The sequence below is a fragment of the Bubalus kerabau genome, chromosome 4 (genome assembly GCF_029407905.1).
Source record: "Bubalus kerabau isolate K-KA32 ecotype Philippines breed swamp buffalo chromosome 4, PCC_UOA_SB_1v2, whole genome shotgun sequence".
In the NCBI taxonomy this organism is placed as follows: Eukaryota; Metazoa; Chordata; class Mammalia; order Artiodactyla; family Bovidae; genus Bubalus; species Bubalus kerabau.
Window position 1 is genome coordinate 63063552 of NC_073627.1, and position 144179 is coordinate 63207730.

The window sequence follows — 144179 nt, forward strand, 5'->3', positions numbered from 1 at the left end:
CCATACTGTCTTGATGACTGTGGCTTTGTAGTAGAGCCTGAAGTCAGGCATGTTGATTCCTCCAGTTCCATTCTTCTTTCTCAAGATTGCTTTGCTTATTCGAGGTTTTTTGTATTTCCATACAAATTGGGAAATTATTTGTTCTAGCTCTGGAAGAATACCGTTGGTAGCTTGATAGGGATTGCATTGAATCTATAAATTGCTTTGGGTAGTATACTCATTTTCACTATGTTGATTCTTCCAATCCATGAACATGCTATATTTCTCCATCTATTAGTGTCCTCTTTGATTTCTTTCACCAGTGTTATAGTTTTCTATATATAGGTCTTTAGTTTCTTTAGGTAGATATATTCCTAAGTATTTTATTCTTTCCATTGCAATGGTGAATGGAATTGTTTCCTTAATTTCTCTTTCTGTTTTCTCATTATTAGTGTATAGGAATGCAACGGATTTCTGTGTGTTGATTTTATATCCTGAAACTTTACTATAATCATTGATTAGTTCTAGTAATTTTCTGGTGAAGTCTTTAGGGTTTTCTATGTAGAGGATCATGTAATCTGCAAACAATGAGAGTTTTACTTCTTCTTTTCCAATTTGGATTCCTTTTATTTCTTTTTCTGCTCTGATTGCTGTGGCCAAAACTTCCAAAACTATGTTGACTAGTAATGGTGAAAGTGGGCACCCTTGTCTTGCTCCTGACTTTAGAGGAAATGCTTTCAATTTTTCGCCATTGAAGAAAATGTTTGCTGTGGGTTTGTCATATATATACAATGGATTAAAGACAATCTCTTTAACAAGTGGTGCTGGGAAAACTGGTCAACCACTTGTAAAAGAAGGAAACTACAGCACTTTCTAACACCATACACAAAAATAAACTCAAAATGGATTAAAGATCTAAACGTAAGACCAAAAACTATAAAATTCCTAGAAGAGAACATAGGCAAAACACTCTCTGACATACATCACAGCAGGATTCTCTATGACACACCTCCCAGAATATTGGAAATAAAAGCAAAAATAAACAAATGGGACCTAATTAAACTTAAAAGCTTCTGCACAACAAAGGAAACTACAAGCAAGGTGAAAAGACAGCCTTCAGAATGGGAGAAAATAATAGCAAATGAAGCAACTGATAAACAACTAATCTCAAAAATATACAAGCAACTTCTACAGCTCAATTCCAGAAAAATAAATGACCCAATCAAAAAATGGGCCAAAGAACTAAATAGACATTTCTCCAAAGAAGACATACAGATGGCTAACAAACACATGAAAAGATGTTCAACATCACTCATTATCAGAGAAATGCAAATAAAAACCACTAGGAGGTATCATTTCACGCCAGTCAGAATGGCTGCGATCCAAAGGTCTACAAGCAATAAATGCTGGAGAGGGTGTGGAAAAAAGGAGAACAGTGTGGAGATTCCTTAAAAAACTGGAAATAGAACTGCCTTATGATCCAGCAATCCCACTGCTGGGCATACACACTGAGGAAACCAGAAGGGAAAGAGACATGTGTACCCCAATGTTCATCACAACACTGTTTATAATAGCCAGGACATGGAAGCAACCTAGATGTCCATCAGCAGATGAATGGATAAGAAAGCTGTGGTACATATACACAATGGAGTATTACTCAGCCACTAAAAAGAATACATTTGAATCAGTTCTAATGAGGTGGATGAAACTGGAGCCTATTATACAGAGTGAAGTAAGCCAGAAAGAAAAACACCAATCCAGTATACTAACGCATATATATGTAATTTAGAAAGATGGTAACAATAACCCTGTGTACGAGACAGCAAAAGAGACATTGATGTATAGAACAGTCTTTTGGACTCTGTGGGAGAGGGAGAGGGTGGAATGATTTGGGAGAATGGCATTGAAACATGTATAATATCATATATGAAATGAGTCGCCAGTCCAGGTTCGATGCACGATACTGGATGCTTGGGGCTGGTGCACTGGGACCACCCAGAGGGATGGTATGGGGAGGGAGGAGGGAGGAGGGGTCAGGATGGGGAACACATGTATACCTGTGGCGGATTCATTTCGATATTTGGCAAAACCAATACAATATTGTAAAATTTAAAAATAAAATTAAAAAATATACAGATAACTGAGCCTGAAAAGAAATGCATTTAGCTTATAAGCAAAAGTGTGAATAATCATCAAAGTAATCAGTATACATGCTTCATCCAGCACCCTGGGTCAGCTATCTACTTCAGATGTTATCTTTGCATCCTGGTCTCAGTGAGTCAAAGCAAGATGTCGAAAGGAGGAGTTACAATCCATTTAGCAGAGGAGGTCTGATATGGCCCCTTTCAACGTGGCTGTAAGGAGTTCTTTATCTGATGTCTTTTCCAATATACATAATTTCCTGGTTATGGGTCATGCAGCATTGATTTTCATCTACTCAAACTCACATCCATCACGTTGGCAATGCCATCCAATCATCTCCTCCTCTGTCCTCCCCTTCTCCTCCTGCCTTTAATCTTTCCTAGCATCAGGGTCTTTTCTAATGAGTCAGTTCTTCACACACAGGTGGCCAAATTACTGGATTTTCAGCTTCAGCATCAGTCCTTCCAATGAATATTCAGGACTGATTTTCTTTAGGATGGACTGGTTTGATATCCTTGCAGTCCAAGGGATTCTGAAGAGTCTTCCCCAACACCACAATTCAAAAGTTCAAGAGCATCAGTTCTTTAGAGCTCAGCTTTCTTTATGATCCAGCTCTCACATCCATACATGACTACTGGAAAAACCATAGCTTTGATGAGAAGGACCTTTGTCAACAAAGTAATGTCTCTGCTTTTTAATATGCTATCTAGGTTTGTCATATACCTAGGTTTGTCATAGTTCCCTGCCCCCACCCCAAGGAGCAAGGGTTTATTAATTTCATGGCTGCAGTCACCATCTGCAGTGATTTTGGAGTCCCCCAAAATAAAGTCTGTCATTGTTTCTATTGTTTCCCAATCTATTTGCCATGAAGTGGTGGGATCAGATGCCATGATCTTAGTTTTCTGAATGTTGAGTTTTAAGCCAGCTTTTTCATTCTCCTGTTTCACTTTCATCAAGAGGGCTCTTTTGTTCCTCTTCACTTTCTGCCATAAGGGTGGTGTCATCTGCATAGCTGAGGTTATTTACATTTCTCCCAACAATCTAGATCCCTGCTTGTACTTCATCCAGATCACCATTTATATATAATGTATTCTGCATTTAATTTAAAAAAGCAGGGTGACAGTATATAGCTTTGATGTACTCCTTTCCCAATTTGGAACTTGTCCATCGTTCCATGTCCAATTCTAACTGTTGCTTCTTGACATGCATATACATTTCTCAGGAAGAAGTAAGGTGACCTAGTATTCTAATCTCTTTCAGCATCCTCAGTTTGTCGTAAACTATACTACCCCCCAAAAGGCACATTTAAGATTGTGGAGATAAGGAGATACATATTAATCAAACTAACAAAAGTTAAATACAAGGAACAGATATTAAATGCAGCTGGGAAAAGCAACATAAAACATACAAGGGGATCCCCATGAGGCTAACAGCTGACCTTTCAACAGAAACTCTATATGTCATAAGGGAGGTGTAGGATATAATTAAAGTGATGAAAGGAAAAGACCTACAACCAAGATTTCTCAATTTAGCAAGGATCTGATTAAGATTCGAAGGAGAAATCAAAAGCTTTACAGACAACAAAAGTTAACAGAATTCAGCACCACCAAACTGGTTCAGTTCATCCACTCAGTGGTATCTGACTCTTTGTGATCCCATGAACTGCAGCATGCCAGACTTCCCTGTCCATCACCAACTCTTGGAGCTTGCTCAAACTCATGTCCATTGATTAAGTAATGCTATCCAATCATCTCACCCTCTGTCATCCCCTTCTCCTCCTACCTTCAATCTTTCTCAGCATCAGAGTATTTTCCAACGAGTCAGTTCTTCACATCAGGTGGCCAAAGTTTTGGAGCTTCAGATTCAGCATAAGTCCTTTCAATGAATATTCAGGACTGAAAACTTTTAGGATTGACTTCTTTGATCTCCTTGCAGTTCAAGGAACTCTCAACAGTCTTCTCCACCACAACGTTTCAAAAGCATCAGTTCTTTGGAGCTCAGCTTTCTTTATGGTCCAACTCTCACATCCAAGTCCAACAAAAGACTACTGGAAAAACCATAGCTCTACAAATAAATACTAAAAGAACTTCTCTAAACAGGAAACACTAGAGGAAAAAAAAAAAAAAAAGGCCTACAAAGACAAGCACCAGACAATATGATGAATAGTAATAGTATCAAACATGTCAATAATTACCTTAAATGTAAGTTGACTAAATGCTCCAACCCAAAGACACAGATTGATTGAATGGATTAAAAAACAAGACTCTTATATATGTTGTCTACAAGAGATCCACCACAGACCTTGGGACACATACAGACTGAAACTGAAGGGCTGGAAAAAGATATTCCATGCAAACAGAAAACAAAAGCAGGGGTAGCAATACTAGGAAAAATAGACTTTAAAACAAAGATTGTTAGACAGTGAAGGACACCAGATAATGATCAAGGGATCAATCCATACATATAACTACTATAGATATGTATGCACCCAACATAGGAGCACCCCAATATATACGGAAAATACTAACAACTATTAAAGGAGAAAATGACAGTAACATACTAACAGTGAGGGTCTTTAATATCCCCCACACTCCAATGGACATATCATTCAGACAGAAAATTAATAAGAAAAGGCAAGCTTTTAATGATACATTGAACCAGTTGGATGTGATTGTTATCTATAGTTGTGGATATGTCTGCTGGTGAAAGTAAAGTCTGATGCTGTAAAGAACAGTACTACATAGGAACCTGGAATCTATGAATCAAAGTAAATTCGAAGTGGTCAAAAGGAAATGGCTAGAGTGAACATTGACATTTTAAGAATCAGTGAACTAAAATGGATGGGAAAGTGCAAATTCAATTCAGATGACCCTTATATCTACTACTGTGGGCAAGAATCCCTTAGAAGAAATGGAATAGCTCTCATAGTCAACAAAATAGTCCAAAATGCAGTACTTGGGTGCAGTGTCAAAAACGACAAAATGATCTCAGTTTGTTTCCATGGCAAACCATTTAATGTCACAGTAATTAAGTCTATGCCCCAACCACTAATGTCAAAGAAGCTGAAATTGAATGGCTCTATGAAGACTTTCAGGACCTTCTAGAACTAACACACACACACACACACACACACACACACACACACACACAAATATATCCTTTTTATCATAGGAGACCAGGATGCTAACGTAGGAAGTCAAGAAATACCTAGAAAAACAGAGAAGTTTGTCCTTCGAGGACAAAATGAAGCAGGCAAAGATTAACAGAGTTTTGCCAAGAAAATTATCTGGTCATAGCCAACACCCTATTCCAACAATAAAGGAGATGACTTACTCTATTGATTTTGGTCAATACTGAATTGATTTATTATATTCTTTACATTCAAAGATGGAGAAGCGTCATACAGTCAATAAAAACAAGACCAGGAGTTTACTTGCTCAGATCATGAACTCTAGATTACAAAATTCAGACTTAAATTGAAGAAAGTAAGGAAAACCACTGGACCTTTCAAGTATGACTTAAGTCAAACCCCTTATGATTATACAGCAGAAGTGACCAATAGATCCAAGGGATTAGATCTGATAGACAAAGTGCCAGAAGAACTATGGATGGAGGTTCATAACCTGGTACAGGAGATGGTGACCAAAACCATCCCCAAGAAAAAGAAATGCACAAGGCAAAATAGTTACTTGAAGAGGCCTTATAAATAGCTGAGGAAAGAATAGAAGGGAAAATCAAAGGATAAAAGGAAAAATATATTTATTTGAATGCAGAGGTCCAAAGGAAAGCAAGGAGAGATGAGAAAGTCTTCTTAAAGGAACAGTGCAAAGAGATGGAGGAAAATAATAGAATGAAAAAGACTAGAGATCTCTTAAAGAAAATTAGAGGTACCAACAAAAGATTTCATGCAAAGATGTTTACAACAAAGAACAGAAATGGTATGGACCTAACTGAAGCAGAAACTATTAAGAAAAGGTGGCAAAAATACATAGAAGGACTGTACAAAATGTTTTTAATCACCCAGATAACCAACATCCTGTGATCACTCACACAGAGTCAGACACCCAGGGGTGTGAAGTCAAGTCGACCTTAGGAAGCATTAGTATGAATGAAGCTAGCAGGGGTTATGGAATTCAAGCTGAGCTATTTCAAATCTTAAAAGATGATGTTGTGAAAGTGCTACACTCAATATGCCAACACATTTGGAAAATGCAGCAATGGCCACAGGACTGGAAAATGTCAGTTTTCCTTCCAATCCCAAAGAAAGACAATGCCAAAGAATGTTCAAACTACTGCACAATTCTGCTCATTTCACATGTTAGCAAGGTAATGCTCAAAATCCTTCAAGCTAGTCTTCTACACTATGTGAACTAAGCTTTTCCAGAAGTACAAGCTGGATTTAGACAAAGCAGGGGAACCAAATTGCCAGCATTTTTTGGATCATAGAAAAAGCAAGATAATTTTAGAAAAAAAACATCTACTTCTGTTTCATTAACTGCTCTAAACGCTTTGACTATGTGAATCACAACAAACTGGAAAATTCTTAAAGAAATGGGAATATAAGACCATCTTACCTGCCTCCAGGGAAACCTATAGGCATGTCAAGAAGCAACAGTGAGAACTGGACATGGAACAGTGGACTGATTGAATATTGGGACAGGAGTACATCAAGGCTATATATTGTCACTCTGTTTTTTTGTTTTGTTTTGTTTTTGTTTTGTTTTGTTTTGTTTTAACTTATATGTGGAGTACATCAAGTGAAATGCTGGGCTGGATGAAGCATAAGCTGGAATCAAGATTGCCAGGAGAAATATCAATAACCTCAAATATGTAGATGATGCCACCCTTATGGAAGGAAGCGAAGAGGAACTAAAGAGCCTCTTGATGAAGGTGAAAGAGGAAAGTGAAAAAGCTGGCCTAAACCTCAGCATTCAAAATACTGAGAACATGGCATCCAGTCCCATCACTTCATGGCAAATAGAAAGGGAAAGAAAATAAAGTTTGTCACTCCAAAGTCACTCTGGATATTGACTGCAATGATGAAATTAAAAGATGCTTGCTCCTTGGAAGAAAAACTATGACAAACTTAGATAGCATATTAAAAAGCAGAGCCATCCCTTTGCCAACAAAGGGCCATACAGTCAAACCTATGGTTTTTCCAGTAGTCATGTATGGATGTAAAGCTGGACCATTAAAAAAAAAAAAATGAGTGCTGAAGAATTGGTGTTTCTTAACTGTGGTGCTGGAGAAGAGCCTTGAGAGTCTTGCAAACAGCAAAAAGATCAAACCAGTCAGTCCTAAAAGGAAATCAACCCTGAGTATTCATTGCAAGGACTGAGGCTGAAGCTAAAGCTCCAATACTTTGGTCAATCTGATTGAAAAAGACCCTGATGCTGGGAAAGACTAAGGGCTAGAGAAGAGTGTGACACAGGATGAGACATTTGGATGGCATCATCAACTCAATGGGCATAACTTTGGGCAAACTGTGGGAGACACTGAAGAACAGATAACTCTGTCATATTGCAGTCCATGGGGCTGCAAAGAGTTGGACATGACTGAGCAACTGAACAACAACCTTTCATCCAAAAACAGATTTCTCTGTTTTCTCAATTGCATATGGAATATTCTCGGGGGTAGATCACATCTTGGGTCATAAATCAAGCTTTTGTAAACTGTAAAAAACTGAAATCATTTCAAACCTCTTTTATGACCACAATGTTATAAGATTAGATATCAACTACAAGAAGAAATACTATAAGTGAAAGTGAAAGTGTAAGGGTTTCCCTGATAGCTCAGATGGTAAAGAATCCTCCTGCAATGTGGGAGACCCAGATTCAATCTCTGTGTTGGAAAGATCCCCTAGAGAAGGGAATGACAACCATCTCCAGTATTCTTGCCCATAGAATCCCATAGACAGAGGAGACTCATGGGCTACAGGCCATGGAGTCACAAAGAGTTGGACACAACTGCAAGACTAACACTTTCACTGGAAGAAATACTATAAAAAACACAAATACATGGAGGCTAATAAATACACTTCTGAATAAACAAGACATCACTGAAAAAAATCAAAGAGAAAATTTTAAAATACCTAGAAGTCTATGACAATGAAAACATGACAATTCGAAACCTATGAGATTTTGTAAACACAGTGCTAAAAGGGAAGTTTACAGCAATATAAGCCTACTTCAAGAAATAAGAGAACCATCAAATAAACAACCTAAACTTATACAAAAAGCATCTAGAAAAAAAAAAAAAAGAGCCAAAAAAAATCTCAAAGTTAATAGGACAGAAATCCTAAAGATCAGAGCAGACATAAATGAAAAAGAAATGAAGGAGACAACAGGAAATATCAATAAAACTAAAAGGTGGTTCTTTGAAAAGATAAACAAAATTGACAAACCATTAGCTGGACTTATCAGGAAAAGAAGGGAAAAGATTAAAATCAATTAGAAATGAAAGAGGAGAAGTTACAACAGGCAACAGTGAATCTCATATTAAACTTTGAAAAGGTCTCTCATAGCCACAAAAGTCACACCAAGTGCTTTCGATCAGATTCTGTCTGTAGTATCTATAGATTTGGATAATTTTCTTTCCATGATCCTCAAAATATCTTGAGATTCTTGCTCCTGCCAGAAAGTGGCTTCCCTTCCATACCTACCAAGGCTGTTGTGAACCCAGCAAGACACCAGCTAGTGTTTCCAACAAGCTTTATGGATCCAAAAAGTTCTCCTTAGCTCTTTAAAGCTGTTTGATCATATTTGAGTCTACGCATATTCTCAGGGATGATAAATATTTCAGTCAAAGCCATGGTAATAGCACCAATGTTTCCAATTACGTCCTGTTATAAGGACAAGAGATTCTTATTGAACTTATTCAGATAACTAATTTGGCATAAAAATAAGAGTACTCTGTAAGAGAGTTTAAATTTTTGAGTGATCACGTAGAGAGAAAGTGTAAATATTTCAATTATGTTTACAAAGGTATAACTTACCAAATTGCTGCAAGTTATAATTAGCTTAAAGGGAAAAATTTTCTTAAATCTGGAAAACAAAAATAAAAAGCCAGTAATACTGCAGACAAAAAACCCAAAAATTATTACAATTTCATCAGCTCACTCAGTCCTATGTAACTAATTCTTGATCTTAATCTTTTACACACAGTAATGGAAGGACTGATGCTGAGGCTGAAATTCCAATACCTTGGCTACCTCATGCGAAGAGTTGACTCATTGGAAAAGATCCTGATGCTAGGAGGGATTGGGGGCAGGAAGAAAAGGGAATGACAGAGGATGAGATGGCTGGATGGCATCACCGACTTGATGCACATGAGTTTGGGTGAACTCCGGGAGTTGGTGATGGACAGGGAGGCCTGGCATGCTGCGATTCATGGGGTCCCAAAGAGTCGGACACAACTGAGAGACTGAACTGAACTAAATGAAGTTATCAGTGTATTCTTTAAGTTCTTTTCCAGTTCAGAGGCTATGTTTGAAAGTTATCCAAAACCTGTACTTATCAAAAAGTTCTTTCTAATAATTTTCTTGAAAATGAAGCATTTTTGCAAAAGTGTCATAATACCACTGTCTATAAATGACAAAAGACTTTAATAGCTAGTTAAGGACCTGATTGCAATACAGTTGACAAATAAATTAGGCTACTTCTGTGACACAATTTTTAAGATAATAACTAGAATTATGACTGACAACATTACACCAGGACATACCCAATTCTTAGAAGTTTCAAATAATTTCTAGATCATTTTAATATTATTTACCTATACAATATAACCTAAGAAGGTTTATGACCACTCATTTGACAATGCTTCCCATGTAACTGAATGTAACAGATAAACCTTACTAGTTTAACATCTCTCTCTGAAATGCTTCAGGAAAAAGGATCCCAAAGCTAGACAGGTTAAAAGAATTTTATTTAGAATTTAACCTTTTTGAGTATTTTTTCTAAAAAAAAAAAAGTTTCAAAAAAGCTCTAAAACCCTTGGTCAAATAGGATTATAGGTCACTGTGAAACAATATTTATTCACTTAAACAAAGTGTCAGTAAATCTTTTCAAAGGTAAATCATTTAAATGTTAATGAATCTATTATTCAAAGCAGTTAAATATTCCTACAAAACGTTGTCTTCTTAACGGAGAAAAAGGATGCTTGTGTTCACTCACCCATGTCCAGGTGACAGCCCCATGGACTGTAGCCTGCCAGACTCCTCTGTCCATGGAATTTTCCTGGCAAAAATATTAGAGCAGGTTACCATTTCCTTCTCCAGGTGATCTTCCCAACCCAAGGATTGAGCTTGAGTCTCTTGTGCCTCCTGCATTACAGACAGATTCTTTACCACTGCAGTACATAGAAAGCCCTCTTACCAGAGAGAAAAAACAAAACTCCAATCTTGCACCAGCTTATTTCTAACAACAAAATTCATTTACTTAATTAAATTCAGTCTAATTTTAGCTGGTCTCGATCACAGACAGAATTCCTTTCCAACAAACACTCCACAGCTTTTCATATTTATAATATAAACAGTTTGTTCCTTTTTTTCCTATTTGGAAATAACCACTTTTTCCTTAACAAAATACATTTTCTTTCTGTATACCTTCTCTTTCTGAAAACAGACAATTTTCTTTGCATACTGAAATGTTTTATTTTATTTCTAGTAGCTTTAACCTTTAAAACAATCTCTTAACAGAAACCAAGAAGCAAGTAAATGTGAACTGTTTGCCATACCAGTATTTCTCGATTGACAAACTTATGAACATATTTTATAATCCCTAGAAGCATACATTTTTCTCACTGCATAATTTCTTTCTTCATTGTGGTACAATATAGATCCAATAAGCTCAAACATTTTTCATTTTGATAACTTAGACTTATTTAATAATTAACGCTCCAGTACTATATCTTATTTGGAAATTATCTGGAGAGTCAATGAATTTTTTCATTGTTTAACTTAATTTAGCAAAACTCTAAAGTTTCAAGTTATGAAAAATCTAGAGTTAACTATTTTTCAGTGTACATACCTGAAGCATAACTATTCTTAATGGATTCACCTTAAAACTCTTATCTTATTTATATTTAATTTACCTAAGGGTTTTATCATGCCAAGTTAGTTTTCTTGCTGACAGAGTTTTATAACAGAAAAAAATAAGATCTTGCTGACTTTCAATAAACCTTGGCACAGTAAAATTATTGTACTTAATGTTGATGACTCTAAACATATGTCTGTATTACTTAAACCAATAAACTGAAACTAACTTTAATATGGTTTATTATGTCAGTAGTTAATTTTCTTTAAGCCAATTAAACAAATCAACTTTGGTAATGGCATTTGTAATCAGGACCATATCATGTGTATAACAAGGGCACGCACACATACATACATTCATATAGACACAGACAGAGATCTCACAGTATGTTTGAAAAGGCCTCTACACCCAAAAACACTTTTCCTCTTAGCCTCGGGCATTGGAAATAATCTGCTGCTAGACAACAGTAAATAAGAGTTCTTGAGCATCTGGGTGAAACATTCACATCTCAAGGTACACGAAGAGAAAAACAGTTACTCTCCTAAAATGACTTATTCTCTTTGGGTCAGAATTCTAAAGATGTTGATCAAGCTGTCTTTTTCTAATTGCACATGGAAAATTCCAGTTTGGGAACATCAAAAGAGCCCCATCTTGGACATTTACACGGGTAGATTTCCCTAAAGTTCCCAACTAAGTAAGGACTTACAAGTTTCCATTCCATAAGTGTTAAACATAAACCCAGTTGAGGTTCTTATGGGTTGCTGTCCATCAGGGAGCTGATTGGTCTTTGGAGTACAATATTCTATTATTAATTTGGTAGCTTAATTCAAATATGAGATATTATCTGAACAGCTTGAGGACAGTGAGGTATGTGGTACTTCTGAGTCTAGCTACCCAGGAGTTAACCTTGGGTCAGTTAGACTCTACCATGTCTTGGTTTATCTCTTTGACTTCTAAAATTGCCTTGGGTGCTCAGAACACTGGGTGACCAGACTTAATTGTGAATACTTAGAAGAGCAGTATTTACTTAATGGTTGTAGAAGTGTTCCCTGTGGGACCATTGCATATCAGGAATATTGATCCTCAGATATTTGCTCTAGTTCTTAGTTTCCTGGGGACACCCTGTGGCTGGAAGGAGCAAAAATCCCTTCTTTTTTGGAGCTGAATAATTCAATCTCATTTTCACTAGCAAACAGTTTGCTCTGACCAAATATCTACCTGTCTTTCTTTTAAATTTGAGCCAAATTAAGCAAAACACAACTATCTGTGTTTCCCTGGCAAGATCCCTATCAGATCAGATCAGATCAGTCGCTCAGTTGTGTCTGACTCTTTGCGACCCAATAAATCACAACACGCCAGGCCTGCCTGTCCATCACCAACTCCCGGAGTTCACTCAGATTCACGTCCATCGAGTCAGTGATGCCATCCAGCCATCTCCTCCTCTGTCGTCCCCTTCTCCTCCTGCCCCCAATCCCTCCCAGCATCAGAGTCTTTTCCAATGAGTCAACTCTTCGCATGAGGTGGCCAAAGTACTGGAGTATCAGCTTTAGCATCATTCCTTCCAAAGAAATCCCAGGGCTGATCTCCTTCAGAATGGACTGGTTGGATCTCCTTGCAGTCCAAGGGATTCAAAAGAGTCTTCTCCAACACCACAGTTCAAAAGCATCAATTCCTTGGCGCTCATCCTTCTTCACAGTCCAACTCTCACATCCATACATGACCACAGGAAAAACCATACCCTTGACTAGACGAACCTTTGTTGGCAAAGTAATGTCTCTGCTTTTGAATATGCTATCTAGGTTGGTCATAACTTTTCTTCCAAGGAGTAAGCGTCTTTTAATTTCATGGCTGCAGTCACCATCTGTAGTGATTTTGGAGCCCAGAAAAATAAAGTCTGACACTGTTTCCACTCTTTCCCCATCTATTTCCCATGAAGTGATGGGGCCAGATGCCATGATCTTCGTTTTCTGAATGTTGAGCCTTAAGCCCACTTTTTCATTCTCCACTTGCACTTTCATCAAGAGGCTTTTGAGTTCCTCTTCACTTTCTGCCATAAGGGTGGTGTCATCCTCATATCTGAGGTTATTGATATTTCTCCAGGCAATCTTGATTCCAGCTTGTGTTTCTTCCAGTCCAGCATTTCTCATGATGTACTCTGCATATAAGTTAAATAAGCAGGGTGGCAATATACAGCCTTGACGAACAACTTTTCTTATTTGGAACCAGTCTGTTCCATGTCCAGTTCTAACTGTTGCTTCCTGACCTGCATACAAATTTCTCAAGAGGCAGATCAGGTGGTCTGGTATTCCCATCTCTTTCAGAATTTTCCAGTTTATTGTGATCCACACAGTCAATGGCTTTGGCATAGTCAATAAAGCAGAAATAGATGCCTTTCTGGAACTCTCTTGCTTTTTCCATGATCCAGCGGATTTTTTGCATTTTGATCTCTGGTTCCTCTGCCTTTTCTAAAACCATCTTGAATATCTGGAAGTTCATGGTTCACGTATTGCTGAAGCCTGGCTTGGAGAATTTTGAGCCTTACTTTACTTGCATGTGAGATGAGTGCAATTGTGCGGTCGTGTGAGCATTCTTTGGCATTGCGTTTCTTTGGGATTGGAATGAAAACTGACCTTTTCCAGTCCTGTGGCCACTGCTGAGTTTTCCAAATTTGCTGGCATATTGAGTACAGCACTTTCACAACATCATCTTTCAGGATTTGGAATAGCTAAATTCATCAGTGCCCCTTAAGACTTCAACTGTGCCTGCATGTGTGCTAAGTCGCTTCAATCATGTCTGACTCTTTGCAATCCTATGGACCATAGCCTTCCAGGTTCTGTTCATGGTATCCTCTAGGAAAGAATACTGGAGTGAATTGCCATGCCTTCCTCCAGGGAATCTCCCTCGCCTAGGGATTGAACCCGTGTCTCATATATCCTGCATTAGCAGGCGAGTCCTTTACCACTTAGTGCCACCTCCAAATAAAACAGCTCAAATGAATTTTTTAAGATCAACGTGTGAACATTTACATGTCAGGTAAATGACTGAAACATGAGGAGTACTAAGAAGCCAGTGGGGATCAAAAGGGCCCGTGCTGGTATTGAGTGTCAGTTTGGAGTAGACTCCAGGTATCCTCTGGTAGTGTCTATAATATCCTGCTGACTATACCATTCAAATGTCAACAAAATTTCAATCAATAGACAAGCTAAGAAAGAAATGGAAATTTTTATTTGTATCAGCCTAAGAATTATAACTTAGGAGAGAGTCTTTCAAAGAGTATTCTATCCATTAGAGGTCAAAGCAGTTATATAATTTTTTGAAACAAGAGTTTATACATTAAAGTAATATACCATTCAACTAAGAGAATAATGGGGCATTGTGACCCCTAACAAGATTGAGAAAGAAATGATATCACATAAGGAGTTACTTTGCTGACACCAAGAAAAAATTGCCTTTTTTTTTTTTTTTTTTTTGCCAGCAGGTATTCTTGGGTCTTTTAGGGATATCTAGTTAATGTGTAATGCAGATGTACAATGCACACTAACAAGGAGGGGTAGTGGCTCAAATAGCAGAGAAAAGTCTATGTTTAATATTTCATGTCCTGCCTTAAATATAATTTTATTTCATCTTTATTTCAATGGAAATTTTGACAGATATAGAATTTTAAACAAAATTCAGAGTAGAAACAAACAAGTGAGCAAAGGAATAATCTATTGTCACACTTGTCTTCTTTGAACAGTGTTTCTTATGTGCACAAAAACAGAAAATGAAAGTGAGACTAGAAAGCAAAAGAAGAGTGGAATTGTTGTAATACCTGAGCAACATGTTGATTGTCTAGCCTTTCAAAGGTCAAACAGAGAAGTAGACTTTACCTAAGACCTTATATGAATTTTATTGATTGTCAAAGAACGCTTTGAAAATTTTTGAAAACAGTGAGTATTCCTGTCATTAAGGGCTGAAAATAGCAGTTTAAGGATAATTTTTTAAGCAAATATTATCAAGATGCAACTTCAAACAACAAAGATTTTAGAACACAATTCTTGAGTTCAAAAAGTCAAGCCTTGCTTTAAGACTCAATGTCCACATCTGTAAAATGACAATAACAACAATGCCAACCACATAGAACTCTTAGGACTATTAAATGAAAATTAAGTGAAATGTACCATTTAATGAAAGTAGTAATATATCAATGTAAAAAGTTTATAATAGGTCTTGGGACATAATAAGTACTACATGTATTATTATCAAGCATTTTTATCAATATTATCATTAAGGGAGGGCTTATGGTGCACATCACCAATTTCCTTCCACAACTTGTTTCTATCTAGTCTAGCTCTCAAATCTATTTTTTAAATTATTCATTTTTTAATCGAAGGATAATTGCTTTACAGAATTTTGCTGTTTTCTGTCAAACATCAGCACTGAGGTGCACCCATGTCCCCTCCTTCCCAAACCTCCCTCCCATGTCCCTCCCCACCCCACTACAGATTGTTACAGAGTCCCTGTTTGAGGTCCCTAAGTCATACAGAAAATTGCCATTGGCTATCAATTTTACAAATGGCATTGTAAGTTTCCATGTTACTCTCTCCATATCTCTCACTCTCTCCCTCCTCCCCACCACCCCCCACCATGTCCATAAGTCTGTTCTCTATGTTGGTTTCTCCATTGCTGCCCTGCAAATAATTTCATCATACCATCTTTCTAGATTCCATATATATGCATTAGTATATGATATTTATATTTCTCATTCTGATTTACTTCACTCTGTATAATAGGCTCTAGGTTTGTCCACCTCATTAGAACTGACTCAAATGTGTCCTTTTTTATGGCTGAGAATTATTCCATTGTATGTATGTACCACAGCTTCTTTAACCATTCATCTGTTGATGAACATCTAGGTTGTTTCCATGTTCTAGATATTGTATGCAAATAGTGCAATGAACATTGGGGTACATGTGTCTTTTTCAATTTTGGTTTCCTCTGGGTATATGCTTAGGAGTGGGATTGCTGGGTCATATGGTGGTTTTATTCCTAGATTTTTTAAGTAGTCTCCATACTGTCTTACATAGTGGCTGTATCCATTTACATTCCCACCAACAATGCAAGAGGGTTCCCATCTATAAACACCCTCTCCTGCATTTATTATTTGTAGACTTTTTGGTGATGCCCATTCTGACTGGTGGGAGGTGGTATCTCAGTGTTGTTTTGATATGCATTTCTCTGATAATGAGTAATGTTGAGCATCTTTTCATGTATTTGTTAGCCATCTGCATGTCTTCTTTGGAGAAATATCTGTTTAGGTCTTTTTCCCAGTTTTTGATTGGGTTGTTAGTTTTTCTGGTATTAAATTGCATGAGCTGCTTATATATTTTGGAAATTAATTCTTTGTCAGTTGTTTTCTTTGCTATTAATTTCCCCATTTAGAGGACCTTTTCAACTTGTTTGTAGTTTCCTTTGCTGTGCAAAAGCTTTTAAGCCTAATTAGGTCTCACTTGTTTATTTTTGTTTTTATTTCCATTAATCTAGGAGGTGGATGGGGTTTCCCCTGTAGCTCAGTCAGTAGAGAATCTGCCTGTAATGCAGGAGACCTGGGTTCAATTCCTGAGTTGGAAAGATATCCTGGAGAAGAAAATGACCACCCACTCCAGTATTCTTGCCTGGAGAATCCTATACACAAAGGAACCCGGCAGGCAATGTCCACAGTGTTGCAAGAGTCGGACACGACTTAGCAACTAAACCACCACCACCAGGAGGGTGGTAATAGAGGATATTGCTTTGATATATTTCATCTAGTGTTCTGCCTAGGTTTTCATCTAAGAGTTTTATAGTTTCTGGTCTTACATTTAAGTCTTTAATCCAATCTGAGTTTATCTTTGTGGATGACATTAAAAAGTGTTCTAAATTCATTCTTTAACGGATAGCTGTCCAGTCTTCCCAACACCACTTTTTGAAGAGGCTATCTTTTCTGCATTGTATATTCTTGCCTCCTTTGTAAAACTTAACGTACCTGTAGATATATGGGTTTATCTCTGGGTTCTCTATCTTATTCCATTGATCTATTTTCCTTTTTTTTTTTTTTTTTTTTTTTTTTTTTTTGCCAGTACCATACTCTCTTGATGACTGTAGCTTTGTAGCATGTCTGAAGTCAGGAAGGTTAATTCCTCCAGCTTCATTCCTCTTTCTTAAGACTGCTTTGGCTATTCAGGGTCTTTTGTGTTTCCATATGAATTGTGAAACTTTTTGTTTTAGTTCTGTGAAAAATTGGTAATTTGATAGGGATCACATTGAATCTGTAGATTGCATTTGGTAGTATAGTCATTTTCACAATATTTATTCTTCTTACCCAGGAACATGGAATATCTCTCCATCTATTTATGTCATTTTTTATTTCTTTCATCTGTGTCTTATAGTTTTCCATATACAGTTTTTTTTTTCATCTCCTTAGGAAGCTTTTTTCCTAGATATTTTATTATTTTTGTTGCTATGGTGAATGGGATCAATTCCTTAATCACTCTTTGATTTTTCATTGTTAATATATGGGAATGCAAGTGGTTTATGTGTATTAATTTTGTATCCCATGACTTTGCTAAATTCACTGATTAGCTCTAGCAATTTTCTGATAGTTTCTTTTTGGGTTTTCTATGTATGGTATCAGGTATCCTTCCTCTGCAATTTTTGGAAAAGTTTCAGAAAAAAAATAGGCATTAATTCTTCTCTAAATGCTTGATGGAATTCCCCTGTGAAGCATCTGGCCCTGGGCTTTTGTTTTTGGGGGGAGATTTTGATCACAGTTTTTATTCCAGTATTTGTAATTGATCTGTTCATAATTTCTATTTCTTCCTGGTTGAGCCTTTGGAGGTTTAGCTTTTCTAAGAATCTGTCAATTTCCAATAGGTTGTCCATTTTATTAGCATATAGTTGCTCATAATATTCTCTTATGATCTTCTGTATTTCTGTGTTGTCTGTTGTAACCTTTCCCTTTTCATTTCTAAATTAGTTGATTTGAATTTTATCCATTTTTTTCTTGAGTCCAGTAGTGGTTTGTCAGTTTTGTTTATCTCCTCAATAAAATAGCTTTTGGTTTTATTAACTTCTGCTATTGTTTCCTTCTTTTCTTTTTCATTTATTTCTTCTCTTATCTTAATTATTTCTTTCTTTCTGCTGACTTTGGGTTTTGTTGCTGTTGTTGTTGTTCTTCTTCTTTATCCAGCTGCTGTAGATGTAGTTAAAGTGAAAGTTGCTCAATTATGCCCGGCTCTTTGTGATCCCATGGACTATACAGTCCATGGAATTCTCCAGGCCATAATACTGGAGTGGGTAGCTGTTCCCTTATCCAGGGGATCTTCCCAAACCAGGGATCAAGCCCAGCTCTCCTGCATTGAAGGCAGATTCTTTACCAACTGAGCTAGCAGGGAAGCTGATAGAATAGAGTTAGATTGTTTATTCGATGCTTTTCTTGCTTTTTGAATTAGGATCATGTTGCTATAAACTTCCCTTTTATTATAAACTTTTGCTGAATCTCCTAGGTTTTGGGTCATCATGTTTTCATTGTCATTTGTTTCTAGTAATCTTTGGATTTCCTTTCTTATTTCTTCAGTAACCTCTTCATTATTTAGTAGTATATTGTTTAATCTCCATGAGAGTTTGCTTTTTTTTATTCCTGTAGTTGACATCAAATCTCATGACATTGTTGTCAGAGAAGATACTTGATACAATTTAAATTTTCTTAAACTTACTGAAGCTTGATTAGTTGCCCATGATGTGGTCTATCCTGGAGAAAGTTCCATGTGCACTTAAGAAGAAAGTGTATTTTGCATTTGGATGGAAAGTCCTGAAGATATCAATTAGGTCCATTTCATCTCATGTTTAATTTACAGTTTGCATTTCCTTATTGATTCTCTGTTTTGATGATCTATCCATTTGTGTAAGTGGAGGGTTAAAGTTCCCTGTTATTATTGCATTACTGTCAATTTCTACTGTTATGTCTGTTAGTGTTTGCCTTATGTACTGAGGTGCTTCTATGTTGGGTGCATCAGATCAGATCAGATCAGAAATATTTACAATTGTTTTGTCTTCTTCTTGGATTGACTCTTGATAATTATGTAGTGTCTTTCTTTGTCGCTTATAATATTCTTAATTTTAAAGTCTATTTTGTATGAAGTCAGGATTGTCACTCTGGCTTTCTTTTGGTTTCCATTCACATGGAATATCTTTTTCCATCCTTTACTTTCAGTCTGTATGTGTTTATAGGTCTGAAGTGGGTCTCTTTTAGGTATCATATATATATGGGTCCTGTTTTGTATCTAGTCATTCAGTCTGTATCTTTCGGTTGGTGTATTTAATCCATTTATGTTTAAAGCAATTATTGATATATATGTTCCTACTGGCATTTTCTTAATTGTTTCCTGTTTGTTTTTGTAGGTCTTTCCTTTCTCTTGTATTTACTGTCTATGTAAGTCCCTGTAGTATTTGTTGTAAGCCTGGTTTGGTGGTGCTAAAATCTCTTAATTTTTGCTTGTCTATGAAGATTTTGATTTCTCCATCAATTTTGAATGATATTTCTTCTGGGTAAAGTAATATTGGTTGTAGATATTTTTTTCTTTCAGTACTTTAAATATATCCTGCCATCCCCTTCTGGTCTGCAGAGTTTCTGCTGAAAGATCCACTGCTAATCGTATGGGTTTTCCCTTGTATGTTATTTGTTGCTTTTCCCTTGATGCTTTTAATATTCTTTCTTTGTGTTTAATATATATTAGCTTGATAAATACGTGTCTCATTGTGTTTCTCCTTGGGCTTATCCTGGAATGGACTGTCTGAGCTCCTTGGCTTTTATTGACTATATCTTTCCCCACATTGGAGAACTTTTTAACTATAATTTCTTCAAAAACTTTTCTCAGTGCCTTTATTTTTTTTCTTCTTCTTCTTCTTCTGGGATCCCCATATCTCAAATGTTGGTGTATTTAATATTGTCCCAGATGTTTCTGAGGCTGTGCTCAATTATTTTCATCCTTTTTCCTTTATTCTACTCTTCAGCAGTTATTTCCACCATTCTACCTTCCAGCTCACTTATCCGTTCTTTTGCCTCAGTTATTCTGCTACTGGTTTATTCCAGAGTATTTTTAATTTCAGTAATTGTGTTATTAATCTCTGTTTGCTTATTCTTTATTTCTTCTATGTCCTTGGTGATTGTATTAACTATGTTAATTATTCCTTGCATCTTCTCCTTTCTATTTCCAAGTCTTTGGAACATCTTTAGTGCCATTATTCTGAATTCTGTTTCAGGTAGATTGGCTATTTCCTCTTTATTTATTTATCCTGTTTTGTTCCTTAATCTGTGCTGTATTTCTGTCTTTTCATTTTTTTCTTTTTTTGTCTAAATTGCTCTGCTTGAGGTCTCCTTTACTGAGGCTTTAGGGTTTTACTCCTTCTTCTTTTTGGTTTTTGCCCTTGGAGAGAAAGGTTGATTGAGTGGTTTGTGTTGACTTCTTGTTAGGGGTGACTTGTGCCTGTGTTCTTAATATTTAAGAATGCAATTTTGTGAAGCACCATTTCCTCACAAACAAGAAGGGAATATGTTTCTCTAGTGCCTATTACAATGCTTGGTCCACTGCAGAAGCTTAATGTGTTATCTTGTCTTTCAAAAGTCAAAATGTGTGCAGCAGAAACTTCTTTCAGCCCCTTTTAAGAGTTTCTTATTTTTAACTATTTAGTGCTTCTTATTAAGTTTACACTGATAAATAAAATTATAGTATTTGATTTATCAACTTGTAAGCCCTACCCCCACTTCTTTTCCCTTATTCCTAAATCACTATTCTAATTTCTTCTTTGAACAACTCTGGAACTTTACAAAGTGTATCTCTAAACATCCAATACTTATTCATCCAAACCAGGCAGTATCCCTTGACTCACAGATTAAGGAAAATAATCATATTAAGCAAATTGATTTTAAGCATAATTCTACAGAAGCTGGAAAAACAAATTATGCAGCAAACATTTATATAGGAATAGTATTAAAACACTTCTCATGGAATTTCTGTAATTTCTAAACTACCAGAATTAGAAATTCTTTACTTTCTGGTTATCTGACCTCATAGGAAAATTTTGTAAGAAAACATAAAGATATGTAAGCTTATACAAATGGTACTAAATTTATCCAGGCTTTTAATCAGGAAACCAACTACATGCTATTTAAAATTATAGTTATTTATTTATATTATATTATTATATTTATTTATATTATTTTTATTTTTATTTTATATATATATATATTTATATTATATATTATTGTTGCTGCTTGAAAGGAAATGTATATCTTGAATTGCCAAATTTTTATATGAAAATCTTAACATTTTGCATTAACAAAGGTGAGGTCTTGAACTGTACTGATTGCAACTTTCTTTAACATGCATGAAAATTAAGACAGATCAATGGATGGACAAATGGAATGATAGAAGGATGGGTATGTGATAAAGAAAATGTAACAAAATGCCAACAATTGTAGTATCCTGATGGTAGGTATATACAATTATTTCAACGTTTCTGCACATTTCAGTTTTTATCATAAGATGTCAAAAAAATAGAAAGTCCAAATTTTATTCAATCAACATTGAAAACGCATGGAGGTACTTTATGCACAGAGTTACATGTTTTTCCAGAAAAAAAGAAAGAACATTTTCCTGTTTAAAATCTAAAAGCATACTCCAAGATCATAGAAGAATTCATCGTAAAATAGTAATTTTAAAAGTCTATACATATTTTATGTAGATGTTAATCATTAACCAATTTGATAGTTTACAAGATCAATGTGACTTCTATAGGTCATAGTTTTGTTTTCTAGTAACCCCCTAGAATTATGAACTTGCATCATATTGCATCTGTGCAAAATTGACCTGTGCTTGACCTGTGATACAGAGTTTCTTAATCTTATCTCTTTTAAGAGTTATTTTATTTATTCATATTTTAATATTAGTGTCAGAAAATGTCAATAACAGAATTTAGTTTTGTATTGAAGTATAAATATCTCTTAATCCAAGTTGAGAGAACAGTATTCCAGGAAGAAAACAAGACACAGAACTGTAAAAATATGAGGGCTGTTTAGCAAATAGTAAGTGATCAAGTATGGCTAGAGCAAATATGAGAGGAGAAATGGAAACAATGAGTCTGAAAATGTGGTTGTTTATCAGTCACTTGGTTGTATCTGACTCTTTTGCAACTCTGCAGACTTAGCTCACCAGGCTCCTCTAACCATGGGATTTTCCAAGCAAGAATAGTTGAGTGGGCTGCCATTTCCTCCTCCACGGGATCTTCCTGACATAAGGAGTGTATCTGCATCAGTGGTGTCTCCTGCATTAGTAGGAGCATTCTTTAACATTGAGCCAAACGGGGATTCCCTCAAACTTTCAGTACTTTTTGTAAATGCAACCTCATTCTATACATCTTTGCAGACTTTGATAATCTTGGAATTACTACAAAGAGGTGCTGTGCATCATTTACCAGAATAAGCATAAAAATTAAAGAAATTTTTGGAGTTGAAAAACTCAAAGAGTTAACCAGGCATAAAACGGCAAATTTTCTTTCTTTCTCTCTTTCTTTTTTCTTAACTTACTTTAAAGTGTTAAGTGTAATGTGGTTCAGTCAGTTCAGTCACTCAGTCGTGTCTGACTCTTTGCGACCCCATGAATTGCAGCATGCCAGGGCTCCCTGTCCATCACCAGCTCCCGGAGTTCACCCAAACTCAAGTCCATCGAGTCAGTGATGCCATCCAGCCATCTCATCCTCTGTTGTCCCCTTTCCCTCCTGCCCCCAATCCCTTCCAGCATCAGAGTCTTTTCCAATGAGTCAAGTCTTCGCATGAGGTGGCCAAAGTATTGGAGTTTCAGCTTTAGCATCATTTCTTCAAAAGAGCACCCAGGACTGATCTCCTTCAGAATGGACTGGTTGGATCTCCTTGCAGTCCAAGGGACTCTCAAGAGTCTTCTCCAACACCACAGTTCAAAAGCATCAATTCTTCGGCGTTCAGCTTCCTTCAAAGTCCAACTCTCACATCCATACCTGACCACTGGAAAAATCAAAGCCTTGACCAGATGGACCTTTGTTGGCAAAGTAATGTCTCTGCTTTTCAATATGCTATCTAGGTTGGTCATAACTTTCCTTTCAAGGAGCAAGTGCCTTTTAATTTCATGGCTGCAATCACCATCTGCAGTGATTTCAGAGCCCCCAAAAAATAAAGTCTGACACTGTCTCCACTGTTCCCCCATCTATTTCCCATGAAGTGATGGGACCAGATGCCATGATTTTAGTTTTCTGAATGTGGTTAATAAAACTAAATGAATATATTTTCCCGAAACCCAAGTCAGAGGTGAGAATAGAAACACTAAATGAGAATAAGATACTCTAAAGGCTTCCCTGATAGCTCTGTGGTAGAGAATTCACCTACCAATGCAGGATACATGGATTCAATCCCTGGTCAGGGAAGATCTCACATGCTGTGGAGCAACTAAGTCCATTCACCAAGTGCGCCGCAACTACTGAGTTGTGCTCTAGAACCCAGGAGCCATAACTACTGAAGCCTGTGTCCCTAAAGCCTGTGCTTCCCAACAGGAGAATTCACTGCAGTGAGAAGTCCATGCATCACAGCTAGAGAGTAGTCTCCACTCACTGCAACTAGAGAAAAAGCCCACAGAGTAGCAAATATGCAGCACAGCCAAAAATAAATAAATAGATTCATATATAAAGAAAGATACACGAAGAAAACAAGAAAAGCTGGACCCTAGTGCTGTCTTAAGCACCAGTCAGCTCTGGGATTTGGTAGAATATGTCCTTTTTTCCTCCTAGACCTCATTTACTAACCCTTGGAGTGGATTCATTAAACTGAACAATTTCTAGTGTTTTTCCCCAACTCACAACTTTATAGAATCATAAAAGAATAAATGTTTGTTGTAACTATATGCATGAGAACTATTTTCTTGAAGAAGCAGAGTACATCTCAAAGACACTAAAGATCTTCCTCATTCAATGAGATTACTGTACAGTCACTATAGTAGAGTGACAATTGAGAGTATTAATGGCATAAACCAGTAATCTTTGGGGCAAAGCTCATCTTTTGTAATAGAAAAATCAACTGGAAAAAGGAGAAAGCAGAAAAAAAAAAGGAGGAAAAAGAGAACAGTGGCAACTTCTAATGATTAGGAGTACTTCTCACAGACTTGTAAGAGAAGTGCCTCCTTGGAGAATCAGCCAACTTAAGATTTCTCTGTTTTCAGTAATGTTCTTAATTTCAGTAATTTAAGTGAGTTGCCCTAGTTGATCCTCTAAATGGGTTTTATCACCAATTACAAGCTCATACTGCTCACCACATGATAGGTCAATAGACTGAGAGACTAATTGTTGGGTCAGGGAATAGCAACTATTTGGAAAGCCAGCAGTCATCAAAGATGGAGGGGAAACTAGTGTCCGAAAGAACCATCTTACACATGTCAGAATTCAGGCTTTTTTTACACTAAAAATGGAGGAGCTTTTGCAGGCTGTTGTAAACTTCTTGGTGCTGGCCAGACCCCAGAAGAGATGTGATAATTCTTTGTTCTTGACGCTGTCCATGTCGGTCTGGCCACAATGTTTCTGTAAACCTCCAACAAGACAAACACTTTTCTCCATTCTGAAATTCTTTCTTTATATATATATAAATGAAAGTGTTATTCCTTTAAAGGTCAAACCTGGGAGGCAGGGCCTTGAGAAAGGGCTATCTTGTATATTTCAGGCTATAGGCTTGCTCCTTGGAAGAAAAGTTGTGACCAAACTAGATAGCATATTAAAAACCAGAGACATTACTCTGCTGACAAATTTCTGTTTAGTCAAACCTATGGTTTTTTCAGTAGTCATGTATGGATATGACAGTTGGACTATATTAAAAAAAGAAAAAGAAAGCTGAGCACTAAAGAATTGATGCTTTTAAACTGTGGTGTGGGAGAAGACGCTTGAGACTCCCTTGGACTGCAAGGAGATCCAACTAGTCCTTCCTAAAGGAAATCAGTCCTGAATATTCAATGGAAGGACTGATGCTGAAGCTGAAACTCCAATACTTTGGCCACCCGATGCGAAGAACTGACTCATTGGAAAAGACCTTGATGCCGGGAAAGATTGAGGGCAGAAGGAGAAGGGGACAACCAAGGAAGAGATGGTTGGATGGCATCACCAACTCAATGGACATGAGTTTGAGTAAGCTCCAGGAGTTGGTGATGGACTGTATAGTCCATGGGGTCACAAAGAGTCAGACACAACTGAGCGAATGAACTGAACTGATAGGCAGCATTCTTTTACAAAGGTGCAAAGCCACTATGACTAAACACAGGCAGCCAATCACAAAGGTTACAGTTAAAGGAATAGATTCTATTTGTTTAGATCTATTTTTTGTTCTCCTTTACAGTTTTGTTTACATGGAGCTTTGTGTATGTGTGTGTGTTTAGTATAGCTGCATGTTTTGACTACTTTATCATTGCCATTTTATGTGGTAACCTTTTAGCTTATTCTATTCTTTCTACTTCTTTTACTTTCACTTTTAAAAGTGGAAAAAGAACTGGCAGAGTGATGGATGTGGTTATGAGAATGCCCATGCCCAAAAGAGAATGAATACTTCTACTCCAGTTATCTCTGCATAACCCGGAGATCACAGCATGATGCTAAATTCAGTCACTTAGGACATGCTAGAAGCTCTATACTATTGTATTTTATACTTGAAATTTTCAAGAATGAGCTGAAGTTTTCTCATCACACACACACAAAAGGAATTAAAAAGCATGGAGCTATGTGAGCTGATGAACTTGTAAATGAGCTTGATTGTGATGATCATTCTATAATATATACATACACCAAAACATCAAATTCAACACCTTAAATACATATCATGTCTATGTATCAAATTTATCCATATAGAGATGAAATAAATAAATGAGAGGGAAGGAAGTATTGTTAAATGTGGGAAGGGTAGAGGGGGATACTCCCTTGTGAGCCTCTGTTCTTGGTAAAGACACAAAGAATCTGAAGTCTTACCCTTGCCAAAAACAAGTTCATTAAGGAAAGAACAGAAAGAACACCTCAAAGGAGTGGTGGACCAAGGCAAGAGATACATTCATGCTAGAATGAAAATGTACAGGGGTTAATCAAGATAGGGCTTTCATATATTCATCTCAGTGGGCATGGGGTGACAGTTTTGATTGGCAGTGGCAAGTTATATAACAGACTCTATTGCACATATTTTCCCATAGTTCAGTCTGTTATGATCAGATGTATGTATATATAGAATATGTATAAACACTTAATGAGATCTCAGATGCTTAAGTTCACTTGAGGACACAGCTGTGCATCAAGGGTGCATGTGCCAGGGTTGAAAAAGCCACTATGGTTAGTTCCTATCTACTGTGTGTCTAGCCTACATGTTCTGGAGTTGGAAACATCTTTGTGGTTATTTTATAGCATATCTGTGAACTCTCCCTGGGCTGCATTGGGGCTTTTCTGAACTGGGGCTTAGAGATCAGCTTGATTCCTTTCAGTTAGGCCATCCTTTGTTGCTTATGACTAACTTCCTATCTAACAAAAAGATGGAGATTATAACAGAAAACACACACACACTCACACACACACACAAAGATACAGCGATTAAAAAGAAGATGAAGAAAAGAAGGAGGAGAAAGAGAAGAGGAGAAAGAAAGAAAACATTTACACGGGTAACTCAGAGGAACTTGCTGCCCAAAATTCTGCAAAGAAACTTCAGGATAAGGAATATTCTAGGTCAACATTCTTATCACTTCAAAATTCTCTTTTTTGGGTTGTTGTAAAGATTAAATGAGATGATACATGTAAACTGCACATTGTCTGAAACAAGTTGGAAAAAAAAAGTGAAAGTGTTAGTCACTCATTCATGTCTGAGTTCTTGCTACCCCATGCACTGTAGGCCCCCAGACTCCTCTGTCCATGGAATTCTCCAGAAAAAAAATACTGGAGTGGGTAGCCATTCCCTCCTCCAGTGGCTCTTCTCAACCCAGGAATTGAACTCGGGTCTCCCACATTGCAAGTGGATTCTTTACCCTCTCAGCTAATTTGTCTCATTATCTGAGACAAATTGAGTGATCAATAAATGCTAGTTTATTTATTGAGCTAGTTCTTACAACATGCCTAAAATTTATTCTCCTTTTAGATTGAATACCATCCTTGTTAGATCATTCAATAAATAAACATGAACTTTATCTGATTCCAAAATCTGCATGCCTTCTATATCACTATCTCTAAAATAAGACCCTACTTTCAAAAGCAATTGGGAAAAAAAATAGCAAAAGCATGATGATGTAACAAAACCTATATACCCAAGACAAAATGAATCAGGACAATTTTAGAGTATTCAGATCTACATGGATTGATTGTTTTCTTCTGCAACTAAATTGTAAAAGTGAAGAAATTATTTGCATAGTTGTTTTCCATTCAACTTACTGCATGTGATAAATGGTTATAATATTTTTGTAAGTTTTCATGAGTCAGGGAAAATAAGAAAAATACTGAGAACATGCATAAATCAAAGATATCTCCCCAGAGATATCTGGGGAGAAAAGTCTAGATTAAAAAAAAAAAAAAAAAGTGTTCTTTTAAGGTCAAAAAAAAAGTCAAACTCAGGAGGCCCAAGGGAAAAAAAAAAAACTAGAGCACAATTATGAAACATTTCAAAAATGCAATTCAATTTTTTTTGATCTACAGAAAAGGAAAGTTCTCAATTTGGTGAAAATGTTCAAAACTGAAAAATATAACTGCAATTCCCAGTGAGACACAGGAAAAAAAAATACAACTTGCAATGCATTTTACTCAAGCACTGGACTATATTTGATGTTTGAAAGAGTTTTTTTATAATTAATATCACTGCTCTGAATGTCAAAAGAATTAATGATTAGTCTCTGATTATAACGAACTATCATGGTTATTACATTAACATTCAAAAGCAACTTGCTTTATTAAAACATTTTTTTTTGAATTGTCAATAGCAATCTTTAAATCAATGAGTAGCATTTTCAGCATTAAGAATCATACTTAGGTCACTGGATTTCTCGTTGGAGCTGTGTTCTGTTATGTATGCTATTCAGGCATATGATCTATTTCAAAAGAGTGAAACTCCTTAAATAAGGTCTTGACATTGCCATTTATGCTGTGTGCATTTACCTCTATAATTACCTAAATAAATTAGAAACAGTTTTGATATTTGAAATGCAGATGATATCACCAGTAATTTTCTAATCTAGGTCATAAAACTTAAAAAAATATATAGATCTTGGTTAAAATCCCATAATATTTTCCAAATTTACAAAACAGTTATTTATGAAAATTAACTAGATTGCTGAAGCTCTGAATGTTACAATTCCCTTGGTCAGTTTTTGAATTTTTGAAGATTTAAAATTATCATTGATATTATGAACCTGGACACCTGAGCAAAGATAAAACTGATTAAAAGAACACAATGATATATTTAAGAAAAAACAATAATTGAAAATATTTAATAATCATTTGCTGCTTTTCAGTTGCTCAGTTGTGTTTGACTCTTTCAGAACTCATAAACTGTGGCACACTAGGCTTCCATGTCCTAGACTGTCTCCCAGAGTTTGTTCACAGTCATGTCCATTGAGTTGATAATGCCATCCAGCCATCTCATCCTCTGTTGTCCCATTCTCCTCCTACCTTCACTCTTTCCCAACATTAGGGTCTTATCCAATGGGTTGGCTCTTTGGATCAGGTGGCCAAAGTATTGGAGCTTCAGCTTCAGCCTCAGTCCTTCCAATGAATATTCAAGATTAATTTTCTTTAGGATTTACTGGTTTGATCTCCTTCATGCCCAAAGACTCTCAAGAGCCTTCTCTAGTACCACAGTTTGAAAGCATCAGTACTTCAGTGTTCAGCAATATTTATGTTCTGGCTGTCACATCCATACATGACTACTGGACAAACCATAGCTTTGAATATAGTGACCTTTGCCAGCAATGTGATGTCTCTGCTTTTTAACACACTGTCTAGGTTTACTATAACTTTTCTTCCAAGGAGTAGGCATCTTAAAACAGGAGTAAGCATCTTTCAATTTCATGATTGTACTCACCATCCGGAGTGATTTTGGAGCTCAAGAAAATAAAATGTATCACTGTTTCCATTTTTCCTCCATCTATTTATTTGCCATGAATCGATGGAATCAGAGGCCATGATCTTAGTTTTTTGAATGTTGAGTTTTAAGCCAGCTTTTTCACTCTCCTCTTTCATCTTCATCAGGAGGCTCTTTAGTTCCTGTTCACTTTCTGCTATAAGGGTAGTGTCATCTGCATATCTGAGGTTATTGATATATCTCTTGGCAATCTTGATTGCAGCTTGTGCTTCATACTGCCCAGAATTTCACATTATGTACTCTACATATAAGTTAAATATACAGCCTTGAAGTGCTCCTTTCCCAGTTTGCAACCACTTTGTTGTTCCATGTCTGGCTTCTTGACCTGCATACAGGTTTCTCAGGAAACAGGTAAGGTAGTCTGGTATTCCCATTTCTTTAAGAATTTTCCAGCTTTTTGTGATCTACACAATTAAAGACTTTGGTGTAGTCAATGAAGCAGGAGTAGATATTTTTCTATAATTCTCTAGCTTTTTCTATGACCCAACAGATGTTGACAATTTGATATCTGGTTCATCTGCTTTTTCTAAATCCAGCTTGTACATCTGGAAGAGCTTGGTTCACATACTGTTGAAAACTAGCTTGAAGGATTTTTAGAATTACCTTGCTAGCATTTGAAATGACCAGAATTATGGGGTAGTTTGAACATTCTTTGGCATTGCCCTTCTTGGGGATTGGAATGAAAACTGACATAATTTTCCAGTCCTGTGGCCACTACTGAGTTTTCCAAATTTGCTGATATATTGAGTGCAGCACATTTACAGCAACATATTTTAGGATTTGAAATAGGTTAGCTGCAATTCCACCACTTCTCCTAGTTTTTTTTTTTTCTACTAATGTTTCCTAAGGCCCACTTAAATTCACAATCTAGCCTGTCTGGCTCTAGATGAGTGACCATACTATCATGATTATCTGGGTCATTGAGACTTTTTTTTTGTGGTTCTGTGCATTATAACCACCCCTTTTTAATCCCTCCTGCTTCTGTTAGGTGTTATATCTGTCCTTTAATATGCCCATCTTTGCATGAAATGTTCCCTTGGTATCTCTAATATTCTTGAAGAAATTTCAAGTTATTCCCAATCTGTTGTCTTCCTCAATTTCTTTTCATTTTTCACTTAAGAGGACTTTCTTATCTCGCCTTGCTATTCCTTGGAACTCTGCATTCAGATGGGCATATCTTTTCCTTTCTCCTTTGCCTTTCACTCCTCTTGTTTTCTAACCTATCTGTAAGGCCTCCTCAAACAAACTTTAGGCCTTGTTGCATTTCATTTTCTCTGGGAAGGTTTTGGTCACCACTTCCTAGGCACTCTGTCTATCAGATCTAATCTATTGAATCTATTTGTCACTTCTACTGAATAATCATAAGGGAAAAGATTTAGATCATACCTGAATGGCCAAATGGTTTTCCCTACTTTCTTCAATTTAAGTCTGAACTTTGTAATACAGAGCTCATGATCTGAGCCACAGTCAAATCCTGACCTTGTTTTTGCTAACTGTATAGAACTAAAACACAGAGACATTACTTTGCTGACAAAGGTCCTTCTAGTCAAAGCTATGTTTGTTTGTTTGTTTTTTTCACTAGTCATGTATGTGTGTGAGTTGGACTATAAAGAAACTGAGTGCCGAAGAATTAATGTTTTTGAACTGTGGTGTTGGAGAAGACTCTTGAGAGTCCCTTGGACTGAGAGGAGATCCAACCTGTCCATCCTAAAAGAGTTTAGTCCTGAATATTCATTAGAATGACTGACTCTGAAGCTGAAACTCCAATATTTTGGTCACCTAATGTGAAGAACGTACTCATTGGAAAAGACCTTGATACTGGGAAAGATTGAGGGCAGGAGGAGAAGGGGAAAACAGAGAATGAGATGATTGGATAGCATCACTGGCTCGATGGACATAAGTTAGGGCAAGCTTTGGGAGTGGACAGGGATGGAGTGGTGATGGACAGGGAGGTCTGACGTGCTGCAGTCCATGGGGTCGCAAAGAGTCGGACATGACCTAACAACTGAACTGAGCTGATAGAACTCCATCTTTGGCTGCAAAGAATACAATCAATCAAATTTCAACATTGACCATCTGGTAATGTCCTAAAGGATGTTTGCTATGACCAGTGTCTTGCCAAGTCTTCTCTTGGCAAGCTTCATTAACTTGCCTGTTACTCCAGGTATCTCTTAACTTCCTGACTTTTCATTCCATTCTCCTATGATGAAAAGGACATCTTTCTTGGTGTTAGTTCTAAAAGGTCCTGTAAGTCTTACATAGAACCATTCAACTTCAGCTTCTTCAACATGAGTGGTTGGGGTATAGACTTGGTTACTGTGACTTTGAAAGGTTTGCCTTGGAAACAAACCATGATCATTCTGTCATTTTTGAGATTGCACCCAAGTACTACATTTTGGACTCTTATTGATTATGAGTGTTACTCCATTTCTTCTAAGGAATTCTTGCCCATAGTTGTAGATATAATTATCATCTGAATTAAATTCTCCTATTCCTGTCCATTTTAGTTCACTGATTCCTAAGATGTTGATGTTTGCTCTTGCCATCTCCTGTTTGATGACTTCCAATTTACTTTGATTCATGGACTTAACATTCCAGATTCCTAAGCAACATTCTTCTTACAGCATCAGACTTTACTTTCACCGTCAGAAACATCCAGAACTGGGCACTGTTTCTGCTTTGACTCAGCCTTTTCATTCTTTCTCGAGCAATTTCTCTGCTCTTCTCCAGAAGAATATTGGACACCTACCAACCTGGGAGGCTCCTATTAAGTGGCATATATTTTTACCTTTCCATACTGTTCATGAAGTTCTCAAGGCAAGAATGCTGAAGTGGTTTGCTATTCCCTTCTCCAGTACACCGTGTTTTGTCACAACTCTCCACTAGGACCCATCTATCTTGGGTTGCCCTGCAAAGCATGGCTCATAGTTTCATTGAGTTACAAAAGGCTATGATCCATGTGATCATTTTGTTTAATTTTCTGTGATTGTGGTTTTCATTCTGGGGGCCATGGGATTGAAGTTCTTGCTTCTTCTGTCTGCCCTTTGATGGATGAATGTTAGAGACTTGTGCAAGCTTCCTGACTAGAGGGACTGGCTGTGGTTCAGGGCCATGCTCAACAAATATTTAATCCAATTTTCTGCTGATTGACAGAGCTCTGCTCCCCACCTGTGTTTTGGCCTGAGGCAACCCAATCCTAGAGTCTACAGTGTCTATGTTAGGGCTACAGGCTCTCTGATAAGGCCAGTGGTGACCTCCTCCTGGAGGATTTATGTCAACTCACCACATCTCTCAGGACTGCTGCTGTCAGCGGTCCTGACCTCAAGAAGACCACTGTCTACCTATGCCTCTGCTGGAGACTCCCAAACATTCACAGGCAAGTCTGGCTCAGTCTCTTGTGGGGTCACTGCTCATTTCCCCTGGGTCCTGGTGAACACAAGGCTTTTGTTTGTGCCTTTGAAGAGTCTCTGTTTCCCCAGGCCTGTGGCAGTTCTGTAATCTAAATCCATTTATCTTGAAAGACAGATTCCCTGGGGATTCCCAGGCCCTTTGCTGGATCCCCAAGTTGAGAAGTCTGTTATGGGGTCTAGACCTTCACAACAGTGCAAGAACTTCTTTGATATAGTTGTTTCAGTTCGTGGGTCACCCACTTGGTGAAGCTATGGTAAGATTAATGGCAATATCCCACACGAAGACTTAGAGTACACGCCCTGCCTCCCAGGACTGCTGTTGCAGGTGCTCTTGTCCCTGCACAGGCTACTGCTGACCCACACTGCCACAGGAGACCTTCATTAAACCCCTGGAAATAAAACATTTGGTGTTCAAAGACAATAATTGGGCTTAGGTAGTGTATAAAAAGGAGGGAAGCATTCTTTTTATATATGCAAGGAGTCAGTTGGCCATCAAAAGATTTTTCACTTCTTTCTTTCAACACAGGATAATTTATGTGAAATATGCATCAGACTTTGCTGTACTGTAAACCCATTGGTCTTTTGCTAGTTCTTAAGACAGAAATAATAGAAACAGAGCTTTGAAGCGTCAGTGAAATATGATTTGAGATATACAAATAAGACAAATTTCTACAGTACGGTTCACTTGAACTGACCATGAAAGGAACTTTTAATACAATGAAAAATAAGAAAACTATATACCTGACATGAAAGCAAGCACAGTATATTTAATATTTCTTCCTTTATTTTCCTGTTTTAAAAATCAAAAAAAAAAAAAGATACTTGTTTTGAATTCACACATCATTTGTGACACTTTAATTTTCCCATTAGTAGGAATCTGTTAAAGAATGATAGTAAAATCAGGCAAACAAAATCATTTTGGTAAGAAAAAGAGTCATAACAATCATCTAGCCATTCTTAAGGAAACCTCAGTCTTCTATGCTGCCATTCTTTTGTTTATTATTATTCCTAATGTCTGGAATATTTAGAATTCTGGAATGAAAATCCAACTTTTGGATTTTTTAAATTTTTCTCTTCCTTAAAGTTTAACTTTAAAATGTTTCCTGTTCCAATAATTCTCCCTCATTTCTCCTTGGGGAGGCCTCTTCATTTGGGTATATTCAACACAAGGCACTTGTATTAGAATTATTTCTTCAGTCCTCTGTATCACTGGAGAAGGCAATGGCAACTCACTCCAGTACTCTTGCCTGGCAAATCCCATGGACGGAGGAGCCTGGTAGGCTGCAGTCCATGGGGTCGCTAGGAGTCGGACACAACTGAGCGACTTCACTTTCACTTTTTACTTTCATACATTGGAGACGGAAATGGCAACCCACTCCAGTGTTCTTGCCTGGAGAATCCCAGGGATGGGGGAACTTGGTGGGCTACCGTCTCTGGGGTCGCACAGAGTCGGTCACTACTGAAGTGACTTAGCAACAGCAGCAGCAGTAGCAGCTGTATCACATCATTTGGCTCAGGGTTAGAAATTCAAATTACATTTGCATTTTAGTATCTCAGATAGATTAGGCCCTAACTTCTGTACACCTAATGAAATAATATCTCAAATTCATATTGCTAAGCTCAAATTTGACTGCTCTATGTTTGAAAGTCAATACTTGAAAGATAAATGCTTATAGAAATAAAAAGTTGCTTTATTGGGGAGAAGGTGGACATGTGTCTCAGAACTAACTCCTGAGATCTCCTAAGATTCTTATCAACCATAAAAGCTTTTAAAGGGAAAGGGGGGATGTGATCTCAGTCAATCATATTTAATAAGGGGTCATATTATTTCCAATCTTCTGCTGCATGCAGGTTTATTGATTCCTTGTGATCTTTCTTTTAATACTACTTTGTTTCATGGTTTTCTCATGAGATTACTAAAGGGAAGCTGGGAAAATGATCTAGTCATCTGCTAACTACTTATTCTTCATTTCTACTTATTTAACACAAGGAAAGGATCAACAGATTAAGCAAGGTTTTGTGTGATCAAAAGATTTGAAAATAATTCTTGGGCCAGGTATGAATAGAGTCTGGGGGATAGGGTTGGATACCTAGTGTAAAAGTTAAGTTAAAAAATAGCTTTGCTAGAGTGACAATCTAATCACACACACCACAGCCTTGTCTAACTCAATGAAATTAAGCCATGCTGTGTGAGGCACCCAAGACAGGTGGGTCATGGTGGAGAGGTCTGAAAGAATGTGGTCCACTGGAGAAGGGAATGGCAAACCACTTCACTATTCTTGCCTTGAGAACCCCATGAACAGTATGAAAAGGCAAAATGATAGGATACTGAAAGAGGAAACCCTGGGTCGGTAGGTGCCCAATGTGCTACTAGAGATCAGTGGAGAAATAACTCCAGAAAGAACGAAGGGATAGAGCCAAAGCAAAAACAATACCCAGTTGTGGATGTGACTGGTGATAGAAGCAAGGTCCGATACTGTAAAGATTAATATTGCATAGGAACCTGAAATGTCAGGTCCATGAATCAAGGCAAATTGGAAGTGGTCAAACAGGAGATGGCAAGCGTGAACGTCGACATTCTAAGAATCAGTGAACTAAAATGGATTGGAATGCGTGAATTTAACTCAGGTGACCATTATATCTACTACTGTGGGCAGGAATGCCTTAGAAGAAATGGAGTAGCCATCATGGTCAACAAGAGTCCGAAATTCAGTACTTGGATGCAATCTCAAAAACGACAGAATGATCTCTGTTCATTTCCAAGGCAAACCATTCAGTATCACAGTATCCAAGTCTATGTCCCAACCAGTAATGTTGAAGAAGCTGAAGTTGAACGGTTCTATGAAGACCTACAAGACCTTTTAGAAATAATGCCCCAAAAAAGATGTCATTTTCATTATAGGGGACTGGAATGCAAAAGTAGGAAGTCAAGAAACACCTGGAATAACAGCCAAATTTAACCTTGGAATATGGAATGAAGCAGGGCAAAGGCTAAAAGAGTTTTACCAAGAGAACGCACTGGCTGTAGCAAACATCCTCTTCCAACAACACAAGAGAAGACTCTACACACAGACATCACCAGATGGTCAACACCAAAATCAGATTGATTATATTCTTTGCAGCCAAAGATGGAGAAGTTCTATACAGTCAGCAAAAACAAGACCGGGAGCTGACTGTGGATCAGATCATGAACTCCTTATTACCAAATTCAGACTTAAATTGAAGAAAGTAGGGAAAAAACCACTAGACCATTCAGGCATGAACTAAGTCAAATCAATTATGATTATATAGTGGAAGTAAGAAATAAATTTAAGGGACTAGATTTTATAGATACAATGCCTGATGAACTATGGATGGAGGTGTGTGACACTGTACAGGAGATAGGGATCAAGACCATCCCCATGGAAAAGAAATGCAAAAAAGCAAAATAGCTGTCTGGGGAGGCCTTAAAAATAGCTGTGAAAAGAAGAGAAGCAAACATCAAAGGAGAAAAGGAAAGATATAAGCATCTGAAAGCAGAGTTCCAAAGAATAGCAAGGAGAGAAAAGAAAGCCTTCCTCAGTGATCAATGCAAAGAAATAGCGGAAAACAACAGAATGGGAAAGACTAGAGATCTCTTCCGGAGAAGGCAATGGCACCCCACTCCAGTACTCTTGCCTGGAAAATCCCATGGATGGAGGAACCTGGTAGGCTGTAGTCCATGGGGTTGCTAGGAGTTGGACATGACTGAGCAACTTCACTTTCAAGCATTGGAGAAGGAAATGGCAACCCACTCCAGTGTTCTTGCCTGGAGAATCCCAGGGACAGGGGAGCCTGGTGGGCTGCCGTCTCTGGGGTCGCACAGAGTTGGACACGACTGAAGCAACTTAGAAGCAGCAGCAGCAGAGATCTCTTCAAGAAGATTAGAGATACCAAGGGAACATTTCATGCAAAGATGGGCTTGGTAAAGGACAGAAATGGTATGGACCTAAGAGAAGCAAAAGATATTAAGAAGAGGTGGCAAGATACACAGAAGAACTATACAAAAAATATCTTCACAACCATGATGATAATCATGATGGTGTGATCACTCACCTACAGTCAGACACCCTGGAATGTGAAGTCAAGTGGGCCTTAGAAAGCATCACTATGAACAAAGCTAGTGGAGGTGATGGAATCCCAGTTGAGCTATTTCAAATCCTGAAAGATGATGCTGTGAAAGTGCTGCACTCAATATGCAGGCAAATTTGGAAAACTCAGCAGTGGCCACAGGACTGGAAGAGGTCAGTTTTCATTCCAATCCCAAAGAAAGGCAATGCCAAAGAACGGTCAAAGTACCACACAATTGCACTCATCTCACACACTAGTAAAGTAATGCTCAAAATTCTCCAAGCCAGACTTCAGCAATACGTGAACCTTGAACTTCCAGATGTTCAAGCTGGTTTTTGAAAAGGCAAAGGAACCAGAGATCAAACTGCCAACATCTGCTGGATCATGGAAAAAGCAAGAGAGTTCCAGAAAAACATATATTTCTGCTTTATAGACTATGCCAAGCCTTTGACTGTGTGGATCACAATAAACTGTGGAAAATTCAGAAAAAGATGGGTATACCAGACCACCTGACCTGCCTCTTGAAAGACCTATATGCAGATCAGGAAGCAACAGTTAGAACTGGACATGGAACTGTAGACTGGTTCCAAATAGGAAAAGGAGCACATCAAAGGTGTATATTGTCACCCTGCTTATTTAACTTACATGCAGAGTACATCATGAGAAATGCTGGGCTGGAAGAAGCACAAGCTGGAATCAAGATTGCAGGGAGAAATATCAATAACCTCAGATATGCAGATGACACCACCCTTATGGCAGAGACTGAAGAGGAACTAAAAAGCCTCTTGATGAAAGTGAAAGAAGAGAGTGAAAAAGTTGGCTTAAAGTTCAACGTTCAGAAACCTAAGATCATGGTATCCAGTCCATCATTTCATGGGAAATAGATGAGAAATAGTGTCAGACTTTATTTTTGGGGGCTCCAAAATCACTGCCAATTGTGACTGCAGCCATGAAATTAAAAGACGCTTACTCCTTGGAAGGAAAGTTATGACCAACCTAGATAGCATATTAAAAAGCAGAGACATTTCTTTGCCAACAAAGGTCCATCTAGTCAAGGATATGGTTTTCCCAGTGGTCATGTATGGATGTGAGAGTTGGACTGTGAAGAAAGCTGAACGCCAAATAATTGATGCTTTTGAACTGTGATGTTGGAAAAGACTCTTGTGAGTCCCTTGGACTGCAAGGAGATCCAATCAGTCCATTCTAAAGGAGATCAGTCCTGGGTGTTCTTTGAAAGGAATGATGCTAAAGCAGAAACTCCATTACTTTGGCCACCTCATGCAAAGGGCTGACTCATTGGAAAAGACTTCGATGCTGGGAGGGATTGAATTGGTCAGGAGAAGAAGGGGACGACAGAGAATGCGATGGCTTGATGGTATCACCGACTCAATGGACGTGAGTTTGGGTGAACTCCGGGAGCTGGTGATGGACAGGGGGTCCTGGTGTGTTGCAATTCATGGGGTCGCAAAGAGTCAGACACGACTGAACGACTGAACTGAGAGTGACAAGACAAAAGATCTCCTGCAGAGAACTGCTTCCTGCCAAGAGTTGCTTACATATCCCCACTGTCACAGGTGATTTCATTTCTATGGGATTATAGGTGAAGGTCTGCTTCTGTAACTTCTTCTTGCTGACAAAGGACATGGTATTCTTAGAATGGAAGATGACAATATGAATCTGTAGCACCTCTTTGCTGACAATTTAGTTGCTCACTTACATGTATAAACAGAAAAAGCCACAATTATTTGTATGTTCATAAAGATACATATTATTACAAGCAATAGTGTTAATTTCATTCTCTAGAGGCCTTCTCTTGTAATTGTGTTAGTTATAGATTCAGTACTCCTCAAGATGGAGCAGCTTGTGTCATAGCTACTGTCTGGTTATCGTGATTATTAATTATCCTAATTATTAACTCTTTGAACCTCCTTTTTTTGACTCAGGGGAGAACTGGGAGACTTCAGCAACAAACAGTAGGCAGGAGTCATAGAAGTGCTTTCATACTGAGGAGGGGCTCATAGACTTCTGCTCAGTTTTGATCAGAATAGCTTAACAGTAATTCAAATACTGTTAAATATTTAATTAACAGTGCTAATTACTGTTAAGTAATTCAAATAAAGCATGCCCTAGAATGACTGAATTTTTTTATCTAAATTTTAAAATTTCCCTTTGTTATCATTTTATATTATATAATAAAAAGATGAAAGAGTTTCTCACCCCTATTGGTCTCAAAAACCTTTCATAATCTTAAAATTAATTGACAACTTCAAAGCCTTTTGTTTATATGAATTATGTCTATTGATAGGAGAAATTAAAACTGAGAAGTCATTAAACACAAGAAAAAATACACATTCATAAGCATGATGATGTCATCACCTAACATGTAGACTCTGAGGAGCCCCACTCTATGTTCTTGAAAGAATGGGGTTAAAAAATAATATCTTAGAATTCTAGGAAAGTAATTTGGCTTTCTGGAGCTTAATAATACAGCTTTAGAAATTCCTTGAAGTCCCCAGATAATGCTCTGAAAAATTACTGCAACAGACTAATTAAGCTAATAGATAAAATCTAGTATTTTTATATTGCTTTATAGTTTCACAGTACTCTTGTTACTCCTGTATGTATTATTTCATGTTGTGCTCATAACAACTCAGGAAAAAAAAAAAAAAAAACATGTACTGAACTGAGAAATCAAGCCTTCAGCTAAATACCTTGCTGAACATGCTATGAGAATCAAAGTTAGATTTTAAATGACGGTTGTGGACTTCAGATTCTTTATTCCTCATATAACATTAAATAGAAAGTATCACTGTGATCTTCAGAGGTTTTCAGGGTGTTAATATATAAGGTTTTTTTTGTTGTTGTTGTTAAATTTATTCTCAGTTTTCCTCATTTTATCCTTTGAGTTATAACTCAATAGTGTCATTTTCTTCCTTTGTGTTTTCCTTTTTTACATTTTCTTACTATTTTGCACTATAACATGCTTCAGATTCATCCTTTATTTTATGTGCCATAGGCAGTGTATGCATGCTCAGTTGCTAGGTTATGTCCAACTCTTTGAAACCGCATGAGATGTAGCCCACTACATTTGTCTGTCCATGGGAATTCCCATGCAAGAACACCAGAGACTATTGCCATTTCTTCTCCATGGGATCTTCCTGGGGGTCAAACTCACATCTTCTGGTTATCAGGTGAATTCTTTAGCACTGAGCCACCAAGGAAGCCCACTATAAGCAGTAGTATCAGTCTTTTTTTTTTTTTTTTTCAATGTGCTCTGGCTTCTTTAATTGAATAATAGTATTTCAAAAACACGATCCAGGTACCAGCTGCATTTGTTTCTACTGAATGATCACTGCTTCTAGGCCTCTAGAGCAGCCAAAGCTATATGTATCGTGTGTGTGTGTGTGTTAGTTGTTCAGTCATGTCCTACTTTTTGTGACCACATGGACTGTAGCCCACCAGGCTCTTCTGTCCATCGAATTCTCCAGGCCAAGAATATTGGAGTGGGTATCCGTTTCCTTCTCTAGGGAACCTTCCTAGGGATCGAATCTGGGTCTAGATCCAGATTCTTTACCAACTGAGCCACCAGGGAAGCCCGTATATAGAAATATAGTACCTGTTTGTATATAGTAGTAAGTTTCCAGGCTAACCTATACAAACTTAATAAGGCCTGGTTCAGGATTTAGGACTCACTTCACTGTTATAAAGCCCAATTCATAGTAATATCATTTTTCATTGAGTTCTATTACCACTAGTACTATAATTTCTACCATCTTACATTTATTTTTGGGGGGGGGCCTATTTCATTTTTTTTTTCTTTTTTTTATTATTTTTTTCCATTTATTTTATTTTATTTTTTAACTTTACAATATTGTATTGGTTTTGCCATATATCAACATGAATCTGCCACAGGTATACATTTAAATGCAACTTTTCATTTTAGAAAGTGCTTTGATATATATCATATTGTTCCCTTTCCAGACAGGTCTTGGTGGCAAGATGGTTTAAAACATTCCTGGTGAGCTGATAAATCTGTGGTTCATGTTTGCAAAGCTAGTTTATAAATATTACCTTGGCTTTTCTGGAAAAAGAAAAAGCTCTTGGTTCTTGTTATCCATGATCACTCTGAAGAATGAGCTACAAACTGGAAAAAAATATTATTGGATCTTCAACTCAGGAGAAGGAAAATCTTTGTGGTCATTGAAGTTCATCTTATGAAATATCTATTAATTTATTGTTACTGTTGCCCAGTTACTAAGTAGTGTCCAACTGTTTGTGACCCAATGAACTGCAGCATGTAAGGCATCATTGTCCTTCAATATCTCCTGGAGTTTGCTCAAATTCATGCCCATTGAGTTGGTCATGGTATCTAATTACCTCATCCTCTGCCACCCTTTCCTCCTTTTTTCTTCAATATTTCTCAGCAATCAGGGTCTTTTCCAGTGAGTCAGCTCTCTGCATCAGGTGGTCAAAATATTGGAGCTTCAGCTTCAGCAACAGTCCTTGCAATTAATATTCAGGGCTGATTTCCTTTAGGATTAATCCTTGCTTCCAAGGCACTCTTAAGAGACTCCTCCAGCACCAAAATTTGAAAGCATCAATTCTTTGGTGCTCAGCCTCCTTTATGGTCCAACTCTTATATCTGTTCATGACTTCTGGAAATAGCATAGCTTTGACCATATGGATCTTTGTTGGCAAAGTCATGTCTTTTGCTCATTGGAAGTCATTGAATACAATAAGCAGGATTTCTGAGAATTAAAGCAAGAGCTTTGTTCAATACTCATCTCTTTGCAAATAAAAATGAATATCAATGATGAAAAATATAAAATAGAAAATTTCAAACAGGCCTCAAACATCATCTGATCTGACTGTGTCTCTTTGCAAATAAGAAACCTGAACTGTAGAGAGATTCATTAGTTTGTCTATGGCTAGGAATAGATCCTGGGTTTCCTGCCTTCCTGGATAGTTGTAGATATTTAAATCAGACCCTATAAACAGGACTTTTCTCAAGTGTCTCTGTCAGTTTAACATTCACAAAATAGCAATATATTTATAGGATACAATTCCTTTAAGATGTCTCCACATCACTGTCAGATTACTTGGAAAATATGAAAGTTAATGCAAATGATAGGGAAACCAGAGGCCCTGGTGGTTTAACATATAAGGAGCAAACTGAAATAGCACAGAAAATGGTGTTTGTAAATATCCTGAATAATTTTTGTGTGACTCAACTAATTTTAGATGTGTATATACAGGCATGGGTGATCTAAGATTTTATATTCAAGAATTTATTTAAGAGTAAAATGAGAGTTATAGAACTTTTTATAAGAATGTACCAAAGAAAAAGGAGAGGATCAAGGGGCAGAGTTCATAGAGAAACATATAAGCAGAGAATAATTTTGCAGTGACAAAAATGATTTAAAAGGAGAAAGAAATATGTCCACAAAGCAAACTTGATTTTTGCCACTCCTGCTGAACAATTAAGAATTTAGTGATATGCAGCCACAGTTGAAAAGCAATATAAGCAGTAAGAAATAATGGCATGAGTCATCAAATCCTGAAAGCTCTTACCTGAATTTGACCAAAACACAAATACCCAGAAGAATAGCTGAGTATGTTCAGGGAAGACCTAAATCTTCAGGAAAATTTTAATGGACAAACATCAAATTCTGCAAGTAGGTGAGGTGAATTGGAAATGAAGATGGAAGTTGCCCAGAAATTGCCAATGAATAAATGTGTTTTGTGATATTTTGAGTTAATTAAATGTCTTAATGTAAGTTTATGGTAAGAATGGGGGCTTCCCAGGTGGTATTAGTGGTGAAGAACTTGCCTACCAATGCAGGGGAATTAAGAGAGGTGAGTTTGATTCCTCAGTCAGGAAGATCCCCTGGAGGAGGAAATGGCAGCCCTCTCCAGAATTCTTGCCTGGAAAATCCCATAGACAGAGGAGCCTGGTGGGCTACAGTCCATGGGATTGCAAAAAGTCAACACATGGTAAGAATACTTACACTGTATTGAAGCTTTTTAGGAGTCCTGTTAAATGTTTATATGCTGCTGACAATATTCCAGGAAAATAATCTGTGGTAAGTCACTTCAGTCATGTTCAACTCTGTGCAACCCTATGAGGAAAATAATAACCTGGTATTAATGGAAGTCATAAAAATGTCCATGGAAACCTATGTTATAAAAATAAATAAATCTTATTGGTGTCTTATTTAATTTTCTGAATCTCACAACATTTTTATTTTATTTAGAAGGTGGTCCAGTGGTACAGAATCCCCCCACTTGCCAATTCAGGAGACACAAGAGACACAGGTTCAATCTTGCATTGATAAGATCCCCTGGAGTAGGAAATGGCAACCCAGTACAGTATTCTTGCCTGGAAAAGTCCATAAAGAGAGGAGCCTGGAAGGCTATAGTCCATGGGGTTACAGAGTTGGACACAACTGAGTGACTTAGCATGCATACACATATGATTATCACTCTCCTAAGTGTTGTAAGAGAAATTTAGGGCACAAATGAGTACATAAGAACAGAAATATGCAATCATGAAAAAAACTCTGAGTCCTGAATTAGTGCTTATCTACTAACTTAGGAGAAAAATCTAACAAGAAATAAAAAACTATGAAGTGGTAAACTGACAACAGGAAATACAAAGATTAGCACAGCCTAGAATAGAGAAAAATGTTTCATAAAAGAAGTAGAAGTGCGTTTTAAAAGATAAATAGGAGTTGAGTAGATGATTAAAAAAAAAAACTGGCGTGCTTTAGGTTAGGAAAAGATCACTGAGACAAGTAATAGCATGACCTATATATATGGAAAAGTGAAGGAGGAGGATGGGAATTATGAGAGAAATACCCTATCCAGACTACCATGAACATATTAGAAAGCAATTGGGTAATCTTATATGTCAACGTGAGTGGGCCTCACGATGCCAATATTACTTATTAATTATTTCTGAGGATGTTTCTGGAAAATGTTAGCATTTGAACCAGTGGACTGAGTAAAATAGATGGTCCTCCTCAATGTGGATTGGCATCATCCAATCCATTGAAGACCTGAATAGAACAAAATGCAAAGGAAAGTTCAACTTACTATCTTCATCACTGTTAAAGCTCGGAGATCAATCTTTTGCCCTCAGTGCTCTTTATTTCTAGGCCTTTAGAAACAGACTGGAATCTACACAAAGGCTAACTGGCTGTCAGGACTTTGAAAAGCACCACAAATTTTCATGATAGTATAGAGTTGGAAATAGAGATGTAGATGCATATGTAGATATAGATATTCTATTAGATCTATTTCTCTGGAGAGTCCTGACTAACATAGCAATGCAAGATCATGTCACCTGAGCGTTATGAGACCAGATTATGCAAAACTATGAGGTTCACAAGAGTTTGGGCTTGATGCTAAGAAAAATAAGTGACTTATGCAGGGGAGAGACATGAAGGAAACATTGTTTAAAGAATATATTTACAGTATGATCATACAGAATAAAGTGGAAAAGAGATAATATAATGAGTTATCTAAACTAACACAAGCAGAAGTGTATGAGTATCTACACCAATGTATCAGTACTGAGAATGTATGACTGCTATTTTGAAAGAGGAAACAAAGTTTTGGTGTCAATTTTCATATATGGAATAAAGTAGAAAGATTTGTTATAGGTAATGTCTTTTTTAAGATTCGGATACTCAAAAAAAGTAGTGAATGACTATTAGAAATAGTTTGAAATAGCTGATTACAATTTCTGGAGGAAAATGAGTTAGATTTGCATTGAATTAAGTCTGAGTAAGAATGTTGTGGTAGAGAAAATATTTCTTGTCAAATCATATTTGATTTTTCTTTTGTGCTTACATGAAGATATGAGTCTTAAAGTAGACTGAGACCATATGACTAGGTTTCTGGCTAATCAAATGTGGAAAGAAGGGATGTTTGGCTCTTTCAGGTCTGTGACTGACCTGGATGCCACACATTTATAGAGAAAAAGATCAGGATCCTTGAGGATACTATTTAAAAGAGAGCAATCTGCCCATATTTCGTGTGACATAAGTAGCAATGTCACACACATAAGATCAGCCCTGGGTGTTCTTTGGAAGGAATGATGCTCAAGAGGAAACTCCAGTACTTTGGCCACCTCATGTGAAGGGTTGAATCATTGGAAAAGACTCTGATGCTGGGAGGGGTTGGGGACAGGAGGAAAAAGGGACGACAGAGGATGAGATGGCTAGATGGCATCACTGACTCAATGGACCTAAGTTTGAGTGAACTCAGGGAGCTGCTGATGGACAGGGAGGCCTGGCGTGCTGCGATTCATGGGGTCGCAAAGAGTCAGACACGACTGAGCGACTGAACTGAACTGAAATAGCAATAAGGGCTTCCCTGGTAGATCAGCTGGTAAAGAATCTGCCTGCAATGCAGGAGATCCCAGTTTGATTCCTGGGTCAGAAAGATCCCCTGCAGAAGGGATAGGCTACCCACTCCAGTATTCATGGGCTTCCCTGGGGCCTCAGATGTTAAATAATCCACCTTCAATGTGAGAGATCTAGGTTCGATCCCTGGGCTGAGAAGACCCCCTGGAGGAGGACATGGCAACACACTTCAGCATTCTTGCCTGGAGAAACCCCATGGACAGAGGAGCCTGGCAGGGTACAGTCCATGGAGTTGCAAATAGTTGGACATTTGAGTGACTGAGCGACTAAGCACAGCACAGCGAGTAGCAATATATATATTTTTTCTCTATTGTTACTAATCTTCAATGCCTATTTATTGTGCAACAGAGTCTGTCCTGTCCTGGTTAGTACAAATGAGCCATCCAAACAGACACAGTTTAGAAACAGTTTAGAAATGTTAATGACTAAATTCATATTTTGGAATTTAGATTTGGAATTTATCTTCCTGTGAGTAGTAGCTGAAGAAACAATAGTGAATATACTTTCTGAGGGAGTGAATAGACAAAAATAAAGGCATGAAAGATGGAGCATAAGTGGAAATTAGCAGCTATTACTATTAAACAACGGCAAAATAACTATTCCCCCTTCATGGATCATAACCTTTTTGAGATGAAGGAGCTTGCAGAACTCAATGAGGCCATGAGACATACTGTGCAAGGCTACCCAAGGCCGACAGGTCACAGTGAAGTGTTCTAACAAAATGTGGCCCACTGAATGTGGAAATAGCGATCAACTCCAGTACTCTGGGTGTGAGAATCCCATGGACAGTGTGAAAGGTAAAAAGGTATGACACAAGAAGATGAGCTCGCCAGGTTGGAACCTTCCAATAGGCTCTCAGGGAAGAGGAGAGAGCAACTGCTAAAAGCTCCAAAAAGAATGAAGCAGCTGGGGCAAAGTGGAAATGATGCACAGTTGTGGATGTGTCAGGTCATAAAACTAAAGTCCAATACTATAAAGAACAATATTGAATAGGATCCTGGAATGTTAGGTCAGTGAATCAAGGTAAACTCAACATGGTCAAGCAGTGTACCACAGGTGGCTCAGATGGTAAAAGATCTGCCTACAATACAGGTAGACCCAGGTTCAATCCCTGGGTTGGGAAGACCTCCTGGAGAAGACAATATATACCCACTCTAGTATTCGTTTCTGGATAATTTCACCGATAGAGGAGCCTGACATGACTGAGCAGCAAATGTATTCAACATTTTCAAGCTGGAGATGGAAAGAGTGACTATAAACATCTTAGGAATCAGTGAATTAAAATGGACAGGAAGGGTCAAGTTTAATTCAGATGACCACCATATCCACCATATCTATTACTGTGTGCAAGAATCCCTTAAAAGAAGTGCAATGGCCCCCATAGTCAACAAAGAGTCTGAAATCCAGTGCTTGGGTACAACCTCAAAAACGACAGAATGATCTTGGTTTCCTTCAAAAGCAAATCATTCAACACCTGAGTAATCCAAGTCTATGCCTCATCCACTGATGCTGAAGGAGCTGAAGTTGAATGGCTCTGTGATGGCCTACAAGACCTGGTAGAACTAACACCAAAAAATGTCCTTTTTATCAAAGACAATTGGAATGCCAAAGTTGAAGGTCAAGCGATACCTGGAATAATAGGTGAATTTGGCCTTGAATTAAAAAAAATGAAGCAGGGTAAAGGCTAACAGAATTTTGTCAAGAGAGCACTGGTCATAGCAAAAATCTTTTTCCAACTACAGAAGGGATGACTTTATACAAGTATAACAATAAATGGTCAATACCAAAATTAAAATTTACTTTGTTCTTTGCTGCCAAATATGGTAGGCTCTACACAGTCAACAAAAACAAGACTGGGAGCTGACTGTGCCTCAGATCATGAGATCTTTACTGTAAAATTCAAGCTTAAATTGAAGAAAGTAGAGAAAATAAATAAGCCATTCAGGTATGACTCAAATCAAATCCCTTATGATTATACAGTGGAGGTGATGAATCGATTTAAGGGATTAGATCTGGTAGAAAGAGTGGCTGAATAACTATGGATGAAGGTTTTGACCATTGAAAAGGAGGCAGTAACCAAAACCATCTCAAAGGAAAAAAAAATGCAAGAAAATAAAGTGTTTTTTTGAGGAGGCTTTACAAATAGCTAAGGAAAGAAGAAAAGTGAAAGGCAAAGGAGAAAGGGAAAGAGGTACCCAACTGAAAGCTAGAGTTCCAGAGAATAGCAATGGGAGAGAAGAAGACTTTCTTAAGTGAACCATGTGAATAAATAGAGGGGAAAAAATAGAATGAGAAAGACTAGAAATTTCTTCAAGAAAATTGGAGATATCAAGGGAATATATCATGCAATGATGGGCATATGATAAAGTACAGAAAAGGCAAGGACCTAACAGAAGCAGAAGGGCTTAAGAAGAGATGGTAAGAATACACAGAAAAACAGTGCAAAAATGGCTTCAGTTCAGTTCAGTTGCTCAGTCCTGTCCGACACCCTGTGACCCCATGAATCGCAACACGCCAGGCCTCCCTGTCCAACACCAACTCCCGGAGTTCACTCAGATTCACGTCCATCGAGTCAGTGATGCCATCCAGCCATCTCATCCTCTGCCGTCCCCTTGTCCTTCTGCCCCCAAACCCTCCCAGCATCAGAGTCTTTTCCAATGAGTCAACACTTCGCATGAGGTGGCCAAAGTACTGGAGTTTCAGCCTTAGCATCATTCCTTCCAAAGAACACCCAGGGCTGATCTCTCCTTCAGAATGGACTGGTTGGATCTCCTTGCAGGCAAGGGAATCACAAGAGTCTTCTCCAACACCACAGATCAAAGGCATCAATTCTTCAGTGCTCAGCCTTCTTCACAGTCCAACTCTAACATCCATATGTGACCACAGGAAAAACCATAGCCTTGACTAGACGAACCTTTGTTGGCAAAATAATGTCTGTGCTTTTGAATATGCTATCTAGGTTGGTCATAACTTTCCTTCCAAGGAGTAAGCGTCTTTTAATTTCATGACTGCAGTCACCATCTGCAGTGATTTTGGATCCCCCAAAAATAAAATCTGTCACTGTTTCCATTGCTTCCCCATCTATTTCCCATGAAGTGATGGGACCAGATGCCATGATCTTCATTTTCTGAATGCTGAGCTTTAAGCCAATTTTTTCACTCTCCGCTTTCACTTTCATCAAGAGGCTTTTTAGTTCCTCTTCACTTTCTGCCATAAGGGTGGTTTCAGCTGCATATCTGAAGTTATTGATATTTCTCCCGGCAATCTTGATTCCAGCTTGTGTTTCTTCCAGTCCACCGTTTCTCATGATGTACTCTGCATATAAGTTAAAGAAGCAGGGTGACAATATACAGCCTTGACGTACTCCTTTTCCTATTTGGAACCAGTCTGTTGTTCCATGTCCAGTTCTAACTGTTGCTTCCTGACCTGCATACAAATTTCTCAAGAGGCAGATCAGGTGGTCTGGTGCTTTCAGAATTTTCCACAGTTGATTGTGATCCACACAGTCAAAGGCTATGGCATAGTCAATAGAGCAGAAATAGATGTTTTTCTGGAACTCTCTTGTTTTTTCCATGATCCAGCAGATACTGGCATTTTGATCTCTGGTTCCTCTGCCTTTTCTAAAACCAGCTTGAACATCAGGAAGTTCATGGTTAACATATTGCTGAAGCCTAGTTTGGAGAATTTTGAGCATTACTTTACTAGCATGTGAGATGAGTGCAATTGTGTGGTAGTTTGAGCATTTTTTGGCATTGCCTTTCTTTGGAATTGGAATGAAAACTGACCTTTTCCAGTCCTGTGGCCACTGCTGAGTTTTCCAAATTTGCTGGCATATTGAGTGCAGCACTTTCACAGCATCATCTTTCAGGATTTGAAATAGCTCAACTGGAATCCCATCACCTCCACTAGCTTTGTTCGTAGTGATGCTTTCCAAGGCCCACTTGACTTCATATTCCAGGATGTTTGACTCTAGGTCAGTGATCACACCATCGTGGTTATCTGGGTCGTGAAGATCTTTTTTGTGCAGTTCTTCTGTGTATTCTTGCCACCTCTTCTATATCTTCTGCTTCTGTTAGGTCCATACCATTTCTGTCCTTTATCGACCCCATCTTTGCATGATATCTTGATATCTCTAATTTTCTTGAAGAGATCTCTAGTCTTTCCCATTCTGTTGTTTTCCTCTATTTCTTTGCATTGATCGCTGAAGAAGGCTTTCTTATCTCTTCTTGCTATTCTTTGGAACTCTGCATTCAGATGCTTATATCTTTCCTTTGCTCCTTTGCTTTTCGCTTCTCTTCTTTTCACAGCTGTTTGTAAGGCCTCCTCAGACAGCCATTTTGCTTTTTTGCATTTCTTTTCCATGGGGATGGTCTTGATCCCTGTCTCCTGTACAATGTCACGAACCTCATTCCATAGTTCATCAGGCACTCTATCTATCAGATCTAGGCCCTTAAATCGATTTCTCACTTCTACTGTATAATCATAAGGGATTTGATTTAGGTCATACCTGTATGGTCTAGTGGTTTTCCCTACTTTCTTCAATTTACGTCTGAATTTGGCAATAAGGAGTTCATGATCTGAGCCACAGTCAGGTCCTGGTCTTGTTTTTGCTGACTGTATAGAGCTTCTCCATCTTTGGCTGCAAAGAATATAATCAATCTGATTTCGGTGTTGACCATCTGGTGATGTCCATGTGTAGAGTCTTCTCTTGTGTTGTTGGAAGAGGGTGTTTGTTATGACCAGTGCATTTTCTTGGCAAGACTCTATTAGTCTTTGCCCTGCTTCATTCCATATTCCAAGGCCAAATTTGCCTGTTACTCCAGGTGTTTCTTGACTTCCTACTTTTTTTTTTTTTTTTTTTGACTTCCTACTTTTGCATTCCAGTCCCCTATAATGAAAAGGACATCTTTTTTGGGTATTAGTTCTAAAAGGTCTTGTAGGTCTTCATAGAACCGTTCAACTTCAGCTTCTTCAGCGTTATTGGTTGGGGCATAGACTTGGATTACTGTGATATTGAATGGTTTGCCTTGAAAACGAACAGAGATCATTCTATCGTTTTTGAGATTGCATCCAAGTCCTGCATTTTGGACTGTTTTGTTGACCATGATGGCTACTCCATTTCTTCTAAGGGATTCTTGCCCACAGTAGTAGATATAATGGTCACCTGAGTTAAATTCACGCATTCCAGTCCACTTGAGTTCACTGATTCCTAGAATGTCGACATTCACTCTTGCCATCTCTTGTTTGACCACTTCCAATTTGCCTTGATTCATGGACCTGACATTCCAGGTTCCTATGCAATATTGCTCTTTACAGCATCGGACCTTGCTTCTATCACCAGTCACATCCACAGCTGGGTATTCTTTTTGCTTTGGCTCCATCTCTTCATTTTTTCTGGAGTTATTTCTCCACTTATCTCCAGTAGCACATTGGGAACCTATCGACCTGGGGTTTCCTCTTTCAGCATCCTCTAATTTTGCCTTTTCATACTGTTAATGGGGTTCTCAAGGCAAGAATAGTGAAGTGGTTTGCCATTTCCTTCTCCAGTGGACCACGTTCTCTCAGATCTCTCCTCCATGACCTGCGCATCTTGGGTTGCCCCACGGGCATAGCTTAGTTTCATTTAGTTAGAAAAGGCTGTGGTCCTAGTGACTCAGATAACCACGATGGTGTGGCTACTCACCTAGAGCTGGACATTCTGGAGTAATGTCAAGTAGACCTTAGGAAGAATTACTAAGAATAAAGCTAATGGAGGTGATGGAATTCCAGCTGATATTTTTAAAATCCTAAAAGATGAAGCCTTTAAAGTGCTGCACTCATTATGTCAGCCAGCTTTGATAACCCAGCAGTGGTGACAGGACTGGAAAATATCAGTTTTCATTCTAATTCCAAAAGAAGGGAAATGCCAAAGAATGATCAAACTACCATGCAATTGTGCTTATTTCACATGCTAGTAAGATAACACTGAAAATCCTTAAAACACCACTTGAAGAGAGTGTCCTTGGCCACCTCATGCAAATAGTTGACTCTTCAGAAAAGACCCTGATGCTGAGAGGGATTAGGGGCAGGAAGAGAAGGGGACGGCAGAGGATGAGATGGCTGGATGGCATTACTGACTCGATCCACATGAGTTTTGGTGAACTCCAGGAGCTGGTGATGGACAGGGAGGCCTGGCTTGCTGCAATTCATGGGGTAACAAAGACTCAGACACGACTGAGTGACTGAACTGAACTGAACTATACTGATTCCTACGTATTTCAATATTTGTTGAAATTGTGAATTGATTTGTTTCTTCAATTCCTCCTTCTGATTTTTCTTTGTTAGTGTATAAGAATGCAAGGGATTTCTGTGCATTGGTTTCATATCTTGTGCCTTTACTATATTCATTCATTAGCTCTAGTAATTTTCTGAAGGCATCTTTAGGGTTTTCTATGTAGAGAATCATATGATCTGCAATCACTGAGAATTTTACTTGCTCTTTTCCAATCAGGATTACTTTTAGTTCTTTTATTTTTTTTTAATTTTTATTTATTTATTTATTTATTTTTTGTGGTAGGACTGCTGGCAAAACTGGTCAACTATCAGTAAAAGAATGAAATTAGAACACTTTCTAATGCCATCAGTTCACTTCAGTTCAGTTTAGTTGCTCAGTCGTGTCTGACTGTTTGAGACCCCATGAATTGCAGCACGCCAGGCCTACCTGTCCTTTCAAGGAGTAAGCGTCTTTTAATTTCATGGCTGCAATTACCATCTGCAGTGATTTTGGAGCCCCAAAAAATAAAGTCTGACACTGTTTCCCCATCTATTTCCCATGAAGTGATGGGACCAGATGACATGATCTTAGTTTCCTGAATGTTGAATTTTTTCACTCTTCTCATTCATTTTCATCAAGAGGCTTTTTAGTTCCTCTTCACTTTCTGCCATAAGGGTGGTGTCATCTGCATATCTGAGATTATTTATATTTCTCCAAGCAATCTTGATTCCAGCTTGTGCTTCTTCCAGCCCAGCGTTTCTCATGGTGTACTCTGCATAGAAGTTAAATAAGCAGGATGACATACTCCTTTTCCTACTTGGAACCAATCTGTTGTTCCATGTCCAGTTCTACCTGTTGCTTCCTGATATGCATATAGGTTTCTCAAGAGGCAGGTTAGGTGGTCTTGTATTCCCACCTCTTTCAGAATTTTCCACAGTTTTTTGTGATCCACACAGTCAAAGGCTTTGGCATAGTCAATAAAACAGAAATAGGTGTTTTTCTGGAACTCTCTTGCTTTTTCGATGATTCAGCAGACGTTGGCACTTTTATCTCTGGTTCCTCTACCTTTTCTAAAACCAGCTTGAACATCTGGAATTTCACAGTTCACGTTTTGCTGAAGCCTGGCCTGGAGAATTTTGAGCATTACTTTACTAGCGTGTGAGATGAGTGCAATTGTGCAGTCTAATGCCATAGACACAAATAAATTTAAAATGGATTAAAGACCAGAAAGTATAAATCTCTTAGAGGAAAACATAGGCAGAATACTCTCCGACCTAAATCACAGCAAGATCCTCTATGACCCACCTTCTACAGTAATGCAAATAAAAAGTGATATTAACAAATGAGACCTAATTAAACTTAAGGTTTTGCAAGAAACTATAAGCAAAGTTAAAAGATAACCTTCAGAATGGGAGAAATTAATAGCAAATGAAATAACAGACAAATAATTAGTCTCCAAAATAAACAAGCAGCTTATGCAGCTCAATACCAAAACAAACAAACAAACAAAAAAAACAAATCAAAAAATGGGCAGACCACCTAAACAGACATTTCTCCAAAGAAGACAACAGATGGCTAATAAATACATGAAAAGATGCTGTGTATAGCTTATTATTAGAGAAATTCAAATCAGAACCACAATGAGGTATCATCTCATACCAGTGAGAATCAGCTCGGCTCAGTTCAGTCGCTCAGTCGTGTCTGACTCTTTGCGACCACATGAATTGCAGCACTCCAGGCCTCCCTGTCCATCATCAGCTCCCAGAGTTCACACAGACTCATGTCCATCGAGTCAGTGATGCCATCCAGCCATCTCATCCTCTGTCGTCCCCTTCTCCTCCTGCCCCCAATCCCTCCCAGCATCAGAGACTTTTCCAATGAGTCAACTCTTCGCATGAGGTGACTAAAGTACTGGAGTTTCAGCCTCAGCATCATTCCTTCCAAAGAAATCCCAGGGCTGATCTCCTTCAGAATGGACTGGTTGGATCTCCTTGCAGTCCAAGGGACTTTCAAGAGTCTTCTCCAACACCACAGTTCAAAAGCATCAATTTTTTGGTGCTCAGCTTTCTTCACAGTCCAACTCTCACATCCATACATGACTACTGGAAAAACCATAGCCTTGAATAGACAGACCATTGTTGGCAAAGTAATGTCTCTGCTTTTGAATATGCTATCTAGGTTGGTCATAATTTTCCTTCTAAGGAGTAAGCGTCTTTTAATTTCATGACTGCAGTCAACATCTGCAGTGATTTTGGATCCCAAAAAAATAAAGTCTGGACTGGCAACTCGTTTCATACATGCCAGTCCAGGTTCAATGCACGATACTGGATGCTTGGGGCTGGTGCATTGGGACGACCCAGAGGGATGGAATGCGGAGGGAGGAGGGAGGAGGGTTCAGGATGGGGAACACATGTATACCTGTGGTGGATTCATCTTGATATTTGGCAAAACTAATACAATTATGTAAAGTTTAAAAATAAAATAAAATTAAATTTAAAAAAAATAATAAACTCTGACACTGTTTCCACTGTTTCCCCATCTATTTCCCATGAAGTGATGGGACGGGGTGCCATGATCTTTGTTTTCTGAATGTTGACCTTTAAGCCAACTTTTTCACTCTCCACTTTCACTTTCATCAAGAGGCTATTTAGTTCCTCTTCACTTTCTGCCATAAGGGTGGTGTCAGCTGCATATCTGAGGTTATTGATATTTCTTCTGGCAGTCTTGATTTCAGCTTGTGTTTCTTCCAGCCCAGCATTTCTCATGATGTACTCTGCATATAAGTTAAATAAGCAGGGTGACAATATACAACCTTGATGTACTCCTTTTCCTATTTGGAACCAGTCTGTTGTTCCATGTCCAGTTCTAACTGTTGCTTCCTGACCTGCAGACAGATTTCTCAGGAGGAAGGTCAGGTGGCCTGGTATTCCCATCTCTGTCAGAATTTTCCACAGTTGATTGTGATCCACACAGTCAAAGGCTTTGGCATTGTCAATAAAGCAGAAATAGATGTTTTTCTGGAACTCTCTTGCTTTTTCCATGATCCAGCAGATGTTGGCATTTTGATCTCTGGTTCCTCTGCCTTTTTTAAAACCAGCTTGAACATCTGGAAGTTCACGGTTCACGTATTGCTGAAACCTGGCTTGGAGAATTTTGAGCATTACTTTACTAGCATGTGAGATGAGTGCAATTGTGTGGTAGTTTGAGCATTTTTTGGCATTGCCTTTCTTTGGAATTGGAATGAAAACTGACCTTTTCCAGTCCTGTGGCCACTGCTGAGTTTTCCAAATTTGCTGGCATATTGAGTGCAGCACTTTCACAGCATCATCTTTCAGGATTTGAAATAGCTCAACTGGATTCCCATCACCTCAAGTAGCTTTGTGCGTAGTGATGCTTTCTAAGGCCCACTGGACTTCACATTCCAGGATGTCTGGGTCTAGGTCAGTGATCACACCATCTTGATTATCTTGGTCATGAAGATGTTTTTTGTATAGTTCTTCTGTGTATTCTTGCCACCTCTTCTTAATATCTTCTGCTTCTGCTTGGCCCATTCCATTTCTGTCCTTTATCGACCCCATCTTTGCATGAAATCTTCCCTTGATATCTCTAATTTTCTTGAAGAGATCTCTAATCTTTCCCATTCTGTTGTTTTCCTCTATTTCTTTGCATTGATCACTGAGGAAGGCTTTCTTATCTCTTGCTATTCTTTGGAACTCTGCATTCAGATACTTATATCTTTCCTTTTCTCCTTTGCTTTTTGCTTCTCTTCTTTTCACAGCTATTTGTAAGGCCTCCCCAGACAGCCATTTTGCTCTTTTGCATTTCTTTTCCATGGGGATGGTCTTGATCCCTGTCTCCTGTACAATGTTACACACCTCTGTCCATAGTTCATCAGGCACTCTATCTATCAGATCTAGTCCTTTAAATCTATTTCTCACTTCCACTGTATAATCATAAGGGATTTGATTTAGGTCATACCTGAATGGTCTAGTGGTTTTCCCTACTTTCTTCAATTTAAGTCTGAATTTGGCAATAAGGAGTTCATGATCTGAGCCACAGTCAGCTCCTGGTCTTGTTTTTGCTAACTGTATAGAGCTTCTCCATCTTTGGCTGCAAAGAACATAATCAATCTGATTTTGGTGTTCACCATCTGGTGATGTCCATGTGTCGAGTTTTCTCTTGTGTTGTTGGAAGTGTGTGTTTGCTATGACCAGTACATTTTCTTCCCTTGTCCAAGGTAAGGAGCAGCGGCTGTGCTTTGCTGGAGCAGCCATGAAGAGATTCCCCACGCCCAAAGTAAGAGAAACCCAAGTAAGATGGTAGTTGTTGCAAAGTCATCAGAGGGCAAACACACTGAAACCATACTCACAGAAAACTAGTCAGTCTAATCACACTAGGACCACAGCCTTGTCTAACTCAATGAAACTAAGCCATGCCCGTGGGGCAACCCAATACCAGTCAGAATGGCCCTTATCAAAAAGTCTACAGACAGTAACTGCTGTAGAAGTTGTGGAGAAAGAGAACTCTCTTATACTCTTGGAGGAAGTGCAAATTGATACAACCACTATGGATGACAGTGTGGAGATTCCTTAAAAAGCTAAGAATAAAACTACCATATGACTCAGCAATCCCACTTCTGGGCATGTACCCTGAGAAAACCAGAACTGAAAAAGACGTAAATATTACAATGTTCATTGCAGCACTATTTACAATAGTAGAACGTGGAAGTGACCTAGATGTCTATTAGCAAATGAATGGATCAAGAAGTTGTGGAACATATACAAAATGGAATGCTACACAGCTATAAAAAGGAACACATTTGAAGTCAATTCTAATGAGGTAGATGAACCTAGAGCCTATTATACAGAGTAAAGTAAGTCAGAAAGAGAAGGAAAAATATTGTATATTAATGGATAAATATTGTAGAAGGAAATGGCAACCCATCCAGAATTCTTGCTGGAGAATCCCCACGGACAGAGAAGCCTGGAAGGCTACAGCCCTTGGGGTTGCAAAGAATCAGATATGACTGAAGTGACTTAGCATGCAACCATGCATGCACGCAATGCATAAATACGTTATCTCAGAAGATGGTATTATGATACTACATGCAGGGCAGCAAAGGAGATATAGACATAAAAAAAAAAAAAAATTTTGGACCCAGTGGGAGAAGGAGAGGGTGGGATGACTTGAGAAAATAACATTGAAACATACATTGCCATATGTAAAATAGATAGCCAGTTGGATTGTGGTGTATAATGCAGGGCACCCAAAGCTTGTGCTCTGTGACAACCTGAAAGGATGGAGTGAGGAGAGAGGTGGAACACATGTATTCCTATGGCCAATTCATGATGATGTATGGCAGAAACTGTCACAATATTGTGAAGGAATTATCCTACAATTCAAATAAATAAATTTTAAAAATCCTTAAAGATGGGCTTTAGTAATATTTGAACAGAGAACTTTCAGATGTACAAGCTGAGTTTTGAAGAGGCAGAGGAACCAGCGATCAAATTGTCAACATTTATTGGATCATGAGAAAGGAAGGGAATTTCAGAAAACATCTGCTTCATTGACTATGTTAAGTCTTTGACTGTGTCAATTACAACTGTGGAAAATTCTTGAAGAGATGGGAGTACCAGACCCTATTACCTATCTCCTGAAAAACTTGTATGTGGACCAAGAACCAACAGAACTGGACGTGGACAAACTAACTAGTTTAAAATTGGGGAAGGAGTATGAGATTGCTATAGACTGTCAATCTGTTTTTGTTGTTGTTTTTAACTTATATGCCGATTACGTCATGTGAAATGCCCACCTGCAAGAATCGCAAGCTGGAATCAAGACTGCTAGGAGCTCTAATGGCAAAAATTGAAGAGGAACTAAAAAGCCACTTGATGAGGGTAAAAGAGGACAGTGAAAATCTGACTTAAACTTTAACATTAATAAAACTAAGCCCATGGCATTCTGTCCTACCACTTGATGGCAACCAGAAGGGGAAAAACTGAAAACAGTGAGAGAGTTTATTTTCTTAGGGTTCAAAATCACTGCAGACGATGACTGCAGACGATGACTGCAGACGATGACTGCAGACTTGAAATTAAAAGATGCTTGCTCCTTGGAGGGATAACTATGAAAAACGTATGCAACATATTAAAAAGCAGAGACATTAATTTGCTGACAATGATCCATATAGTCAAAGCTATGGTTTTTACAGTAGCCATGTATGGTTGAGAGAGTTGGGCCATGAAGAAGACTGAGTGTTGAAGAACTGATGCTTTCAAATTGTGGTGCTGAAGAAGTCTCCTGAGAGTCCCTTGGACTGCAAGGAGATCAAACCAGTCAATCCTACAGGAAACCAACCTTGAATAATCATGGAAAGACTGATGCTAAAGCTGAAGCTCAACTACTTTAGCTACCTGAGGCCAAGAGCCTACTTGCTGGAAAAGATCCTGGTGCTGGGAAAGATTGAAGACAAAAGGAGAAGGGGGCACCAGAGGACGAGATGGTTAGATAGCACCACCAACTCAATGCAAATGAATTTGAGAAAATTCTGGGAGATAGTAGAGGACAGAGAAGCCTGGTGTGCTGCAGTCCATGGGGTCACAAAGAGTCAAACAAAACTTAGTGAATGAACAACAACAAAATAAGTATCCAGAGAAGATGACAAAACAAAAATTGTCAGACAGAAGGTTTAAATAAACAATGCAAAAGCATCTAGTGCTTTAAAAGTATTGAGGATAATCAAAGTTAGGAAAGACCATTTGATATTTCCAAAGAATAGTTTCTCAGTGATATTTAAGACAATTTCAGTAGAGTGATGTGTTCTTAAGTCATACTAATGAGAAATAGTAAGGCAGAAAAGAAAGGGTGTTGATTTATAGTAAAGTAGAGAAACCTGAACGTTTTTTCTACCCAAATACTCTAAAAAATACCAACTTCCCAGTTAGTGCTATATATTTATTAAAATAGCTGAAAAGAAAGGAATTTGTGTATAAAAATATTCTGACAGAGAAACTTAAGCCAAGATCTTCTTTTAATCACTTTGATTAAAAGTGACTTTCTAACTATAGCTTTCTAACTATAGCTTCTTAATTTAACCAGCTTCTTCTATAGCTGGTTAAATTTCTTTAGAGCACACGTTGCATGAAAATAAGTTAGAAGTTTTATAGTTATTGTATTATTATTTATTCAAATGTAGGTTGGTGATTTTTTTTTTTTTAAACTTTACACTATTGCATTGGTTTTGCCAAATATAGAGATGAATCCGCCACAAGGTATACATGTGTTCCCCATCCTGAACCCTCCTCCCTCCTCACCCCCCATACCATCCCTCTGGGCCGTCCCAGTGAATCAGCCCCAAGCATCCAGTATAGTGCCTCGAACCTGGACTGGTGACTCACTCCATATATGATATTTCACGTATTTCAATGCCATTCTCCCAAATCATCCCACCCTATCCCTCTCCCACAGAGTCCAAAAGACTGTTCTATACATCAGTGTCTCTTTCGCTGTCTTGTATACAGGGTTATTGTTACCGTCTTTCTAAATTCCATATATATGCATTAGTATACTGTATTGGTGTTTTTCTTTCTGGCTTACTTCACTCTGTATAATAGGCTCCAGTTTCATCCACCTTATTTGAACTGATTCAAATGTATTCTTTTTAATGGCTGAGTAATACTATATTGTGTATATGTACCACAGCTTTCTTATCCACTCATCTGCTGATGGACATCTAGGTTGCTTCCATGCCCTGGCTATTATAAACAGTGCTGCAATGAACATTGGGGTACACGTGTCTCTTTCAATTCTGGTTTCCTCAGTGTGTATGCCCCACAGTGGGATTGCTGGATCATAAGGCAGTTCTATTTCCAGTTTTTTTAAGGAATCTCCACACTGTTCTCCAAAGTGGCTGTACTAGTTTGCATTCCCACCAACACTGGAAGAGGGTTCCCTTTTTTCCACACCCTCTCCAGCATTTATTGCTTGTAGACTTTTGGATCGCAGCCATTCTGACTGGCGTGAAATGGTACCTCCTGGTGGTTTTGATTTGCATTTCTCTGATAATGAGTGATGTTGAGCATCTTTTCATGTGTTTGTTAGCCATTTGTATGTCTTCTTTGGAGAAATGTCTATTTAGTTCTTTGGCCCATTTTTTGATTGGGTCATTTATTTTTCTGGAATTGAGCTGTAGGAGTTGCTTGTATATTTTTGAGATTAGTTGTTTGTCAGTTGCTTCATTTACTATTATTTTCTCCCATTCTGAAGGCTGTCTTTTCACCTTGCTTATAGTTTCCTTTTTGGTGCAGAAGCTTTTAATTTTAATTAGGTCCCATTTGTTGATTTTTGCTTTTATTTCCAATATTCTGGGAGGTGGGTCATAGAGGATCCTGCTGTGATGTATGTCGGAGAGTGTTTTGCCTATGTTCTCCTCTAGGAGTTTTATAGTTTCTGGTCTTATGTTGAGATCTTTAATCCATTTTGAGTTTATTTTTGTGTATGGTGTTAGAAAGTGCTGTAGTTTCATTCTTTTACAAGTGGTTGACTAGTTTTCCCAGCACTGCTTGTTAAAGAGATTGTCTTTAATCCATTGTATATTCTTGCCTCCTTTGTCAAAGATAAGGTGTCCATATGTGCCTGCATTTATCTCTGGGCTTTCTATTTTGTTCCATTGATCTATATTTCTGTCTTTGTGCATCTTCCAATTCCATCAAGGTAGAAAGACATCTTATCTTATGCTGGATGCAGCTAAACAAATTCATTCATTTAGTCCCAAACTTTGCACATCTGAAATATCTTTGAAAGATTTACTATAATCATGTTTTTGTTTATATCATTCCTGGGGAAATCAGGTTTCCAGAACCTGGGCAGCACTACAGGGGGAGCCTGGTAGGCTTCAGTCCATGGGGTTGCAAAGAGTTGGACAAGACTGAGTGACTTCACTTTGACTTTTCACTTTCATGCATCAGAGAAGGAAATGGCAACCCACACCAATGTTCTTGCCCGGAGAACCCCAAGGATGGCAAAGTCTAGTGGACTGCCATCTGTGGGGTCGCACAGAGTCGGACATGACTGGATCGACTTAGCAGTAGTAGCAGCAGCTGCTACTACTGCTACTATGACAGCACTCCTGCCATAGTCCCTACACTAAACTCTCTTTCCCTTCCCTGTTTTGTTTCAGATAAGACTTCTATCCCACACACCTGGGAAAAGATTGAAAACCTACTGTGTAGATGGCAGTTTCCAATAGAACCAAAAGCTGATTTCACCTCCATATTTACTTTATATTTTTGTAAGAATTTTATTATTCACGTTCAAGTGAATTTTAAGGACTGTCTTTCAAGTGTATTAAGTACTGCCTCTCAAAGAACATTGCCATTAAAATATATTTACAACATTTTTAATGCTTTATATATTTACATAATTAATTCTCCTTCACTTTTAAGTGGTATTTATATGACTTAATAGACCTTGAGAAATGCAAACAGATTAAAGTAAAATCATGGCCAATCATATTTTAAGCAACTTAAATTTCATTTAACCTGACTACGTATCTAAGATTAAATCTACTTCAAAATAATTATACAAGTAGTAGGACAGTAGAAGCACATAGATAACTTGTTAAATCCTGAACTGCTGTATCAAAACATGATGGTTATTAATTTTATGGATAATGATATGGTTACAATGTTGATACTCAAAAGAAAAATATCTGACTTCAGGTTGGATTTAAATTAAGAAGCAATTTTTTACACGAAAATTTCTTCTCAACACAAAAGTAGGGAAAACATCATGAGATACCACAGTTTAAGACACCATGCACTCCATTTTGAAAACAAAGATGGCAAGACTGTGCAGAAAAGCAAGGCTTTTTCAGACTAACATAAGTGGGAGCAAGAATTTTGCAGAGACTCTTGTTGCTGCTGCTACTGCTGCTAAGTCGCTCCAGTCGTGTCCGACTCTGTGCGACCCCACAGATGGCAGCCCACCAGGCTCTGCCGTCCCTGGAGTTCTCCAGGCAAGAACACTGGAGAGGGTTGCCATTTCCTTCTCTGATGCATGAAAGTGAAAAGTCAAAGTGAAGTCGTTCAGTCTTGTCCAACTCTTTGCAGTCCCATGGACTGCAGGCTCCTCTGTCCATGGGATTTTCCAGACAAGAGTACTGGAGTGGGTTGCCATTGCCTGAGCCTTAGACATTTCAAACTTCTAATGGAAATTTCTTCATAATCACTGTGCTTAAAATGAATCGTGTACAAACTCATAAGTAGAAGGTGAAGATTTGCTGCTGTTCAGTGGATAAGTCATGTTCAACTCTTTGTGACTCCGTGGACTGCATCATGCTAGACTATTTTGTCCGCCACTGTCTCCTGGAGATTGCTAAAATTCATGTCCATTGAGTCAGTAATGATATCTAACAATTTCATCCTCTGCCACACTATTCTTTTGCCTTCAATCTCTCCCAGAATCAGGGTATTTTCCAATGAGTTGGCTCTTCACATCAAGTGGCCATAATATTGGAGCTTAACTTCAGCACCAGGACTTCCAATGAATATTCATGGTTGATTTCCTTTAGAATTGACTGGCTTGATCTCCCTGCAGTCCAAAGGACTCTCAAGAGTCTTCTCCAGCATCACAATTCAAAAGCATCGATTCAGTTCAAAAGCTCAGCCTTCTTCATGGTCCAACTCTTACATCTGTATATGACTACTGGAAAACCCATAGATTTGACTATATGGACCTTGGTTGGCAAAGTAATATCTATGCCTTTTAATATGCTGTCAAGCTTTGTCATAGCTTTGCTTCCAAGAAGCAAGCATCTTTTAATTTCATGGGTGCAGTCAACATCCATAGTGATTTTGGACTCCAAGAAAATAAAATCTGTTACTGCTACCTCTTTTTCCTCATCTATTTGCAGTGAAGTGACGGGACTGGATGCCATGACCTTAGCTTGTTGAATGTTGAGTTTCAAGCCAGCTTTTTCACTGTCATCTTTCAGCCTCATCAAGAGGCTCCTTAGTTCCTGTTCACTTTCTACCATTAGAGTATTGTCATCTGCATATCTGAGTTTGTAGATTTTTCTCTTGGAAACCTTGATTCCAGCTTGCAATTCACATACCTTGGCATTTTGCATGATGTGTTCTGCATAGATGTTAAATAATCAGGGTGACATTTTACAGCCTTGTCATACTTGTCTCCCAATTTTGATCTCATCAGTTATTCCACATCTGATTCTAACTGTTGCTTTCTCAGGAGACAGGTACTTCCATCTCTTTAAGAAATTACCACAGTTTGTTGTGATCCACACAGTCAAAGGCTCTAGTGTAATCAGTGAAGCAAAAGTAGAAGTCTTCCTGGAATTCCCTTGCTTTCTCCATGATCCAATGAATGTTGGCATTTTGATATCTGGTCCCTCTGCCTTTTCTAAATCAACTGTGCATGTCTGGAAGTTTTGGGTTCATGTACTGCTAAAGCATAGTTTGAAGGATTTTGAGAATAAATTTGTAGCCTGTAAAATGAATGCAATTCTAGTATAATTGCAATAATAAACATGCATTGAACTTTTATTAAATACCAGGCATCATATGCAGGGCTTTGCATTTATTACCTCAATATCTGCAACAACACTAAGAGTCAGTAATATGAAAAGTATTGGCTAAAATGTTTACTTAGGTTTTTCTGTACAAACTGTTGATGAACCCAATAGATCAAAAATAGAAATGGAAGTGTTTGAGTATTTGACAATATTGCAAGATGTTTTTAGTTGTCACATTTGAAAGGAAAGAGGAAATGGTTGCCCCTAATATCTAGTACATAAAGGCTAAAGATTCTGTTAAACAACCTACAAAGCAGACAACAGACTCCCCAAAAAATTGATCAGCTCAATATATCAATATTGCAGAACTTTGAAATCCTGACTTAGAGTGCAAATGAGAGGATAATAAACATGTGGAAAGAGAAAAGGGAGTTGAAGGACCAAGATATCAGATTTAATGGTCCTTCGGACTGTGGCTAGGTGTAAGCTAAATGCAATTCAAAGCTAACTGACAAGAGTTGACACAATTTGGAGCAAAATAACCATCTAGCTGAAATATGAGTAATTCCCATACTACAGAATTGTGGAAAAAATACACATAAGCCATTAAATTTGTGGCTGTTGTATCACACAGCAGTAGATAATAGAAATACTATCTTTTTATCCATATTTGGATGTATTTGCTTATTTGTCAAATAGTGTTTACATTCAAATGTAACTGTAAAAATTGTGACATATTAACACACTCAAATTGTTAATGGTAATAACAGTATAGTTCATACTACTTTCCTAAATTTGTGTCCATTCATTCCCATCAAAATGTTTGTTTTCTCTATGAAGTTACAAGAAATTCCATAACTCTGATGAATTTCTTGCTGATAACATTTCTAATTCTTTTTCAAATATGATATTCTTGACATCGATCTCCCCTACTTTCTATTTGAACAGCTTATTTTTTCAACTAAGCCCGAGACCTTATATTTAGTTCTTTTAAATCCCATGTTGCTTTATTCATATCATTACAAACTTTTTTATATGAAAATATTCTCTATATCTCTGATCTGCATCATTTGAAATTTGAAACTAAGAACATGCCATCTGGTCCCATCACTTCATGGAAAGTAGATGGGGAAACAGTGGAAACAGTGTCAGACTTTATTTTGGGGGGCTCCAAAATCACTGCAGATGGTGACTGCAGTCATGAAATTAAAAGACACTCCTTGGAAGGAAAGTTATGACCAACCTAGATAGCATATTCAAAAGCAGAGACATTATTTTGCCAACAAAGGTCCATCTAGTCAAGGCTATGGTTTTTCCAGTAGTCATGTGTGGATGTGAGAGTTGGACTGTGAAGAAAGCTGAATGCTGAAGAATTGACGCTTTTGAATTGTGGTGTTGGAGAAGACTCTTGAGAGTCCCTTGGACTGCAAGGAGATCCAACCGGTCCATTTTAAAGGAGATCAGCCCTGGGTATTCTTTGGAAGGAATGATGCTGAGGCTGAAATTCTAGTACTTTGGCCACCTCATGCGAAGAGTTGACTCATTGCAAAAGACTCTGATGCTGGGATGGATTGGGGGCCAGAGGAGAAGGGGACGACAGAGGATGAGATGGCTGGATGGCATCACCGACTCGATGGACGTGAGTCTGAGTGAACTCCGGGAGTTGGTGATGGACAGGGAGGCCTGGCGAGCTGCAATTCATGGGATCGCAAAGGACACAACTGAGCGACTGAACTGAACTGAATTGACCTTCAGTTTAGTGTATAAACACTGAAGGAATCAGGGCTGTAAACCACACTGACTCATGCCCTTAAAATGTGTGTTTCCTGAGCTGACATTTTGGAATATAACATATGGTGGCCACATAAATTATAGAACATTATGATAAACTATGAATTTTTTTTTAGGTACAGGTACAGAAACTTATAGAAATTAAATTTAGTGGTGAGGTTTCTAGAAAAATGTTGCCTTCTTTTGAATTAACCCAAAATAAACATATGCGCATGATATCATTAATATAAGCATGCTATTATGATCTTGAATTGATAAAATTACAGGTTTCTTATATATATATATGAGAGTATATCTAGATATTAGTTTTTTAAATATTAATTTATCTCTATACTGGAAACAGTATAAGGCAGAAGTTAAAAGAAGGGCCTTAGGTTTAAATTAGCTGCTTGGGGCTGGTGCACTGGGACGACCCAGAGGGAGGGTATGGGGAGGGAGGAGGGAGGAGGGTTCAGGATGGGAAACACAGGTATACCTGTGGCGGATTCATTTCGATATTTGGCAAAAATAATACAATACTAAGTTTAAAAATAAAATAAAGTTTTAAAAAATAAAATAAAATGACTGAATTTTCTTTTTTTTTCTTTTTTTTAATTAAAAAAAATTACTAAAGTATAGTAACACATTTAGAGGAGACTTGGAAAATGCAGAACAAAGTTACCCATAGTTCCACTATATATTATGATTTTTCTTTTTTATGTTGTTGTTGTGTTGTTCAGTCACCAACTCGTGTCCAACTCTTTGCGACCCCATGGACTGTAGCACAACATTCTTCCTTGTCCCTCACCATCTTCTGGAGTTTCCCCAAGTTCATGTCATCAGTGATGCCATCCAACCATCTCATCCTCTGTCGTCTGCTGCTCCTTCTTTCTTCAATCTTTCACAGCTTCAGGGTCTTTTCCAGTGAGTCAACTCTTCACATCAGGTAGCTAAAGTATTGGAGCTTCAGCTTCAGTATTATTCTTTCCAATGAGTATTCAGGGTTGATTTCCTTTAAGGTTGACTGGTTTGATCTCCTTGCTATCCAAGGTACTCTCAAGAGCCTCTATCATTACAGTTTAAAAGCATAAATTTTTGGAGTAAATAATTTTAGTTGGAGTTTCAATTTCAAATCTCAAAAAATTAATAGAACAAATAGACAGATAAATAGAAAGAATTTTAGACCTAAGAAGCACTATTAACTGATTTAACATACTTAAGATTTATATAATGTCCACACAACAGCAGGATACAAATTCCTGGGTACAAATTTATTCAAATTCCCATAAATTGTAAATTATGAGACACTGGAACATATCCAAGGACATAAAACAAGATGCAAAAATTTCATGGTCTAAATATATTGAAATCATACATAATCTGTTTTCTTATCACTCTGAAATTATGTTAGAAATCAATATCAAAAGATATTTGAAAATAACCTATATATTTCAAGTGTAACATGACATTTACAAAGAGAGATCTTTAACTTAGCCACTGAAAGCCCCAATAAAGTTAAAAGACTGAAGAAAACACAGAGAGTGATTGTAGAGAAGCATTTAAATGAGAAATGAATATCAAAATGGGAGATTAATATAAAAGTTACTATACAAACCCCATGTATTTGGAAATTAATCATCTACTTTTAATTACAGGTGTATCTCAGAAGCCATAATAAGGAAAATAAGAAAATGTTTGTAACAGAATCAAGATGAAAGAGAAGTTATCAGAATTCACTGCATGCAGCTAAAGCTGCTCAGTGCAACCAAAATAATTTGCAAGCTTGAATAAGATATGAAAAAAAATGGACACTAGTATAAAATTTTGTGAAATGTGTGCAAAATTTGAACTTTAGTTAATAATACTGTATTACATGGTAATTTCCTGTTGTGTTACACAATATTTTTTATATATTCTCAGAATTTGATTAGACGTTTCAAAACTCATTCAATTTTTTTCAAAAATCACTAAAATAATGTTTTCTAAACTTTTAGCAATAATACATTAGAATAAATGAAAATACAGCAAAGTTTTGGGTGCATATAAGTTAGAAATTGAGCAATCTATTCATACTTAGCCAAATGAGTGGAACCAAATTGTCAAATCTTTAACCAAGCAAAAATGCATGTTTTCTAAAATATATATATATTATACATACTATACATATATACATATACTTGTATGTGTATATATATATATATATATATATATATATATATATATATACACACACACACAAAAGCTTTTCTAGTATACCTGAAAAAGACTCAAGGAAGAACAACAGCAAAAAAGAGCCAGAGAAATTGGAAAACAAACTAAATGAAATGGGAGCACTGAATATGAATTAGAAAAAATGAAATAAGCTAGATAAAAGTAAAAGGTCGTTATATCATCCAGTTGTTCTTACAAAATGACTGTTCATTAGAATCACATATGGAATTTTGGAGGGAAAAAAAACAATACCTGGACATTTGTAGTTTTCAAAAAAATTTCCAAGCTAATTCTAATGTGTATCTGGATTTCAAAAAGTGATTATAGATTTTTTTATTAAATCATAGTTTCAGTGATAGAATTCTATTTTTTTTTTCTGTTGACCAATTATGATGCAATGGTATTGAAACAAATAAGAGCCTCATCATAGCTTCATCCATCAGAGGGTGGACAAAAGAAGCAACAAAATATATAATCCTGCAGCCATCAGAACAAAAACCACATCACAGAAAGTTAATTAAAATGAAAATGCAGAGAATTATGTTCCAGATGAGACAAGACAAATCTCCAGAAAAATAACTAAATGAAGAGTAGATACACATTTTACAGAAAATAATTTAGAATAATTATAGTGAAAATGATCCAGTGCTTTGGAAAAAAAGACTGGAGAAGATGCAACAAGTGTTTATCAAGACCTGGAAGAAGTAAAGTATAAGCAGAGGTTAACAATACACTAAAAGCGATCTATAGCACAGGAACTGAGGCAGAAGAACAACTAAATGACCAGGAAGATAGAATAATCGAAATCATTATTGTAAAACAGAATAGGAGATGAGAGGAAATCATTATTGTAAAACAGAAAGAGATGAGAGAAAGAAAGAACCTGAGAAGCATTTGAAGACATAATAGCTTAAAACACCCCTAATATGGGAAAGAAAATACTCATCCAAGTCCAGGAAAGGCAAAGGGTCCCAAGCATTATAAACTCAAGGAGGAACATACTGAGATACAAAGTAATCAAACTGACAAAAATCAAAGACAAAGATAAAATATTAAAATCATCAAGGGAAAATGACAAATTGCATACAAGGGAATTCCCATAACATTATCAGCTGATTTCTCAACAGAAACTCTACAAACCAGAAGGATATAGCATGTATATTTAAAGTGATTAAAGGAAAGAACCTACAGCCAAGAAAAATCTACCCAACAAGACTCTTATTCAGATTTGATGGAGAAATGAAAAGCTTTCTAGACAAACAGAGGTTAAGGGAATCCAGCACCATCAAACCAGTATTAAAACACATGATAAAGGAACTTATCCAGGCAAAAATCACAAAAGAAGGAAAAGACCTACACAAAATAAACCCAGAAAAATTAAGAAAATGATAATATGATCATACATATTGATAATTACCTTAAAAGTAAATGGATTAAATACACCAATCAAAAGAAATAGACTGGATGGGTGGATAAAAACATATCCCAAATTGCATGTAATTATTTTATATTATTAGGTTAATCATGTTTCCATTATGGTTTGCAAATGTAATTATTTTTATTTTTGTCTGGCTGTTCATTGTGAAAACTGAGAACATCTTTCACAATTGTGATTATGTAACAAAAAATACTTGAAGTCAACCCTGAATTCAACTGGAAAGACTGATGCTGAAGCTGAAGCCTCAGTTTTTAGTTAGCTGATGCAAACAGCTGACTCATTGGAAAAGACCCTGCTGCTTGGAAAGATGGAAGGCAGAAGGAGAAGAGTGCATCAAAGGATTAGATGGCTGGCTGGCATCACTGATGCAATGGACATGAACTTTGGCAAACTCTAGGAGATGGTGAGGGACAGGGAAGCCTGGCATGCTGTGGTCCATGGGGTCACAGAGTCGTACATGACTAAGTGACTGAACAACAACAACTAAAATTACAGGTTTCTGCAAGTTTTAGTAAATTATGATGATTTTTTAATAATGAAACAACTTGATTTAAAGTTGAGTCACATCATATTCTCTATTAATTCATGTAAATTCAGTTTTACTTGCTTTATATACAAGGACAAAGGAGAGATAAACTATAATTTAGTAGCACATGATTTTATCCAGTATTGCACTAACTGAATGTACACTTCAACATCTACTTGGACTTGGGAGACAAAGATTGACTCAGGATAACCTTCAGTTTGGGATTTCTCTGGTGACTCAGATGATAAAGAATCTGCTGCAATGGGGCATACCCAGGTTCAATCCCTGGGTCAGGAAGATACCCTGGAGAAGGGAATGGCAACACACTCCAGTATTCTTCCCTGGAAAATTCCATGGACAGAGGAACATGGCAGGCTACAGTTCATGGGGTTGCAAAGAGTCAGACATGACTGAGCACACACACATACACTTGAGGAGGAGGAAATTTAAGCTCAGGTTCTCTTGCTTCTGATAGTGTAGACTTGTACTTGAGTGTGATTATAACATTTAAAGATACACATAGCTTTACTATAATTTCATTTCTAAATACAACACAACTACAATTTATACTGTTTATATAATGGTTATAAGATGATATTGTGAAAGTGCTGCATTCAATATGCCAGCAAATTTGGAAAACTCAGCAGTGGCCACAGGACTGGAAAAGGTCAGTTTTCATTCCAATCCCAAAGAAAGGCAATGCCAAAGAATGCTCAAATTACCACACAATTGCACTCATCTCACACGCTTGTAAAGTAATGCTCAAAATTCTCCAAGCCAGGCTTCAGCAATACGTGAACCATGAACTTCCAGATGTTCAAGCTGGTTTTCGAAAAGGCAGAGGAACAAGAAATCAAATTGCCAACATCCACTGGATCATCGAAAAAGCAAGAGAGTTCCAGAAAAACATCTATTTCTGCTTTATTGACTATGCCAAAGCCTTTGACTCTGTGGATCACAATCAACTGTGGAAAATTCTGAAAGAGATGGGAATACCAGACCACCTGACCTTCCTCTTGAGAAACCTATATGCAGTCAGGAAGCAACAATTAGAACTGGACATGGAACAATGGACTGGTTCTAAATAGGAAAAGGAGCACATCAAGGCTGTATATTGTCACCCTGCTTATTTAACTTATATGCAGAGTACATCATGAGAAACGCTGGGCTGGAAGAAGCACAAGCTGGAATCAAGATTGCCGGGAAAAATATCAATAATTTCAGATATGCAGATGACACCATCCTTATGGCAGAGTGAAGAGGAACTAAAAAGCCTCTTGATGAAAGTGAAGGTGGAGAGTGAAAAAGTTGGCTTAAAGCTCAACATTCAGAAAACGAAGTCATGGCATCTGGTCCCATCACTTCACGCGAAATAGATGGGGAAACAGTGGAAACAGTGTCAGACTTTATTTTTTTTTTGGGGGGGGCTCCAAAATTACTGCAGATGGTGATTGTAGCCATGAAATTAAAAGACGCTTACTCCTTGGAAGGAAAGTTATGACCAACCTAGATAGCATATTCAAAAGCAGAGATATTACTTTCCCAACAAAGGTCCGTCTAGTCAAGGCTATGGTTTTTCCAGTGGTCATGTATGGATGTGAGAGTTGGACTGTGAAGAAATCTGAGCACCAAAGAATTGATGCTTTTGAACTGTGGTGTTGAAGAAGACTCATGAGAGTTCCTTGGACTGCAAGGAGGTCCAACGTTTCCTTTCTAAAGAAGATCAGTCCTGGGTGCTCATTGGAATGACTCATGCTAAAGCTGAAACCCCAATACTTTGGCCACGTTATGTGAAGAGTTGACTTATTGGAAAATACCCTGATGCTGGGAGGGATTTGGGGCAGGAGGAGAAGGGGAGGACAAAGGATGAGATGGCTGGATGGCATGACCGACTTGATGGACATGAGTTTGGGTAAACTCTGGGAGTTGGTGATGGACATGATGGAGGCCTGGAGTGCTGCGATTCACGGGGTCACAAAGAGTCGGACATGACAGAGCGATTGGACTAACTAACTATATAATGGTTTAACTAAAGAAAGTGGTTTCAAGACAGTAGGTGAGATGCTGTATTTAACTTCAATGAGACCTAACATGGCTATTTTCTACAGTATTTTCAAGGATAATTTTGAATGTCTTTTTTGTTGTTTTTGTTAATTTTAAGTTACTTTCTATTATGACACTTTTTTGTCACTCCACTGTACAATGCATTTGCTGGTACTCTTTTGGTTATTTTAATCACCTTGATATATTGATTCTGTGAGTCATTGAACCAACATTTTTAATATTTGCTATTTCACTTTGACTTTCATTATGCTAATTCAGGAAATACAGCCTCAAGGATCTGTTTTCTTAAATGGAATCCCACATTGTCTGCCTGTTCAATTGATTTGCAGTATAAGAGGAAGAATATATACTCAAGTCTGGGAGAAACAAATAAGGGGTGACAAAGCTTTGTGATTGTACATGTTTATGCTGTTTTGAGTTAAAGCATTCTGAGAACATGATCATGCTATTGTTATTGTCAGTCTATCATTTCCTTTTGTTTCCTTTTACTTACACATCTATAAAATTCTTTTTCTTAATTAATTAATTTATTATAATTGGAGGCTTATTACTTTGCAATATTGTAGTGGTTTTAATTATAAATTTAAGTGTAAAATATTTCAAATACACATACAGAAATGGGAATAATATTATGGGTACTCATATACCCTCTTGCTGTTGCTATTGTTCACTCACTAACAGTTCATTCACTGACTCTTTGCAGCCCCATGGACTGCAGCATGCAAGGCCTCCCCATCCCTCACCATCCCCCTGACTTACCAAGTTCATGTTCAGTGAATCAGTAATGCCATATAACCATCTCACCCTCTGTTGCCCTCTTCTTCTTCTGCCTTCACTGTTTCCCAGCATCAGGATCTTTTGCAGTGAGTTGGCTGTTCATATCAGGTGCACAAAAATACTGGAGCTTCAGCTTTAGAATCAGTCCTTCCAATGAGTATTCAGGATTTATTTCCTTTAAGAGTGACTGGTTTGATCTTCTTGCAGCTCAAGGGACTCTCAAGAGTCTTCTCCATCACCACAGTTAAAAAAACATCAATTATTCAGTGTCTGTCTTCTTTATGGTCCCACTCTCACATCCATACTTGACTACTGGAAAGGCCATAGTTCTGACTACATCTACCTTTATAGGCAAAGTGATGTCTTTGCTTTTTAATACACTGTTTACATTTGTCATAGCTTTCTTTCTAAGAAGCAATCATCTTCTAATTTCATGGCTACAGTCACCATTCACAGTGGTTTTAGAGCCCAAGAAGAGAAAACCTGTGATTGCTTCTACCTTTCCCCCCACTTCTATTTGCCATGATGTGATGGGACCAGATGCCATGATCTTAGTTTTTATTTTTTTTAATTTAAACTAATTTATTTTAATTAGAGGCTAATTACTTTACAATATTGTATTGGTTTTGCCATACATCAACATGAATCCGCCACAGGTATTGAGTTTTAAACTGGCCTTTTTACACTCTTCTTTCAATCTCATCAAGAGGTTCTGTAGTATCTCTTCACTTTCTCCCATTAGAGTGGTATTATCTGCATATCTGAGGTTATTTATATTTTTCCTGACAATCTTGATTCCAGCTTGTGCTTCATCTGGCCTGACATTTCACATGATGTACTCTTCATATAAGTTAAATAAGCACGGTAACAATATGCAGCATTCTCATACTCCTTTGTCAATTTTGAACTTGTCAGTTGTTCCATAAATGTTCTGTTATTTTGTAACCACATAAAGGTTTCTGAGGAGACAGGAAAGATGATCTGGTATTCCCATCTCTTTAAGAATTTTCCACAGTTTGTCATGATACACAATGTCAAAGGCTTTAGCATAGTCAATGAAACAGAAGTAGCTGTTTTTCTGGAATTCCCTTGCTTTCTCTATAATCTTGCAAATGTTGGCAATTTGATCTCTGGTTTCTGTGCCTTTTCTTAATCCAGCTTGTACATCTGGAAGTTCTCTATTCAAGTATTGCTGAAGCCTAACTTGAAGAATTTTGAGAATAACCTTAACTTGGGAAGCGAGTGCAATTACCTGGTAGTTTGAATATTCTTTAGTAATGCCCTTCTTCGGAATTGTGATGAAGATTGACTTTTCCAGTCCTGTGGCCACTGCTGAATTTTCCAAATTTGCTGACATATTTAATGAAGCACTTTAACACCATCTTTTAGAATTTGAAAGAGCTCAGCTGGAATTCCATCACCTCCACTAGTTTTGTTCATAGTAATGCTTCTTAAGGCCCACTTGACTTCACAGTCCAGGATGTCTGGATCCAGGGTAGTGACCACACCATCGTGGTTATCCAGGTCATTAAGACCTATTTGGCACAGTTCTTATGTGTATTCTTGCCACCTCTTCATAATATCTTTTGCTTCTGTTAGGTCTTTACCATTTCTGTCGTTTATTGTCCCCATTTTTGCATGAAATGTTTCTCTGATAGCTCGATTTTTTTTAAATAGATTTCTAGTCTTTCTGCTTCTTTTGTTTTCCTCTATTTCTTTGCATTTTTTATTGAAGAAGTCTTTCTTGTCTGTCCTTGTTTGATTTATATACCATCTAATTGATTTAAAATTTTATCATTTTGACACCTTTGTTTCAGAACATATTTTTAAGGAAATAACAATTAAAATGTTTGGGAATCCCACTGACTACACCTTTCTCTGCAGAGATGAACATCTCAAAATTGGTGAATAGCCTTTATACTTTTGGTAAATTTATATGCATCCCTAATTTTTATAGAACACTTTTGAAAAAGCAATGAACATGGAATAACATCTTTCTTTGGCCTCTCAACATTGCTTTGTCATTTATTCCTGGTGGATATTTGTTTTGCTAATCCATTTTAAAAGCTACATGAAACTTCATTGGATGAAATGGCATAAATTTTATATTCATTTTCCTATTTACTTTATGGGCTGTTTTCAAACTTTCAGTATTGCAAACAACTCCAGTGAACATCTTTGTACATGACTCCTTGTGTACACAGAAAAGGTTGCTCCAGAGTACATACTAGTTCTGTCATAGATATGCATGTCTTCTATTTGCTATAATGTGTTTTATCCCACATGATTGTACAAATTTGAATCAGCAACTGGTACATCATAATTTCATTTACATCACAATTCCATCGACCATAATGATAGATTTTCTTACAACATCTCTTCTTCAGTTGACAGATTTTCAGTGTTTCCTTATGCAGTCAGTCTGAAGGATTACCCACCTCATTGCTTAATTTTCATTTTCTTGATTGTTAGTGCTGTTTAGAATCTTTTGTATACTGGATACAAATTGTATTAGTGATTATTCTTACTTGCAAGCAGAAGAATTCTCTCTGGCCAGTGTAAGCAGAAAGGTTACATATTCAAAAGATGTTGGGCAACTAATAGAATCTGTGGAAAGACCAGAGAGTCAGACTTGGAGGTCCTATGATTTGCCCAAATTGCTACAGAATTGTCACAACTAAGTCCTCACTGCTGTACAATTGGGCCCAAACATTCCATGTGCCAGTAGTAAACTTGCAGACCAAAGTCTGGAAACACTGCTTGATTTTCCTTCAAGCCAGGGACTTTTTTCCAAATCAAAGTCTTACCTTGTGCATCTAACCACTGACACCTGTGTTCTAACAGCTTGGGGAGGCCATACTACTCACATATTGGGCAGAATTCTCCAAGTATCAGGAAGGGCGTGCAAAACATGCCAGGCATGATGGTTAATGTCCACCTCACTAACCATTTGATAAAAATACCTATTTCTTGTCAGTGGCTCATCTTAAGCTATTTAATTTTGTATCTTAGTGTATAGTAGTTTTACATTTTGATTGTGCTATTTATCAATCTTTTGTTTTAATCTTATGCTTTGTGTGACTCATGAAATCTTTCTCTGTGACAGTCAAAGTCATATTTTCTATATTTTCTTCAAAGAATTTGAAGTTTTGTTTTTTACCTTTGTATCTTTATTGCATCCAGAATTGACTTCCATGTCTCATTGGAGAAAGATATTGGATCTATTCCCTCCAAATTTACTCAGTTGTTCTAATACTGATTGAATAGTCCCTGATTTTCTCAATGATTTATGCTGCTATCTGTCTCACATACCAGCATTCCTTACATAAATAGGTCTTCATACTTTCCATTGTATTCTTATTTACATGGCTATTTTTGTACTGCTACCATATTGCTTTAATTACCAAAGGCTGGCTTTTGGTCAACGTTTTGCAAAGTGACTCCCACATTCTTATTATTTCCCTTGTTTTAGTTGTTCTTACTCTTTCCATATTATTTTTTTTTCCATCAACTTTATCAGACTGGGATGGTGGTTATTGCTGCAACTGTGTTGAATGTGTTAATTTACAACATACTTTATTTTGCAAATGACATCATTTTTCTTATTAAAATTGGTTTTTGTTTGTTCATCAGAATGTCACTGATTTTAGCAATATTAAACTTGCATCAGACAAATATGTTAAATCTTTTGTTAATTCTGCTTGTCATTAGATTCTTTGGAGCAATTTTCTCTTCAAATAAAATCTCCCTAGTGTCTTCTTTTTTCCACTCATATACTATTTGTATGATGGGCCTATGACCTTTAGGATGGTTAGAGTAAAGAAATATCAAGTATCCCTATTCCTTCAAGGGAATGATTATAAATAATAAAGCACAATGTTTGGTGGCAGTACTTGGTTGGGTCAGTTCTTGATGAAGAGCAGCCTCATCAGCTTCAACATGTTGTATCATTCTATCTAGAATGGATATTAAAATATGCCCAATGCTTTCTTCTCTTTTTGGATGACCATATATGTTTCTCTATTTTTCTATTATTGTGATTATGTTAAGTGTCTTGCATTCCTAAATTCTAATTGTTCATGATATATTTATATTGTGTGGTATATTTGTGTGAGTATGTCAGAAGACAATCCAGGTCCTGTGGGATGTAAAACTTAATTCAAAGGCCTTCTTTAAACAACGAAGTCCAAATTTAAAAGTCCAGAATTAAGCAAAATGATTCTGAAGGAGCTCCTGTAACTGAAGGATTCAGTTCAGTTCAGTTGCTCAATAGAGTCCAATTCATTGTAACCCCATGGACTGCAGCATGCCAGGCTTTCCTGTCCATCATCAACTCCCAGAGTTTGCTCAAACTCATATCCATTGAGTCGGTGATGCCATCCAGCCATCTCATCTTCTGTCGTCCCCTTCTCTGCCTGTGCCCAACCACTCCCAGCATCAGGATCTTTTCCAATGAGTCAACTCTTCGCAAGAGGTGTCCAAAGTATTGGGGTTTCAGCTTTAGCATCAGTCCTTCCAATGAACACCAGTACTGATCTCCTTTAGAATGGACAGGTTGGAACTCCTTGCAGTCCAAGGGAGAGTCTTCTCCAACACCACAATTCAAAAGCATCAATTCTTTGGTGCTCAGCTTTCATCACCATCCAAATCTCACATCCATAAATGACCACTGGAAACACCATAACCCTGACTAGACGGGCCTTTGTTGGCAAAGTAATATCTCTGCTTTTCAATATGCATTCTAGATTGGCCATAACTTTCCTTCCAAGGAGTAAGAGTCTTTTAATTTCATGGCTGCAATTACCATCTGCAGTGATTTTGGAGCCCAAAAAATAAAGTCTGACACTGTTTCCACTATTTCCCCATCTATTTCCCATGAAGTGATGAGACCAGATGCCATAATCTTCATTTTCTGAATGTTGGACTTTAAGCCAACTTTTTCACTATCCTCTTTCACTTTCATCAAGAGGCTTTTTAGTTCCTCTTCACTTTCTGCCATAACGGTGGTGTCATCTGCATATCTGAGGTTATTGTTATTGATATTTCTCCCAGCAATCTTGATTCCAGCTTGTGCTTCTTCCAGCCCAGCATTTCTCATGATGTACTCTGCATATACATTAAATAAACAAGTTGACAATATACAGCCTTGAAGTACTCCTTTTCCAGCATTTATTGTTTGTAGATATTTTGATGATGGCCATTCTGAGCAATAAGAGATGATACCTTGCTGTAGTTTTGGTTTTCATATCTCTAATAATAAGCAATGTTGATCATCTTTTCACGTGGATTTCCATCTTTTCAATGTTGAACATCTTTTCCTCTAAGAGTTTTAGAGTGTCTGATCTTGTGTTTAGGTTTTTAATCCATTTTAAGTTTATCTTAAACTTAAAATCTCAGCCATGAAGAGATACCCCATATCCAAGATAAGAGAAACCCAAGTAAGACGGTAGGTGTGGCAAGAGGGCATCAGAGGGCAGACACACTGAAACCATAATCACAGAAAACTAGTCAATCTAATCACATGAGGACCACAGCCTTGTCTAACTCAATGAAACTAAACTATGCCCATGGGGCTACCCAAGATGGGCAGGCATGGTGGAGAGATCTGACATGATGTGTTCCACTGGAGAAGGGAATGACAAACCACTTCAGTATTCTTGCCTTGAGAACCCCATGAACAGTATGAAAAGGCAAAATGATAGGATACTGAAAGAGGAACTCCCCAGGTCAGTAGGTGCCCAATATGCTACTGGAGATCAGTGGAGAAATAACTCCAGAAAGAATGAGGGATGGAGCCAAAGGAAAAACAATACCCAGTTGTGGATGTGATTGGTGATAGAAGCAAGGTCCGATGCTGTAAAGAGCAATATTGCATAGGAACCTGGAATGTTAGGTCCATTAATCAAGGCAAATTGGAAGTGGTCAAACAGGAGATGGCAAGAGTGAAACTCAATGTTCTAGGAATCAGCAAACTAAAATGGACTAAATAGGTAAATTTAACTCATATGACCATTATATCTACTACTGCGGGCAGGGATCCCTCAGAAGAAATGGAGTAGCCATCATGGTCAAAAAAAGAGTTCGAAATGCAGTACTTGGATGCAATTTCAAAAACAACAGAATAACCTCTGTTCATTTCCAAGGCAAAGCATTCAATATCACAGTAATCCAAGTCTATGACCCAACAAGTAACGCTGAAGAAGCTGAAGTTGAATGGTTCTATGAAGACTTACAAGACCTTTTAGAACTAACACCCAAAAAAGATGTTCTTTTCATTATAGGAGACTGGATGCAAAAGTAGAAAGTCAAGAAACACCTTGAATAACAGGCAAATTTGGCCTTTGAATATGGAATGAAGCAGGGCAAGGGCTAATGGAGTTTTGCCAGGAAAATGCACTGGTTATAGCAAACACCCTCTTCCAACAAAACAAGAGAAGACTCTACACATGGACATCACCTGATGGTCAACACTGATATCATATTGATTATATTCTTTGCAGCCAGTGAAAGAGAAGCTCTATACAGTCAACAAAAACAAGATCAGGAGCTGACTGTGGCTCAGATCATGAACTCCTTATTGCCAAATTCAGACGTAAATTGAAAAAAGTAGGGAAAACCACTAGACCATTCAGGTATGACCTAAATCAAATCCCTTATGATTATACAGTAGAAGTGAGCAATAGATTTAAGGGCCTAGATCTGATAGATAGAGTGCCTGATGAACTATAGACTGAGGTTCGTGACATTGTACAGGTGACAGGAATGAAGACCATCCCCATGGAAAAGAAGTGCAAAAAAGCAAAATGGCTGTCTGGGGAGGCCTTACAAATAGCTGTGAAAAGAAGAAAAGTGAAAAGCAAAGGAGGAAAGGAAAGATATAAACATCTGAATGCAGAGTTCCAAAGAATAGCAAGGAGAGAAAAGAAATCTTTCCTCAGTGATCAAAGCAAAGAAATAGAGGAAAACAACAGAATGGGAAAGACTAGAGATCTCTTCAAGAAAATTAGAGATATCAAGGGAACATTTCATGCAAAGATGGGCTTGATAAAGGACAGAAATGGAATGGACATAACAGAAGCAAAAGATATTAAGAAGAGGTGGCAAGAATACACAGAAAAACTGTACAAAAAAGATCTTCGTGACTAAGATAATCACAAAGGTGTAATCTGCGGGGAGCGAGCTCCGCCTGTGGCAAAGGTCATGAGGAAGGAGGCTCGGCATACGCAAAGGTTGGATCGAGCCTCAGGAGTCCCCCTGGAAATTCTCGAGCATCTACCCCCAAAACCAGAGTCTGCCTACTTTCTGCTTTGTGCTTTCACCTACACCTCTGACTTTATGGGGGGCTGTCCCCCACTACCTCTCTCTGAAAAAAGAGTTAGCTTACAGCTCCAGTTAATAATTCCTGGGTGTAACAGTGTTTCAACCTCAAACTCCTTTGGAAGTCCTCTAGCCTGCCTGAATAGGTTTTTCCGGCCACATGTGATTGTTCAGAGCCTCCCAACTGTGAGAGGCAGGAGATGTTCTAAACTGTCTAAACACAGATTCTTTTGAATAGTTAAAAGCTTGATTAGAAATTGTTTTGGTGAAGGGTTTTTCACTTATTGAGCCAATGTTTGCTGCTAAGTCTCCATAGTCCTTACCTACTGTGTCCTTGGCAGTGTATTGATTGATATAATGGGTGTATAGAAATGTAAGTAGTAGCCTCAATGTTTGTAATGTTGGACCCTTAAGTTAATTCTTTTCTTGACTGAGCCCACCTCACCTTTACCCTATAGGAATGCAGCTTTGTCCAATGCTTTTTTGGAGACTGGTGCCTGACTTTGGAATAATGACCTTTAGAGAAAGATAAGTTTCTTAAAATGTTAACAGGCCTCCTGGCCAGAAGATGATGTAATTCACCTGAACTTTTGCATATGATAAGTTTGAAAGCCTGGCTTTGATTAGGACCAAGAACTGCTGTCCTTGCATGACTCCACCCCTTCCCCCATTATCCTCTATGCACAACTTTAGGTATAAAAACTGCTTTGGAAAATAAAGTGCGGGCCTTGTTCACCGAAACTTGGTCTCCCCATGTCGTTCTTTCTTTCACCTTCTGGCTGAATTTTTCCTGAGGCGGGAAAGCTCGTCAAGCCTACTAATTTTGCCTGGGCTTCTAAGATCCGACCGGGGAGGCCTTAGTGTCTCCTCTCCTTCGGGAGAACGGGAGGACGCCTGCGGCCTTCGTAGGTGACATTAATTCCCTGCTTTGGAATTTTATTCAGCCTCTTTTCTTCACTGAATTTTCCAACTGAGCTATCCTTATTCTATTACTCTTTGTATCCTTAATTAAAGTGTAATTAAGCAGTTGTTTCCTGATTCTCGCCGACGCCGTCCCTGCTTCGAATTCCCTGGATCAGCCGGGGCTGGACCCCGGCAGTGATCACTCCCACTCACCTAGAGCCAGACATCCTGGAATGTGAGGTCAAGTGGGCCTTAGAAAGCATCACTAAGAACAAAGCTAGTGGAGGTGATGGAATTCCATTTGAGCTATTTCAAATCCTGAAAGATGATGCTGTGAAAGTGCTGTACTCAATATGCCAGCAAATTTGGAATACTCAGCACTGGCCACAGGAATGGAAAAGGTCAGTTTTCATTCCAATCCCAAAGAAACACAATGCCAAAGAATGCTCAAACTACCGCACAATTGCACTCATCTCACATGCTAGTAAAGCAATGCTCAAAATTCTCCAAGCCAGGCTTCAGCAATACGTGAACCGTGAACTTCCAGATGTTCAAGCTGGTTTTTGAAAAGGCAGAAGAACCAAAGATCAAACTGCCAACATCCACTGGATCATGGAAAAAGCAAGAGAGTTCCAGAAAAACATCTATTTCTGCTTTATTGACTATGCCAAAGTCTTTGACTGTGTGGATCACAATAAACTGTGGAAAATTCTGAAAGAGATGGGAATACCAGACCACCTGACCTTCCTCTTGAGAAACCTATATGCAGGGCAGGAAACAACAATTAGAACTGGACATGAAACAAAAGCCTGGTTTCTAATAGGAAAAGGAGTGCATCAAAGCTGTATATTGTCACCCTGCTTATTTAACTTATGTGCAGAGTACATAATGAGAAATGCTGGGCTGGAAAAAGCACAAGCTGGAATTAAGATTACTGGGAGAAATATCAATCACCTCAGACATGCAGATGACACCAGCCTTATGGAAGACAGTGAAGAGGAACTAAAAAGCCTCTTGATGAAAGTGAAAGTGGAGAGTGAAAAAGTTGGCTTAAAGCTCAACATTCAGAAAATGAAGATCATGGCATCCGGTCCCATCACTTCATTGGAAATACTTGGGGAAACAGTGGAAACAGTGTCAGACTTTATTTTTTTATGCTTCAAAATTACTGCAGATGGTGACTGCAGCCATGAAATTAAAAGACGCTTACTTCTTGGAAGAAAAGTCATGACCAACCTAGATAGCATATTCAAAAGCAGAGACATTACTTTGCCAACAAAGGTCTGTCTAGTCAAGGCTATGATTTTTCCAGTGGTCAGGTATGGATGTGAGAGTTGGACTGTGAAGAAGGCTGATCGCCAAAGAATTGATGCTTTTGAACTGTGGTGTTGGAGAAGACTCTTGAGAGTCCCTTGGACTGCAAGGAGATCCAACCAGTCCATTCTGAAGGAGATCAGCCCTGGGATTTCTTTGGAAGGAATGATGCTAAAGCTGAAACTCCAGTACTTTGGCCACCTCATGTGAAGTGTTGACTCTTTGGAAAAGACTCTGATGCTGGGAGGAATTGGGGGCAGGAGGAGAAAGGGACAACAGAGGATGAGATGGCTGGATGGCATCACTGACTCGATGGACGTGAATCTGAATGAACTCTGGGAGTTGGTGATGGACAGAGAGGCCTGGCATTCTGCAATTCATGGGGTCGCAAAGAGTCGGACACGACTGAGTGACTGAACCAAACTGAACTAAGTTTATCTTTGTGTATGGAGTTAGGAAGTGTTCTAATTTCATTCTTTTACAACGTAACAGTCTAGATTTTCCAGCACCATTTATTGAAGAAGGTGTTTTTTCTCTATTGTATAATATTGACTCCTCTCTCAAAGATAGGGTGCTCATTGGTGCCTGGGTTTATTTCTGGGCTTTCTATCTTGCTGTATGGATCTATATTTCTGTTTTTGTGCCAGTACCATACTGTCTTAATGACTGTAACCTGATAGCATAATCTGAGGTTAGGGAAGTTTGATTCCTCCAGCTCGATTCTTCTTTCTCAACATTGTTTTGGCTATTCAGCGTCTCTTGTGTTCCCATACAAATTGTGAAATTTATTGCCTAGTACTGCAAAAAATGTCATTGCTAGTTTACTAAGGATTGTATTGAATCCATTGCTTGGTTAGAGTAGTATAGTCATTTTCACAATATTGATTCTTCCAGTTAAAAAGCATGGTATTTCTCTCCATCTGTTTCATCTTTGATTTCTTTCATCAGTTTCTTACAGTTTTCTGCATACAGGTATTTTTTTTTTTTCTCTATTGGTTTCAGTTCAGTCACTCAGTCATGTCAGATGCTTTGTGACCCCATGGACTACAGCATGCCAGGCTTCCCTGTCCATCACCAACTCCCAGAATTTACTCAAACTCATGTCCATTGCATCAGTGATACTATCCAACCATTTCACCCTCCGTTGTCCCCTTCTTCCCACCTTCAATCTTTCCCAGAATCAGGGTATTTTCCAATGAGTCAGTTCTTCACATTAGGTGGCCAAAGTATTGGAGTTTCAGCTTCAGCATCAATCCTTCCAACCAATATTCAGGACTGTTTTCCTTTAGGATTGACTGGTTGGATCTCCTTTCTTTGGGACTGGAATGAAAACTGACCATTTCCATTCCTGTGGCTACTGCTGAGTTTTCCAGATTTGCTGGCATATCGAGTGCAGTAATTTCACAGCATCATCTTTGAGGATTTGAAATAGCTCAACTGGAATTCATCACCTCCTCTAGCTTTGTTCCTAGTGATGCTTCCTAAGACGCACTTGACTTTGCATTCCAGGATGTCTGGCTCTAGGTGAGTGATCACACCATCATGTCTATCTGGGTCGTGATCTTTTTTCTATAGTTCTTCTGTGGATCCTTGCCACCTCTTTTTAGTCTCTTCTGCTTCTATAGGTTTATCCCTAGGTATTCTATTATTTTTTTGCAATGGTGAATAGACTTGTTTTCTTAATTTATCTTTTTCATTTTCTATTGTTAATGTATAGATATGACAGGGATTTCTGTGTATTAATATATACTGTGACTTTCCTATTTTCATTGTTTCACTCTATTATTTTCCTGTTGACGTTTTTACAATTATATATAGTATCATGTAATCTGCAAACAATGAAAGTTTTACTTCTTTTCCAATCTGAATTCCTTTCATTTCTTTTTCTTCTCTGATTTCTGTGGCTAGGACTTCCAAAGCTATATTCAATAACTGTGATGACAGTGGACACCTTTGTCTTATTCCTGATCTTAGAAATAATGCTTTTAGTTTTTCACCATTGAGAATGATGTTTGTCATTGTTTTGTCATATACGACCTTTATTATGCTCAGGTATGTTCCTTTTATGCCTTCTTTCTGGGGAGTTGTTTTTTTGTTTTGTTTTGTTTTGTTTTGTTTTAACCATAAATGGGTGTTGAATTTTGTCAAAATCTTTTTCCACATCTATTGAGGTGATCATGTACTTTTTATCTTTCAATTTGTTAATGAAATATGTATCACATTGACTGACTTGCATATATTGAATAATCTTTGCATCTCTGGGATTAAGCCTACACGATCATAGTGTATGCTCTTTTAAATTTATTTTAATACATTTTAAATGTATTGCTGCATTCTTCTTGCAAATTTGCTAGAATTTGGCTAAGAATTTTTACATCTATGTTCATCAGTTATATTGGCCTATAATTTTCCTTTTGTGTGTGTTTGTGTGTGTGTGGTATCTTAGTCTGTTTTTGGTATCATGGTAATGATGGCCTCGTAAAATGAGTTTAGGCGTTTTCCTTACTCTGAAATCTTTTGGAAGACTTTAAACAGGATAGCTTTTAGCTTTTCTCTAAACTTGTGGAAGAATTCATCTGTGAAATTATCTGACCCTGGGTACTTTTTTGTTGGAAGATATTTTATAACAATTTAGATTTCTGTGCTTTTGTTTGGTCTGTTCATATTTTCTGTTTCTTCCTGGTTCAGTTTTGGAAGGTTATACTTGTCTAGGTATTAATCTATATGTTCCAGGTTGTCCATTTTGGGGCATATATTAATAGCTGCTTGTAATAGTCTCTTATGATCCTTTGTATTTCTGTGTTATATGTTTTAACTTATTTTTCATTTCTGATTTAATTGATTTGAGTATTCTCCTTCTTTTTCTTGATGAGTCTGGCTAATGGCTTGTCAATTTTGTTTATCTTCTTAAAGAACTAGCTTTTAGTTTTATTGATATTTTATATTATCTCCTTCATTTCTTTTTCATTCATTTCTGCTCTGATCATTAAGATTTATGTCCTTCTACTAACTTTGGGGACTTTTTTTCTTCTTTTTCTAGTTGCTTTAGGTGTAAGTTTAGGTTGTTTATTTGATGGTTCTCTTGTTTCTTGACAAAGACTTGTATTGCTGAAAACTTCCCTCTTGGCATTGCTTTTAATGCTTCCTATAGGATTTGAGTTAACATGCTTTCATTCTCATTTACTTCTAGGTTATCTTTTGATTTCCTCTTTTATTTCTTCAGTGACCTCTTGGTTATTCAGAAGTGTATTGTTTAGACTGCATATGTTTGTGTCTTTTAGTGGTATATCTTCCTGTAGTTGATAGCTAATCTTATAGCATTGTGGTCAGAAAGGATGTTTGAAATAATCTAAATAGTTTATAATTTACCAAAGTTTGATGTGTGACCCCAGATATAATCTATCCTGGAGAATATTCCCTATGCATTCAAAAAGAAACTGAAGTCTATTGCTTTTGGATGAAATGTCCTGTAGCTACCAATTAGGCCTAATTGGTCCAAAGTATCATTTAAAGCTCATGTTTCCTTATTAAATTTCTGTCTGGATAATTTGCCCATTGTTGTGAGTGGAGTATTAAATTTCTCCACTATTATTCTGTTACTATGGATTTCCCATTTAATAGTTGCTAGCATTTGCCTTCTGTATTGAGGGGCTTCTATGTTGGGTTATTTATATTTGTAAGTATTATCCCTTATTCTTGGATTGATATTTTGATCATTATGTAAGGGCCTATATTTTCTCTTATAAAAGTCTTTATTTTAAAATCTATTTTATATAAGCATTACTACTCTGTGCTCTTTGGATTTCCATTTTCATGAAATACCTTTTTCCAGTCCCTCACTTTCAGTCTTTACATGTCCCAAAGTATGAATTGGGTCTGTTGTAGACAGCATATACAGGGATCTTGGTTTTGTATCCATTCAGCCAATCTGTGTCTTTTGGTGGAAGCATTTAATCCATTTGTATTTAAGATAATTATATTGTATGATCCTAGTATCATTTAATTGATTGTTTTTTGTTTGGTTTTGTAAGCCTTTTATTTCTCTAATATTTCCTGTTCAGGGAAGTTCCTTTAGCATTTATTGTAAAGCTGATTTGGTGATGCTCTTAGTTTTTGCTTGTCTATAGAGCTTTTGATTTCTCCTTCAAATCTGAATGAGATTCTTCCAGGATAGAGCAATTTGGTTGTAGATTTTTCCCTTTCATCACTTTAAGTATGTCTTGCAACTGCCTCTGGCCTGCAGTTTCTGTTGAAAGTTCAGGAGTTAGTCTTATGGTGATCCCATTATATATCATTTGTTGCTTCCCCTTGCTGCATTTAATATTAGTTCTTTGTGTTTAATTTTTTTTAGTTTGATTACTATGTGTCTTGGTGTGTTTCTTCTTTGGTTGCGCATATATGGCAACTCTCTGGGCTTCCTTGACATGGGTGCCTATTTCTTTTCCTATGTTAGGGAAGTTTTTGACTATCAGATCAGATCAGATCAGTCGCTCAGTAGTGTCCTACTCTTTGCAACCCTGTGAATCGCAGCATGCCAGGCCTCCCTGTCCATCACCAAATCCTGGAGTTCACTCAGACTCATGTCCACCGAGTCAGTGATGCCATCCAGCCATCTCATCCTCTGCCGTCCCCTTCTCCTCCTGTCCCCAATCCCTCCCAGCATCAGAGTCATTTCCAATGAGTCAACTCTTCGCATGAGGTGGCCAAAGTACTGGAGTTTCAGCTTTAGCATCATTCCTTCCAAAGAAATCCCAGGGCTGATCTCCTTCAGAATGGACTGGGTGGATATCCTTGCAGTCCAAGGGACTCTCAAGAGTCTTCTCCAACACCACAGTTCAAAAGCATCAATTCTTCGGCGCTCAGCCTTCTTCACAGTCCAACTCTCACATCCATACATGACCACAGGAAAAACCATAGCCTTGATTAGACGAACCTTTGTTGGCAAAGTAATGTCTCTGCTTTTGAATATGCTATCTAGGTTGGTCATAACTTTCCTTCAAAGGAGTAAGCGTCTTTTAATTTCATGGCTGCGGTCACCATCTGCAGTGATTTTGGAGCCCAGAAAGATAAAGTCTGACACTGTTTCCACTGTTTCTCCATCTATTTCCCATGAAGTGATGGGACTGGATGCCATGATCTTCATTTTCTGAATGTTGAGCTTTAAACCAACTTTTTCCCTCTCCACTTTCACTTTCATCAAGAGGCTTTTGAGTTCCTCTTCACTTTCTGCCATAAGGGTGGTGTCATCTGCATATCTGAGGTTATTGATATTTCTCCCGGCAATCTTGATTCTTGTGTTTCTTCCAGTCCAGCATTTCTCATGATGTACTCTGCATAGAAGTTAAATAAACAGGGTGACAATATACAGCCTTGATGTACTCATTTTCCTATTTGGAAACAGTCTGTTGTTCCATGTCCAGTTCTAACTGTTGCTTCCTGACCTGCATACAAATTTCTCAAGAGGCAGATCAGGTGATCTGGTATTCCCATCTCTTTCAGAATTTTCCACAGTTTATTGTGATCCACACAGTCAAAGGCTTTGGCATAGTCAATAAAGCAGACATAGATGTTTTTCTGGAACTCTCTTGTTTTTTCCATGATCCAGTGGATGTTGGCATTTTGATCTCTGGTTCCTCTGCCTTTTCTAAAACCAGCTTGAACATCAGGAAGTTCACCGTTCACATATTGCTGAAGCCTGGCTTGGAGAATTTTGAGCATTACTTTACTAGCGTGGGAGATGAGTGCAATTGTGCGGTAGTTTGAGCTGTCTTTGACATTGCCTTTCTTTGGGGCCTCAAATATTGTCTCATACACTTTCTTTTTCTCTTCTTCTTCTGGCTCCCTTGTAATTATAATGTTGGTTTGTGCTTAATTTGTCCCACTCTTAGGCTCTCCTTATATCTTTTTATTCTTTCTTCTTTACTCTGCTCTGATTCAATTATTTTCACCATTCTATCTTCTAGCATTTATCTGTTCTGCCTCAGTTATTCTGATATTGTTTCCCTCTAGTGTATTTTTATCTCAGTTATTGTTTTGTTCATTGCTGATTGTCTATTCTTTAATTCTTCTAGGTCCTTGTTAAATATTTCTTGTATCTTCTCAATCCATTCTTCCAATCTATTTATCTAGGCCTCCATTTTATTTTCAATGTTTTGAATCATCCTTATTATCATTGTTCTGAATTCTTTTTCAGATATATTGCTTAATTCCTCTTAATTGTTTTGGTCTTGTGGGGTTTTACCATGTTCCTTCATCTGTTGCATATTTCTCTGTCTTTTCATTTTGTTTAATTAACTATGCTTGAGGGCTCCTTTCTGCAGGCTGGGAGGTTTAGTTCCTCTTAATTTTTGAGTCTGCTCTCCATGTGTGGGGTTAGACCAGTGCCTTGTGAAGACTTCTTGGTTCAGGGAACTTGTGTCTGTTTTCCGGGGGATAGAACTGGATCTTGTCTCCTGAAGTACAGTGTCATGTCAAGTAGTTTGTTTTGGGTGTCTGTGGGCTTGGTATTGCTTTAGGGAGCCTTTCTATAATGGGTAGTTTTGTGTTCCTATTTTGCTAAAGTTTTGGTGTCCAGCACTAGAGCTTGGTGGCCTTTCAGTTGGTTGTGGTCTTATTGTTGAGATGGAGGCCCTTAGGAGAGCACTTGCCAGTTAATATTCCATGGTGTCAGGATTTATCTGGTGTTTTAAAGTCCTGGACAAAGGTCTACCACCTTGGGGATCAAGCCTGATCCCAACTGTATTACCAAGATTTCATAGGCCACATAGCACAAAAGACAAAATCCCAAGGCTAAGAGTGAAAGCAATACTCAACAGCCAAGAACACCCAAAAAAGTCACACATCTACGAGAATAGAGAAAAAGAGAAAGAAAATAAGATATAAACAGAAGTCAAAAAAGAAGAGAGCAATCTAACCAATAAAACCTGTAACTGAAAATGAAGAGTAAATCTAGGCTAGCAAAAATACAAAATCAAAAACATAGAAAAAAAGTGCAGTATATAGAGTGCTATAAAATAGGAAAAAATAAAATGGATTTACTTAAAAAATTGATTTTTTTTTCTTTTAGAATGTCTTTTATTTTATTTTTTTTTAACTTTACAATATTGTATTGGTTTTGCCATATATCAAAATGAATCCACTTCAGGTATACATGTGTTCCCCATCCTGAACCCTCCTCCCTCCTCCCTCCCCATACCATCCCTCTGGGTCGTCCCAGTGCACCAGCCCCAAGCATCCAGTATCATGCATCGAACCTGGACTGGTGACTCGTTTCATATATGATATTATACATGTTTCAATGCCATTCTCCCAAATCATCCCACCCTCTCCCTCTCCCACAGAGATGTTTTAAAAGAGAAAAAGTAGGTTATAAAACTAAAAATTAAAAGAATAATAAAGAAAGAACAACAGTAGGAACAATATGAGAGAGGAAAAATGTGGACAATATATATAGAATGGTTTTAAGAAGAATGTCCTCGTGATTCCTGCATTTTCCTTTTCAAATAGTTTGTTCTAGTCAATATGTCTATTCAAAAAATGCTCCAATATTTCTAGGAACATCTCAGGACCTGTTTTGAGCAGTGCGGGGTCAGCTCAGACTCAGCTCTTAGCTTACTCCAGCTTGTACGTGTTCCCAAAGCCCACAGTTGCCCCTAATACCCACAGTCTCAGGCTAATTGAGGAGATTTAATCCCCTGGATCTGCAGCTGCAGGACCAGTTTCCCCTTCTCTCCTTTGCTCATGCACCATGTGGTGCTCTACTATGATTTTGGCCATGCCTCTGCTTTTAGGTCACCTTCCAGTGTCTGTTCTCCACCCAGACATAAGGGAGTGAAAGTATGGGCTTATTAGTACTCGTCCAGTTGAACTGGGGAGAGAGGGGGTTATTGCAGACACAGTTGGGCTGTGTGAGGAGTGCCTGCTGTGGCCAAGACCTGTGAGAAGTGCAGGTCATATGTTTCCCCAGGGGGGTTGATCCTGGGTTATGGGTCCCTCAGCAGAGCCAAGCTGTTGAGGCTCCCAGCAAGATGTGGGCAGCAACTCGTGCCTGCTTGCAGTTTGGTGGCAGCTGTGACTCCTCAGTTCAGGACTGTAGTGGCCTCCTGTCCTCTACCTCTGGATCTCATACTGATTATTCTACTTCTTGAGTCAGAGACTGAGGTGATTTGTTCCACCTATGGCAGACACAAAGGCATGGTCTTGTATTCTATGACAGTATGGACTGAGAAGGTTCCCACAGAAATGAGCTCTTGCCTCTCTGACAGGACCAGGCTTTTCCCTGGGCTCCCTCAGCTGTGTCGTACTAGACACATCAGAGTATCTTCTTAGCAGTGAACTCTGGTCATCTCCCTGGCGTCTGACTCCCAAAGCCTGAACCCATGTACCCAGTTCCCACTTGCTGTGTTGGACACATAAGCCATTTCTTGACAGGAAGTTTTATTCAGCAACAATCTCTGTGGTGAATCCTCTTCATTTCGCCTCCAAGCACCTGTTGCTGCATTCCTCTCTGATGTTCTTAAACTCCCCCTCCCACCCATGAGTGGGTTTTCAAATGTGTGGAATCTTTTCCTCCTTCACAACCTCCTGCTCAGGGTACAAATCACCATCCCCAAATCCTTTGTCTCTTTTTTTCCTTTATCGTCTGCCCTACCTCATTCTGAGGAGACTGGCTTGCATTTTTGGAAGTCTAGCACCTTTGCCAGCATTCAGAAGATGCTCTGTAGGAGCTGATCTGCATGAAGATGAACTTTTTATGTATTTGTGTGTGGGGAGGGATCTCCCTGTCTTATTCCTCAGCCATCTTGAAAGTCTTCTCAGCGATACTTTTGCCTACTTTGACTTTAATATGTAATGAAAGTATCCATTTCTCCTTCTCCCTTAATCTTTATATATCTCAATAGATTCAGAACTCAGAAAGGGAGAATAGATATATCATTTATAAGCATCGTCAACCCAAAACCCTAATACTTTTTTTCTATTTTTGCCCTTGCTTTTTTTTCTTTTCCATTTGTATGTAATATCATTTTTCTATTCCCTTGCTTTCAATTTGTGTGTTTCTTTAAACCTGAATTTCTTGTAGGCAGTAATATATATATATATATATATATATATATATATATATATATATACACACACACACACACATACACAATTGCTTTTTATTTAATTTATTTATTTACTTTTATCAGAGGCCAATTACTCGTTCAACCACTCTATGTCTTTTGATTGGAATTTAGACTCTACATTAACTATTTATAGCTATGTACTAATTTCCATCTTGTTCATTGGTTTCTGGTTGTTTTGGTAGTTGCTTTTTTGTCTCTTTCTTCTTTTGTAGTCCTCTCCCCCTTTTGATTTTTAAGTTTTGATTAAACCATGTGACTGTGAGATCTTAGTTCCCCAAGCAGGGACAGAACCTGGCCTCCAGCAGTGAGAGCATGGAGCCCTAACCATTGATCTGGACTGTAAGAAATTCCCTGCCTTTTTCATTGCTGACTAGTTTTATGTTTGAATTCCTTTATCTTTTTAGCATGTGCACCTATTATAAATTTTGGGTTGTTGTTACCATGAGGTTTAAATATAGATATAGATTAAACAGATAGATGGGCTTCCCTGGTAACTCAGACAGTAAAGAATCTGCCTTTAATGTGGGAGACCTGGTTTTGATCTCTGGGCTAGGAACACTCCCTGTAGAAGGGCATGACAACCCACTCCAGTATTCTTGCCTAGAGAATCCCCATGGACAGAGGAGCTTGGTGGACTTCAGTCCTTAGGATTGCAAAGAAAATTCGGAAAACTCAGCTCAGGCCATAGGACTGGAAAATTTCACTTTTCATTCCAATCCCAAAGAAAGGTATTGCCAAAGAATGTTCAAACTACCACCTAGTTCTGCTCATTTCACATGCAACTAAAATAATGCTCAAAATTCTCCAAGCTAGACTTCAATAGTACTTAAACCAAGAACTTCCAGATGTTCATGCTTGATTTAGACAAGCCAGAGGAAGCAGAGATCAAATTGTCAACATCCATTGGATCAAAGAAAAAGCAAAAGAATTCCAGAAAAATATCTACTTTCACTTCATCGACAATGCTAAATCCTTTGACTATGTGGATCAGAAAAAAACAAAAAAAAAAGTGGAAAATTCTTCAAGAGATGGGATTATCAGACCACCTTATAATCCTCATGTAAAATATGTATGCAGGTCAAGAAGCAACACTTAGAACTGGACATGGAACAATAAACTGGTTCCAAATTGGGAAAGGAGCACATCAAGACTGTGTATTGATACCCTGCTTATTTCACCTCTATACAGAGTTCAGTTCAGTTCAGTTCAGTTCAGTCACTCAGTCATGTCCGACTCTTTGCAACCCCATGAATTGCAGCATGCCAGGCCTCCTTGTCCATCACCAACTTCCAGACTTCACTCAGACTCAAGTCCATCGAGTCAGTAATGCCACCCAGCCATCTCATCCCCTGTCGTCCCCTTCTCTTCCTGCCCTCAATCCCTCTCAGCATCAGAGTTTTTTCCAATGAGTCAACTCTTCGCATGAGGTGGCCAAAGTATTGGAGTTTCAGCTTTAGCATCATTCCTTCCAAAGAACACCCAATGGACTCTCAAGAGTCTTCTCCAACACCACATTTCAAAAGCATCAATTCTTCTGTGCTCAGCTTTTTCTTTATAGTCCAACTCTCACATCCGTACATGACTACTGGAAAAACAATAGCTTTGACTAGATGGGTATTTGTTTGCAAAGCAATGTCTCTGCTTTTTACTATGATATCTAGATTGATCATAGCCTGTCTTTATTCCAGTACCATACCTATTTGGAACCAGTCTGTTTTTCCATGTCCAGTTCTAACTGTTGCTTCCTGACCTGCATACAAATTTATCCAGAGGCAGATCAGGTGGTCTGGTATTCCCATCTCTTTCAGGATTTTCCATAGTTGATTGTGATCCACACAGTCACAGGCTTTGGCATAGTCAATAAAGCAGAAATAGATGTTTTTCTGGAAGTCTCTTGCTTGTTCAATTATAATCTAAATCAAATCCCTTACGATTATACAGTGGAAGTTACAAAAAGATTCAAGGGATTAGGTTTGATAGAGAGTGCCTGAAGAACTAAGGACAGAGGTTCGTGACATTGTATAGGAGACAGGTATCAAGACCATCACCAAGAAAAAGAAATGCAAAAAAGCAATATGGCTGTCTGAGGAGGTCTTACAAATAGCTAAGGAAAGAAGAGAAGCAAAAAGCAAAGGAGAAAAGGAAAGATATTCCCATTTGAATGCAGATTTCCAAAGAATAGCAGAGAGAGATAAGAAAGCCTTCCTCAGTGATCAATGAAAAGAAATAGAGGAAAACAACAGAATGGGAAAGACAAGAGATCTATTCAAGAAAGTTAGAAACAAAGGGAATATTTCATACAAATATGGGAACAGTTAAGGACAGAAATTATATGGACCTAACAGAAGCAGAAGATATTAAGAAGATATTAAGAAGAGATGGCATAGACATCCTATAGGACCCAGCAGTTCACTTCCTGTGGTCACCAGAGTTATGTGCTCTAGGGCTACCCTCTATGTGAACCGCATGAATCCTTCTGTTGTGGTGGGAACATAGGAAGTGGTGACTGACCTGGCCTGGTTGATTCCCAGGCCCTGCCTTGTATGGGAGCTGCTTGTTACTGGTGTGGGCTTCTTTGCTGGCTCAATGATAAAAAACCTGTCTGCCATTGCAGGAAACCTGGGTTTGATCCCTGGGTGTGGATGATTCCATGGAGAAGGAAATGACAACCCATTCCAGTATGCTTGCCTGTGAAATCCCATGGACATAGGAGCTTGATGGATGATAGTCCATGAGGTCACAAAAGTCAGACAACAATTACATATATATATGTTATATATATATATATATATATATGTATGTATTATATATATACAATATTTATGAGTTTTTAAGAGAATAAATCCTGAGTTCTCATCAAAAGGAAAAGCATGTTTTGTTTTGTTTTTCTCTTTTCTTGCTTTCTCTTTTTATTGTAGCTGCACCACATGATGAATGCTAACTAAATTTATTGCAATAGTCATTTAACAAAATATTCACATTAAACCATTGTGCTGTAGGCCTGAAATTCATGCAATTATGTATGTCAGTTGTATGTCTTAACAAATCTGGTAACAATAGAAGCTTTGGTGAATATCTCAATCACTATAAACCCAGGACCTGCATCTGTTTTGAAAATTAAATTGTTTTAAAAACAAATTTAAAGCTTTTTTTTGGGGGGGTGGGTCTTACATTACTGATGCACGAAAAAAAGTGAAAAATTTTAATCTTACTAAGGAAATATTGCCTTCAATTTTTCCCTGAACTTTTTAATATGCACTCTTATTATCCTTCCATTAATCACATTTCATTTTTTTCTTTAAGTAGGGTTGTTATATCCAAAAGTACTAACATGATATTTATGAAATCAGTAGAGAAATGAATAGATGAGATTCTGATTGAGACTGTGGTGGTTTTGCATTTTTACTTCTTAGATATATTTTTCTCCATTAAGAATCAAAGAATCATTAAAGGAGTCTATGCTATTCATAATGTTCTTCCTAGAGCCTTCATTTCAGTCCAGTTGCATTAATTTAATGCTTAAGTTTATTGATCTAGTCTAATGTATATTACTCTTGTCAGCATTAAATTTAATTTAGTGCAATGGGATAAATGAGTTGCTGAAACCAGATTTTAATTCCTAAGCCATTAAAATATGGTGCCTTTAATATATAAGAACTTTATTATATACCAGTAAAATGTATGTGCCTATACAGCTATAGTTCAGCAGAATGTGCTTTTTGAATAGCTTTTCCTTTTTAAAATTATGTTTACTGTCTTTCATCTGTATATATGAATGTTCCAAAAATATTGAACTATTGAGGCATTTTGTTCTAACTTTTCTTCTAGATTTTTCTCAAATGAATAAATAGGAAATATTCATGAAACCCCAGCCAGATTACAGAATTCTGCTGTAATCATGTTGAGATCTTCTTAGCAGTTGATTTATTTTAAAAATCTATTAAAAAAGTTAAAGAGCATTCAGGTTTTTTTTGTTTGTTTGTTTGTTTGTGGTTATCATTTTTATTTATTTTTTAATTTATTTTATTTTATTTTTAAACTTTACATAATTGTATTAGTTTTGCCAAATATCAAAATGAATCTGCCACAGGTATACATGTGTTCCCCACCCTGAAGTTATGTATGAATATGTGTGTGCTAAGTCACTTCAGTTCAGTTCTGTTCAGTTATCGCTCAGTCGTGTCCAATTCTTTGAGACCCCATGGACGAAAGCATGCCAAGCCTCCCTGTACAACACCAACTCCTGGAGTTTACCCAAACTCATGTCCATTGAGTTGGTAATGCCATCTAACCATCTAATCCTCTGTCATCCCCTTTTCCTCCTGCCTTCCATCTTTCCCAGCAACAGGGTCTTATTAAATGAGACAGCTCTTTGCATCAGGTGGTCAAAGTATTGGAGTTTCAGCTTCGCCATCAGTCCTTCCAATGAACACTCAGGACTGAACTCCTTTATGATGGACTGGTTGGATCTCCTTGCAGTCCAAGGGACTCTCAACAGTCTTCTCCAAACTACAGTACAAAAGCATCAATTATCTGGCACTCAGCTTTTTTTGTAGTCCAACTCACATTGTACATGATTATTGGAAAAACCATAGCCTTGACTAGATGGACCTTTGTTGGCAAAGTAATGTATCTGCTCTTTATTATGCTATCTAGGTAGGTCATAACTTTCCTTCCAAGGTGTAACTGTCTTTTAATTTCATGGCTGCAGTCACCATCTGCAGTGATTTTGGACACCAGAAAAATAAAGTCAGCCACTGTTTCCACTATTTCTCCATCTATTTGCCATGAAGTGGTGGGACCGGATGCATTGATCTTTGTTTTCCACTCTCCTCTTTCAGTTTCATCAAGAGGCTCTTTAGTTCTTCTTCACTTTCTGCCCTAAGGGTGGTGTCATCTGCATATCTGAAGTTATTGATATTTCTCCTGGCAATCTTGATTCCAGCTTGTGCTTCATCCAACCTGGCATTTCTCATGATATATTCTGCATATAAGTTAAATAAGAAGGGTGACAATATACAGCCTTGACGTAGTCTTTTTCCTATTTGGAACCAGTCTGTTCTTCCATGTCCAGTTCTAACTGTTGTTTCTTGACCTACATACACATTTCTCAGGAGGCAGGTCAGGTGGTTTGGTATTCCCATATCTTTCAGAATTTTCCACAGTTCATTGTGATCCACACAGTCAAAGGCTTTGGCTTTGTCAATAAAGCAGAAATAGATGATATTCTGGAACTCTCTTGCTTTTTCGATGATCCAGCAGATGTTGGCAATTTGGTTTCTGGTTCCTCTGCCTTTTCTAAAACCAGCTTGAACATCTGAAAGTTCACAGTTCATGTATTACTGAAGTCTCTCTTGCAGAATTTTAAGCATTACTTTTCTAGTGTGTGAGATGAGTGCAATTGTGCAGTAGTTTGAGCATTCTTTGTCATTGCCTTTCTTTGGGATTGAGATGAAAACTGACCTTTTCCAGTCCTGTGGCCACTGCTGAGTTTTCCAAATTTGCTGGCATATTGAGTTCAGCACTTTCCCAGCATCATCTTCTAGGATTTGGATTATCTCAACTGGAATTCCACCACCTCTACTAGCTTTGTTTGTAGTGATGCTTCCTAAGGCCCACTTGACTTCACATTCAAGGATGTCTGGCTCTAGGTGAGTGACCACACCATCGTGATTATCTTGGTCGTAAAGATCTTTTTGCACAGTTCTTCTGTGTATTCTTGCCACCTCTTCTTAATATCTTCTGCTTCTGTTAGGTCCCTACCATTTCTGTCCTTAATTGTTCCCATCTTTGCATGAAACCTTCCCTTGGTATCTCTAATTTTATTGAAGAGATCTCTAGTGTTTCCCATTGTATTGTTTTCCTCCATGTCTTTGTACTGATCACTGAGGAAGGTTTTCTTATCTCACCTTGTTATCTTTGGAACTCTGCATTCAAACGGGTATATCTTTCCTTTTCTCCTTTGCTTTTTGCTTCTCTTCTTTTTACTGCTATTTATGAGGCCTCCTCGGACAGCCATTTCACTTTTTTGCATTTCTTTTTCCTGAGGATAGTCTTGATGCCTGTCTCCTATACAATGTCATGAACCTCTGTCCATAGTTCATCAGGCACTCTGTCCATCAGATTTAATCCCTTAAGTCTATTTCTTGCTTCCACTGTATAATTGTAAGAGATTTGATTTAGGTCATGACTGAATAGTCTAATGTTTTTCCCTACTTTCTTCAATTTAAGTCTGAATTTGGCAATAAGGAAGTCACTTCGGCTGTGTCCAACTCTTTGTGAACCCATGTACTGTAGTCTGCCATGCTCCTCCACCCATGAGGTTCTCCGGGCAAGAATACTGGATTGCTATGCCCTCCCACAGGGGACCTTCTCAACGCCGGGATCAAACCTGCATCTCCTGTGTTGGCAGGCAGCTTCTTTACCACTAGAGCTATATGAGAAGCCCAAAGCAACATATACTTGTAAAGAATTAAATTAGTTCACTCTGTATAATAGGCTCCAGTTTCATCCACCTCATTAGAACTGATTCAAATGTATTCTTTTTAATGGCTGAGTAATACTCCATTGTGTATATGTACCACTGCTTTCTTATCCATTCATCTGTTATAGGGAGGGAGGTGGGAGTGGGGTTCAGGATGGGGAACACGTGTATACCCATGACAGATTCATGTTGATGTATGGCAAAACCAATACATTATTGTAAAGTAACTAGCCTCCAGTTAAAATAAATATGTATAATATCATATATGGAACGAGTCGCCAGTCCAGGTTTGATGCACGATAGTGGATGCTTGGGGCTGGTACTCTGGGATGACCCAGAGGGATGGTATGAGGAGGGAGGAGGGAGGAGGGTTCAGGATGGGGAACACATGTATACCTGTGGCGGATTCATTTCAATATTTGGCAAAACCAATACAATATTGTAAAGTTTAAAAAAAATAAGATAAAATTTAAAAAAATAAATAAAATAATTAAATTTATATTTAAAAACAAGAATTCAATTAGCATGAAATATTCAGAACACTGTCCAGTTTCATTATATATCTTTCTATATATCTTCTTTCCTCTCATCTTTTCTACTCCACCCTCTCTTTGTATATGTGTGTGTGCATACATGTTCATTGGCAGCATATGTATTTACTAAGCTCTCTTTCTTTGCATAGTACATAATTAACCATTCAAAAAATGTTTACAGAACAATTGATTAAATATTTTATTTTTTTGCATTTATTAATTGCATACAGATGCATGATGCTGTATGTAAAACAAAGCAATCAAAAACAACCTCAAATTGACTGAAAATGAGTTGTATTAACTCACGTAAGAGTGAGTTTTCAAGTAAAATAGACTTACAGGTTGATTTATTGGCAGCTCTATGATGTTTTCAAGGCTTTTTTTTTTTTTTTTAATGTCTCTCTTCTCTGTGAAAATAAGATGAATCCCATGTTTCCATAACAATTAGAGCTCCGTGTTTCCTCATCTTCTTTCATATTGTAATCATAATTGATTCATATGAGTATTCCTCAACTAGTTCCTAGAAAAGAGCATGAGAATTCATTGTATCAATCAGGTCAATTGCTGATTCCATTCTGAAAAACAGAACTGTATGCCTGAGTGGTAGCCACCAAGCAAAATCTAGTTGCTAGTAAAAAGAAAAGGCAAAATGTATCTGGGTTTATCACACAAAAACTCCTATCATAATGTAAATCTCTTAAGTTCTAAGTGTTTCAATTATTTCTTTGGACTCACGTATTGACCTCAAGAATTATTGATGAGAATTGTTTTTACATTTAGTAAAATGCTTGCTTTTTATTTTGTTCTTAATGTGGTTTTGGTTTTAAATTTTGTGAGGTTTTGTGTGTGTGTGTGTGTGTGTGTGTGTGATCTTTTGTTTTGTCTCATTTTTGTTAATATCAAAGCTTTAAATTAAAATTGTGGACTCTCCAGAGATTATTTAGTAATATGTTATAACTTTAAAGTAATATATATAAATTCTATTTAATAATTTAGCAATTTCAATAGTATTATTGATACCATGACCTGAAAAATGAGTACATAATTAAACTTAAAATGCCTTCTATATATTGTATTTTCCTATTCTTGATTTTGATTAGTTATTACATTTTACATTGTCAGGTTTTATACTTTTTGCATTACAGTCCATCTAGTATGGATTGTAAAATCTATTTTATATATTTACATACATACAATGATCACTGCTATTTCTTTTATCTTCCAAAATACTGACATTTATTTTGATTTCATTTTCCATTTTCTCTTTCTTCTGATTGGCTAGATTTTCAAAAAGGATTAAATCAATCCATCTGAGTACAATTTTCCTCTAAGTTCTTAAATTGTTGTTGTTGTTCAGGTGCTAAGTTTTGTCTGGCTCTTTGTGACCCCATTGACTGCAGCATGCCAGACTTCCCTGTACTTCACTATCTCCCAGAGTTTGCTCAAGTTCATGCCCTTTGTGTGGGTGATACCATTGAATCCTCTCATCCTCTGTCGTCCCCTTCGCCACTTCCCTCAATCTTTCTCAGCATGAGTCTTTTTACAATGAGTTGGTTCTGGCCATCAGATATCCAAAGTATTGGAGCTTCATCTTCAGCATCAGTCCTTCCAATAATATTCAGGATTTATTTCCTTTAGAATTGACTGGTTTACTATCTTTGCTGTCCAAGGTACTCTGAAGCATCTTCTCCAGCATCACAATTTGAAAGAATCAATTATTTGGTGCCCAGTTTTCTTTATGATCCAACTCTCATATCCTACATGACAACTGGAAAAACCATAGCTTTGACTATATGGGCCTTTGTCTGTAACGTGATGTCTCTGCATTGTAATATACTCTGTAGGTTTGCTTTCCTTCCAAAGAGCAAGCATCTTTTAATTTCATGGCTTTAGTCACCATCTGCAGTGATTTTGGAGCAAGAAAATAAAATCTCTCACACTATCCACTTTTTCTCCATCTATTTGCGATGAAGTGATGGGACCAGATGCCATGATCTTTGTTTATGGATTGTTGAGTTTTAAGCCAGCTTTTTCTTCACTCTTCTTTTTTACCTTCATCAAAAGTCTCTTTAGTTCCTCTACACTTTCTGCCATTAGAGTGGTATCATCTGCATATCTGAGGTTGTTGACATTTCTCCTGGCAATCTTAATTTCAGCATGTGAATCTTCTAACCTGGCATATCTCATGATGTACTCTGCATATAAGTTAAATAAGCAGGGTGACAATATGCCGCCTTTATATTACTAAATTACAGACATTATTTTCTACACCATTGTACAATAACTTAGCGGGGTATGAAATCTCTGTATTCACTTTTCTCACAATTCTGAAAATATTATTCTAACATATTCTCCTGGTGAATTGTTGCTGAGAACTGTGAAGCCTTTTTTTTTTTTTTTTTTTTTTTTTAGGTATTTCTGTTCTACCTAGATTACAGTAGTAATTTTTATATCTTGAAATTCACTGTAACTTCTATGACTGTCATGCTTTAGCAGTTCTCCCTCTGCCCATTTGATCACATAGTATTTTTTTTGAATTTGTACACTTATGGCTTAATTTATTTAAGAAAAACATTCTTGTACTATATCCATGAATACACTCTGCAATGTGAGAACAATCCCTTGCAGGGTTTAGACTTCCTTCTTTTTGGGGTCATCCCATACCAAGCGATGGAACTTCCCTGGTAGCTCACTGGTAAAGAATCTGCCTGCAATCCAGGAGCCACAGGAATCATGGGTTCGATCCCTGGGTGGGGAAGATCCCCTGGAGGAGGGCATGGCAACCCCCTCCATTATTCACACCTGGAGAATCCCCATGGACAGAGGAGCCTGGCAGGATACAGTTCACGAGGTCATGGAGAATTAGACATGACTGAAGTGACAGCACACACACATACCAAGGGAGAAAACCATGCAAAGATGGGCACAATAAAGGACACTTGTAGACTTTTGGATCGCAGCCATTCTGACTGGTGTGAAATGGTACCTCATAGTGGTTTTGATTTGCATTTCTCTGATAATGAGTGATGTTGAGCATCTTTTCATGTGTTTGTTAGCCATCTGTATGTCTTCTTTGGAGAAATGTCTATTTAGTTCTTTGGCCCATTTTTTGATTGGATCATTTATTTTTCTGGAGTTGAGCTGTAGGAGTTGCTTGTATATTCTCGAGATTAGTTGTTTGTCAGTTGCTTCATTTGCTATTATCTTCTCCCATTCTGAAGGCTGTCTTTTCACCTTGCTAATAGTTTCCTTTGATGTGCAGAAGCTTTTAAGGTTAATTAGGTCCCATTTGTTTATTTTTGCTTTTATTTCCAATATTCTGGGAGGTGGGTCATAGAGGATCCTGCTGTGATGTATGTCAGAGAGTGTTTTGCCTATGTTCTCCTCTAGGTGTTTTATAGTTTCTGGTCTTATGTTTAGATCTTTAATCCATTTTGAGTTTATTTTTGTGTATGGTGTTAGAAAGTGTTCTAGTTTCATTCTTTTACAAGTGGTTGACCAGATTTCCCAGCACCACTTGTTAAAGAGATTGTCTTTAATCCATTGTATATTCTTGCCTCCTTTGTCGAAGATAAGGTGTCCATATGTGCGTGGATTTATCTCTGGGCTTTCTATTTTGTTCCACTAATCTATATTTCTGTCTTTGTGCCAGTACCGTACTGTCTTGAGAACTGTGGCTTTGTAGTAGAGCCTGAAGTCAGGTAGGTTGATTCCTCCAGTTCCATTCTTCTTTCTCAAGATCGCTTTGGCTATTCGAGGTTTTTTGTATTTCCATACAAATTGTGAAATTATTTGTTCTAGCTCTGTGAAGAATGCTGTTGGTAACTTGATAGGGATTGCATTGAATCTATAGATTGCTTTGGGTAGTATACTCATTTTCACTATATTGATTCTTCCAATCCATGAACATGGTATATTTCTCCATCTGTTAGTGTCCTCTTTGATTTCTTTCACCAGTGTTTTATAGTTTTCTATATATAGGTCTTTAGTTTCTTTAGGTAGATATATTCCTAAGTATTTTATTCTTTCCGTTGCAATGGTGAATGGAATTGTTTCCTTAATTTCTCTTTCTGTTTTCTCATTATTAGTGTATAGGAATGCAAGTGATTTCTGTGTGTTGATTTTATATCCTGCAACTTTACTATAGTCATTGATTAGTTCTAGTAATTTTCTGGTGGAGTCTTTAGGGTTTTCTATGTAGAGGATCATGTCATCTGCAAATAGTGAGAGTTTTACTTCTTCTTTTCCAATTTGGATTCCTTTTATTTCTTTTTCTGCTCTGATTGCTGTGGCCAAACTTCCAAAACTATGTTCAGCCACTATGGAGAACAGTGTGGAGATTCCTTAAAAAACTGGAAATAGAACTGCCTTATGATCCAGCAATCCCACTGCTGGGCATACACACTGAGGAAACCAGAAGGGAAAGAGACACGTGTACCCCAATGTTCATCGCAGCACTGTTTATAATAGCCAGGACATGGAAGCAACCTAGATGTCCATCAGCAGATGAATGGATAAGAAAGCTGTGGTACATATACACAACAGAGTATTACTCAGCCATTCAAAAGAATACATTTGAATCAGTTCTAATGAGGTGGATGAAACTGGAGCCTATTATACAGAGTGAAGTAAGCCAGAAAGAAAAACACCAATACAGTATACTAACGCATATATATGGAATTTAGAAAGATGGTAACAATAACCCTGTGTACGAGACAGCAAAAGAGACACTGATGTATAGAACAGTCTTATGGACTCTGTGAGAGAGGGAGAGGGTGGGAAGATTTGGGAGAATGGCATTGCAACATGTAAAATATCATGTATGAAACGAGTTGCCAGTCCAGGTTCGATGCACGATACTGGATGCTTGGGGCTGGTGCACTGGGACGACCCAGAGGGATGGTATGGGGAGGGAGGAGGGAGGAGGGGTCAGGATGGGGAACACATGTATACCTGTGGCAGATTCATTTTGATATTTGGCAAAACCAATACAATATTGTAAAGTTTAAAAATACAATAAAATAAAAATAAATTTAAAAAAATCTAGGAATCTACCACGTGCATGTATTCTTAATCTATTCAGTCATGTCCAAACATTCATGACCCAACTTACTGTAGCATGCCAGGCTCCTCTGTCCATGGGATTTTCCCAGCAAGAAGCCTGGAGTGGGTTGCCATGCCCTCCTCCAGGAGAATTTCCCAACCCTAGGATTGAGTCTGTGACTCCTGCGTCTCCTATATTTCAGGGGGATTCTTTAGTGCTGAGCCACCAGGAAAGCCCTAAAACTACCATTCGACCCAACAATCCCACCACTGGGCATATACCCTGAGAAATCCATAATTGACAAAGACATGTGTAGCCCTGTGTTCATTGCAACACTGTACGCGATAACTAGGATATGGAAGCAACCTAGATGTCCATCAATAGGTGAATGGATAAAGTAGTCGTGGTACATATGCACAATAGAATGTTCCTCAGCCATGAAAAGGAAGACATTTGAGTCAGTTCTACTGAGGTGGATAAACTTAGAGCTTGTAATATAAAAGCTGTAAAATACAATATGTAAAAACACACTGTGGGGGGAAATAAAAATATTGAGCTTTAGAATGTGTTTTAATTTGAATGACCATCATCAAGTAGATATGAAAATAAAAACCTACAATAGATATACAAAAATTAAAGAGAAAGAAAAGGTTTTTATAACCAAACACTAAAAAAATCAATCCACAAAAGTAGAGACTAACAGAAGACAAGAACAGAGAAGAGCTACAAAAGTAACAAGAACATAAGTAACAAAATAGAAATAAGCAAATGCTTATCAATTATGACTTTAAGTATCAATGTAATAAATGCTCCAATCAGAAGAGCTATGTTGGAGATTGGAATAAGTAAAAAGAAACATCTATGTGCTGCCTACAGGAGATTCACTTAGAACCAATGATACACACACTGAAAGAACAGAGATTGAAAAGTTATTTCATGAAAATGGAAATGAAAAGAAGCTTGTGTAGCAATACTCACATCAGACAAATTAGAATTTGAAATAAAGTTTATTTTGATATTTGGCAAAACTAATACAATTATGTAAAGTTTAAAAATAAAATAAAATTAAAAAAATAAAAAAAAGAAATAAAGTTTATAATAAAGACAAATACGGGCATTACATAATTACAACAAAGGCCAACCAAAGAAGAAGATATAACATAATAAATACATGTGCACCTAATGTAGGAATACCTAAATATATAAAGCAAATACTAATAGATGTAAAGCAGAAATAATCAGTATTTCAATAGTAATTGAGAACTTTTTACCACACTTGCATCAATAGATAAAACATCTAGACAGAAAATAAATAACCAGTGGCCTTTAATGAAACATACAACCAAATGGATTTAACAGATTTAAAATCTACAAGCTTTTACATCCTAAACAGCAACATCACATGTTTTTAAATTGGACATGGAATATTCTTCAGGATAGATCATATACTATGTCAAATAACAAATCTCAATTAATTTAAGAAGATATAAATTATATCAAGCATTGTTTCCATCCACTATTGTATACTAAAAATCAATTAATAGAAGAAAACTTAAAAAAAATTTTTTTCAAACATGTGGAGAAATGCTACTAAATAGAACAATGGGTCAATGAATAATTCAAATAGGAAATCAGATGTTGTATTGCAACAAAAGAAAATTAAAACACAATTTTCCAAAATCTTTGAGACATAGAAAAATAGTTATAAGAAGGAAGTTTTTAACAATATTATATTACCTTGAGGTAGAAGAAAAAAATCTCAAACAACCTAATTTTTCATCTTAAGGTACAAGAAAATAAGAACAAACAAAACTCAAATTCAGCAGAAAGAAGGAAATATTAAAGACCAGAGCAGAAATAAATAAAACAAAAGCCAAAAAGTAGAGGAAAAAAATCAATGAAACTCTATATAAAAAAGTAAATCATACTGATAAAACTTTAGCCAGACTGATTATTAAAAAAATAAAGGGCTCACATAAACAAAAGTAGTCTAGAAGTAAGAGAATTACAACCAATACCACAAAATACAAATAATTATAAGAGAATGCTGTGAAATGTTATACACCCAGAAATTGGACAACCTGGAATAAATAGATTAAGTTTAGAAACATACAATCTTCCATGACTAAATGGAAGATTACCATGATACCAAAACTAGACAAAAAATACTACAAAACAACGAAAATGACAGCCCAATACCCCTGCTGCTCCAAGATGCAAAAATGTTCAATGAAAGAGTAGCAAACCAAATTCAGCAATAGATAGATAAAACCATGCACTGTGAAGAAGAGAGATTTATTCCAGGAATGCAAGATTTTTTCAATGTTCACAATCAATGTGATTCATCACACACACACACATACACAAAAGGATAGAATTCACATGACTACCTTAATAAATTAGAAAACTATTTGAAAAAAATCAATATTGGTTTGTGATAAAAAGTTCAACAAAGTTGTTATAGAGGGAGCATAACTCAGCATACTAAAGGCTGTTGTTACCAAATCCACAGCTAACAACACACTCAATGGGGAAAATGTCAAAACTTTTCCTTCAAGATCAGAAACAAGGAGGCACAATCTCACCATTCTATTTAACATAGTATTGGAAGTCCCGGACACAGCAATCAGAAAAGAAAAAGAAGTAAAAGGCATCCAAATTGGAAAGGAAAAAGTAAAATTGTTACTATTTGCAAATGATAGGATACTATATATAGTAAACGCTGAAGTCTCCACCAGAAAACTATGATAATCAATACATGAATTCAGCAGTTTCAGGATATAAGATTAATGTAGAGAAGTCTGTTGCTTTTCTGTACACTAATAACATCTAGTTAAGGCTATGGTTTTTCCAGTGGTCATGTATGGATGTGAGAGTTGGACTGTGAAGAAAGCTGAGTGCCAAAGAATTGATGCTTTTGAACTGTGGTGTTGGAGAAGACTCTTTAGAGTCCCTTGGACTGCAAGGAGATCCAACCAGTCCATTCTGAAGGAGATCAGCCCTGGGATTTCTTTGGAAAGAAGGATGCTAAAACTGAAACTCTAGTACTTTGGCCACCCCATGCGAAGAGTTGACTCACTGGAAAAGACTCTGATGCTGGGAGGGATTGGAGGCAGGAGGAGAAGGGGATGACAGAGGATGAGATGGCTGGATGGCATCACTGAGTTGATGGACGTAAGTCTGAGTGAACTCCGGGAGTTGATGATGGACAGGGAGGCCTGGCATGCTGCGATTCATGGGGTCGCAAAGAGTCAGGCATGACTGAGCGACTTCTATCTGAAACAAATGAAGAAACCAATCCATTTACCATCTCATCAAAAAGAATAACATTCTTAGAAACAAAATTAATCAAGGAGGTGAAAGACTTGTACTCTGAAAACTATAGGACTTTGATGATGGAAACTGTGAATGATTCATTTAAATGATCACCAATACCAATTTCTGCATAAATCAGCCAAGATTTTCATCTTCAGGTAAGAACTAAATTGTCACATGACAACAAAAAGGGCAATATTGATCAAGGTGATAATGGATTTCATCAATGACTAGAGATGGAATTTCATTAAGTTGCATATCAGTAAGCATGAACATACTAACTGACATTGTCAATGGTCTCAGCATTTTTAAAAATCATGTTGAAATGATTAGAAACAATTACAGAAGTGACAAATACTATGAGTTAGATGCAAAAATTAATGCATAATTTATCTTTCTTTGTATTTTATTACAAAAACTAAAGCAAAAGAGAAGATCTTCAAAGATTTGATTTTCCTCCCCGTCTTTAAATTTCTTGTTCAGAATTTTGTTTTCATTGCTTAATTTCTATAATCATAAGAGACAGTCTTATCATCTAAGCACTTTTCTGGCCTTTGTCTGCATGATTTTCTGCTGCCTATATATTTTTCATGGATGTCAGCAAAAGAGCAAGATAACTCTCTTTAAATTTGAAAAATAACTGTACCAGCGATTCAAACTGTAACTTGACTCACACAGTGGGTTTTTTTTTGTTTGTTTGTTTTTTCCTATATGGCACCATCTCTTATTCTAATAATCAGGGAAATTTAAGAAACCCAACAGTTTCCTCTCACTTCCTGCTTTAGAGGAATTCATGAGCTATCACTTCACTAAATTAAGAAGAAGTGCCAGGGGAAAAAAAAATGTATTAGCTCATTGTCTCCAAATGTCCAACTCTGAGAGAATTTTGAGTGTAGATTCACTAAATATTCTCTTACCAGGATAGTCTTTAAACTCTGAAAATAAATTTTGTCTTTCTGAGCCTTTATTTCATTTATACAGATTTTGCAGAATATCCCTAGAAGCTTTTCCAGTTCTAATATTCCAGGATTTACAAGAAAAACACAACTAGCATTGTAATAGAGATAACTGAGTGACAAAGTCCCTAATGATTTGTAGAAATAAAGAAGAATCAAAGCAAAATGTTATTGACTTTTAAATAGTAAATGTTCTCTCATTCATTTCCTCATTGGTAGTGAACATAATTTTAATATAGAATCTTTTAAATGCCCTAGATGATAGTTCTGGAGAAGGAAATGGCAACCCACTCCAGTGTTCTTGCCTGGAGAATCCCAGGGACAGGGGAGCCTGGTGGGCTGCTGTCTATGGGGTCGCACAGAGTCAGACACGACTGAAGCGACTTAGCAGATGATAGTTTATTTTTCCAATTCCTACTTGAAATACACTGAATTTTACATTTTGAATGAATTGTTAAATATACTTCTGCATTTTTGTTTATTTTTAGTAGGGTTAATTGAACTTGGCAGCATTATAGCTACAAGATCTATAAGGGGTATTTTGCTCTCAAGTGCTTTCTTTGTACAGTAAGTATATCTTTTGGTCTAGATGCTACCCAGTGTGCATGATATAAAACCACTTTTTATAAAATATGTAAATTTGTAGAGGAAATGATGGGAGAAAGAAATGGGAAATCCTAGTCTCACACTGTGATCCACAGGGAAAATGTCTGTCTGGCTCTGTATTCAAAATGGGTCTGTTCCAAAACATTTACTCATCATCACATCTCCACATGCTCCTCCAGGGTGACAATATCTTAAGCACACTCCAAAGTCTTATTGTTTCAAATATTGTTGTTTTCTTTCACTTTCTTGTACTTTCCCTCCCTTAATTTTGCAAGATACCCAGCATAATCAAAGTAAATGCCCTCTCTGCAATATATTTTTCTTTTCTTTTCTAAATAAAGAAGTGGGAGGCAGGGTGAATTTGTTCTACTTGAGTGTTTCTGCTTTTCCCAGAGGAACAATTGAACTTAAAATATTTTTTCCTGTTTTTCACAGCACACTTTTACATTTCCAAAAATAAAAGTGTGGATTCTAAACCCCATTCCTGTCTCCTATTCTATCTTGCCCTCATTCACACCACAAATAATGTCTCAACATTTCCTGATATTTCTTTTGTCAATTTTTCTCTGTTCCTCATTTGCTTTACCAACAGAACTTTAGCTCTAGTCACAGCTGTTTCTCTGAATTCCTACTAATGAAAAACTTTATATCAAAAGTCTTCCTTGGTATATTTTTAGATCTTTGACTCTGGGAGTAAAAAGAGCTAGAAGTGGGCCTCTATGTAGTCGTTCAGTTCCATTGGCTTAGACAAAATATACCTCCTGTTCATTACTCACCTACTAAAGCAGCTTGCTCAGACAAAATAAGAGATATGGAACATGAAATCTCACAAATATCTTAAAAGAGAGAAACTAGGAAGAAACCTTAGGAAAAAAAATATTAAAAAGAGTTTTATTACAAAAGCTGGATTCCTCCAAATATGTCCTAAAATATCCCCCTGCCACTTGGCTTATACCTTCCAAAATTTCATCAAACCCAAACAGAGTCATCTCTCTAAATGTCAATGCTAATTGCCATGTGACTATAAAATTTTTTTTCAAGCCTCTCCCCACAAAGCATCCAAGGGTAATGTCTTGGCCTTTAGCATGGCATAACTTGGGCCTTCCTAGTTCTTTAGTCGTATCTCTTCTGTCCCAACTCTGTCCTGCACCTCCAACTTGTATCCTATGCTTCAGTCACACACTGCACATCACTTAATGCATCTTGTTCGTACATCTCACGTGTACACCCATGGCAGATTCATGTTGATGTATGGCAAAACCAATACAATATTGTAAAGTAAAAATAATAATAAAATAAAATTTTTTTAATAAATAAATAAAATAAAATAAAAATTATCCCAACTCTACATATCTCTGTTTTTAAAACAACTCATGATATGAAACCAGCTCTTGACACTGTCTTGGAAAACATTATTTTTTTTTCATAAATTTATTCATTTAATTGGAAGCTAATTACTTTACAATATTGTAGTGGTTTTGCCATACATTGATATGAATCCGCTACGGGTGTACATGTGTTCCCCATCCTGAAACTCCACCCCCATCTCCCTCCCCATCCCATTCCTCTGGGTCATCTCAATGCACCAGCCCCGAGCACCCTGTCACATGCATCGAACCTGGACTGGTAATTCATTTCACATATGGTAATATACATATTTCAATGCAATTCTCCCAAATCATCCCACCTTCGCCCTCTCCTACAGAGGCCAAAAGACTGTTCTATTCATCTGTGTCCCTTTTGCTGTCTCACATATATGGTTATCATTACCATCTTTCTAAATTTCGTATATCTGCATTAGTATACTGTATTGGTGATTTTTTTTTTCCTGGAGTACTTCACTCTGTATAATAGGTTCCAGTTTCATCCACCTCATTAGAAATGATTCAAATGTATTCTTTTTAATGGCTGAGTGATAGACAGAGTGCTGGATGAACTATGGATGTAGGTTCATAACATTGTACAGGAGTCAGGAATCAAGACCATCCACAAAAAAAAACAAATGCAAAAAAGCAAATTTGCTGTCTGAGGAGGCTTTACAAATAGCTGTGAAAAGAAGGGAAGTGAAAACCAAAGGGGAAAAGGAAAGACATGCCCATTTGAATGCAGAGTTTCAAAGAATAGCAAGGAGAGATAAGAAAACCTTTCTCAGAGATCAAGGCAAAGAAATAGAGGAAAATAATAGAATGGGAAAGACTAGAGATATCTTCAAGAAAATTAGAGATACCAAGGGATCATTTCATGCAAAGATGGGCACAATAAAGGACAGAAATGGTAGGGACCTAACAGAAACAGAAGATGTTAAAAAGAGGTGGCAAGAATACACAGAAGACTGTACAAAAAAGATGTTCATGACCCAGATAATAATGATGGTGTGATCACTCACCTAGAGCCAGACATCCTTGAATGTGAAGTCAAGTGGGCCTTAGGAAGCATCACTACGAACAAAGCTAGTGGAGGTGATGGAATTCCAGTTGAGCTATTTCAAATCCTAAAAGATGATGCTGTGAAAGTGTTGCACTCAATATGCCAGCAAATTTTGGAAACTCAGCAGTGGCCACAGGACTGGAAAAGGTCAATTTTCATTCCAATCCCAAAGAAAGGCAATGCCAAAGAATCCTCAAACTACTACACAATTGCATTCATCTCACATGCTAGTAAAGTAATGCTTAAAATTTTCCAAGCCAGGCTTCAGTAATACGTGAACTGTGAACTTCTAGATGTTCAAACTGGTTTTAGAAAAGGCAGAGGAACCAGAGATCAAGTTGCCAACATCTGCTGGATTGTCAAAAAAGCAAGAGAGTTCCAGAAAAACATCTATGTCTGCTTTATTGACTATGCCAAAGCCTTGACTGTGTGTATCACAATAAACTGGAAAATTCTGAAAGAGATGGGAATACCAGACCACCTGACCTGCCTCTTGAGAAACCGATATGCAGGTCAGGAAGCAACAGTTAGAACTGGACATGGAATAACAGGCTGGTTCCAAATAGGAACAGGAATATGTCAAGGCTGTATATTGCCACCCTGCTTATTTAAATTATATGCAGAGCACATCATGAGAAATGCTGGGCTGGAGGAAGCACAAGCTGGAATCAAGATTTCTGGGAGAAATGTCAATAATCTCAGATATGCAGATGACAACACCCTTATGGCATAAAGTGAAGAAGAACTAAAGAGCCTCTTGATGAAAGTGAAAGAGGAGAGTGAAAAAGTTGGCTTAAAGCTCAACATTCAGGAAACTAAGGTTATGGCATCCGGTCCCATCACTTCATGGCAAATAGCTGGGGAAACAGTGTCAGACTTTATTTTTTGGGCTCCAAAATCACTGCAGATGGTGATTCCAGCCATGAAAATTAAAGACGCTTACTCCTTGGAAGGAAAGTTATGACCAACCTTAACATCACATTCAAAAGCAGAGACATTACTTTGCCAACAAAGATCTGTCTCATCAAGACTATGGTTTTTCCAGTGGTCATGTATGAATTTGAAAGTTGGACTGTGAAGAAAGCTGGCACTGCAAGGAGATCCAACCATTCCATTCTAAAGGAGATCAGTCCTGGGTATTCTTTGGAAGTTTGGCCACCTGTTGCAAATAGCTAACTCATTAGAAAAGACCCTGATGCTGGGAAAGATTGAGGGCAGGAGGAGAAGGGGACGACAGAGGATAAGATGGTTGGATAGCATCACCAACTCAATGGACATGGGTTTGGGTGAACTTTGGGAGCTGGTGATGCACAGGGAGGGCTAGAGTGCTGTGGTTCATGGGTTTGCAAAGAGTTGGACACGACTGAGTGACTGAATATTCCATTGGCTATATGTTACCACAGCTTTCTTATTCATTCGTCTGCTGATGGACACCTAGGTTGCTTCCATGTCCTGGCTATTATAACCAGTGCTGCGATGAATATTAGGGTACACGTGTCTTTTTCAATTCTGGTTTCCTCGGCGTGTATGCCCAGCAGTGGGATTGCTGTGTTATATGGCAGTTCTATTTCCAGATTTTTAAGGAATCTCCACACTTTTCTCCATAGTGGCTGTACTAGTTTGCATTCCCACCAAGAGTGTAAGAGGGTTCCCTTTTCTTCACACCTTCTCCAGTATTTACTGCATGTAGACTTTTGGATAGCAGCCATTCTGACTGGTATGAAATGCTACCTCATTGTGGTTTTGATTTACATGTCTCTGATAATGAATGATGTTGAGCATCTTTTCACGTGTTTGTTGGCCATCTTTATGTCTTTTTGGAGAAATGTCTGTTTAGGTCATTGGCCCATTTTTTTGATTGGGTCCTTTATTTTTCTGGAATTGAGCTTCAGGAGTTGCTTGTATATTTTTGAGATTAATTCTTTGTCAGTTGCTTAATTTGCTATTATTTTCTCCCATTCTGAAGGCTGTCTTTTCACCTTGCTTATAGTTTCCTTTGTTGTGCAAAAGCTTTAAAGTTTAATTAGGTCCCATTTGTTTATTTTTGCTTTTATTTCCAATATTCTGGGAGGTGGGTCATAGAGGATCCTGCTGTGATTTATGTAAGAGAGTGTTTTGCCAATGTTTTCTTCTAGGAGTTTTACAGTTTCTGGTCTTACATTTAGATCTTTAATCCATTTTGAGTTTATTTTTGTGTATGATGTTAGAAAGTGTTCTAGTTTCATTCTTTTACAAGTGGTTGACCAGTTTTCCCAGCACCACTTGTTTTTTTTTGTTTTGTTTTGTTTTTTAATGTGGATTCTTTTTTTTTTTTTTTTTTTTTACTTTACAATATTGTATTGGTGCACCACTTGTTAAAGAGATTGTCTTTTCTCCCTTGTATATTCTTGCCTCCTTTGTCAAAGATAAGCTGTCCACAGGTGCGTGGATATATCTCTTGGCCTTCTATTTTGTTCCATTGATCTATATATCTGTCTTTGTACCAGCACCATACTGTCTTGATGACTGTGGCTTTGTAGTAGAGCCTGAAGTCAGGCAGATTGATTCCTCCAGTTCCATTCTTCTTTCTCAAGATTGCTTTGGCTATTTGAGATTTTTTGTATTTCCATACAAATTGTGAAATTATTTGTTGTAGCTCTGTGAAAAAATACTATTGGCAGCTTGATAGGAATTGCATTGAATCTATAGATTGCTTTGGGTATTATACTCATTTTCACTATATTACTTCCTCCAATCCATGAATACGGTATATTTCTCCATCTATTTGTGTCCTCTTTGATTTCTTTCACCAGTGTTTTATAGTTTTCTATATATAGGTCTTTGGTTTCTTTAGGTAGGTGTATTCCTAAGTATTTTATTCTTTTGTTGCAATGGTGAATGGAATTGTTTCTTTAATTTCCCTTTCTGTTTTCTCATTGTTAGTGTTTAGGAATGCAGGGGATTTCTGAGTGTTAATTTTATATCCTGCAACTTTACTGTATTCATTGATTAGCTTGAGTAATTTTCTGGTGGAGTCTTTAGGGTTTTCTATGTAGAGGATCATGTCATCTGCAAACAGTGAAAGTTTTACTTCTTCTTTTCCAATCTGGATTCCTTTTATTTCTTTTTCTGCTCTGACTGGTGTGGCCAAAACTTTCAAACTATGTTGAATGGTAGTGGTGAGAGTTGTCACCCTTGTCTTGTTCCTGACTTTAGGGAAAATGCTTTCAATTTGTCACCATTGAGGATAATGTTTGCTGTGGGCTTGTCATATATAGCTTTTATTATGTAGGTATGTTCCTTCTATTCATGCTTCTGGATGGTTTTTATCATAAATTTATGTTGCATTTTGTCAAAGCTTTTCTCTGCATCTATTGAGATATTCATATGGTTTTTATCTTTAAATTTGTTAATGTGGTGTATTACATTGATTGCTTTGCAGATATTGAAGAATCCTTGCATCCCTGGAATAAGTTAACTTGGTCATGATGATCTTTTTAATATGATCTTTGTAATATGTTGTTGGATTCTGGTTGCTAGAATTTTGTTAAGGATTTTTGCATCTATGTTCATCAGTGATATTGGCCTGTAGTTTTCTTTTTTTGTGGCATCTTTGTCAGGTTTTGGTATTAGGGCAATGGTGGCCTCACAGAATGAGTTTGGAAGTTTACTTTCCTCTGCAATTTTCTGGAAGAGTTTGAGTAGGATAGATGTTAGCCCTTCTCTAAATTTTTGGTAGAATTCAGCTGTGAAGCTGTCTGGTCCTGGGCTTTTGTTTTCTGGAAGATTTTTGATTAAAGTTTCAATTTCCATGCTTGTGATGGGTCTGTTGAGATTTTCTATTTCTTTCTGGTTCAGTTTTGCAAAGTTATACTTTTCTAAGAATTTTTCCATTTCTTCCAAGTTGTCCATTTTATCGGCATAGTTGCTGATAGTAGTCTCTTATGATCCTTTGTATTTCTGTGTTGTCTGCTGTGATTTCTTCATTTTCTTTTTTTTATTTCTCCATTTTCATTTCTAATTTTGTTGATTTGATTCTTCTCCCTTTGTTTCTTGATGAATCTGGCTAATGGTTTATTAATTTTATTTATCTTCTCAAAGAACCAGTGTTTAGCTTTGTTGATTTTTGCTATGGTCTTTTTTGGGTTTTTTGTATTTATTTCTGCCTTAATTTTTAAGATTTCTTTTCTTCTACTAACCCTGGCGTTCTTCATTTTTTCCTTTTCTAGTTGCTTTAGATGTAGTATTAGGTTATTTATTTGACGTTTTTCTTATTTCTTGAGGTAAGCATATATTCCTATGAACCTTCCCTTTAGCACTGCTTTTACAGTGTCCCATAGGTTTCAGTTTGTTTGTTTTCAGTTTCGTTCATGTCTGTGCATATTTTGATTTTTTTAAAAATTTCTTCTGTGATTTGTTGGTTATTCAGCAGCTTGCTGTTCAGCCTCCATATGTTTGTATTTTTAATAGTTTTTTTTTTCCTCTAGTTGACATCTAATCTCTCTGCATTGTGATCAGAAAAGATGTTTTAAATGGTTTCAACTTTTAAAAATTTACCAACGCTAGATTCATAGCCTAGGATGTGATATATCCTAGAGGATGTCCCATGTGCACTTTGAAAAAAGGTGAATTTCATTGTTTTAAGTGAAATGCCCTATACATATCAGTTAGGTCTAACTGGTCCATTGCATCATTTAAAATTTGTGTTTCCTTGTTAATTTTCTGTTTAGTTGATCTATCCATAGGTATGAGTGGGGTATTAAAGTCTCCCACTGTTGTGTTATTTTTAATTTCCTGTTTTATACTTGTTAGCATTTGCCTTACATATTGCGGTGCTCCTATATTGGGTGCATATATATTTATAATTGTTATATATTCTTCTTGGATTGATGCTTTGATCATTATGTAGTGTCCATCTTTGTCTCTTTTCACAGCCTTAATTTTAAAGTCTATTTTATCTAATATGAGTATTGCTACTCCTGCTTTCTTTTGGTCTCTATTTGCATGGAATATCTTTTTCCAGCCCTTCACTTTTAGTCTGTATGTATCCCTTGTTTTGAGATGGGTCTCTAGTAGATAACATATATAGGGGTCTTGTTTTTGTATCCATTCAGCCAGTCTTTGTCTTTTGGGTGAGGCATTCAACGCATTTACATTTAAGGTAATTATTGATAAGTATGACCCATTGCCATTTACTTTGTTGTTTTGGGTTCGAGTTCATACAGTCTTTCTGTGTTTCCTATCTAGAGAAGATCCTTTAGCATTTGTTGGAGAGCTAGTTTGGTGGTGCTGAGTTCCCTCAGCTTTTGCTTGTCTGTAAAGCTTTTGATTTCTCCTTCATATTTGAATGAGATCCTTACTGGGTACAGTAATCTGGGTTGTAGGTTTTTCTCTTTTATCACTTTATGTCCTGCCATTCCCTTCTGGCCTGAAGAGTTTCTATTGAAAGATCAGCTGTTATCCTTATGGGAATCCTTTTGTGTGTTATTTGTTGTTTTTCCCTTGCTGTTTTTAATGTTTGTTCTTTGTGTTTGATCTTTGTTAATTTGATTAATATGTGTCTTGGGGTGTTTTGCCTTGGGTTTATCCTGTTTAGGACTCTCTGGGTTTCTTGGACTTGGGTGACTATTTCCTTTCCCATTTTAAGGAAGTTTTCAACTATTATCTCCTCAAGTATTTTCTCATGGTCTTTATTTTTGTCTTCTTTTTCTAGGACTCCTATCATTTGAATGTTGGGGTGTTTAACATTGTCCCAGAGGTCTCTAAGGTTGTCCTCATTTCTTTTAATTCTTTTTTCCTCTCTGTTTAATTTATTTCTACCATTCTATCTTCTACCTCACTTATTCTATCTTCTACCTCCATTATTCTACTGTCGGTTCCCTCCAGAGTGTTTTTTATCTCATTTATTGCATTATTCATTATATATTGACTCTTTTTAATTTTTCTAGGTCCTTGTTAAACATTTCTTGCATCTTCTCAATCCTTGTCTCCAGACTATTTATCTGTAACTCCATTTTGTTTTCAAGCTGCTGCTGCTGCTGCTGCTGCCAAGTCACTTCAGTCGTGTCTGACTCTATGCAACTCCACAGATGGCAGCCCACTAGTCTCCTCTGTCCCTGGGATTCTCCAGGCAAGAATACTGGAGTGGGTTGCCATTTACTTCTCCAATGCATGAGAGTGAAAAGTGAAAGTGAAGTCACTTAGTCATGCCCAACTCTTAGCTACCCCATGGACTGCAGCCTACCAGGCTTCTCCGTCCATGGGATTTTCCAGGCACGAGTACTGGAGTGGGATGCCATTGCCTTCTCCGTTTTTTCAAGATTTTATATCATTTTCACTATCATTACTCTGAATTATTTTCATCTATCTCTTCCTCTTTTTTTTTTTTTTTTTTTGGTTTGATGGTCATTTATCCTGTTCTTTTACCTGCTGCGTATTTCTCTACCTTTTCATCTTGTTTAGATTGCTGTGTTTGGGGTGGCTTTTCTGTATTCTGGAAGTTTGTTGTTCCTCTTTATTGCGGAGGTTCCTCACTGTGGGTGGGGTTTGATGAGTTGCTTGTCAAGGTTTCCTGGTTAGGGAAGCTTGTGTTGGTGTTCTGGTGGATGGAGCTGGATTTCTTCTCTCTGGAGTGCAATGAAGTATCTAATAGTGAGTTTTGAGATGGCTATGGATTTGCTGTGACTTTGGCCAGCCTATATATTGAAGCTCAGGGCTATATTCCTGTGCTGCTGGAAAATTTGTGTGGTATGTCTTGCTCTGGAACTTGTTTGCTTTGGGGTGGTGCTTGGTTTCAGTGTAGGTATGGAGGCTTTTGAATGAGCTTGTATAGATTAATATTCCCTGGAGTCAGGAGTTCTCTGGTGTTCCCAGGTTTTGATCTTAAGCCTCCTGTCTCTGGATTTCAGTCTTATTCTTACAGTAGCCTCAAGACTTCTACATCTATCCAGCACTGATGATAAAACATCTATGTTGATAATGAAAAGTTTCTCCATAGTGAGGGACACCCAGAGAAGTTCACAGAGTTGAATGGAGAAGAGAGAGGAGGGAGATATACGTGACCAGGAGGAGAAGAGGGGGAATCAAAAGGAGCGAGACAGATCCAGCCAGTAATCAGTTCCCCAAGTGTTCTCCACACCCCGGAATATGCAAAGAGATTCCCAGAGTTGGGTAGAGAAGAAAGGGAGGAGGGAGGAGATAGAGGCAAACTGGTGGAGAAAAAGGAGAATCAAAAGGGGGAGAAAGCAATCAAGCCAGTAATCACACTCCCAAGTAAAAATGGATACTGAAGATTGGGTTCTTAAAGGTACAAAATTGATTCCAAATACCAAAAAACAAAGATTAAAAATCTAAAGTAGAGGTTAGACTCTCAAAAATACAATATTAAAAAACAAAACAAAGTCACAAGATATTATAATATATATATATATATATATATATATATATATATATATATATATGCAGTTTGTTTTTAAAATAGGGTCTTTTTCTTTTTTGCAAGGTAATAGTAGATTATAAAAATGTTGTTGTATGGCAAAACCTATACAATATTGTAAAGTTAAAAAAAATTAAAATAATAATAAAAAATTTTTTAAATGACCATTAAAGGAGCAATAGAGGACTTAAAAAAATTTTTTTTAATTTAAAAAATGATAATAGTAAAAATATTTCTAAGAATTTGGAGCTTTTGCAGGCAGTGTGGGGTCATCTCAGTTTCAGATAGTTCCTTGATCCAGCTTATACTTCTCAACATCTATAGGCCCCTTCCAATGTAGTCAGTGATAACTACAGGTTTTTAATCTGTTGCAACTGTCACTTCCAAAGCAGTTCCTTCTGTTTATTTTAACTTCTTCTGTTTGCTGTTCTCTTCAGTGTTTAATTTCCGCCCTGACACAAGGGGGCAAAGGTGGTCACTTATTTGGGCTCACTTGTTCAGTCGTGCTGTGGGGAGAGAGGAACACTGCAAACAAATACCACTGGTGTTTGTGGGGAGTGCTCACAGTATTTCAGCTGCACAGGGTTTGTCCCTGTTCATGGTCTATGCTTCTCAGGCTCTAGGTTGCTCTGCCAAGAACTTCCTGAGGTGGGCCCTGGGTTGCGTGCACTTTCCAGGTCTAAGCCACTCAGGTTCAGGTTCTTGAGTACTCCCCAAAGGCGCAGACTCAGTTGGACCTGCATTTTGTGCGCTTCCCAAGTCCAAGCAGCTCAGGTGACCAGGTGCTTGGCGAGAGCAGTCACCCCCAGATGGGTGGTAGGTCATTGCCTCCTCCGTGCCAGCCACTCAGTTTTCTGGATGTACAAAGTGTGTGCCTTCTCAGGTGTGCTGTGTGTCTCTTCTGGGGAGTTCATCTCTGGCTACAACCCTCCCAGTATATGTCAACCATCCAGAATCCCAAGAACTCTTGGTTAGCAATGGAATCTGTTTGTAGCTTGGTAGAGGATGCCTCTCTGGAGCCGTGATTGCCTCTTTCAGGCTCTGGCTGCCTACCCCCTGACTGCTTATCTCCAGCAGGGGATGGGTTGGTCTGCATCTGGCTAGCTCTCCTCTGGTGTTTGCTCAGTCCTTTGTTCTGTGAGCAGGCCTGGCAGTGCCTCAGGTTAGGGCTTTTCACAGGATAATTCTCTCTCTCTCTCTCTCTCTCTCTCTCTCTCTCTTTTTTCCCCCTCTTTCTCTCTGGGTATCCCACAGTTTGGGTTGCTATCTCACGTTAGTTAGTGATAGTTAGCTGCTATCCCTCCTCAGGGCCTTGGGCCCAAGTCCTTACCCGAAGCAATGCAGCCCGTGCTTCCCTGTTCAGCCCCTGCTTGCTGGTGGCAGCTGCGAGTTGCTGTTAGGCATATACTCTGTGGGTTTTAATTATTTTTTTATTTATTTATTTTTCCTCCCAGTTATGTTGCCCTCTGAGACTCCAAGAATCCCCACAGACCAGCCAGTGAGAGTGTTTCCTGATGTTTGGAAACTTCTCCTCTTTTAAGACTCCCTTCCCAGGACAGATCTCCAGCCCTACCTCTTTTGTCTCTCTCTTTATCTTTTATATTTTGTCCTACCTCCTTTTGAAGACAATGGGCTGCCTATATGGGTGTCTGGTGTCCTCTGCCAGCATTCAGAAGTTTCTTTGTGGAATTTGCTCAGTGTTCAAATGTTCTTTCGATGAATTTGTGGGGGAGAATGTGGTCTCCCCATCCTATTCCTCCACAATTTTCGAAGGAAAACTTTAAACTCTTTTTAGAATACAGATTTATCTTACACACACATCTATCAGTACATGAGCAACCCTTCTCGTTCTTACAACAAACAGTCTTCTTTTTCCAAGGAAACTGTATGTTCAATAAGGGAAAGAACATGTCTGTCTTGTTAATTTCTGACTCTATAAGGTCTAAGAGTGCCTGCCATATAGTAAGTGTTCAGTAAATTTAAACAAATGAACAACTTAAACCATAATTTTCCTTCCTAAAATTCTATCAATGAGCACCTTAATTTTTGAACATTTTATCAAAGGACCATAGGAGCCTCAAGAAAACACTGGGTTTACTGTAACATGTAGTGTGTTGTCTTTATAAATTATACAAATAGTCACCCATTCAGATATGATTGGGGATTCATTCAGTGTATGTAGTTTAGGATAAAGGAGGAATGAAGAAAAGAGGGTCCCACTTTGGACCCATAAAAATCTGAGTCATACCCAATTCATTTTAAATTATGAAATGTCTCAATTTTAATGGTGCAACTTTTCATTTTGGACAGGACAATAAATCTTCTAAATTGCAGTTTTAACACCTGTTGTCAACTCTTAAATGTCTTTCTGATTTAAATTCTAAATATTAAAATTCCACTCACTTTTTAAAAATCATTGAATGGTAGTCTTAAAATGAGTAAATTTAATGGTGTGTAAATTATACCTCAATAAAGCTATTAAAAAAAAATTCCAGACATCTGGATTATGTGCATGGTAAAAGTAAGGGACAGTTTTTCCTTTTTTTTTTTAATTTTATTTTATTTTTAAACTTTACATAATTGTATTAGTTTTGCCAAATATCAAAATGAATCCGCCACAGGTATACATGTGTTCCCCACCCTGAACCCACTTCCCTCCTCCCTCCCCATACCATCCTTCTGGGTCATCCCAGTGCACCAGCCCCAAGCATCCAGTATTGTGCATCGAACCTGGACTGGCAACTCGTTTCATACATGATATTTTACATGTTTCAATGCCATTCTCCCAAATCTTCCCACCCTCTCCCTCTCCCACAGAGTCAATAAAACTGTTCTATACATCAGTGTCTCTCTTGCTATCTCGTACTCAGGGTTATTGTTACCGTCTTTCAAAGTTCCATATATATGCGTTAGTATAGTGTATTGGTGTTTTTCTTTCTGGCTTACTTCACTCTGTATAATAGGCTCCAGTTTCATCCACCTCATTAGAACTGATTCAAATGTATTCTTTTTAATGGCTGAGTAATACTCCATTGTGTATATGTACCATAGTTTTCTTATCCATTCATCTGCTGATGGACATCTAGGTTGCTTCCATGTCCTGGCTATTATAAACAGTGCTGCAATGAACATTGGGGGACACGTGTCTCTTTCACTTCTGGTTTCCTCAGTGTGTATGCCCAGCAGTGGGATTGCTGGATCATAAGGTGGTTCTATTTCCAGTTTTTTAAGGAATCTCCACACTGTTCTCCAAAGTGGCTGTACTAGTTTGCATTCCCACCAACAGTGTAAGAGGGTTCCCTTTTCTCCACACCCTCTCCAGCATTTATTACTTGTAGACTTTTGGATCGCAGCCATTCTGACTGGTGTGATGTGTATTACCTCCCCTTGCTCCCAATTATGATCATTCTTTCTGCCTTCAGCAAGGTGGCTAAGTTTCTCAATTTAACCCAGAAGTTTATATTTGGAAATGAACAGGATAGTTAAAACCTGGCAATGTATTTTCAAGAGAATAATAAAAGTCAAACTGCCATTTGTACCTTGCAGGGCCAACTGAAACAGATGGGTCATGGTGGAGAGTTCTGACAGAACATATTCCACTAGTTAAGGGAATGGCAAACTACTTCAACTTTCTTACAATGAGAACCTAATTAACAGTATATATATATATATATATATATATATATATATATATATATATAAAGACATGACACTGGAAGATGAGCCCCACAGGTCAGTAGGTGTCCAAAATGTCACTGGGGAAAAGGAGAGAAATAGCTCCAGAAAGAACAAAGAAGCTAGGAAATGATACCTGGTTGTAGATGTATTTTGTGGTGAAAGAAAATTTATATGCTTTAAAGAACAATGTTGAATAGGAACCTGGAATGTTAGGTCCATGAATCAAGGTAAGTTGGATGTGGTCAAGCAGCAGATGGCAAGAGTGAACATTGACATTTTAGGAATCAGTGAACTAAAATGGATAGGAATGGATGAATTTAATTCAGAGGACCATTATATCTACTACTGTGGGCAAGAATCCCTTAGAAGAAATGGAATAGTCCTCATAGTCAGCAAAAGAGACTGAAATGAACTACTTGGATGCAATCTCAAAAAACAAAACAAACAAACAAAAAACATTGCCTTCTCCAGATTATACAGTGGAAGTGACAAATAGATTCAAGGGTTTAGAATGATAGACAGAGTGCCTGAAGATCTGTGGACAGAGGTTCGTAATAGTGTACAGGAGTCAGTGGACAAAGTAATTCCCAACAAAAAGATATGTAAGAAGGCAAAATGGTTGTGTAAAGAGGCCTTAAAAATATCTGAGAAGAGACGTGAAAGGCAAAGGACAAAGGGAAAGATACACCCAACTGAATGCAGAGTTCCAAAGAATAAGTAGATGGAAAGAATACACAGAAGAACTATACAAAAAAAGGTTTCAATGACCCAGATAACCACAAAGGTGTTATCACTCACCTAGAGGAAGTCAAGTGGGTCTTAGGAAGCATCACTGCAAATAAGGCTAGTGGAGGTGAAGAATTCAAGCTGAGCTATTTCAAATCCTAAAAGATGGTGCTGTTAAAGTGCTGCACTCAATATGCCAGCAAATTTGGAAAACTCAGCGGTGGCCACAGGACTGGAAAATCTGTTTTCATTCCTATCCTAAAGAAAGGAAATTCCAATGAATGTTCAAACTACCCCACAATTACATTCATTTCACATACTAGCAAGATAATGTTCAAAATCCTTCCAGCTAGACTTCAACAGTGTGTGAACTGAGAACTTCCAGATATCCAAGTTGGATTTAGAAAAGGCAGAGGAGCCAGAGATCAAATTGTCAACATTTATTGGATCATAGAAAACCACGGAATTCCACAGAAACATCTACTTCTGCTTCATTGACTGTGCTAAAGCCTTTGACTGTGTGGATCACAGCAAACTGGAAAATTCTCAAGGAGATGAGAATACCAAAACACCATATCTTCATCCTGAGAAACCTGTATGCAAGTAAAAAAGAAACAGAACTGGACATGGGACAATGGACTGATTCAAAATTGGGAAAGGAGTATGTCAAGGCATATACTGGCATCCTGCTTATTTAACCTATTTGAAGAGAACATCATGTCAAATGCTGGGATGAATAAATCACAGGTTGGAATCAAGATTGCCAGGAGAAATATCAACAGCTTCAGATATGGATATGATACAACTCTATGACAGAAAGTGAAGACAAATTAAATCATCTCTTGATGAAAGCTAAAGAGGAGAATGAAAAAACTGGCTTAAAACACAACATTAAAAAAAAAAAAAAAAAACAAAAAAACAAAAAAAAAAACCTAATATCACGGCACCTATTCTCAGCACTCCATAGCAAATAGATGGGGAGAAAATGGAAACAGTGACAGAGTTTATCTTCTTGGGCTCCAAAATCGCTTCAGTAGGTGACCACAACCACAAAATTAAAAGTTGCTTGCTCTTTGGAAGAGAAGCTATGACAAACCTAGATAGCATATTAAAAAGCAGAGACATCACTTGCTGATGAAGGTCCATATAGTCAATGCTATGGTTTTTCCAGTAATCATGTACGGATGTGAGAGTTGGACCATAAAGACGACTGAACACAGGAGAATTGACACTTTTGAATGTGGTTATGGAGAAGACTCTTGAGAGTCCCTTAGACAGCAAGGAGATCAAGCCAGTCAATCCTAAAGGAAATCAACTGAATGTTCATTGGGAGGACTGATGCTGACGATGAGGATCCAATACTTTAGTGACCTGATACAAATATCTGATTCATTGGAAAAGACACTTGTACTGGGAAAGACTGAGGGTAAGAGAAGGGGATAATAGAGGATGAGAAGGTTGCATGGCATCACCGACTCAATGAACATGAATTTCAGCAAACTCTGGGATATACTGAAGGACAATGAAGACTGTCTCACATCAGTCCATAGGGTCACAAAGAGTTGGACATGACTTAGAGATGGACCAACAACAGCAAATGGTACGACTCTGCTCTTGAATGTTTCTGATTCCATATATCCTACCTCATTTATTTGCCCTAGACGCAAATATTCTCCAACTATTTGCTAACCTGTCTTTGACAACTAGACATACCTATAAATGAGCATTCTTCACCGTGAGCGCTCTACTCATTTTACTAAGGTATAAAAATTTTGAAGCAATCATCTAATTCTTTTTCCTTTTCTGATTGAAGCTGTGTGTTTTCTGCAAAGAACCTTTAACAGATTGTGTGCATGACCTTAGTCAGTATATGTAAGCTCTTTGAATTTCAGTTTCTACATCTATGAAATGGAAATAATAAAAAATTATAGTGCAATAGTTAAGATTTATTACAATAATGTGTATTAGAAGAAGTGTTTGTCAATAATGTCCGACTTTTTGCAACACTATAGATGGTGTATCTCCAGGCTTAACTCTCCATGGGATTTTGCAGGCAAGAGTACTTAAGCGGGTTGTCATTACTTTTTCCAGGGTATTTTTCTAGCTAGGGATTAAACTTGGGTCTCCTGCTTTGCAAATGGATTCTTTACCATTTGACCACCAGGGAAACCCAACTGTGACATGGTGACACAAATCTGTGAATTGAACTTATTCAAAAAGCTTTGAAACTGCTCTTATTTTCAGGTGTTTGAATGCATTGGTGAATTAGCAAATTTCTGGAGCTTTAACCTAGAATGTTGAGTCAGATAATAAACAATGGACAAATTACTAAAGTATACACTATTGTGTATATTGTTACCCTGCTTATTTAACTTATAAGCAGAGTACATTATGCGAAATGCTGAGTTGGATGAAGGACAAGCTGGAATCAACACTGCCAGGAAAAATATCAGTAACCTTAGATAAGCAGATTACACCACCCTTATGGCAGAAAGTGAAGAGGAACTGAAGGGCCTCTTGAAGAAGTTGAAAGAAGAGAGTGAAAAAGCTGGCTTAAAACTCCAACATTCAAAAAGCTAATCATGGTATCCAGCCCCATCACTTCATGGCAAATAGATGGGGAAACAATGGAAACAGTGGCAGACTTTATTCTCTTTGTCTCCAAAATCACTGCAGATAGTCAGTGGAGTCATGAAATTAAATGACCCTTACTTCTTGGAAGAAAAGCTATGATCAACCTAGACAGCATATTAAAAAGCAGAGACATTATTTTGCCAACAAAATCTGTCTAGTCAAAGCTATGGCTTTTCCAGTAGTCATGTATGGATGTGAAAGTTGAACCATAAAGAAAGCTGAGCTGAAAGAATTGATGCTTTTGACGTGTGGTGTTGGAGAAGACTCTTGAGAATTCCTTGGACTGCAAGAAGATCAAAACAGTCAGTCCTAAAGGGAATCAGTCCTCAATATTCATGGAAAGGTTGATGCTGAAACTGAAGCTCCAATACTTTCACCACCTGATGCAAAGAGCTGACTCACTGGAAGAGACCCTGATGCTGGGAAAGATTGAAGGTAGGAGGAGAAGGAAATGACAGTGGACGAGATAGTTGGATGGCATCTCTGACTCAATGAGGTGGAGTTTAAGCAAGCTCTAGGACTTGGTGAAAGACAGGAAAGCCTGGCCTGCTGCAGTCCGTGGGGTTGCAAAGAGTCAGACATGACTGAGTGACTCAACAACAACAACACTGCATTATAGAATGATACATGCTATAAATTAAAAGATAAAGTGAACTATACATAGGACTGAAAGTGTAGAGGAGGACAAGAGAGATGTAGGTTGGAGCATTAAGGAAAATGACTGAGAAATTATAAAATTTGGCCACACAGATCTCTCGAGAGTGTGCTGTCCAGAAGAGACACCCACTGCCAATTAGATTTTCAAGGGAAAATTAACAGGATTGTGATTTTGGAGCTGAGCAATGGAGAGGGAAGCGGTTGGGGGCTGAGATCAGAAGTGAGCAGTATCAACTCTGTAGGGCAAGGGGCCATTGTAAGGACATGGATCTTTACTCTGAGTGAGATGTTAGTTGCCTTAACTGTCACTGAAGTTTTGTATGATGATTACTAGATCCGATAGATAGAGTTGTTGAAGAACTATGGATGGAGGTTCATGACATTGCACAGGAGGTGGTGATAAAAACCATCCCCAAGAAAAAGAAATGCAAAAAGGCAAAATGGTTGTCAGAGGAGGCCTTACACATAGTTGAGAAAAGAGAAGAAGCAAAAGGCAAAGGAGAAAAGGAAAGATATATCCATCTGAATGCAGAGTCCTACAGAAGAGCAAGGAGAGACAAGAAAGCCTTCCTCAGTGATCAATGCAAAGAAATAGAGGAAAACAATAGAATGGGAAAGACTAGAGATCTCTTCAAGAAAATTAGAGATACCAAGGGAATATTTCATGCAAACACGGGCAAAATAAAGAACAGAAATGGTATGGACCTAACAGAAGCAGAAGATATTAAGAAGGGCTGGCAAGAATACACAGAAGAACTATACAGATCTTAATGACATAGATAACCATGATGTTGTGATCACTCATGTAAAGCCAGACATCCTGGAGTATGAAGTCAAGGCCTTAGGAAGCATCACTAAGAACAAAAGTAGTGGAGGTGATGGAATTCCAGTTGAGCTATATCAAATCCTAAAAGATGATGCTGTTAAGGTGATGCACTCAATACGCCAGCAAATTTGGAAAATTCAGCAGTGGCCAGAGTACTAGAAAACCTCAATTTTCATTCCAATCCCAAAGAAACGCAATGCCAAAGAATGTTGAAACTACCACAAAACTGCATTCAACTCACACAGTAGCAAAGTGATGCTCAAAATTCTTCATGCTAGGCTTCAACGGTATGTGAACAAAGAAAATCCAGGTGTTCAACCTGGGTTTAGAAAAGGCAGAACCAGAGATAAAATTGTCAATGATCATAGAAAAAGCAAGAGAATTCCAGAAAAGCATCTACCTCTGCTTTATTGATTAAGGCAAAGCCTTTGACTTTGTGGGTCACCACAAAGTGCAGAAAATTCTTCAAGAGATTAAAATACCAGAGCACCCTACCTGCCTCCTGAGAAATATGTATGCAAGTCAAGAAGCAACAGTCAGAACCAGAATGGAACAACAGATTGGTTCCAAATTGGGAAAGAAGTTCGACAAGGCTGTATAATGCCACCCTGATTATTTAACTTACATGCAGAGTGCATCATGCAAAATGGTGATCTGGATGAAGCAAAACCTGTAATCAAATTTGCCAGGAGAAATATAAATAACTTCATATATGAAGACGAAACCACCCTTATGGCAGAAAGCAAAGAGGAAATAAAGAGCCTCTTGATTATGGTGAAAGAGGAGAGTGAAAATGCTGGTTTAAAACTCAACATTCAGAAAACTAAGATCATGGGATTCGGTCCCACCAGTTCATGGCAAACAGATGGGAAAGAGTGGAAACAGTGATAGACTTTATTTTCTTGGGCTTCAAAATCACTGCAGATGGTGACTGCAGCAATGAAATTAAAGATATTTGCTCCTTGCAATAAAAGCTATCATCAGTCTCGACAGCATATTAAAAGAAGAAACAATACTGACAAAGGTCTGTTTGGTAAAAGTTATGGTTTTTCCAGTAGTCATATATGGATGTGAGAATTGGACTACAAAGAAAGCTGAGTCTGAAGAATCGATGCTTTTGAACTGTGGTGTTGGAGAGTCCTGAGTGTCCCTTGGACTGCAAGGAGATCAAACTAATCAGTCCTAAAGGAAATCAGTCCTCAATATTCATTGGAAGGGCTGATGCTGAAGCTGAAGCGCCAATATTTTGGCCACTGTTGCAAAGAACTGATTTTATGCTGTCAAAGATTGGAGGCAGGAGGAGAAGGGGATGACAGAGGATGAGACAGTTGGATGGCATCACCAACTCAATGGACATGAGTTTGAGCAAGCTCCAGGAGTTGGTGATGGACAAGGAAACCTGGTATGCTGCAGTCCATGGGGTCACAAAGAGTTGGACAGGACTGAGTGATTGAACTGCATTGATGATGATTATTAGAATCTTTTTCTTATTCTTTTATTCCCTTGGTGTAATGCCTTCAGTGAATTATGGGAGTTTCAATCAGTGGTGAGTCTTGTGAAATTAATATTCCAACACATAGAGGTGAAGAGGAATTCTATTCTAGGCAAGTGCACCATCATGTAATTCTGAAAGGACATGACATACATGGATATGTGAAAAGCTCTGTCCAACTAGTTCATAATACACATATCTGAGAAGAAAGGAAAGACAATGACTGGGAAAACGGAATGAGATAAAGCTGGATGTGTTAAGTCAGATTATAAAAAGAACTGTTCTCCTGCAGATTTTAAATTTTCTACTAAGAAATAGAGAACAACATAGATTCAGATTCTTTTTTTTTTTTTAAGATGACATATCCAAGCTGAATAAATTTTGTTGTTTTTTTTTATTAGTATTATTAAATAGCTGGAAAGGAGAGTTTAGAAACACATCCCTTGAAGTACAGTTACTACATTATGTAACAAACTGATAATATTTTGCCTCAAACATCCAAAAATCACCAATTCTTTATATTAAATCATGCATTCATTCAATAAATATTTATTAAAATTTCTTTGTGCTAGATTTGTGGAACAAAGTGTTGACCAAGACAAGTATAGTCCTGGTTCTTGTGAGTTTACAATCTATTGGGAAATAAACATTATTGCTGAAAAATCATACAGAACAGATTGTTACAGGTTGTGATAAATGCTACTACAATAATATTATGTAGCCATGGCATTTGCTGATGCTGTTACCAAGCTTTCAGATTGAGCTCACACTCATTATCCATAAAAAATGTCTATGGAAGTTACCTCAACAAAATAGCAGAGTTACATTATTCATGGTATTTGTCAAGGAATTTAGAGTCAGTAACCTCATCACCAGGCTTCCCAGGTGGTGCTAGTGGTAAAGAACCTGCATACCAATTCAGTAGAGATAATAGATGTGGGTTTGATCCCAGGGTCAGGAAGATCCCCTGGAGGAGGGCATGGCAACCCACTCCAGTATTCTTATCTGGAGAAGCCCATGGACAGAGGAGCCTGGTGGGCTACAGTCCACAGGGTTGCAAAGAGTTAGTCATGACTGAAGCAACTGAACACACACACATACACAACCTCATCACAAACCATTGTAATATTTGTAACATTTTTTGCTAATTGAAATATTGATAAATTATTAGAAATTGTTAATTTTTGCTATAAAAGAGAAATAGTCAGCTTTTCTAGGCAAAATTATTTGAAATGTATAGGTTTACTAGGAAAAAAGGACAGATGGCTGAGCTAATGTTAGTGACTACAAGGGGAAAAAATCAACTGTTGACCTGAAAATGCAACTGAATTATTTTTTATAACATTCTAGTGACTAGTTAGCTTAAGTTCCTAGATATTACAAAATTTAGAAAAAAATAGCTGACTTCAGAAAATTTCCATAAGTGCAAGAATACCAGGCCAATTCTCTACATATATCTATATCATCTTTCCTTTCTTAACCCTCACTTACATTTCTCTGCAGTGATAATCACTAGTTTGATCTTTGTATCTGTCTGTCAGTCTGTGTCTGTTTACTTATAATTGTTTATTGTTTTTATTTTTCAGATTCCACATATAAGTGAAATCATACAATATTTGTTTTCTCTGTCTGAAGTGTTCAACTAAGTACAAGTATCCTTCAAGTCCATTCATGTTGTTGCAAATGGCAATATTTTATTAATTTTAAGTTAGATCATGAACTCCTTATTGCCCAATTCAGACTGAAATTGAAGAAAGTGGAGAAAACCACTAGACCATTCAGGTATGACCTAAATCATGACTATGACTATAACTATACAGTGACTATACAGTGGAAGTGAGAAACAGATTTAAAGGACTAGATCTGATGGAGTGCCTGATGAACTACGGATGGAGGTTCATGACATTGTACAGGAGACAGGAATCAAGACCATCCCCAAGAAAAAGAAATGTAAAAAAGCAAAAGAGTTGTCTGAGGAGGCCTTACAAATAGCTGTGAAAAGAAAAGAAGTGAAAAGCAAAGGAGAAAGACACACCCATCTGAATGCAGAGTTCCAAAGAATAGCAAGGAGAGATTTTAGAAAAGCCCTCCTAACTGATCAATGCAAAGAAATAGAGGAAAACAACAGAATGGGAAAGACTAGAGATCTCTTCAAGAAAATTAGAGATACCAAGGGAACCTTTCATGCAAAGATGAGCTGAGGAAAGAACAGAAGCAGAAGATATTAAGAAGAGGTGGCAAGAATACACAGAAGAACTGTACAAAAAAAGATCTTCATGACCCAGATAATCATGATGGTGTGACCACTCACCTAGAGCCAGACATCCTGGAATTTAAAGTCAAGCGGGCCTGAGGAAGCGTCACTACAAACAAAGCTAGTGGAGGTGATGGAATTCCAGTTGAGCTATTTCAAATCCTGAAAGATGATGCTGTGAAAGTGCTGCACTCAATATGCCAGCAAATTTGGAAAACTCAACAGTGGCCACAGGACTGGAAAAGGTCAGTTTTCATTCCAATCCCAAAGAAAGGCAATGCAAAAGAATGCTCAAACTACCACACAATTGCACTCATCTCACACACTAGTAAAGTGATGTTTAAAATTCTCCAAGTCAGGCGTCAGCAATACATGAACCGTGAACTTCCAGATGTTCAAGCTGGTTTTAGAAAAGGCAGAGGAACCAGAGATCAAATTGCCAACATCTGCTGGACCATCAGAAAAGCAAGAGAGTTCCAGAAAAACATCTATTTCTGCTTTATTGACTGTGCCAAAGCCTTTGACTGTGTGGATCACAATAAACTGTGGAAAATTCTGAAAGAGATGGGAATACCAGACCACCTGACCTGCCTCTTGAGAAATCTGGATGCAGGTCAGGAAGTAACTGTTAGAACTGGACATGGAAGAACAGACTCGTTCCAAATAGGAAAAGGCGTTCGTCAAGGCTGTATATTGTCACCCTGCTTATTTAACTTATATGCAAGGTACATCATAAGAAACCCTGGGCTGGATGAAGCACAAGCTGGATTCAAGACTGCCGGGAGAAATATCAATAACCTCAGATATGCAAATGATACCACCTGTTGGGAGCCGTGTTAGGCATTACTGACAAAATGGAGGCACGACCCCAACCCTCTCTCCTCATCCCACAGGCACGGTCCCAGGATGAAGGAGTTAGGTCTTGTGATTCTGACTTGTTTTTTCCTTTCTTCGGTTGAGCTGGCTAGAAAGAATATTAAGGTGCTTATTGTTCTTGAGAGAAGCATGAGAAAGCACAAAACCTTCTGCAGTTGTGCCCAGAAAAAAATCTATAAAGTAAACATTGACATTTGTTCAAGGATCTTTACAAAGAATGTTCCAGGATGAGCACATAGACCACAGCTTGAGGCCATGGGAAGGATTATTATCTGGGACCTATTTGTAAGGGGAATGTCTATGGCAAAGGAAGTTTGCTGAGCTTAGGGTTTAGGAATAATTAAGAATCGCTAGAAGCCTTTTTAGGAGATAGTGAGCTTAGGATACTAGGGGCAAGCGAGATTTAGAAAGATAAGAAATAAACTGAGAGATGTGGTATGCAGCCCAGACATAAGCATGAGTTACAATGTAACTCTGGTTGAAGAGCAACAGTGATTTATGGAGGCATTAAATCTGGGTGAGGGGAAGCTGAAAAAGTCAAACCTCTGACCTAATGCTTTTGTAAAAGTATAAAAGAAAACCTGATGCTTGAAATAAACATACAGTCCCGCACCTTGAGTCAGAGGCTGCATCATTCTCTGCTGACACGGCTCATCTCTTCAGGCTGATTCCCTGGCTACTGAAACCACCTTTATGGCAGAAAGTGAAGAAGACCTGAAGAGACTCTTGATGAAAGTGAAAAAGGAGAGTGAAAAAGTTGGCTTAAAGCTCAACATTAAGAAAACGAAGATCGTGACATCCAGTCCCATCACTTCATGGGAAATAGATGGGGAAACAGTGGCTGATTTTATTTTGGGGGGCTCCAAAATCACTGCAGATGGTGACTGCAGCCATGAAATTAAAAGACACTTACTCCTTGGAAGGAAAGTTATGACCAACCTAGACAGCATATTAAAAAGAAGAGATATTACTTTGTCAGCAAAGGTCTGTCTAGTCAAGGATGTGGTTTTTCCAGTGGTCATGTACGGATGTGAGAGTTGGACTATAGAGAAAGCTGAGTGCAGAAGAATTGATGCTTTTGAAATGTGGTATTGGAGAAGACTCTTGAGAGTCCCTTGGACTGTGAGGAGATCCAACCAGTCCATCCTAAAGGAAATCAGTTCTGGGTGTTCATTGAAAAGACTGATGTTGAAGTTGAAACTCCAATACTTTGATCACCTGATGCAAAGACCTGACTCATTTGAAAAGACCCTGATGTGGGAAAGATTGAGGGCAGGAGGAGAAGGGGATGACAGAGGATGAGATGGTTGGATGGCATCATCAATTCAATGGACATGGGTTTAGGTGGACTCCAGGAGTTGGTGATGGAAAGGGAGGCCTGGCATGCTGTGGTTCATGGGGTCGCAAAGAGTCCGACACAACTGAGTGACTGAATTGAACTGAAGTAATAGTCCATTGTATTTTATGTCTGAGTAATGTTCCATGTACACCACATGTTTTCTGTGGTAATTGTCTTTTATGTCTAAGTAATAGTCCATGTACACCACATCTTCTCTGTGGTAAAAGTGCTGTAATGAAAATGGAGGTTCCTATATCTTTTTGGATCCGTGTTTTCATTTTCTTTTGGTATATATCCAGTCCAGTCCAGGTTCAATGCACAATACTGGATGCTTGGGGCTGGTGCACTGGGACGACCCAGAGGGATGGTATGGGGAGGGAGGAGGGAGGAGGGTTCAGGATGGGGAACACATGTATACCTGTGGCGGATTCATTTTGATATTTGGCAAAACTAATACCATTATGTAAAATTTAAAAATAAAATAAAATTAAAAAAAAAGAAAGTCATATATATATATCCAGAAGTGGAATTGCTGGGTCATATGGTTGTTCATTTTTTTTATTTTTCTGAGGAACCTCCATACTTTATCCTTGATAGCTGTACCAGTTTATATTCTCACTAACAGTGTACTAAGTTTCCCTTTCTCACCTTTCTCAGAAACACTTGCTATTTGTTGTCTTTTTGATGATAGCCATTCTAACAGGTGGGAGGTCGTATCTAATGGTAGCTTTGATTTGCCTTTATGTGATGTTTAATGATGTTTAGCATCTTTTCACATGCTTGTTGGTCATATGTGTGACTTCTTCAAAAATTTATGCTCCTTAGTTCTTTTCAGGATCCATTGATATTTTAGGATTATTTGTTTTAATTCTATGAAAAAATGTCACAGATATTTTGATAGGAATTACATAAATCTGTAGATTGCCTTTGGGAAGTATGGACAGTTTAATGATATTAATTATTTTAATCCAGAATATGAGATATCTTCCCATTTATTTGTTTCATCTCCTGTTTCCTTCATTAAGTCTTTTAGGTTTCAGAGTATAGTTTATCCATATCCTTAGATAAATATATTCCAAGGTATTTTATTCTTTATTATGTGGTTTTTAAATGAGGTGGTTTTCTTGATTTCTCTTTCTGATAGTAAATTATTGCTATGTAGAAAAGCAATATATATTTGTATATTAATCTTGTATCTTGCAACTCTTTTGAATTCATTCAGATATTTATTGGTGGAGACTAGTGTTTTCTATATAGAGTAGATATCATCTGCAAATCCTGACAGTTTCCATTCCTACCTTCCAATTTGGATGTTCTTTATTTCCTTTTCTTGTCTGTTGTGTCTAGGGCTTCCAATGCTATATTAAATAGAAATGATGAGAGTGGGCATCCTTGTCTTGTTCCTAATGTTGGATGAAAGGCTTTAAGCTCTTTATCATTGAGTGTAATGTTACACATGTATGTCATAAATGGCTTTATTTGTTGAGTCTTGTTACTTATATATCAATTTTGTTCAGAGTTTCTAATATGAATGTAGATAAATTTTCTCAAAGGTTTTCACTGCATCTATTGAAATAATCATGTGACATTTATCTTCTGTTTTAATAATGCAATGTACCATATTGATTTATTTGTTGATTTGTATCATACTCTGGATTAAATCTCAGTTGATCATGGTGTGTGATCCTTTAAAAATATTATTGAATTTGGTTTATGAAATTTTGTTGATAATTTTTTATTTATTCATCAGAGACATTGACCCACAATTTTTTTTTTTTTTTGTATGTTGTTGCTGTATGGTTTTGGTATCAGGGTAGTGGTGACATTTTAGAAAGTATTTGGAAGTATTCCCTCGTCTCCAGCTTTGGGATTAGTTTGAGAAAGCTGGACATTAAGTATTCCATTAGTATACATTTTGCCAAATATTCCATTAGTATACATTTTGCCAAATATTCCATTAGTATACATTTGGCCAAACTTCCATGAGAAGATATCCAGTCCTGGACTTTGATTTTGGGGATAGTTTTGATTGCTGACTCAGTTTCAATACTAATAATTGATCTGTTCAGATTATCTGCTTATTTCTGGTTTAGTCTTAGAAGATTGTGTATTTCCAGGAATTCAACCACTTCTTTTAGGTTTTCCAGTTTTGAGGGGTATATAGTTCATAGTATTCTCTATATGTGGAAACTTTTCTTTCATTTCTTATTTTATTTACTTGTTTGTTCTCTCTTTCTTTCTTAGCACCGCCAAAGGCTTATCAATTTCTGCTTATTCTTTTATCAAATTTATAGGACTTATCATATCAATTTCTGTTACTGTTTCAAAAGACTAGCTTTTTGTTTCATTGATGTTATCTACCAGTTTCTTTTTCAGTCTCTTATGTATTTCAACTCTAATTTTATTATTTCCTTCATTCTGCTGACTTTGGGCTTTGCTTGTTCTTTATCTAACTTGTTAAGTTGGTACATTAAGTTGTTTAATTGAGATTTTTCTTGTTTCTTGAGGGAGACTTGTATGGTTAAAAAAAAATCCACTTAGAGCTGTTTTTGCTAGAACTCAAAGATTTTGAAAAGTTGTATTTCTATTTTCATTTGTCTCAAGACGCTTTCTTGTTTCTTCTTCGATTTATTCATTGACCCATTGGTTTTCTCACTGCGTCTTTTCAGTCGTGTCCGACTCTATGCGACCCCATGGACTGCAGCCTACCAGGCTTCTCCGTCCATGGGATTCTCCAGGCAAGAACACTGGAGTGGGTTGCCATTTCCTTCTCCAATGCATTAAAGTGGAAAGTGAAAGTGAAGTCACTCAGTCGTGTCTGACTCTTAGCAACCCCATGTACTACACCCTACCAGGCTCTTCCATCCATGGGATTTTCCAGGCTTTTTTAGTATGCTTGTTTTCTTTTTGTTTCATTTTTTCTTGTAATTTATTTCTAGTTTCCTGTTGCTGGGGTTGGAAAAAGAAAGTTGGATATAACTTCTATCCTCTTAAATTAACTGAGATTTGTTTTGTGGCCTAGAATATGATCTAATCCAGAGAATATTTCATGTGCACTTGAAAGAAAGTGTATTTTGCTGTTTGGGAGCTGTCCTGTTGATGCCTACTAAGTCAAGCTTGTTTAATATGTCATCTAAAACCACTGTTTCCTTATTGTTATACTGTCAGGACTATCTATTGATGTATGTGGTTGTTAAAGTCCCCTACTATTATTATATTACTTTCAATTTTTTCCTTTATATTGTTAAAGTTTCTGTATATACTTAGATATTCCTGTGTTAGGTGCATCTGAATTTACGAATGCTATATTCTGTTTTTTAATTGATTTATTTATCACTATATAATGCCTTTATTTGCTTTTCTTATAGACTTTGTTTTAAAATCTAATTTGCCTGATGTGAATGTTGGTGCAAAATTTTTAAAAATTTCACTTTTATCTGTTTTGTGTATTTAGCTCTGAAGTGAATCTCTTCTTTGTAGCATACAGATGTATCTTTGTTTATCCAGTCACTCTGTGTATTTTGATTGGAGCATTTAGTCCATTGAGATTTAAAATCATTATTGATAGACATGTCATTATTTCCATTTTATTACTTGTTTTCTAGTTGCTGTTGTAGTTTTTCTTTGTTCTTTTCTTATTTTAGTCTTTTCTCTTGTGGTTAATGATTTTGTTTAGTATTACATTCATGTTCCTTTCTTTCTAGGTTTGGATGTCTACTGTAGATCTTTGATTTGTAGTTACCAAATAATTTTGGTATAATTTTAACTATTTGTTTTAAACTTATAATCATTTCAGTGCAAACATAATTTAAAAGTTATATTTTTTACTTCCACACATTTTGGATTTTATGTCATGGTTTATATTTCGATATCTATTCTTTAACTTTTTAATGTACTTATAGATGATTTTAGATTTCTTTTTCCTTTTAGCCTCATACTAGCTTATTTAAATGATTCATCTACTGCTTTTACTACATATTTGCCCTTTTATTGGATTTTCCCCTCCTTATATTTTCTTCTTTCTTGTTATAGACTTTTTTTTTCACTTAAAGACCATTTCACATTTCTTATAAGGTCAATGTAGTTGTGATGAACTGTTACTTTTTGCTTGCTGGAAAAACATTTCTCCTTCAGTTTTGAATGATATCCTTGCTGGATAGAGTATCTTAGAATGTAGATATTCCCTTTCAGCCCTTAAAAAATATCACGACACTTCCTTTGTGCTTGAAAAGTTTCTGCTGAAAACTCAGCTTATAGCCTTATTGGGGGGGGGGGATGCCTTGCATGTGGTAATTTTTTTTTATTTTTCTTTAAAATTTAAAGAAATTTTAAAATTCTTTCTTTTTAAAATCCTTTAAAATTCTCTTTATTTTAAACGTTTGCCATTTTAATTACAATATTTTTTAATTTATTTCTTTTTAATTTAAGGATAATTGCTTTACAGAATTTCGCTGTTTTCTGTCAAACCTCAACATGAATGAGGAATAAGTATACATATATGCCCTCCCGTTTGAACCTCCCTCCAATATCCCTCCCCATCCCACTCCTCTAGGTTGATACAGAGCCCCTGTTTGAGTTTCCTGAGCCTTACAGCAAATTCCTGTTGGCTATCTATTTTACATATGGTAATGTAAGTTTCCACCACATTAATCTCTCCATATATCTCACCCTCTCATCCCCTCTCCCCATGTCCATAAGTCTATTCTCTATATCTGTTTCTCCATTGCTGCCCTGTAAGTAAATTATTCAGTACTGTTTTCCTAAATTCCATATATATGCGTTAGAATACGATATTTATTTTTCTCTGTCTGACTTACTAAACTCTATGTAACAAGCTGTAGGTTCACCTACCTTATTATAACTGACTCAAGTGTGTTCCTTTTTATGGCTGTGTAATATTCTATTGTGTATATGTACTACAACTTCTTTATCTATTCATCTGTCAATTGACATCAGGTTGCTTCCATGTGCCAGCTATTTTGAATAATGCTGCAATGAACAATGGATACATGTGTCCATTTCAATTTTTCTTTCCTCAGGGTATATGCCTAGGAGTTGGATTGCTGGGCATATGGTAATTTTATTCCTAGTTTTTTAAGGAATCTCCACACCATCTTCCATAGGGGCTGTATCAATCTACATTCCCACCAACAGTACAAGAGTGTTCCCTTTTCTCCACACCCTTTCCAGCATTTATTGTTTGTAGACATTTGATGACAGCCATTCCAACTGGTGTGAAGTGATATCTCATTGTAATTTTTATTTGGATTTCTCTGATAATGAGTGATTGTTGACCATCTTTTCATATGTTTGTTAACAATCTATATGTCTTCTTTGGAGAAATGTCTGTTTAGGTCTTTTTCCCAAAGCAAGACCCTCTATGATCCACCTCCGAAAGTAATGCAAATAAAAACAAAATCAAATAAGTGGGACCTGACTAAATTTAAAAGCTTTTGTACAGCAAAGGAAACTATAAGTTAGGTCAAAAGACAACCCTCAGAATGGGAGAAAATAATAGCAAATGAAACAACTCAATACCAGAAAAATAATTATGATATATTTTCATGTGTTGCACTCACATCATCTTATTGAGACTCTACTTCCTTATTTTTTATGAATTTTTTGTAATTTTTTTTAATTGGAAGATAATTTCTTTAAAATATTGTGGGGGTTATTGCCATGTATCGACATAAATCACACATGAAGGAGATCAGCCCTGGGATTTCTTTGGAAGGAATGATGCTAAAGCTGAAACTCCAGTACTTTGGCCACCTCATGCGAAGAGTTGACTCATCGGAAAAAACTCGGATGCTGGGAGGGATTGGGGGCAGGAGGAGAAGGGGACGACAGAGGATGAGATGGCTGGATGGCATCACTGACTCCATGGACGTGAGTCTGAGTGAACTCCAGGAGTTGGTGATGGACAGGGAGGCCTGGCGTGCTGCGAGTCATGGGGTCGCAAAGAGTCAGACACGACTGAGCGACTGAACTGAACTGACTGAACTGAATATTCCATTGTGTATATGTAACACGACTTCTTTATCCATTCATCTACTGACAGGCATCTAGGTTGTTTCCATGTCCTAACTATTGTAAAGTGTTGCAATGAACACTGCACTATGTACAATGTGTTTCTTTCAATTCTGCTTTCCTCAGTGTGTATCCCGAGAAATGGGGTTGCTCTGTCTTTGGCCCACTTTTTGATTGTGCTGTTTGATTTTCTGGCTTTGAGCTCCATGAGCTGATTGCATACTTTGGAGATTAATTCTTTGTCAATTGCTTCATTTGCTATTATTTTCTCCCATTCAGAAAGTTGCTTTTTCACCTTGCTTATAAATTCCTTCATTATGCAAAAGATTTTAAGTTTAATAAGGTCCCACTTGTATATTTTTGTTTGTATTTCTAAATACTCTGGCAAATCGGTCATAGAGGATCTTGCTGTGAGTTTTGTTTGTATTTCCAATAATCTGGCAGGTGCATCAAAGAGGATCTTACTTGTTCTGGTTATGTTTTCCTCTAAGGCTTTTATACTTTCTGAACTTATATTTATATTTTTAATCCCTTTTGAGTTTATTTTTGGGTATGATGTTAGAAAGTGTTTTAGTTTCTTTCTTTTACATATGGTTGACCAGTTTTCCCAGCACCACTTGTTAAAGAGATAGTCTTTTCTCCACTGTATCTTTTTTTTTTTTTCCTCTCTTTTGTCAAAGATAAGGTGTCCTGCCTGGAGCCAGCATGAGGAACTCTGCCCATGGCAAAGGTCATGAGGAAGGAGGCTCAGCATACACAAAGGCGGGATCGAGCCTCAGGAGTCCCCCTGGAAATCCTCGAGCACCTACCCCCAAAACCAGAGTATGCCTACTTTACTGCTTTGTGCTCTCACCTACACCTCTGACTTTATGGGGGGCTGTCCCCCACCACCTCTCTCTGAAAAAGAGTTAACTTACAGCTCCAGTTAATAAAGTTCCTGGGTGTGACAAGAGTGTTTCAACCTACAAACTCTTTTGGAAGCCCTCTAGCCTGCCTGAACATGTTCTTCGAGCCACATGTGATTGTTCAGAGGCTCCCAACCGTGAGAGGCATGAGATGTTCTAAACTCTCTAAATATAGATTCCTTTGAGCAGTTAAAAGATTGATTAGAAATTGTATTGGTGAAGGGTTTTTCACCTGTTGGGCCAATGTTTGCTGCTAAGTTTCCATATCCCTTACCTACTGTGTCCCTGGGAGTGTATTGATTAATATAATTCTTGTATAGGAATGTAAGTAATAGCTTTAATGTTTGTAAACTTGGACCCTTGAGTTAATTATTTTCTTGTTATAGCCCTCCACACCTTTGCCCTATAGGAATGCAACTTTATCTAATGCTTTTGGAGGGTGGCGCCTGACTTTAGAATAATCACCTTTAGAGAAAAATAAGTTTTCTGAAGAAAGGATATTAAAATGTTAACAGGCCTCCTGGCCAGAAGATGATGTAAATCACCTAAACTTTTGCATATGATAAGTTTTCAGGAAGAAAGCCTGGCTTACTGCTGACTCTACCCCTTCCCCCATTATCCTCTATGCACAACTTAAGGTATAAAAACTACTTTGGAAAATAAAGTGTGGGTCTTGTTCACCGAAGCTTGGTCTCCCCATGTCGTTCTTTCTCTCACCTTCTGGCTGAATTCCCATCTGGAGCGTGGAGGCTCGTCAAGCCTACTAATTTTGCCAGGGCTTCTAAGATCTGGCCAGGGAGGCCTTAGTGTCTCTTCTCCTTTGGGAGAATGGGAGGATGCCTGCGGCTTACTTAGGTGACACAAATTCCTTGTCTTGGAATTTTATTGGCTTTCCACGTAAACCAAGTTATTCAGCCTCTTTTCTTCACTGAATTTCTTCGCTGAGCTATCCTTATTTAACCACTCTTTATATCTTTAATTCTATCATATCCTGATTGCTGAAGCCATCTCCACTTTGAATTCCCTGGATCCACCGGGGCTGGACCCTGGCAGTGTCCAAAGGTGCATGCATTTATCTCTGGGCTTTCTATTTTGTTCCACTGATCTATATTTCTGTCTTTGTGCCAGTACCATACTGTCTTGATAACTGTAACTTTGTAGTATAATCTGAAATAGGAAGGTTGATTCCTCCAGTTCCATTATTCTTTCTCAAGATTGCTTTGGCTATTTGAGGGTTTTTGTATTTCCATACAAATTATGAAATTATTTATTCTAGTTCTGTGAAAAATATCATTGGTAGCTTAATAGGGATTGCATTGAATCTATAGATTGCTTTGGGTAGTATACTTTTTTTCACTAAATTGATTCTTCCAATCCATGAACATTTTACATTTCTCCATTTGTGTCATCTTAGATTTCTTTCATCAATGTTTGACAGGTGTGTATATACATGTTTTTTGTTTCTTTAGGTAAATTTATGCCTAAGTATTTTATTCTTTTCATTGAAATAGTGAATGGGATTTTTTTCCCCCTTAATTTCTCTTTCTGTTTTTTTCATTGCAAGTGTATAGGAATGCAAGATATTTCTGTGTATTAATTTTATATCCTGAAATTTTGCTATACTCACTGATTAGCTCTAGCAATTGTGATTTTCTGGGGGTATCTAGAATGTTCTATGTTGAGGATCATATCATCTGCAAACATTGAGAGTTTTACTTCTTCTTTTCCAATCTGGATTCCTTTTATTTCTTTTGCTTCTCTGATTGTTGTGGCTATGACTTACAAAACTCTGTTGAATAGTAGTGGTGAGAGTGGGTGCCCTTTGATTTTAGAGGAAATGTTTTCAATTTTTCATCATTGAGGATAATGTTTGCTGCATGCTTGTCATATATGATTTAAATTATGTTGAGGTATGTTCCCTTTATGCCTGCTATCATGAGAGTTTTTATCATAAATGGTGTTGAATTTTGTCAAAGGCTTTCTCTGCATATATTGAGATAATCATTTGGTTTTCATCTTTCAGTTTGTTAATATGGTGTATCACATTAGTTGATATGTGAATATTGAAGAATCCTTGCATCCCTGGGATAAAGTGTACTTAGTCATGATGTATGATCTTTTTAATATGCTATTGGGTTCTGTTCACTAGCATTTTGTTGCGGATTCGTGCATCTATGCTCATTAGTGCTATTGGTGTGTAGATTTCTTTTCTTTTCTTTTCTTTTCTTTTTTTTTTTGTGCCATCTTAGTCTGGTGATGATGGCTTCATTGAATTAATTTGGGAGTTTACCTTCCTCTGCAATTTTCTGGAAGAGTTTGAGTAGAATTGGCATTAGCTCTTCTCTAAACTTTTGGTAGAATTCACCTATGAAGCCATCTGGCCCTAGGCTTTTGTTTGTTGGAAGATTTTTGATTACAGTTTCAATTTCCATGCTCATGATGGGTCTGTTAAGATTTCTATTTCTTCCTGGTTCAGTTTTGGAAAGTTATACTTTCCTAAGAATTTGTCCATTTCTTCCAAGTTGTCGATTTTATTGGCATATAATTGCTTATAGTAGTCTCTTATGGGTTTTTTTTTTTAAATTTCTGTTTTGTGTGTTCTGATTTCTCTATTTCATTTCTAATTTTATTGATTTCATTCTTCTCCCTTTTTTGCTTGCTGATCAGCTAAAAGTTTGTCTATTTTATTTATCTTCGCAAATAACCAGCTTTTAGGTGTTTTTTTTTGTTTGTTTGTTTGTTTTTAATCTTTGCTAGGGTCTCCTACGTTTCTTCTCACTTATTTCTGCTCTGATTTTTATGATTTATTTCCTTCTACCAACTTTGAGATTCTTCTGTTCTTCTTTTCTATTTGTTTTAGGTGTAAATTACGTTCTTTATTTTAAGTTTCTCTAGTTTTTTGAGGTGGCTTGTACTGTGCTGAACCTCCCTCTTAGCACTGCCTTTACTAAATCATGTTTTGGGTTGTTGTGCTTTCATTTTCATTTGTCTCCATGCATATTTTTATTTCCTTTTTGTTTCTTCTGTGATCTGTTGGTAATTCATTAGTCTCTAGCCTCCATATATTTGTATTTTTTGAGGTGTTTTTTTTTTTTTCATGTAGTTTAGATCTAATCTTACTGCATTGTGATCAGAAAAGATGCTTAAAATGATTTAAACTTTTTTAAAATTTTCTGAGGCTAGTTTTATGATCCATGATGTGATCAATCCTGCAGAATGCTCCCTGTGCATGTGAGCAAAAGATGAAATCCTTTGGTTTTGGGTGAAATGCTCTGTAAATATCAATTAGGTCTGCCTGTCCATTGTATCATTTAAAGCTTGTGTTTACTTGCTAATTTTTCTCTTTTTCTTGATCTATCTATATGTGTGAATGGAGTAGTAATGGTCCCCACTATTATTGGATTACTGTTAATTTCCCCTTTCATACTTGTGGCATTTGCCTTATGTATTGAGGTGCTCCTATGTTGGATGCATATATATTTATAATTGTTGTATCTTCTTCTTGGATTGATCCTTTGATCATTATGTAATGTCCTCCTTTGTCTCTTATCACAGTCTTTATTTCAAAGTCAATTTTATCTGATATGTATATTGCCACTCCTGCTTTCTTTTGGTCTCCATTTGTATAAAGTATCTTTTCCCAGCCCCTCCTTTTCAGTCTGCATGTGCCCCTAGGTTTGAGGTGGGTCTCTTGTAGACAGCACATACAGAGTCTTGTTTTTGTATCCATTCGGCCAGTGTTTGTCTTTTGGTTTGATCATTTAACTCATTTATATTTATGGTAATTATTGACAAGTATGATCCAGTTACCATTTATTTTTTGTTTTGAGTTCACTTTTACAAACTTTCCCTGTGTTTCCTGTCTAGAGAAGATCCTTTAGCCTTTGTTGAAGAGCTGATTTGGTGGTGCTGAAATCTCTCAACTTTTGCTTGTCTGTAAATTTTTTTATTTCTCCTTCATGTCTGAATGAGATCCTTGTTGGGTAGAGTAATCTTAGTTGTAGGTTTTTATCTTTCATCACTTTTAGTATATCTTGCCATTCCCTTCTGGCTTGAAGAGTGTCTATTGAAAGATCAACTGTTATTCTTATGGGGATCCCCTTATGTGTTATTTGTTCCTTTTCTGTTGCTGCTTTTAATATTTTCTCTTTGTGTTTGATCTTTGTTAGTTTGATTAATATGTGTCTTACAGTGCCTGATGAACTATGGACGGAGGTTCGTGACACTGTACAGGAGACAGGGATCAAGACCATCCCCATGGAAAAGAAATGCAGAAAAGCAAAATGGCTGTCTGGGGAGGCCTTACAAATAGCTGTGAAAAGAAGAGAAGTGAAAAGCAAAGGAGAAAAGGAAAATTATAAGCATCCGAATGCAGAGTTCCAAAGAATAGCAAGAGATAAGAAAGCCTTCCTCAGTGATCAATGCAAAGAAATAGAGGAAAACAACAGAATGGGAAAGACTAGAGATCTCTTCAAGAAAATTAGAGATACCAAGGGAAGATTTCATGCAAAGATGGGCTCAATAAAGGACAGAAAGCATATGGACCTAACAAAAGTAGAAGATATTAAGAACAGGTGGCAAGAATACATAGAAGAACTGTACAAAAAAGATCTTTATGACCCAGATAATCACGATGGTGTGATCACTCACCTAGAGCCAGACATCCTGGAATGTGAAGCCAAGTGGGCCTTAAAAAGCATCATTACAAAAAAAGCTAGTGGAGGTGATGGAATTCCAGTGGAGCTATTTCAAATCCTGAAAGATGATGCTGTGAAAGTGCTGCACTCAATATACCAGCAAATTTGGAAAACTCAGCGGTGGCCACAGGACTGGAAAAGGTCAGTTTTCATTTCAATCCCAAAGAAAGGCAATGCCAAAGAATGCTCAAACTACCGCACAATTGAACTCATCTCAAATGCTAGTAAAGTAATGCTCAAAATTCTCCAAGCCAGGCTTCAGCAATACATGAACCGTGAACTTCCAGATGTTCAAGCTGGTTTTAGAAAAGGCAGAGGAACCAGAGATCAAATTGCCAACATCCGCTGGATCATGGAAAAAGCAAGAGAGTTCCAGAAAAACATCTATTTCTGCTTTATTGACTATGCCAAAGCCTTTGACTCTGTGGATCACAATAAACTGTGGAAAATTCTTAAAGAGATGGGAATACCAGACCACCTGACCTGCCTCTTGAGAAACGTATATGCAGGTCAGGAAGCAACAGTTAGAACTGGACATGGAACAACAGACTGGTTCCAAATAGGAAAAGGAGTACGTCAAGGCTGTACATTGTCACTCTGCTTGTTTAACTTATATGCAGAGTACATCATGAGAAACACTGGACTGGAAGAAACACAAGCTGGAATCAAGATTGCTGGGAGAAATATCAATAACCTCAGATATGCACATGACACCACTCTTATGGCAGAAAGTGAAGAGAAACTAAAAAGCCTCTTGATGAAAGTGAAAGTGGAGAGTGAAAAAGTTGGCTTA